This window comes from Lissotriton helveticus, chromosome 6, assembly GCF_964261635.1.
Source record: "Lissotriton helveticus chromosome 6, aLisHel1.1, whole genome shotgun sequence".
Lineage (NCBI taxonomy): Eukaryota > Metazoa > Chordata > Amphibia > Caudata > Salamandridae > Lissotriton > Lissotriton helveticus.
Genome location: NC_136067.1, coordinates 1,742,057,112 through 1,742,201,290, shown reverse-complemented (window position 1 = coordinate 1,742,201,290; position 144,179 = coordinate 1,742,057,112).

Below are 144,179 nucleotides of genomic sequence, written 5' to 3'. Positions count from 1 at the left end.
AGTGGCCGGGTCTGAAGCCGGCCTGGTTAGTCTCAAGAAAGGTGGAGTTCTCAATAAACTGTGAGAGGCAGGTGGTGACATGGGCTTCCAAAATTTTGGAGAAAAAAAGCAAGAGAGAGATGGGGCGGTAATTCGCCGGGACGGCGGGATCAGCCCCAGGCTTCTTCAGTGGAGGCACCAACACGGCCTCCTTGAAGGAGCGGGGTACCGTACCGGACGACAGAGAAGAATTCAGCAGGGGAAGGATACAATCAGGTAAAGAGTGGCAGATATTTCGTAATATGGTGGGGGGACAACAGTCGTCTGGGGATCCAGATTTAACACGGGTGGCCAGTGTGGCCAAAGCGGTAGGGTCTAAGGGAGGGAAAAGTGTAAAAGAAAGAACATTGTGGGGGGGGAAGCGGAGCCAGCGCCAGGGGGGATAGTTGGAATGCTATCTTTGATCAAGGTAATTTTTTGGACAAAGAAAGTGCTCAGCGCGTTACATGATTCTTGTGTGGGGGCCTGAGTCGGAAGTGTCCTAGGATCAGAGGTAAATTCGCTGAGGATTTTAAAAATCTCCTTAGACTTGCAGGGGGCAGATAACATTTTATCTGAGGCATAAGCTTTTTTGGCGGCGGAAATGGCTGTTTTATACTCGTTCCGCGCAGCCACATATGCACTTCTGCTAGGTAAGCAGTAGTCTCTCCTCCACCTGCGCTCGAGTCGGCGGAGTTCTAACTGCAAAGTCTTAAGGTGAGGGGTAAACCATTTATGGGAATGACAGTGTCGGGATCGGGGAAACTTGGTTAAAGGTGCGAAAGTATCGCTGGCTATAGTAAGCCAGTCAGAAACTTGTCCCTGAAGCTCGTCAGTGCTTGAGTCTGTGGGGAACAAGGGACGGGTGAGAGAGAGATGAGATAAGAGTTTGGAGGAGTCGGCGGCTCTCCACTTGCGTGCGGTGCCGCCCTCCTGCAGTGGGGTCCTGATCTGGCCAACGGCCGAAAAGGTGGTGTCAATTAAGAAATGATCGGACCACACACAAGGTGTTATGAATGGGCAGGAGGACTTGACCCCGTGAACCCAAATGTGGTCAAGGATATGGCCACCGCTATGAGTGGCAGACCTGACTAGTTGTGTAAAATCCAAGCTCGAGAGGGCCTCGAACAGTTCGGTGGCATGGGGGCCGGCATCCTCATTCTGGAACCAGTAATTGAAATCCCCGACAATGATAGTACGGGGGGAAGAGGTGGCAAGGTTGGTTAACTGTTCAGTAAAGGAGGAGGGGAAAGAAGGCATGGGGTGGGGGGACGGTAAAGTACCATAAGGGTAACTGCGCCTACCTCAGTCCCAAGACGGAGGACCAGGTTGTCCACATCGGGGAGGGTCATATTGGCAGAGGCAATGATCTTAAGATTCTTCCGTATTACCGCTGCCACCCCTCCACCGGGGCGGCCTCCAGGGCGGTTGGTATTCAGCAGAAAGTAGTCAGGAGGTAGTGCAGCAAGGATGTCGGGGAGGGAGTCGTCAGTGAGCCAGGTCTCAGATAGTAAAAGGACATCTGGCTTCTCTGTCATAGGAAGATGGAAAATATCGGCTTGATGCCTGACCATGGAGCGAGTGTTGAGGTATAATACCCGGAGCTGCGACTCGGCAGGGACAGGAAGGGTGGAAAATGACGACGGCCCCAGCAAAGGGGAAGAGTGACCTGGAATCCCCAATAAGGAGATCCTGGTCCAGGTCTCGGGAGGTAGAGGGCAAGCAAAGGTTTGTAGACTCAGAGTGGAGCGGGAATAAGAGATGGCAGAGGCAGCGTCCCTGGCCCCTGGGCCCGTCCGGCCGCGGATGGGCGCAGACGGGCTTAACTCTGGCGCAACTCCGGCGCGCCTCCGTCGCGCCCGCTGCGCTGACGCATGGAGAACGTTTAAATAGGCTGATGACGAGGGTGGGCGGAGTCAGCAGGGCGGGTTGGGAAGGGTTTTTTAAAAAAAGATAGGCGTCCACCGCTCGTAGTCAGCGGGACTGAGAAGGAGCAGGGCTGCTTGCAGTCAGCAGAGGAAGCAGGTAAGTTTTAAAATAGATGTCAAGTGCCCCCCACGAGCAAGCCCTCTGCCACAGGGCTGCTCGAGTACACTCGGCAAAAAAGGGGCAGAGCCTAAATAGGCTGATGACGAGGGTGGGCGGAGTCAGCAGGGCGGGTTGGGAAGGGTTTTTTAAAAAAAGATAGGCGTCCACCGCTCGTAGTCAGCGGGACTGAGAAGGAGCAGGGCTGCTTGCAGTCAGCAGAGGAAGCAGATAAGTTTTAAAATAGATGTCAAGTGCCCCCCACGAGCAAGCCCTCTGCCACAGGGCTGCTCGAGTACACTCAGCAAAAAAGGGGCGGAGCCTAAATAGGCTGATGACGAGGGTGGGCGGAGTCAGCAGGGCGGGTTGGGAAGGGTTTTTTAAAAAAAGATAGGCGTCCACCGCTCGTAGTCAGCGGGACTGAGAAGGAGCAGGGCTGCTTGCAGTCAGCAGAGGAAGCAGGTAAGTTTTAAAATAGATGTCAAGTGCCCCCCACGAGCAAGCCCTCTGCCACAGGGCTGCTCGAGTACACTCGGCAAAAAGGGGCGGAGCCTAAATAGGCTGATGACGAGGGTGGGCGGAGTCAGCAGGGCGGGTTGGGAAGGGTTTTTAAAAAAAAGATAGGCGTCCACCGCTCGTAGTCAGCGGGACTGAGAAGGAGCAGGGCTGCTTGCAGTCAGCAGAGGAAGCAGGTAAGTTTTAAAATAGATGTCAAGTGCCCCCCACGAGCAAGCCCTCTACCACAGGGCTGCTCCAGTACACTCGGCAAAAAAGGGGCGGAGCCTAAATAGGCTGATGACGATGGTGGGCGGAGTCAGCAGGGCGGGTTGGGAAGGGTTTTTTAAAAAAATATAGGCGTCCACCGCTCGTAGTCAGCGGGACTGAGAAGGAGCAGGGCTGCTTGCAGTCAGCAGAGGAAGCAGGTAAGTTTTAAAATAGATGTCAAGTGCCCCCCACGAGCAAGCCCTCTGCCACAGGGCTGCTTGAGTCCATTTGCTGTTGGAATTCTGTTGGTCAGGCCCTTTTCACATCCCATTTGCACTTGGCACCACGTGTGCGAATGTAGTGTAATTATGATTTGTAATAATTGTTCAGGAATTCTTAGGTTCCTCAGTTTTTTCCAGAGAGATGGTCTGTCTACTCGATCAAATGCGGTAGAAAAATCGATGAAAGCTGCGCATACCGGTTGGGATTTTCCTACAGCGTATTTGTCGAGGATTGTTTGCAATATCGCGATGTTATCAATAACCGAGTGCTTTGGCCTGAAACCGGCCTGATACAAGGGAATTAAATCCTGAGAAAATGCCCAGTTTTTGAGTTGGTCCAACACTTCAGCGGCGAAGATTTTCCCCGTGGCATCTTGTAATGCTATTTGGCGATAATTACCGGCCTGATGTCTTGATCCTTTTTTTAAAATCGGTATTATAATACTCCCCTTCCAGGATTTTGGCACTGTTCCTGTTTTGAAGATGAAGTTAAAAAGGGGAGAGAGCATCTTACTCCAACCCCTAGGGTCAGCCTGTAGGACCTTGATTGGTATTTGGTCTGGGCCGGAGGCGCCTGTGGATCTCGCCTTTCGGATATGCATTTCTATTGAGAACAGAGAGGCGTGTCCGATCGGAGCGTTGTTTCCTTCACTGTTGTTTCCTGTGTTTTCGGCCGCTTCATTACTCGTATTTTCTCTGTACAAAGCTGTCAGGTAGATTTCCCATTCTTGAGGTGGGACTGGGATGGAGTGCAGGGCCTTCTTTGTTCCGGTTTCCTTTGCAATTATTGACCAGTATGATCGTTGGTTGCGCTTTTTTGACGCAATTTGTAAGTCGACCCAGTTTTTGTCCTGCGTTATTCTTTTTAAACGACACTTTTCTCGCTTGAGTTGATTTTTCAGTTTATTAATTTCTACCTGCCTTGTAATTGAGCGGTCCACATATTGAGCTCTAATCAGTTTGTTTAGACTTTTTGCAATTGCAGAATTCGAGGTTTTATTTTTGTTTTTATTCTTTACTGGTACAGCTTGTTGCAATTTGTTTTGAAAAACTTGCTTTAGATTCTCGATAATGGATTCAAAGTTTGTTATTAGGTCGGCGGAGTATTCTATGGATAAAAGATGGTTTGTGTCAATTAAGGTAGTTATTTTGTCTAACATGGTTGAGTTCCAGTAGATCCGCCTTTGATTTGTTTTTGTCTCTACTGTGCTATGTTTGTACATGATTTGACTAGGTGAGCAGGTGCTTATTTTCCATTGCGTGTGTAATTGCAGGATTGCGTGGTCACTCTCTTCGGTGAAGTAGGTGCGAAGATGTGAAGCGGACTCAAACAACTCCATGCTGCAGATCATATAATCTAGGATTGAAAGGGTACCATTTCCCCGTCTTGTGTGGGATGCGGGGATGTCTCCTTCCACGTTCCCGTTCAGTATAATTCCATTTAATAATGGAAGTGACGCTAATAGCATTTTCCCCCTTTTATCAGCCCTGCTTCTGGTCGGGAATGTTGGCACCGGTATTTCTAGAGCTTCATCTATATATCAGTTCGCCCAGTTGGAGATTTCGATGTTTGATATTTTGCCGTTGAAATCACCCATGATCAGGTATGGCAGATAAGATTGAGCTTCGATTATTTGCTGAATGGCGTCAAGGGTTTCCTCAAGTTGGACATCGTTCTTTGATCCGGGGGGGGACGTATACATTGAAAAGTAATAGACCTTTTTGAGTGCTTAAGGGATGACTCTCCATCCTGATCTTTATACACTGGAATTGCTTAGAATTGGTGTCAATAATCTCTGGGGCCCAGAGATACTCATCCCTTAATAGGATAGCTATCCCTCCCTTGGCGTGTCCTCGTTTGGCTTCCTGCGCAGGGGTGTCATAAACAAAATAACCGTCCTGGTTAAAAGATTTTATTGACCAGGTTTCCTGTAGTGCCAATATATCTGGTCGATTTTTTGTTGCTTCCGTCATTTTATCTGTAGTTTTCCCTGCCATGTTCCAAGATATGATCGAGAGGCCGTTGCTAAACGGATTGAGTCGTATACTTCACGTTTTTCCCACCGTTCAGTGACTCAGAAATCCATGACCAAGACTGGAGTATTTTTGCTGCTTCCTTTGCTTCCGCGTCTTGGCTCCAAACTTCTCTTTCTCCGTTCTTTACTAAAATCCTTAGATTTTGGTTTGGATTTGAATTTGTTACTGAGTCATCTGTGTATAGGTAGTTTTGTTGTGGGTATGGGGGTTTTCCCATAAGGGTCCTTTGAACCATTTTTTCGGATTGTTAACTGTGGTTTCCTGTGTTGGGATCAAATCGTAGCCATATTTATGTAAGGTCTCCTGTTCTCTTAGGATGATCCCTGGTAACACCGGTGACCAAAATACTACCACCGCTGTTTTGGTATTTTCTTTATCTGGGAATATTACTAAGTCAATCTCTTTACTTGTTAAGGTTTGTAACGGAGTAATACGTTGGAAAAGATTGACTATTCTACCACGATTTAGTGGGACACTATCTGTGGGAAAAAGCTCTGTTATTTGTAAATATTTTGACAATGTTTCTTCCCCAGGTGGGGCTTTTTTGTCATAATCTTCTGGCCCTTTGAAGGGCTCCCTTGACCCAGAGGTAGTTCGATTGAGGTGAAATTTTTCGGCTCTTGGATTTAAAGTGGTATTTTGTTGAGGAATTGTTATGTCTTCGTTTGCTGCCGCGTTTCGATTTGTTCCCTTTGTGGGAGTCAGTGTTTTTGTGCTTTCTTCATACTCGTGCTGGGAAGCAGGGGGGATTATTGCTTCCTGGAATTTGAGCCTACGCGCTTTCTTCTTTTTGATTCTTCGTTGCGGTTTTCCTCTTTTTTTCCCAGCTCCTTCTTGGTTCTTCTTGATTTTTTGTGTATCCCTCGCTTGTTCGCCGTCGAGAATGATGCTAGCCTTCTTTTCTTGATCAATCACCGAATTGGACGTTGTTGGTTTATTTTTGGTGTTTGCAAAAATAGGATATTGGTTGTGGACGTTAATTGTGTCTTCGCTGAAGAGTTTCTTTAGGGAATATATAATTGGCTCCTGATTTTTGTTCTGTGATCCCTTGTTTGATGTTCCTTTCGTTTGAATACCGATATCGCTTTTTCCCTGATCTTGTGGCGTATTGTTGATATTGTTATTACTTGTTGCCTCTTGAATGGATACTGGGATTTCTTGTTTGTTTATTGACTCGGTGTGTTCTGTTTTTCTTTTTTCTTCTACTAGGAATTTTAGAATTCCTATTTGGACATCGAGGGTTTGGTCAGAATTCTCCAGAATGTGGCCTAAAAGTGAAAGAACAGACTCTAAAATTTCTTGCAGGATAAGAAGTGACTTAGACACAGGTGTGTTGTGATTAGTTAAGCTGGAAGATTTAAACAAGTAAAGGTCTGGTGAATAATCGAGATCAGCCAGGGATTTTTGCAGTGTACTGGTAAATAACTCCTCTGGCCTTTTTTGCGATTCAGGCTTCTTTTCGTCTTCCTTGACAATTGTATCTGGGCGTGAGTTGTTACAGTCCGTACTGCCTTGGATATTTATTGGACTAGAGGTAATTAGGCCGGTTAAGACAGATTCCAGGGGGGATTCCTCTATAGTTAATGGACTGGTTTTTTGTTCTGGATCAAATTCTGGGTTTGTTAGGTTTTGATCACCTGATTGGTCCTGTGAAATTCCCGATATGTTTTCTCCACCCTCCTTCAACACAGGTTTTATTCCTTCGTTTTGCGGTTGGCTTTCTATTTGGTCATTGGTGGTTAGTGTGGAAAAATAATTAGTTATTGCAGGGGTCCTTGTTATCCGTCCACTTTTCACCGCTTTGTTGGAGGACTTCCTAATTGCCTCTCCAGCTCCCATTCGTTTCATAAAAATGGTTCGCGACCTCAGTTTCTTGAAAGCCATTTCCTTAACTTGGGGCGGGAATTGTTCCGACTTCCCGGGGGGTATTTATTTTTGTTTTTATTTTGGGCTGCCCCACGTGTTACCTGGTGAGTTAGTGGGCAGTGAAGAGGCGCCAAGATCCCTCTAGGCGTAAGACAAAGGCTGAGTGGGCTTGCTTTGAGGGGGCAGGGCGCTGGGCGCTTTGGTGGGGGGTCACTCGGGTGGGGAATGGCAGCGCTGACCGCTCAAATCACCACCACCCCCTTCCCCGAACCCAGGTGCCCCTCTCACCGTCTCTCTGTCGGAGGCCACCACTCAAGCTGGCCGTCTCCTTCCTCTGAGTCCACCGGATCCCGGGACTCCTCACTGACTCCTCAAGCCACTTCAGTGCTGGTGCGCCGCTGGCACTGCGAAGTGCCGTCGCTGGTCCTCTCCTTCCACTCCGGTCCACCTCAGTCCATTCCCCAATCTCCTCTGCTCCGCAGGTCGACGGTGGGCCTTTTAACTGTACAGGTCGCGTTCTCCACTAGGGCCGCCTCCGCCCGGCGTTTCACGCTGTAGAGACCTGGGTGCTCGGTCTCGCCTTAGTTATTGTCGGCTGATTGCGTCTGCCGGCTGTGCTTCAGATCGCGCTGCCGGCTGTGCTTCAGATCGCGCTGCGAGTACCCAGCGGGTTGGCGGGCGGGCAAGGTTACTTTCGGACGTGGAGTTGCACCTCTCTGCTCCGTGCACTTGAGACCCGACTACTTGGTCTCAGTTTTGTAATCGCTGCAGGAGCGGGTAGGCACTGCTACTTGGACTGCCTACTGGTCGCGATGCAGGGAGCGTTCGCGGGGCGCCCCGTGGGCCGGCTGGCAGGCGGGAGTTCTTTCGGTCGTGGTGTTGAGGCAAGCCTCCCGCTCCGCTTCACTACTACTCCTGCTTCGCTCCGCTCTGCTCCACTCTGGTCGGCGATCCGTCTCTCTGGTTCTGTTCTCTGGCGCCCTCTGCTGCTTCTGACAAATCTCGTCGGCGATCCGTCTCTCTGGTCCTTTTATATTGTATACTATGTATTTATTGATTTTAGACACTGCATTTATGAAATGTAAAAATTGAATGCATGTTTTTATTGTCTTTTCTTAAATACTTTTAAAGTGTGGAGGCTTATGTTCCTTGTATTGTCTTTTATGATTTTAATTAATCGAAATAAAGATTCTTTGACTGACTGACTGACACGCAACTTCTGTTCACCTGCGTGTTTAGAGGTAGTGAGATAAAAATCTGCCTAGCTGAGGTTTTTTCCTGACTCAGAGGGAGCCATTTAAAGTGCAATCCCGAAAAGTCGGAGATTATTCTTTTTGATTCCAATTTCAGTGTAGAGTAGCGCCTTTGGTGTCCACTGGACATGTCCCTCACAAAGTGCTCCATTACCACAGTAAAAAACCTTGGGGTGAAGTTGTACTCAGACTTGTCTATGAAGACCCAAATTCAAACTGTGGCCGGCACCTGCTCTGGGCTTTTAAAAAATGCTGAGGAACTTCCTCCCCCTGCTTCCGGTTTCTCTCAGAAAGACAGTAGTTCAGGCCCTCATTGCATCAAGGCTGGACTATGCAAATGTCCTATATTTAGGCTTACCGGAATATCTTCTGAGCCGCCTACAGATGATTCAGAATGCGGCGGCCGAAGCTATTCTGATGATAGGACCTAGAGATCATATGACCCCCATTTAAAATCTCTCCATTGGCTTCCAGTGCGTACGAGGGTCCAGTTTAGGGCTCCCACCTTGGCCTTTAAGGTCTTACACAACTCAGGGGCCCATTACATTAGGAAAAGGATGCATCACTACGCCCCTCAATGGACATTGAGGTCCTCGATGCAGTACCTGATAACCACTCCTAGGTTCTCCCATTCTTTCATGGGCGGCCGCTCTTTTCAAGTGGTGGCATCCGGCTTGTGGAACGGTCTCCCAATTTCTCTTAGACAGACATCTAACTTAAGTGTGTGGAGGAGGAAATTAAAGATGTTCCTATTTCAACAGTAGCATTAGCCTGTAGCCTCGTGTTCTTTCTGACTGTTTCTGTGGTTGTTATCCCCGAGATACTCCGTGGAGTAGCCATGCGCTTTACAAATACCCAATTACAATTACATTGCTATTACTTTCACTGATGATACCATAGCAAGAGTTACTGAATGTATTTGTGTGTGTCTCAAGCATGGAAAGAGCAGAAGCTTTGTTGGCAAGTGTTATTGTGTATGTTGAAATCTATATTGTGCACTGCTCTCACATCACTAAAGTTTGGGGTACAATTATTACTTCCTGTTTAACTAGGTAAAGTCTAAGTGCACTTCATGTGAGGCCAGGCTGACCACTTTAAATTACAGCATAGAAATGTATGTAATTTTTGGAATTTTGTGTTATGCTTCTTATGTGACATTCCAGACATTACAAATTATGCCACTTTAGTTAAATGTGGACAATTTGCTGTAAAAATATACCACAAATGTATAATGTTCAGTAAACATTTAATACAAATGAACAGTAACAAGAGAATGGGACCCATTGTTCGCAGTGCTTTTGTTTAACAACATGCTCCAGCCAAAAATTGACATGAGGATGAATTTCACACTATAATATAGCTTGGATATAATGGATCTGCATTTTGAGTAATAACACATAATTTGGTGCAAATTTGGCATGATTTCAAAAATTATGTGAAAGAATATTATGCAAATTATGCATACTCTTTTACGCAAAATCTGTGAGAAGGGACAAAGCTGCTGTTCACAACTGATTATCCACCAGTGGATTTCTGGGAACATGCCTATGTTAAACAGTGGTAATGCTGAGCTGTGACGAATTCTGTGTAGTGAGGATGACTATTAAGCATGGGCGGATCTAGCGGATCTCGCGTACGCGAATTTGCCTATTTATGGATTCGCAATCCGCGAGAATACGCGAACTCTCGCGGATTTGCGGATTTTCCCGTTTTTTGTGTTGGCGAGCGTTCGCGCGGATTTTGGGACAATTTCGCAATTGCGAACTTACTTTTCGGCTCGCAACGGCCGCGACTATGTTGTTTCTACGTCTGGTTTATCATCACAGGTTCACAGCACCCTCTGTTTCACCACTGCCACCCTCTGGGACACCCATGCCACCCTCTGGTACATCCTCACTGCCACCCATTAGGTTTGTTTATCACTGTAGTTTATGGGGGTTGAAAAAAGCAAGCACACCTCTCCTACTTCAACTGCCATGAATTAATTTGGGGTTGATTAATGTGTCAGTTATTTTGAAAGTTCCAGTCTGGCTGGCACCTGCTTCCTTCCTTATCTGTAATTTGCTTTCTGTTTGCAGTGCAATTTTTTTTCACAGGACCTTTATGGTCTACTTGTAGCTATTCTATGAGCCTGCTGTTTGGGTCATAGCAGGGTCATAGAATAGTTGCAAACTCTGGAGGGGCCCCTCAGGAAGCACTAGAGTGAATGTTACTAATGTTAAGTTTGAACTTTTGCACCTGCTCATTGCTTTCAGTTTAGCAAAAATCGTTTTTTCTGCAATTTCGCGCGTTTTTTGGGGCGCGAATCCGTGCGAGATCGATTTCGGAAGCCGCGAATGCTTGCGAATACACTAAGTTTTTCTTTGCGACGTGTATGTTCGCGTGATTTTGTGCGTGTTCGCGAGGCGCTTGTAGCTATACGTTTGCCAAGTTACCCTAGCGGTCGTACACGGGCGCGGCCATCTTGTTTGCGTGACGTAATTCCGTTTCCGGCCGCTATGTGTAATCTCGCAAACTGTGCTGCTCGCTAGTACAATTTCGCGCGTGCTCGCGAGGAAAATCTTGCGCGAACTTACCCACGCGGTCGTGAACGGGCGCGGCCATCTTGTTTCTCATTCATTGCTATGGTTCTGGGCATGCTTTCTGTATCCTCTCTGAATCTCTGCCATCCTTTGCTTGTTTGAAGTTTATTTGATCTATTTTACTTATTAATCTATCCCTCTATTTTTCTAGCTCTATATTTTTGTGTTTTCTGCTGCTTTTAGTTACTTTTAAACTACTTTTTTAAACTCTTTTCTTTTCTTCTTCACTATTCTATTTCTTCTTTATCATTTAACTTTATTTCTGCCCAGACCATGGTAAAGGGAGCCGGGAAGCACCCTGAGAAGGGGAAGGGTCCCGCACCCCGTGCCCGGCTCCCGTGCGGGCGTTTGAGGGGGGAGCAAGTGGTGCCACGGGAGATCTTTAGCGCGGAGGAGGTGGCCGCACTCATCTTCCACGTCCAGCGCCGCCTCCCCAAGACGATCCTGGGAGGCGGCAAGATCGCAACCGGCTATGGCATCCGGGAGCGCCGGAAGCGGTGGGAGAAGGTGTGCCGGGCCATGTTTAAGCTCTCTGGGGTCCGGCGCATATATAACCAGGCCACCCACCACTGGACAGATGTCATGGACCGGGAGCGGGACTTGCTGGACGCGCTCGGCGTAGAGGTCCCCGGGCTTGGTGAGTAGTAGTAGCTATTCATCACTATTCTGTTTTATACGGCTCTGTCATTTGCAAATCGTTGTTCTTTACCAAGAGCAATAATGCTGCCGATTACATTGTAGGTAAATTATATTTCAAAATCTTCTATGCATTTCAGGTGCACTGCTCTCCTTCTCAGTAGCCTTGCTTGCTACTATGCTTATTTGTTTTGTATTTTGTGTTCATTTCATTGGCCTGAGAAATTATGTATGAGTGTAGTGTAAATATAAGAACTGCGTAATGCTAGACACTAAGGGTCATATTTTCAATTACCGGCGCATCCCTGCAAAGTAGCAGGGGTGCGGCAGTAATTGTGTGCCATGCCACCACCACCCATTGGCCCAAAATGTCACAGAAGCCTTACGCATCTGTGCCGTAAAGGCGGCGCATTGCTGGAGTTGCGTGCCAACGATGGCGCAGCTCCAGCAATGCTCTGGGGTACCCTATCTCCCCAATGCTGCATCAAGCCGTACGTCGGCTTCAAGCGCGCAGGGTTTGAGTCATGCATCATTGTCCTAAAAGTGACCGATTGACATCTTGTAGATTTCCCTCAGCCACTTTTAGGATTCGTTCCTGCGCAGGTACGCCCTCCCTTGCGCCGGAACGCCCCCTGATGGCGCAGGGCTTTACAACGTGATGCATATATACGCCGCACCAACACCATGGCGAGTCTTTTGTTCTGCCGCTGCGTCACAAAAGTCATGCAACAATGGAGGAAAATGAGCCGCAAGGGACTTCTAAATCAGCCCCAACAGACTGAAGTCCAGTCCTTCCTTTAGACACATGGCTATAAGAAGAAATAGTGGCGGTGGTCGGTGGATTGATAGTTTGAGTATTCACTGATCTGCAAGCAGGATGGACTTTGTCTGTCACTTCGCGTGCTGCGGACTGCTGCCTGCCAGGCCTAGGCAAACCTCTTTAGTAGTCTGTTTATTGAGTTACATAGGAACTTTCTAAGTCAACGGTCCGCAAATCAGGCAATACGAATAACGTAGTATACCACATGAGATAGATCCCGTGGAATAGTTGTCTATCTATTTGCTATTTCTCCAAAATATTTTGTTATTGTTCTTTTGAAATGTTTGATTTGGTTGACAAATCTCATCCATGTTTTCTGGTCTTTCTTTCTTTCATGTTGTACATCAGCTCCCCCCAAGGGCAAGAGGACACAGGAGGAGGGTGCTGTTCAGGAGGATGCAGGCCAGGATCGGGCAGGCGAGGGCTCCTTTGCTGGCCCCAGTAAGTTTAAATTTTAATAAAGAGTACCTATTTTTTCCTAGCGTTCCTCATTCGATTTTTTCTAAATCGTCTTTGATCTTCTTGTAGACTGGATATAAATTCTTATCCTGCCTCGAATATGACTCCATGTGGTATTACTAGATTATTCTTATTAGTCTGTCTGTGTAGCTAACTAAGATTGGACATTTGGCAACTCCATTGTACTCCCATTCTATTCAGCAATAGCTCTATGCACTGTCTCCTTACTGACTAGATAGTGTGGCAGAGTCATTTAGCTCCCGAAGTCACCGATGATTGATCCCCAATGATCTTTAGATTATCCTACGCAGGACAAGAGTACGGAGTCACAGTCAAGAAGTGTCAGAGGCACTCATGCTTGCAAAAATTCCAAAACCTTTAGCTCATCCACTCTAGTCTGGAGGACCAAAAACCACAGAGTCTATTTAAGTTTAATAGCTTTATTAAAGGTAAACACATTTATTAAAATCAACTTTGTCATAAAACTATTTAACTGAAAACGGAAAAGTGCTTAGTGCTGACGATTAATTAGACACATTTCTTGTGGTCGAGCCGAGCTCTCACCTGGTTTGAACTTGATCCTGGACTCGTGTTCTTAGAAGTCAAGCTTCTGTCTGTTAGGAGAAAAAGTGGTGCGTGTTAAAAATAAAAAGCAAGCATTCATCAGTTGTGCATAAAAGTGCAGCAAGACAACAGCCTTCCCTGGAAAAAGGGACATTTTTACTTTAGAGTAGACAGTCACAAATTATTACATTGTATTCTGTTTTTTTAACATTTCTTTATTACTCCTAGACCAAATATTATATAGTAGTGAGTGGTGTATTCTAACATTCTTAAATGTACTTTGTAGGTGGAACATCTGGTGGCGGGGCCAGCGCGGAGGTGGCGGTGTTGGGCGAGGACTCGGAGGACTCTGGGGAGGAAGCGGTGCAAGAGCCGGCGGACGGTCCTGTGGGGGTTCCCACGGTGGTGGCGGGAACAGGTAAGCTATATATTCCTTACTTATTGAGATTGAAGACTGCATAGTGTGCTTTCTGCACAGGTGTATTACAAATCAACCAGGTAGTAGCCTCCTCGAAATGTACTCCGACTTAGCTGTGAAGTTTTTGGTGAGAAGAATCCCAATAAGATCTTAGATGAACGTGATGGATGGGATGAACGAAAAGCGAAAGAAGGGTGTAAGTAAGTGGGACGCAAAATTTTATGATGGCTGGCAAAGAAGAACGATATGTGTTTGCTTGGCCCCCGAGGTGGCTGGGAAGGAAAGAATATGGTATGGTGCATGGCTGGGTCAATGATGAAGCAAGGATGGGTGGAAGGACAGCAGCCTGGGTGGGTGAAATAGAAACTGTATGTGTGCGTATACTTTGAATGAATGGATGCCTGGAGCATGGTATTCTCTGACTCTTAGATAGCACATGTGTATCTAGAGAGAGTAGATGGTCGCTGGATGAACTAAGTGTTACCTTGAAGAGCATGTACCACCGCACCCGCACGTCCGTTCCAGTGTAGGGAAGGCAAGGAAAAGAAATTGTAAATGTGTCCAATACTACCATGAATAGTAGCAGTACTTTGTATTGCAACTGCAAGCACAGCATATATCCTGTTATTACGGTGGACACTCCGTACCTCTCTTAATAACTTTAGTTTAGTTGTAGTACGTCATTCATGTGTGGGTGTATCACTGTTCACTCAATATTAAGCAAAGCACCTAAAGTCATCCCAAATGTCATCAAATACGTCCCATGTGAAGTGATAGATAATCAAATTATTTAGCTTCTTCATTTTCCTTTTCTAGTACTCATTTGCACTGTAGGGTGAAAGGTAAATTAATTAAGCAGTAGCCCTTGTAACAGAGTATTCTCAGTGCCACCCGTAATAGAAAAGTAATAGCTTCACCACCTGCATGTACTGGACCGGTACAGTAACGCCAGTGTGTCTCACTCATCATGGTGTGCAACTGTTTTTCTCGGGTGCAAGTTCACTGTGCTGCCATTCTGCCGGCTTGCATAAGATAACGTACCAATTTTCCTAAACAAGAGAGAAGAAGAAGAATAAGACTGGGGTACTGTCATAGTCGACTGTAATGGAAGTCCATAGTGGTCGTAGAATTTGTTCATTAAACTACCACTAATGTTAGAGCAAGGATGCAGAAGTGGGAGGTTACATAGATACTGTCCTCAATAGTTATGTACTGTGCTTTCAATTTGCTACTTGTACTGTGACCCAACTTTCGGCTCATTCACTTTGTGTTATTAATGCTAAGGAGCATTGGTTACAGACTATGTCTTTCTTTCTTCATATAGTTGCTCCTTCCAAATCAACATCACGGAGGGAGCAGGCTCGAATGGCCCGGCAACGGAGGCTGGATGCCACTGTCGCCGAATATCGGCGGCTGGTGGCCCTGGAGGAGGAGGAGGACACGCAGTCGACCGGTGCAACCACCACAACATCCTCGACTGGGACAGCTGCATCCTCCTCCGTGACCCCACGGGCCGCCAGCATGCGCAGTGCTCCAGCGGTACGGAGCCGGGCTAAGAAAGCCAACCGCCACCGCCAAGCAGCAGAAAGACCAGCTGCCCCACACAGGAGCTGCAAGGCACGCCAGTGCCGCCTAGGAGTCCGAATGTCTTACCTGGAGCAGGAGGTCCTTACGTACAAGAACTTGGTGGAGGGCCTCCGCTTCGACCTTGCCACCCTCCGCAAGGAGTATGATGCCCTGGCCTTTTTTTAGAGACTTTTGGGGGGTGGGATTTGAGAGTTGGGTTCTTTTTGGGACTTTTCAAAGACAATCGTTGGGGTTAGGGAGGGTCTTGAGGGAGATTATTTTGTTAGGGCTACATAAATATACTTTTTTGAACTTTATCTGACCATACCTGTTTTTTACAGCTTTTCAGTCTGGTGGGTGGGGGACGGGGGTGTAACAGTAAGTTTGTTTTCCTGAACAGTCGTAGGACTTTAGTAGTACTACCGTCAATCTCTCGTCTAGTCCTAATACTCCATTATACTACCTCCCACCAAACGCTTATCTTACCTGTAATTTGTGTTAGAAATTAGGGCTAGGCCCAGGGCTGGCTCCACGTGAAATGGGGATTAACGTTGGCAATCCTGGGCGGGTGAAATTTCCTCATTGCGGTGGTACTAGTGGTGTGACACAGTGGCAGTTGCATGCCTATGGAAAAAAAGAAAACGTTTCCTGGTTTGTCCCTACTGTAGCATTACAACAGTTACGGTACGATCGAGAATATAGCAGGTGACAGTACACTAGAACAGTGCCATAATGTAGCCTAACAAATGGTAAAGTATTTGCTTGCAAGTATAACTAGTACTTGCGTTGAATTTATTTGACATTGGCTTCTACTACTAGAAGAAATAGTACTGAAGCTGAGTAAGTCTAGAAGATATCCTCGTATTCCTTCGCCAGCCTGTTGCTATGACCTTATCCTCCCCAGCAAGTGTGTGGAATTATTGATGTCATTTTAGTCAGACATCAAGCAAAACAACACAGCCCGGGGGAAGAGGGTTAGGGTTTGGAAAATGGATGGGAATGGGGGTTTCTTTTTGGGTAGGTTTTGTGGAGAGAAGAAAAAAAGTGCACAGCCTGGACAAACAATAATTGAAGATAAAGAAATCTTTTGGTACAAACTAAAGCTAAGCACATGCAGTCACACTCATAGAAGAAAACAATGGATACTGTATCTGTATTCTGTATGTTGTTGGAGTTGTCCTGTTGAATTTGGTAAGTAAGTTGCATGCAGCAAACAATTCCTCTTATTAGCGGCACTCCTCCATTCCAGCTGACGCTTCGTCCATCAATGTTGGTGACCACTGACAGAAGACACCCTGTCCACTGCCTGCCTGGCGGTTGTTGACTGAAACCCGGCCTGTAATTATTGAACGGAAAACAGGAAGTGCTATTACAATACCACTGATAAATAAAGAAAAGGTATGTACGCTGTGTGGTGCAAAAAGTCACACTTTGATTTCCCTAATAGACAGTACAATATTTTTGAAATTGCGTGCTCTGTCTGAGTCACCTTTTTAAGGATAAATAAGTATGGCAAAAATATTATAGCGGATCTTTCCCCTCAAGGTAGGTGTACTGTAAACTGTGTTTTAGAACACAATTTGACCTTCCCAGCAATGCTCCCACCAAGACCCTTACTAAAGCCAGTCGCAAAAACTGTAGAAGACCCCCAATAGGATCTCCAAAAACGATGCCTAGCAGAAAAATGGTGACAAAACGTACTTTGAAAGTAACAGTAGGCCCAAATACACCCTTACCGACCGTGGATTGTATTCAAACCACTTGCAAGCAAGCAAAAGTATCCATAGCCAGCATCGCTCCAACAGTGCTCTAAAACCCCAGAACTGCGTTGCAATAGAACACCCCGAAACACATGCAATCCTGCTGCTAGGGCTAACCCTAACGAACCCTAACTTACAAAAAGTGCCAAAAGGTGTTTCCTTATGGATTTTGTCCAAAACACTTCTATCCGTTATTAGACCTTCCCAGGAATGCCCCAGCCAAGACCCGCCAACCCACCCGCAAAAAAGCACGCGACAACACCCCCAAACAGCGAAAAAGATAAATCTCATACTTACTATATCTCTCGGCCTTCGGTCCAAACGCGCTGTGCAGCTAGGTCATCATCATAACTCCTGTTTTCCACCACGGATTTCCTGAAAAGCAAATGCAATCAAGATTAGACTGTCGCAGCAGTGCTTCGACAGAGACCCCGGCCGCAAACCCACCCACGAACAGCAGGAAGCCCCCCAAAACGCTACATTGAGCAAGATGTCAGAAGAAATAGCAAAAAAACCGCTTTTCCTTAAGGTTTTTGTCCAAAACACTTCTATCCGGTATTAGACCTTCCCAGGAATGCCCCAGCCAAGACCCGCCAACCCACCCGCAAAAAAGCATGCGACAACACCCCCAAACAGCAAAAAAGCTAAATCTCATACTTACAATATCTCTCGGCCTTCCGTTCAAACGCGCTGTGCAGCTAGGTCACCAATCATCATAACTCCTGTTTCCCACCACGGATTTCCTGAAAAGCAAATGCAATCAAGATGAGACTGTCGCAGCAGTGCTCCCAGACCCCAAAACTCACCCACAAACACCCGGAACCCCGCCAAAGAGCACCTCAAAGGCAAGCAAGTCAGCAAAAACAGCAAGAAATTTCCACCTCATATTTGGTCCAAAACACTTTTATCCATTATTAGAGCTTGACAGCAATGAGCCCAAAGCCGTCAACTCACCCGCAAAGAAGTAGAACACCCCCACAAGTGCTGAGTCTTTCTTCATTGGGCGTAATCCAGCACTCTGCTTTGAGGGAAATCGCAGTCTGGAGGAGGAGGATAGAGGAGCATGTTCTTCTGAACTTGTGAACCTGAGGAATGTAGACTGCGGCACCTTCAAATCAATAAGCAAACAAGTGAAGACAGTTCTGCTGATGGGCTTGTTTTTGTGGTTAGGTGATTAAAGTTTGAATTAAATTAACTGTGCAAAACAAAGAAAGACAGACACACAGGAATAAAAGTGAATAAGGACGAAAAAGAAAGTTATTGATTCATTGTCTCATTTTCAGGGCTCGCTGTCAGGGAATAAGAATAAGAGTTCGTCATCATACTCTGCTAATTCAGGCAGGATGAGGTCAGCGTCACCGAACAGAGAACAAATTCCCTCATCTACGTTGCTGTCCTCCTCGTCTTCATGCGGCGTGCTTTCTCGTACTTTGTAATCTGGTGGTATGAGGTGCTGATTCATCTTGATCATTGTTAGCCTCTCCACATTTTTGGGCGAGAGGCGGCTCCGTTTGGGAGTTACAATGCCACCAGCAGCACTGAAAACACGTTCAGAAGACACACTTGTGAGTGGGCAAGACAAGTAGTTTATAGCCAGGTTGGAGAGCTGTGGCCACAATTGTTTTTTGCCATGCCAATACTGCAATGGCTCATCATTAAGAAAGACCTCTGTTGAGTCATTCAGATAGTCCTGCACCATCGACTCAAGGTCATCAGCAGTTCCTCCACTTTGCTTACTTTTTGCTGTGCCTGTGACTTTTTTTCGAGAACCATACCCAAGCAAACTTAGCCAATCCTCTACAGCAGCCACTGTTACTGTTGTGTGTGGTGCAGATGATCCAGTTGCCGGTGTCTTTAACGGCTGAGAGGTCTCTTGTGCCCCAGCCACAGGTGCAGAAGTGGATTCTTGTGACTGGGGATGGCCTGCTGATGCTGATGCTGATGTACTGCCTTCTCCTTCAATAACCTGCCGTTCTTTTTCAAACCTCTTGGCTGACCAGGCTAGCCAATGTTTGTACTTTTGAACATCTTCATCAGTAAAAGGAAAGAATGCTTCGCCTGCCAGCGCCTTTTTGTAGCGTGGATCCAGAATAGTAGCACAAATGTAATGCTGTTCTGACTTGATCTTTTGAAGACGTTCATCACCACGTAGGCGCTCTAATAATTTCTCAGACAAAATAAAAGGGTCTTTTTTTTTTACATCTTTTTCAAACTCAGAAGACACCGCCATCAGTTGGTGCTCCAGCATGCACAACAATGGGATAGCTTTTCCCAAATTACAGTCCTCCTGGCTGACTGCACGCGTGAAGAACTCAAAAGGACGAAGCATGTCTGTCAGGCTTTTAACTATGTCCCATTGCGCCGCAGCCATCCGCAGGTCCTCCTTCTGAGATGTACCCTCTGTTAAGAAATAGTGATCGAGTACCGTATACTGCTCATACAGACGCTCAAGCATGTAGAAGGTTGAGTTCCAACGTGTTGCCACCTCCTGGATGAGTGCTTTCACTGGCATTCGACGTTCAAGTAGCAGCCTCCTCAGATGCTTCCGAGCCTTAAAAGAATGGCTGAAATGGTTGCACATTTTGCGGCAGGTGGCCATTACCGCGAACGCCGCACTGTCTCTATCACTCAAGAATTTTTGAACTACCAGGTTGATACAGTGCGCCAAACACGGCACTCTGAAATAGCCACCCAGCGACATGGCCTTAACTACATTGGCGCCATTATCCGTGGAAACATAACCAATCTGGCGTTTTTTTGGGGATAGCATTTTCGAGACCTTTTTGTTAAACTCGTCCAAAATGTTTTCGGATGTGTGACTTTTCTCCAAGCCAAACATGGCTAGTGTTGCATGTTTCCGAGCAGCTTTGAAAACTTGGTCCGGGTCAACACCTGCGTTTAGCTTTGCTTTAACACCTGAAAAAGAGACCCAGTGTGCAGTGATGCACATGTAATCAGCGCCTGCGCCACTGGTCCACATGTCTGTTGTCAGATGTATTGTGTGAACAGCACTCTTCTGCAAAGCTGCCCCAATCGCCTCCAGCACATCTTCATGTAGTGCTGGAACCGCAACTCTGGCAAAATAGAACCGGCTAGGAACCTTCCATTTAGGGCAGAGCGTTGCCACTAATTCTAGAAAACCTACCGCTTCTACAAAAGAAAAAGGGAGAAGGTCCACAGCTAGCATTTTAGCCAGCTTAGTGTTATACAGACGCGTCAGTGGGTGGTTGCGTTCATATGGCACGTCTGAAGAAAACATGGTTCTAATGTTGCCCTGGACCAAGCATTTACGGGCTGATAATGACTTCGTTGACCCAATTTTGCTCGCTGGTGAACTTTTGTGCGTTGGTGTCTCACTCGCTCCAACACTCTTAGTGTGCCTCACATTGGGTGTGCTGCTGACAGGGGTACTGGGTGTAAGGGAAGTGTTTGACACGTCTTCTTCCTCCTCGTCATCATCAGATGCAACATCAACGTTTTCTTGAATTCGGGCTTCCTTGATCGCATCTAGGTGCGCAAACCATTGGACAGTGTGCTGTCTCCTAAGATGACCTCTCTGGGCTCCGGTACCATAGTTGGTACCTGACTTACCACGACTAACTGCAAGCTTACAAAGGGTACAAATGGCAAACTTTGGATTTTTTTGACAAACAGTAAAGAAGTCCCAAACTGGGGACTTGAAGTGTCTGTGGGGCCTGGAGGAGGCGGCGATACTGGTGGTGGTGGTCATGAAGCTAATGCCAGTTGAAGTGGAGGATCTGGATTGCCCAACTTTTGTACGTTGTGCACTTTCACCGCCACTAATTAAGGTCGAGGTGGATGGAGGTCCCTTCTTGCCAGAAAGAAATATGGAAGCGGGACGAGTTGGTGTACTACTTAACTCCAATGATTGTGGTGTTTCCACTGCCTCCTCATCGACAACATCATCATCATCACGCTCAGCAGCTCTTCGGGCTAGGGTCAAAATGTCTGTTTGCTGCATGCCCACTGGGGCTGCAGTGACCTTTATGATGACTGGGTCGTCGTTGTCAGAGTCTTCATCAGCAGCAGTATCCGCCACTTCTTGTTGAGCCTCATCACACTCCATAACTCTGAGACTTTGGACGAGCTTCCTTTTACGCTTAACTACCTTTGTCAGATCATGGTGTGCCTCACTGTCAGACGGCAGTTGTGCTTGTGACCCTCCATGCACCTCTGCTTGCGCATCTCCTTGCGCTGCCTCTCCTTCCACATGTACTTGGGCTTGTACTTGCACATGTGATTGTTGTTGCGGCTGTGGTTGTTCAACACTCGTCAGATGAGCTACAACAACCTGTGTTGATTGAGGGACATTGCTGCTGCTTTCTTGCGATGAGCCAACATCACTGGTCGATGGTGATTGAACAAGTAGATTGGCTGCCTCTGCAGCACTCAAGGGCTTGGACTTAAGTTGGCGTGGTGGTGGTGGTGGCACTGAGCCCAATGGAGCGGGGGTGCTGCTGCCAGCTTGGTCCCCAGCAGATCCCGGGCGGGCGGCACACCAGTCTCCTTGGTAACTTGCTTCTTCTGCTCCTTACTGGCACCTTTCTTGCTAGAGGAGCTACAGTTCAGTTATACACCCCAAAAAATCGACAAAACACAGAAAAATCAGCACAATCCCATGCCATCCATGATGTTTACATTGAAGACACCCCACAGAAAGACTAGGGCCATGCAAGTATGCAACACTCACTACCCCTGGGCATAATGGATGAAAAGTAGGCAAAATAAGTGCAGGCCTCAGACACTGCCTCTCTTCAAAATGGCCCCTTACACCCCAAGCCAGTCCACATCAACAGTACACCCCAAAAAAACAGAAAAACAGCCAAAAATCACCACAATCCAATGCCATCCAGGATGTTTACATTAAAGAGAGTGAGACCACACTACATGCACACTCAGTCCATGCACCACTACCCCTGGGCAAAAGGCCCCACCAGCAGCCCCAAAAAACCGACAAAAAACAATAAAATCAGCACAATCCCAGCCCATCCATGGCCTCAATGGTGTTTAAATTCAAGAAGACACCCCTCAGAAACACTAGGCCCATGCAACACTCACTACCCCTGGGCATAATGGATGAAAAGTAGGCAAAATAAGTGCAGGCCTCAGACACTGCCTCTCTTCAAAATGGCCCCTTACACCCCAAGCACATGTTGCCTGTACCAGCCAGCACTCAAGATGGCCACCACTACCACCCACATGGCCAGTCCACATCAACAGTACACCCCCAAAAAACAGAAAACCAGCCAGAAATCACCACAATCCAATGCCATCCATGATGTTTACATTAAAGAGAGTGAGACCACACCACAGGCACACTCAGTCCATGCACCACTACCCCTTGGCAAAAGGCCCCACCAGCAGCCCCAAAAAAATGACAAAAACACAATATTCAGCACAATCCCAGCCCATCCATGGCCTCAATGGTGTTTAAATTCAAGAAGACACCCCTCAGAAAGACTAGGCCCATGCAACACTCACTACCCCTGGGCATAATGGATGAAAAGTAGGCAAAATAGGTGCAGGCCTCAGACACTGCCTCTCTTCAAAATGGCCCCTTACACCCCAAGCCAGTCCACATCAACAGTACACCCCAAAAAAACAGAAAAACAGCCAAAAATCACCACAATCCAATGCCATCCAGGATGTTTACATTAAAGAGAGTGAGACCACACTACATGCACACTCAGTCCATGCACCACTACCCCTGGGCAAAAGGCCCCACCAGCAGCCCCAAAAAAATGACAAAAAACAATAAAATCAGCACAATCCCAGCCCATCCATGGCCTCAATGGTGTTTAAATTCAAGAAGACACCCCTCAGAAACACTAGGCCCATGCAACACTCACTACCCCTGGGCATAATGGATGAAAAGTAGGCAAAATAAGTGCAGGCCTCAGACACTGCCTCTCTTCAAAATGGCCCCTTACACCCCAAGCCAGTCCACATCAACAGTACACCCCAAAAAAACAGAAAAACAGCCAAAAATCACCACAATCCAATGCCATCCAGGATGTTTACATTAAAGAGAGTGAGACCACACTACAGGCACACTCAGTCCATGCACCACTACCCCTGGGCAAAAGGCCACACCAGCAGCCCCAAAAAAACGACAAAAAACAATAAAATCAGCACAATCCCAGCCCATCCATGGCCTCAATGATGTTTAAATTCAAGAAGACACCCCACAGAAAGACTAGGCCCATGCAACACTCACCACCCCTGGGCAAAGGGCCACACCAGCAGGCCCAAAAAAACGACAAAAATCAGCACAATCCCAGCCCATCCATGGCCTCAATGGTGTTTAAATTCAACAAAACAGTTGTATCATGCACCCCTAACCAACCCTGGTCCTACTGGATACTGTGGCTACCCACAATATAATTTATTTAATGCTCTGAAAAAGTTCCAAAATTGTACTTGCAGCAACTGTAATGCCCCAAACAAACTTACTTGTGAAAGTTGATTTCTAATCCAAAAGTGATCCAAAGACAGTCAAAAAGGCCTCAAATCCAAATATCCAGCAGCACCCACAAAAAGTAATCCTTCCAGCTCCAGATCCAAATGAAAGTGACCAGGAGATGGACAAAGCACTGGGAGGTGCCTGCTGGACAGGAACAGGAAGTTGGAGACTGTGGGGCACTTCCTTCCCCCCCCCCCCAAAAATGGACTCCTTGCAAAAAAAAAGGCCATGCAAATGTCAACCTGAGGAGTGATTCTGATAAAAACCATAATTTTCTGAAGGTTTATCCTGTTTGCTGGTGATTTTCTTGTGCAGAATTGCAAAATCTCTATTTCGCGAGTGCGAGATTGTTCCTTTCCGCCGCAACTACGTGTTCGCAATTGCGAACTCTCGCGAGGTGTGCTGTACAAGGTGGCAAGCCGCGATTACGTATTCGCGGGCGCCAAACTCCCGCGGGATCACGCAGCAAGATCTAAAATGGCGCGGCACTAGAAAAATATGATCGAGAAAAACAACTCGGCAAACGCTTAATGACGGAAAGTGAACGCCGTGCACCACGCCGCGCGCCGCAACCAAGCAAAAAATCCGCCGCGAGCGGATTCACGGATTTTCGACAAATTTGCGAGAGTTCGCGGATTGCGAATTTGCCGAAAATCCGAAAAATCCGCGAGCGGAGCGGATTTTACGCCCATGCTTAATGACTATAATATGTAGATGTTTATTTCCAGAACTTCTCCGAACATATTAAGACATTGTAGAATATTTATAAATATAGAATGCAGGGATGTCCCACGTGTAAGTATGGCTCCAAGATCGTATGTTATTGTGCTCATCTCTGGATTCTGTGAAGTGTTATTTACTAAACTATGATGGGTTGACTAAAGGTTCTGGCAGATGGTCTCTTTTCTAATGCAAATGAAAACCTGGCAACCTCTTCAATTACATTTCTGGTTGATATGCCATACCTAAGAGGAAATTCCATTAAGGTGAATAGAAAATTGGCAACAGGTTTTGTGTATTAAATTACTTCAGTTCACAAAGGCTCTAGGATGATGTCACAATGATTGTTTGATACCATTGGTGATGTCATCAGTGATGCAATTTGAGATTGTGAGGAATAAGTTTGTTGATCGACTGGTCTGCGAACCCCGGTCTTCAACTGGCACAAGCCCCAGGGTGAACCATAAAAAGTAACCCTGGGTAGCTAGGCACAAAAAGCAGTCAAACTTAACTTAGAAGCAATGTGCAAAGTATTTATCCAGCACGCAGGCTGTAACAAAGTGAATACACAACACATGATAAATTCCATACCGATTTAAAAACATAGACTACATTTTAACCCCTCCCCTGCTGGTGACGGAACCACTCCGTCATCAGCTGTGGTCGCGCTGTGCTGATGACGGAGCGGTTTCGTCACGGCCCGCTTGGCGCGCCGTGACGGAACCGCTCCGGCTGCTGACGGAGCGGTCCCGTCACCAGCATGCGGCCGCCGCGCGGCCGCCCCGCCCCTTAAGCACCAAAAAACAAAACAAAGGCCAGTACTGGATACCCTTTACCAAGTTATATTATGGTCACCTTATGAACAAAACATAACGGTCCATATTACGTCACAAGTCCAAATTTTTATTATTTTCTTTAGTTGAACTTTCTATTTGAAAATTATTTCACAAATTAATTGTGCATGTATAAGCAGTTCAAACGTTAGACATAACAAAACAGAATCTTATTACATATTTACAATTTACAATTTACACACATCCTCTCTACAGCATTCATTCTTCATTCATACAACTGTACAAACATACACTAAAAACCTTTTGTCAAAAGAGCAATTGAAATAAACAATGAATGGTGATCCCTTTTCGTATTTAACAAATGTTTTCAATTAAATATGTAGAACATTAATTCATTTTTAAGGAAATCCAAAACCTATTGCAAACAGTTTAGTAGTATGACAAAAGAGTTCAGTCACTACTAATGAAGGTCAAAAGGTCGACGCGTTTCAAACCCCCAATTTTGGGGTTCTCATCAGGACCAATCTTTTCTTAGAAAGTCAGTCAATGACCATGCTTGTTTGTGCAGGACACTCGACAGGTACAAAATGACGCTTTTAAAGTAGCGCAGGGTCTCCCGGGTGGCGGTGACTCGTATTGCAGATCCGCTCAATGTTTAAAGTTTGCTCCGTGTGATTCAGGGTGCGGTTTAACCTCGGGGCCAAAAGCCGGTCGCTTCTCACAGTACTGCACTCGGGCACTGCGGCGGAATAGCCGCCGCAGTGAAGGGGTTAATGAATTATTTGTAATTTATATTTATATAGCGCTTTATGACCAACGGTCTCTAAGCGCTTGACATTGGATTTTTGAAAGTTTCTAGTAAAAACTAGCATCTATTGTGTGACTACATTGGAGTAAGTCTAACTGTAATCTACACACTTTCACTTTCATGTGACCCAAGACAGGCTGCAGGCATAAAGGACTAAGGACAGGAAAAGGACAGCTTTCTAAAAAGTGGCATTTTCAAAATTGGATGAAAATCTAACTTTACTATTAAAGAGGGGTTCTCATTACAATTTTATAGCTACTAAACATGATATAGCTATTTGCTTCCAATTAGGAATTACAGCTTATTAAATGGAAAAAGGAATCCCCAATGTTATCCTATGGAAGGGGTAGGCCTCTTAGTAGCGAAAAACTAATTAAGGAGTTGCTAACTACCAGGACATGTACAACTTTAAGCTATATATCCAACCTTTTAATTGCAAAGCACCCTGGCCTATGGGCTACTAGGGCCTACCTTAGGGATAGCTTATATGTAATAAAATGGTTGTTTAAGGCTAGGCAAGGGGGTTTAAAAGTCAGGTCAACATGGCAGTTTAACACTGCAATCAGTCTGCAGTGGCAGGCCTGACACATGTTTTAAGGTACCAGTTAAACGGGTGGCAAAATTAGTGCTGCAGGTCAATTGATAGCCCTAAATTTACAGGGCATTGGTTAGGTATATAGTATATGGTAAAACATTTTGGGAAGACCACTCAAAGGCTGACACGTTTAACAGAGCTGTTATACAAGTTGTCATCAATTATGCCTTTAAACATGAGATATGTAAAATGAACGACCATAAGCAATGCATGGTGGGAGCTCAAGTTATAATTCGTTCAGTAATTTGGTGATTCCAGATGTTTTTTGTTTTTAAACATTCGTTTTTAGCTTATTTCAACAGCTAACTATAATGTCACTTCATTCTCTGCTTTTTTTTGTGACTAAATGAAGGGAACATATAACATACTGCAAGTCTGCATATGGGGTTCATGGCATTTTTACAGTGGATTTCTTTTAGAAAAAGGTATTTTACCAAAACAAGTATGCAACGTGTTGAATGTGTGAGCAAGTTAAAACCACATTCAAGAGGCTTCTTGATTATTGTTGCCCTGAGTAAACCCATTGTAACAATCTGAGGCAGATTGCCCTATTCAGAGAAGGAAATCTATGTGGGGAGATATTACATGAGGAGGTAAGAACACATACAACTGAAACAATAACCCTAAAGTTATTGTTTGTAACTTTATGGACATATTTCTGGCATACTAATGCCAGCGGTAGAAACTCTGTAGTTATTGTTAGGCCAAGTTCTCTTTTGAAAAGTAATTTTTGTTTTGCTAGTGACCTTTGTGCTGTTTACTGAATCTGCAAGACATTTTCCCAAAATGTTTATTTAGTTTAAGTTTGACATACTAAGATTTATGCTGATATGGTATGGTTTGTGGTTAATGGAGCTTCAAAAAAGTAGTGTTTACCTTTCTAATACTCATAGGAATCTCTGCTATCTATTGCACTAAAGATAAGCTGAAAGGAATTATACCAAACTTGGTATGAAACAAGAATTTGTTTCAGAGAAGTGCCTTTGATTGATATGGTATAAACCCTTTCAGTAGTTTTTGAGAAGATAGGGAGGCAAAAGTTGTCAGGCAGACTTTAAAGTGTTAACAGTTTGTGAAAAGTCAGATCGGACAAGGCAGATTTTTCTCCTGTTGTCCGTTCATGGATTTGGAATTGGATCCGCAAACCAAAAGGCTGTAATTAGCTGCCCACCACAGAGAAACTTTTTATTGTGGCCACAAACAATGGACATGCTTCTCAGTCCCTGTAGCCCACAACAAATACAAAAAAATGGCACATTAAAGGGAAACATGAGTGAAGCATAACCCCCTAGGCCCATGCATTTAAACTAATTAAAACACACGCATTTTGCCATGACATTCTCAGACAACAGAGATGGGTACACAGTCTCAAAGAGAGTGTATGTGGCTCGCTAATCTGTCTCCTGGGTCCGTGAATCTAAAGCATTTGTGTCTTTTTCCCAGGTCTGCAGAATCAGAAGCCTCATTGGGGAAGCACATTACTTCTACAATCTGACTGATCGCCATTTCAGGTTTGGGGACACAAATGTGGGCCTGCAAACTCTAACATGACTCAGGGTCCGTTGTTAGGTCCCCAACCCAAAGTTAAATAAGAGAATGAATACCCATCGCCCAAAATGTAAAAGAAAGTACTGAGTCTAATTGTGTAAAAATGGAGGGACAGGAGGCTGAGTTAAATGCAATACTTGGCAGAAGGCCAGATCTTGTTGCCCACTGTCAAAGGCTAAGCACAGCGGGAGTTGGCTGTCAATGGTAGCCTAGGTGCAGGGCTGTCCAGAAGCAAGTCCTGCAACCTACTCCCATTAGGCACAGCAAGACTGATATGTGTTCCAGGGAAAAGCAAAACCTTGGAAGTGTGCTGTTCCAAAATGGAAATAAGGAGTTGAGGTTAATGAGGGGCAGTGCAGACTTGTTGAACAGAAACAAAGACGAGGGCAGCGCACGTCGCATTGCATGAATGCTCCTTGAATGTGCTGGCTTAAATGTGCTAAATGCGAAATACCTATGGCATTCTCAAAGTATCAATATTTATTTCACTTCCTTTTTGTACGTGTTGCAATAGGCAACTCACAAGCTGTTCTATTGGTCAATTTATAGGTCTAACCATACCTATAAACGCCACGCATTTTACTTGTGGCATCTGAGAGGAAGTTTATTTAATTTGCATACGTCCAAACTGCATTTTCTGTTTTTTTAAACAATATCAATAGTTACTGTTATGATTGGCTCGAAAATGGCATTTTTCTTTCTTCCCCGAGGAATTAAATTGGAATTTGCCTGTCAGTTGATTGGTAAATAGGTTATATCTTACTGTCTTGCATAGTTTTTACATAACTGCTACTGTTCATATGCATTTTATGGAACATTAATTGAGGGGAATTACAGTAAGTGTTTAAAGCTACACCTAATGTGTGAAATTAAAGTGATTGCTCTGCCTATTTTCATCTTATTAAACAGATTGTAATTCTACCTGTTTTCGGAACAAGGAATAATATTACATCATGGGATTCTGAACAGCAAGGAAATGGTTCTCACATGAGCAGCTTCTAATGGGTTCAGACTTATACTCACTCCGTTTATTACAAAAACGATTAAAAAAAATAAAGAACCTTTATAAATAGTACAGATAAAACATCACAACGTTCTTCCACACGGAAACTGTGACATTCAGTACTATTTTGAGTAACACATTTGTGTCTAGTTATTAGACACTTATCTTTATTTATTTAATAACGGCAGTACGATAAAATGGTTACCAATACGCATGCAGGACACTAGTTCAGATTAGTATTAAAGTTATTTTTTGTAAACAATGATCTCTAGATTTCTGTATATGTCAGTGCACAGAGAGTGTTAGAGAACGAGTGGAAATGTAAATCCTACGTGCAACGTCAATTTGCCTGTAATTTTTATTAATCAAAGGTCATTTGCAGGAGTCATGAAGATTCTAGTTGAGCATGGGATGCCTCATTTCATACTGTCAAATATGTAATCACTAACTAGAACATTGAAATGCTGAGAGCTCAGTTGAAGATAATGGGGTGACTCAGGATAATAATGACTGTTGTGGACCTTATGCTCCAACATTGTAATGTTTGTCTTCATGTTTCTCCCTTTCCAATTTGGAACATAACTATTCTCCTGTAATTGTAATTGTACTTTTTTGGCTATGTAGGGTACTTTGCACTTTGACGGCCATAACTTTTTTCCACTGAAGGTATCCCCACCAATTATGTGTCCTTTTTTCCAACATCCTGGGGACTCTGAAGGTACCCAGGGTTTGGGGATTTCCCTGGAGGAGACTAAGAAAATTGCCAAATTATAGCAACATTTTAATTTGAGGGGTGGGGGATAGGAAAAAAGCACTCTGTAAAAAAATGCCTGTGTATATTTGCTAAAATTGCCGTCAACAAAAGGTTTTCTGTGCCAAAGTCACTGTCTTCTCAGCTTTTATGAGCATGCAAAGCTGAATGAAAAAAAATGTCTTACCACAGTTGTATTTTTTAAAAAAAGGTCACCCAATAGTTCTAATTTTTGTGCGTTTGACCTGATTTGGTGGAAACCAGTGTAAAAGCAATGGATGATCCCGGAAAGCTATTGATTTAAAAAAAAAAAAAGATAATATTCTGAATCCAAGAATGAGTCGTTTGCATAGATCGCTCAAGGATTTCCTGAAGAAACTAACTATTGAAATCAAAGGAATTATTGAAAAAGAGTGGGAAAAATGTCAATTAGAATTTTTAATTATAACTTCTTCTCACGATGGCCCATTTACCAAACAAATACACCATTACAACTCCTAGATCCTTCTAGTCATGAGTATATAAAGGACGTGTAAGTTGTCCATGAACCTGGGGAACCCAGAGCCAACAACTGAGCTGCACCTTACTGTGGGTTTTCATTGTGAACGGAGTATAGAGCAATTCATATGGTAAAATCTATAGAGTGAAAAATGGGCATAAAAAACCCAGTGTATTTCTGAAATAAGCCCCAGGCATGGATTTTAGGAACCATGGGAATTTATGCCTCTTTTAATGTGTGAGTACCCACTATAGCATGTGATTTAAAGGCCATTTTCCAAAATATCTTCTTTCTTACACACTGGTTCACTTTGGAAGGCACAAATGCAGAGATATATGATCAGTGATAACAAATGTTGTACTATTCTGTGTTTTCACATGTCTCTTGGTAAAATTGGTACCTCACTTGTGTAGGTACTCCTAGTGCCCACAACCGGAAATGACCCAAAACACAACATGAACACATCATATTTTTACACTGAAAGATGACCCTTTTATTACAAGTGGGTGACTTTGGATTTTATGCCTTAGCTCAGCTTGTATCTTGGGAAACCTTGCAAACTTGCACATTTTAGAAAACTTCACACCTAGGGAAATGTGCGTTTTGTGTCTCTTACCCAGTTTTCTTACACAAAAGCCTTTGCAAACCTCAAACATTGATTATATACACACATTTTCTCACATTTCTGTGAGCAAAACTTCTTGAAGCTGTGAGGAGCCAAATATTACCTACAACCCAGCATGTTCACAAGTCTCTGAATGAAAATGGTACCTCACTTGGGTGAGTAGGTCTAGTGCTGCCATTAGGAAAGGGCCAAATATGCAACATAAACACATCACATTTTAACACTAAAAACTGACTCATTTTTTTTGCAAAGTTGGTAATTGTGGATTTTGAGCTCTAACTTAGCCGGCAATTAGAGCAATCTAGTAAACATGCATATGTTTGTATATAAGGCTACCAGGAGCGTCCATGGGTGCATGAGCTGCATGGCTCTGACCATGTTTTCTTACCCTCAGGCCTTTTCAAACCTCAAATTTTGACTAAAATAGACATTTCCCTCAAATTACTGTGAGAAAAACTTCTGAAATCTGTGGTGATCCACGAATTTCCTACTACCCAGTGTTCCCCAATTCCTACACTAAAAATGTTACCTAACTTGTTTGAGTAGGTCTAGTGCCCGTGAAAGAAAGAGGCCCACAAAGGAACATGGCCACAACACCTTTTTCCTCTAAAAATTGACACTTTTTTTTGCAATCTGGCTCGTGGTGTATTTTGGGTTCTACTTAAGTGGGCAACGAAGGAAACTTAGCACACTTGCACATTTTTTAAATATGAAAAATAGGGGGAGTCCAGAGGGTGTAAATGTTGTGTGGTTCTCAATAGTCTTTTTATGCAAAGGTCTTTGCAACACACATTTACTAAAAACACACATTTGCGTCACATTTCTGTTAGGAAAATGTCTGGGATCTGTGGGGATCCTCAAATTTCAAAACCTCACCATTGCTGTTAGGCCTAGCGCCTACAAGAAGAAAGGTCCCAAAACAAAACACAGGCACATCACATTTCCACACAAAACTGGCCCTTGCTTTGCAATGTGGATAGCTGTGCAACTAGGGTAACCTAGCAAACGTGAACACATTTGGAAACTAGACATGGCAGTTTAACACTGCAATCAGTCTGCAGTGGCAGGCCTGACACATGTTTTAAGGTACCAGTTAAACGGGTGGCAAAATTAGTGCTGCAGGTCAATTGATAGCCCTAAATTTACAGGGCATTGGTTAGGTATATAGTATATGGTAAAACATTTTGGGAAGACCACTCAAAGGCTGACACGTTTAACAGAGCTGTTATACAAGTTGTCATCAATTATGCCTTTAAACATGAGATATGTAAAATGAACGACCATAAGCAATGCATGGTGGGAGCTCAAGTTATAATTCGTTCAGTAATTTGGTGATTCCAGATGTTTTTTGTTTTTAAACATTCGTTTTTAGCTTATTTCAACAGCTAACTATAATGTCACTTCATTCTCTGCTTTTTTTTGTGACTAAATGAAGGGAACATATAACATACTGCAAGTCTGCATATGGGGTTCATGGCATTTTTACAGTGGATTTCTTTTAGAAAAAGGTATTTTACCAAAACAAGTATGCAACGTGTTGAATGTGTGAGCAAGTTAAAACCACATTCAAGAGGCTTCTTGATTATTGTTGCCCTGAGTAAACCCATTGTAACAATCTGAGGCAGATTGCCCTATTCAGAGAAGGAAATCTATGTGGGGAGATATTACATGAGGAGGTAAGAACACATACAACTGAAACAATAACCCTAAAGTTATTGTTTGTAACTTTATGGACATATTTCTGGCATACTAATGCCAGCGGTAGAAACTCTGTAGTTATTGTTAGGCCAAGTTCTCTTTTGAAAAGTAATTTTTGTTTTGCTAGTGACCTTTGTGCTGTTTACTGAATCTGCAAGACATTTTCCCAAAATGTTTATTTAGTTTAAGTTTGACATACTAAGATTTATGCTGATATGGTATGGTTTGTGGTTAATGGAGCTTCAAAAAAGTAGTGTTTACCTTTCTAATACTCATAGGAATCTCTGCTATCTATTGCACTAAAGATAAGCTGAAAGGAATTATACCAAACTTGGTATGAAACAAGAATTTGTTTCAGAGAAGTGCCTTTGATTGATATGGTATAAACCCTTTCAGTAGTTTTTGAGAAGATAGGGAGGCAAAAGTTGTCAGGCAGACTTTAAAGTGTTAACAGTTTGTGAAAAGTCAGATCGGACAAGGCAGATTTTTCTCCTGTTGTCCGTTCATGGATTTGGAATTGGATCCGCAAACCAAAAGGCTGTAATTAGCTGCCCACCACAGAGAAACTTTTTATTGTGGCCACAAACAATGGACATGCTTCTCAGTCCCTGTAGCCCACAACAAATACAAAAAAATGGCACATTAAAGGGAAACATGAGTGAAGCATAACCCCCTAGGCCCATGCATTTAAACTAATTAAAACACACGCATTTTGCCATGACATTCTCAGACAACAGAGATGGGTACACAGTCTCAAAGAGAGTGTATGTGGCTCGCTAATCTGTCTCCTGGGTCCGTGAATCTAAAGCATTTGTGTCTTTTTCCCAGGTCTGCAGAATCAGAAGCCTCATTGGGGAAGCACATTACTTCTACAATCTGACTGATCGCCATTTCAGGTTTGGGGACACAAATGTGGGCCTGCAAACTCTAACATGACTCAGGGTCCGTTGTTAGGTCCCCAACCCAAAGTTAAATAAGAGAATGAATACCCATCGCCCAAAATGTAAAAGAAAGTACTGAGTCTAATTGTGTAAAAATGGAGGGACAGGAGGCTGAGTTAAATGCAATACTTGGCAGAAGGCCAGATCTTGTTGCCCACTGTCAAAGGCTAAGCACAGCGGGAGTTGGCTGTCAATGGTAGCCTAGGTGCAGGGCTGTCCAGAAGCAAGTCCTGCAACCTACTCCCATTAGGCACAGCAAGACTGATATGTGTTCCAGGGAAAAGCAAAACCTTGGAAGTGTGCTGTTCCAAAATGGAAATAAGGAGTTGAGGTTAATGAGGGGCAGTGCAGACTTGTTGAACAGAAACAAAGACGAGGGCAGCGCACGTCGCATTGCATGAATGCTCCTTGAATGTGCTGGCTTAAATGTGCTAAATGCGAAATACCTATGGCATTCTCAAAGTATCAATATTTATTTCACTTCCTTTTTGTACGTGTTGCAATAGGCAACTCACAAGCTGTTCTATTGGTCAATTTATAGGTCTAACCATACCTATAAACGCCACGCATTTTACTTGTGGCATCTGAGAGGAAGTTTATTTAATTTGCATACGTCCAAACTGCATTTTCTGTTTTTTTAAACAATATCAATAGTTACTGTTATGATTGGCTCGAAAATGGCATTTTTCTTTCTTCCCCGAGGAATTAAATTGGAATTTGCCTGTCAGTTGATTGGTAAATAGGTTATATCTTACTGTCTTGCATAGTTTTTACATAACTGCTACTGTTCATATGCATTTTATGGAACATTAATTGAGGGGAATTACAGTAAGTGTTTAAAGCTACACCTAATGTGTGAAATTAAAGTGATTGCTCTGCCTATTTTCATCTTATTAAACAGATTGTAATTCTACCTGTTTTCGGAACAAGGAATAATATTACATCATGGGATTCTGAACAGCAAGGAAATGGTTCTCACATGAGCAGCTTCTAATGGGTTCAGACTTATACTCACTCCGTTTATTACAAAAACGATTAAAAAAAATAAAGAACCTTTATAAATAGTACAGATAAAACATCACAACGTTCTTCCACACGGAAACTGTGACATTCAGTACTATTTTGAGTAACACATTTGTGTCTAGTTATTAGACACTTATCTTTATTTATTTAATAACGGCAGTACGATAAAATGGTTACCAATACGCATGCAGGACACTAGTTCAGATTAGTATTAAAGTTATTTTTTGTAAACAATGATCTCTAGATTTCTGTATATGTCAGTGCACAGAGAGTGTTAGAGAACGAGTGGAAATGTAAATCCTACGTGCAACGTCAATTTGCCTGTAATTTTTATTAATCAAAGGTCATTTGCAGGAGTCATGAAGATTCTAGTTGAGCATGGGATGCCTCATTTCATACTGTCAAATATGTAATCACTAACTAGAACATTGAAATGCTGAGAGCTCAGTTGAAGATAATGGGGTGACTCAGGATAATAATGACTGTTGTGGACCTTATGCTCCAACATTGTAATGTTTGTCTTCATGTTTCTCCCTTTCCAATTTGGAACATAACTATTCTCCTGTAATTGTAATTGTACTTTTTTGGCTATGTAGGGTACTTTGCACTTTGACGGCCATAACTTTTTTCCACTGAAGGTATCCCCACCAATTATGTGTCCTTTTTTCCAACATCCTGGGGACTCTGAAGGTACCCAGGGTTTGGGGATTTCCCTGGAGGAGACTAAGAAAATTGCCAAATTATAGCAACATTTTAATTTGAGGGGTGGGGGATAGGAAAAAAGCACTCTGTAAAAAAATGCCTGTGTATATTTGCTAAAATTGCCGTCAACAAAAGGTTTTCTGTGCCAAAGTCACTGTCTTCTCAGCTTTTATGAGCATGCAAAGCTGAATGAAAAAAAATGTCTTACCACAGTTGTATTTTTTAAAAAAAGGTCACCCAATAGTTCTAATTTTTGTGCGTTTGACCTGATTTGGTGGAAACCAGTGTAAAAGCAATGGATGATCCCGGAAAGCTATTGATTTAAAAAAAAAAAAAGATAATATTCTGAATCCAAGAATGAGTCGTTTGCATAGATCGCTCAAGGATTTCCTGAAGAAACTAACTATTGAAATCAAAGGAATTATTGAAAAAGAGTGGGAAAAATGTCAATTAGAATTTTTAATTATAACTTCTTCTCACGATGGCCCATTTACCAAACAAATACACCATTACAACTCCTAGATCCTTCTAGTCATGAGTATATAAAGGACGTGTAAGTTGTCCATGAACCTGGGGAACCCAGAGCCAACAACTGAGCTGCACCTTACTGTGGGTTTTCATTGTGAACGGAGTATAGAGCAATTCATATGGTAAAATCTATAGAGTGAAAAATGGGCATAAAAAACCCAGTGTATTTCTGAAATAAGCCCCAGGCATGGATTTTAGGAACCATGGGAATTTATGCCTCTTTTAATGTGTGAGTACCCACTATAGCATGTGATTTAAAGGCCATTTTCCAAAATATCTTCTTTCTTACACACTGGTTCACTTTGGAAGGCACAAATGCAGAGATATATGATCAGTGATAACAAATGTTGTACTATTCTGTGTTTTCACATGTCTCTTGGTAAAATTGGTACCTCACTTGTGTAGGTACTCCTAGTGCCCACAACCGGAAATGACCCAAAACACAACATGAACACATCATATTTTTACACTGAAAGATGACCCTTTTATTACAAGTGGGTGACTTTGGATTTTATGCCTTAGCTCAGCTTGTATCTTGGGAAACCTTGCAAACTTGCACATTTTAGAAAACTTCACACCTAGGGAAATGTGCGTTTTGTGTCTCTTACCCAGTTTTCTTACACAAAAGCCTTTGCAAACCTCAAACATTGATTATATACACACATTTTCTCACATTTCTGTGAGCAAAACTTCTTGAAGCTGTGAGGAGCCAAATATTACCTACAACCCAGCATGTTCACAAGTCTCTGAATGAAAATGGTACCTCACTTGGGTGAGTAGGTCTAGTGCTGCCATTAGGAAAGGGCCAAATATGCAACATAAACACATCACATTTTAACACTAAAAACTGACTCATTTTTTTTGCAAAGTTGGTAATTGTGGATTTTGAGCTCTAACTTAGCCGGCAATTAGAGCAATCTAGTAAACATGCATATGTTTGTATATAAGGCTACCAGGAGCGTCCATGGGTGCATGAGCTGCATGGCTCTGACCATGTTTTCTTACCCTCAGGCCTTTTCAAACCTCAAATTTTGACTAAAATAGACATTTCCCTCAAATTACTGTGAGAAAAACTTCTGAAATCTGTGGTGATCCACGAATTTCCTACTACCCAGTGTTCCCCAATTCCTACACTAAAAATGTTACCTAACTTGTTTGAGTAGGTCTAGTGCCCGTGAAAGAAAGAGGCCCACAAAGGAACATGGCCACAACACCTTTTTCCTCTAAAAATTGACACTTTTTTTTGCAATCTGGCTCGTGGTGTATTTTGGGTTCTACTTAAGTGGGCAACGAAGGAAACTTAGCACACTTGCACATTTTTTAAATATGAAAAATAGGGGGAGTCCAGAGGGTGTAAATGTTGTGTGGTTCTCAATAGTCTTTTTATGCAAAGGTCTTTGCAACACACATTTACTAAAAACACACATTTGCGTCACATTTCTGTTAGGAAAATGTCTGGGATCTGTGGGGATCCTCAAATTTCAAAACCTCACCATTGCTGTTAGGCCTAGCGCCTACAAGAAGAAAGGTCCCAAAACAAAACACAGGCACATCACATTTCCACACAAAACTGGCCCTTGCTTTGCAATGTGGATAGCTGTGCAACTAGGGTAACCTAGCAAACGTGAACACATTTGGAAACTAGACAACCAGGGAAGTGGGATACCATTCTAATATGGAGATATGTGGGAACTCAGGGTGGCAGGACATCTGTCTCTCTACACATATTCCTGATCCTTCTGCCACAGAAATTCACAGCAGTGGAGGAAAGGATAGAGAAGATTAACAGATAGACAGTGACATTATTTGACCATGCATACTAGGAGGTTTAGCTAGACAAAGGTTTAGCAGAGAGGTAATTCTTCATTTAATGAATTAATTGGACTCTCTTCTGTGCAGGCTGTGAAGCACGCTACGGAGCAATTCATATGTACATTCAGGTTTTGTGTAGATTACACCTATTAGCATCTGGAAGTTACCAATGGACAGTCACAAAAAGAAATATCCCAGAGTGCCTTATGCAGGGTTTTAAAGAATGTTCTTGATGGCATGTTGGCAAGAAATAATTATCATATTGCATTTCTAAAAATCCCTGAAGAGTTTAAAGATACAAAAATCCAAATCTATGATAATCCTACATTTTCACAAGTGACTGAATGTGTAGATGGCACCCATGTTCTAATATGTCCTCCATCTGAAATAAAGGACTTGCATCAATATAGGAAGAGCCACCATTTAATAAATATACAACCAGAGCAAAATTCTGTACTCCTGACCACAGACCTAGTGGGGCTATACACAGGGATGACAGTACACATGGTCCCCATGTCCAGCTGATTTGCTGCCTGGATATATGGTGTTGACATGTTCAGGTGATGCAGCAGACCTCTTGATGAGATTGGTTTGTCTCCTCTTCAGGAGCTATTGGTCCTTGGTGCTCAGCAGCTTTATTATGTTGCTGGTGGAACAGCAGAACCTGGAGTTAACAAACCCAGGGGTTTATTTTTTAGCAACTTGCGACACTTCTGCACCTCCGTTGGCGTCACTTTTCGTGACCCAGCGCAACATAAACAACGAGCCACGTTGTGCCATATTTACAAAGTAACACACCTAGGCAGATTTGCCACTTTGTAAACCCCCATGCCACATTATACCTGCGCCAGGTATAATGTATGCAGGGTGGGCGTTCCCACGTGTAAAAGCCTCGGAGAAGTAGCGTAGTAAAATCTATCAGATTTCACTGCACCATTTCTAGGATGCTACTGGGTCACAACTTTCCCCTCCTTCGCATAAGGCGTAAGGATGACACAGTGCAATGGGAATAAGCCTCCCCATGCATTGCTGGAGTTGCATCATGTTTACGACACAACTTCAGCAATGAGTGGGTTTTGTGCTGTGAGATACATCAGGATTCCTGACAAATCTGTCATTCTTTGTGACATGGTTCAACTTACAATAAATAGGGCGCATCCATCATTTTGCAAGGAGGGCCAACTGAAAAGTGTTGCATTGCTGCTTTCGTACAGCAGTACAACCGTTTTCATAAATGTGGCCCCCAGTATTTGAGGATTTAAATCCAGGTCCAGAGAAACTAGTAATCACCCAAGCTGACAGCATGATTTAATTCGTATATGCACCAATCACAGTGGGGTCCATTATCTTCATCCATCTTTCTCTCTCTCTCTCTTCTCTCACTCTTTTTTCTAGCGAGAAATGCACATGCGCGGGGGCCGCGCATGCGCATTACTATCCAAGACAGCGGTGCGAATCGCGCGATGACGAGAGGGAGCCCCGGGGACGCGGCGGACAAGGTAAGTGGTTTTTAATCATTTCTAAAATTTAATTTGAGTATTTAGGGAGGGCGGGAGGGAGGCGGTTGGCGGATAGTGGGGCTACGCGAAGTGCGTAGGTGGGCGTAGTTTCTCGCCCACTTTGCGTAGCTTCGCGAAGCCCCACTACGCCCACTACGCCCAGGGTTAAAAATATCATCACGGCCGCCGTCGACCTTTTGAATAAAAGAGCCCTACTCTTAACTCTTTCACAGACGCTTTAATCATCGGCTTTGGCATACTGCTCTTTCCCATTGGTCCGTGGACATACAAGGATTTACAGACGGCCTACAGTCCCCTCCTTGCCTTGACGCCTGAAATTAATTGCCCGGCGCTCTTAAGCCTCGCGGACATTGATAACTGAGCCCCTGTTGCCAATTCTTACATCTTGGATGTGACACAGAATTTGAGTCTCTACATCTTCGTCAACTTCAGATGCTGTACTTGTCACAATGATTCACTTCCCTTCGAAACCTCGGCTATTGAATTCCAGACGTGGACCCTGCCTGCCTACTCAACAGAGCACAGATTATATCCATGTAACCATCGTCCTGATGATGACCTCCAATCATAGAGGTTGAAACGCCGTCGACCCAGCAACGCCAATTGCAGCTTGATATTGGTCACTTTGCAAATAATGCAACTTTTGTACCTAATTGTAAATATTGTAAATTGACCTTCACCGATTATCCCTTCACTTTGCGCCGCCTCACATTGTCTCATAATCACTTGTGTCACTGCGCCGTTTATACACTCACCTTGCCAGTACACTTTTGGTTGTTATGGTTACTGCAATCTATTTGTGTCAGTGTGCTTCTATATGCAAATAATTAACTTTTTTAACTATACCTTGGTCTCCCTTACTCCTTTTTTCCTTGTGCTATGTGATTTATTCACGTTTTTATTTGTCTGTTCATGTGATATTCCTGTTGAGACACTGTATTTTGGCTACTACTCTTAACTGCAGCGCTCCAAGAACCAGTATCCTCCAGCAAAATGCCCAGGTAAGAGAACGTTTTAGTGGGTTAAATTTTATCGGCCCCAGCTACAAGTGTGCAACGTTTATTCCTGCCCTTACCACAAGACATAACAAAGGTTTTCATCACATTGAGCCTTAGTCCCCTATTGCCCATGAAGTCAATGTAAGTAGTGAGGGCCCTCTGTAGGCCAAGCTGGGATCTGGCCATTAAAACCGCGTCGTCCATGTAAAGAAGGGAGACAATCTGTTTGTTGTTAACTTACGGAGAATCACTCACGCTGGCCACCAGCTCCTCCTCCAAAGCATTGGTATATAATGAGAAGAGGAATGGGGAAAACACACAGCCTTGTCTCAGTCTTTTCTCCACGCAGAAAGACCTGGTACACTCCCCCTTTAAACCGTACCTCACCTTTGCTGATGCCCGAGCATATATCCGTCTCAAAAATAACACCAGAGACTGGTCAACCTTAAGCCCCTCTAAAATCTGCCATAGCCGACCATGGTTGACGCAGTCAAAGGCGGCGGTAAGATCAACAAGTACCGCAAATAATTTTCCTGACTTTGCCTGGGTGTATTTCCCATGTAAAATTGAAAAGTTTAAAACCTGCTCGACAGTCCCCCTTCGTTCCCTGAATCCATATTGTACAGGGATCAAGATATTATTATCTTCGGTCCACTCTTGCAGTCAATTCAAGATGACCCTTCCTGCAATTTTCATAAAAGAATCTAGGGGGAAATGGGTCTGCAGCAAGCAGGATTTTCCCGGTGCCCTTTTTTAAAAATAGGTATTATTATGGACTCCGGCCAGGATTCAATAAAACACTTTGCGCAGCTGGCTTCGAGGACTCGAGTTAGTAGTGGGGACCATAGCTCAACCGTGTATTTATACAAGTAAATCGGAGACCCATCGGGTCCCGGTGCCTTTCCATCCTTACTCTCTTTTATTGCCACCGTTACTTCGTCATGTGTAAAATGGATATTTATCTGTGAAATATACTCGCCCAGTAGTGTTGGCTCTTTGGGTTCTAAAGTATTATTGTCCCCATTACCATAAGCCAAAGAAAAATAACCCAGGAATTTTCACTGTTTGCCACTTCAGTCCTAGCTCCCTCGTTATTCATAAAATAAATTGGGCCTTTACTGCCTGCCAAAAATATGAGCAATCCCTACTAAGAGATGCTTCATCGAGGTTATTCCAGGCCTGATCTTTTATTTCTTTTTGTAGCAAGATTATAGACCTTCCTATACCCACTAATCTCCTCATAATCCCTCACTGTCTTGTGTAACGCAACCTTCAACAGGGAGTGTGCCTTGGTACACATAGAATCAAACCAGCCGTGTTTTTTACTTCTTGGCTCCCTACAGTGTTGAGTCTTAGTTTTTTTAATTGCAGCTGTAATTTGAGAGAATGCGGCCAATATATCAGAGTGAGAGATCACTCGCAGGCACTCATTATTGGGGGTTATGGCTTGTGAGATTAATTTTGAATTCGATGCCTTGGATCATTCTTGGCCTAGCGCAATGAATAACCGTTCTCGCGGTCCAACACGCTGACTTGTGTCCAAGCCAAGCTCTCTACTACAGAGGTACTCCTATAGGGGATTAAGATGTAAATGCTTAGCGGAAGATGATCACTAAGCCCATTCGGGTGGATACTAAATGTATCAACCCACGTTGCAAGTCGATTTGGGAGAATAATAAAGTCTATCATAAAGCCAAAGCCTCGACCAATAAACGTGGTATCAAACTCTACAGGAGGGGAGCACAGCATGTTGGCAAAGCCAAGATCATGTGAGGCCATAACATCATTAAAGCATTCACCCCTGATCGAGTGTACGAAGTGGGTTACATGGCCATGATCTTCTTCCTCAATCTTCCCCAAACCCACAAGAATACTGGGAACAAACACTGGTATTAAAATCCCCTCCCCAAATTATAATGATATCCTTCCCTTTTAATGCATGTCGTTTTAACAAATCAATAAAGTTGCCCCTATCAATATTGTTATAGAAATTGATGACAGCTAACTCGACTTGCGGGGAAAAATATATGGTGACAATTTGATAATAAGTGGTTAACTTTATGATTTTCTGAGACCCCAGCATTTTCGAGATGTACATACGGAACCTCCCTTTATGTCTCCCGTGCATTGAACGCAAGGCAGGGACATGGAACATTTTAAAGCCATCAATATGTAATTCGTCCAGCAACCATGTCTCCTGCAAGCACAATACATCAAAATTCGCAATAAAATCCATTCAGGCAGGGTTATTGACCTTGGATTGAAGCCCAAAAATGTTCCAAAATGCTATTCTCACCTGCCCATGGGCATACATTGAGTGAGACCTTGATATGAAGTCCTTCTCCCCCCCGCTACGACACGTCTCTAACACTGTTAAGGCACCCCTACTACTTTCCGCTACTGCAGCTGTTACTACTTCGCTAGATGCTTTCTTGCTCACATGACATGATAAACTCCTAGGGTTGTTCGTACTTACTTCCCATCCATTCTCAACAAATACCTCCAATTCATGGCTATCTCTGGCTTCGGTAGTCTCATAGTTAATTTCGGCAGCAGCTAGCTTTTGGGGGATCGAGTCCAACCTCGCAAAATGAAAAATTGTTTTTTTTTTTTTTTTTTTGGAAAACCTTTATTCATACCAAAGTGTACACAGCTATTCAGCCGAACATCCCGGGGGTACGGCAGCACATCATAAGTATAAACTTTGCGGCACACACAGACCAAAATAATAGGATATGTGAGGTTCAATTTTAAGTTTAGAATCAGGATGAACTCGAATAACACGAATGGTTTTCCCCTATACAATAGAAGTATAGATAAAAAAAGGGGGGGGGGAGGAGAAATCAGGTGCCAAAATTAGAACACAATCATCGGATGAGCGGGCCAAAGGAACGAATCCGAAACATTTAACAATGTCAATTAGAATAACGTAGGATAGGCAGGCATACAATCACTATGTGCAACAATCAGGCGCCCGCTCATTGCTGCAATGAAACAGAGAGTGTTGAGGCACAGGCTACAGCATATTCTTGAGATCTCAAAGGGTAACCCAATTTACTGATTTCAAACCCAGAGGAAAGAAGTGAAAGGAAAGCAAGAAAAGCAAAAGAAAAAAAAGGCCATAGAAATAAAAAATGGAAACAATAAAACCCTTCCCTCCAACCCCCCACCCTGCACCCCTGCGGATGGCTACGGCCTACCCCCCCTAGCAGCGTGCCTATCGCCCCGTAACAAAACCCGAAATATAGTAAGAGTGTAGAGTTAGAAAGGGAAGGAAAGAAAAGAAAAAGGAAAAGAAATAGGGAGGAGGAGAAGCTACCAGAATAACCGCCCCTGAATCTCCCCCACCGCCCGTCCGACACGTACCGCCCTAAGCGGAAGCAACAATCAAAAAAATCGAGTATTACATGACTACGAAGGGAAAACGTTAAACAGCATCTAAAAGCCCACAAAGCAGAGCATCAGTGTCCCTCTCCACTCCCAGCGTCCCAGCTGCCGTCTCCGACCAACCGTATCATCCTTGTCCCCTCCGAAGCATCGAGCAAACACCGTCCAGTAGTGCCTCTGAAGACCTTAAAGAGTCAAAACGGTAGGACAGGTCAAGAATCGGCGGCGTGCGTCCACTTAACACACAGTTTGCCTCGCAGCCCTCCTCAGCCACCGTGGTCACCATCACCAATGCAATGTCACGGGGCACGACAGTCCACAGACCCGCACAATCGACCGGGACAGCAGAGGGGTCATACATCCATCGGTAGCCACAGAACCCCGGGGTAGGGCTGAACCACACTGTGATTCCAACAATTAGGGCCCCTGGCAGTGGAAGCAAATTGCCTTCCCCTAGGGTGGGGTCGGTAGTGCTTCGGGACAGAGACAGTGGAGGCAAATCGGTGTCACAGCCGCGATCTCGGTCCTCCCTCTGGCAGTCCGGATTATGCCGGTGTTCGAAAGGAGCAGGCGCCAGGCACGATCGCTCGGTGCCAGTGATACCGGCGACCAGTTCATGAAGCCTCGCCTTCACAATGGAGTGTAGGTCAACAATGGCGGCCATCACGGTCCTCAAAGACGGCTCATTCTGTCCCTGGGCTACCGCCCATCGCTCCGCACTCCACATCAGTGAGCACCCGATGGCACTGAGCAGGTTAACTGAAGTGGGGTCGTCCGGTGACGAAAAGTGCACCTTCGGGTAGCAGATCACGAATGCCGAACTGTGGCCTCACTCTGGCGGCAGCACAGGCTCCGGGCCATAAACCCCCTGGAGGGGCAGTCCGGCGATGGCAACAATGCTATTTGCGTGTATCAGGTCAATCGCCCTCCACACACTCCAGGACGAGAAGTTCTTTTTTGTGGCAAGAGGCCGGCATCCGGTCAGGTCTCACGGCCGATGTTGTGCATCTGCGCCCCGGCAGGGCCAGTACTCCAGACCCCGGCTCGTAAGCAGTCGGAGGCCAGAGATTTACACACGACGTAACTCAGCAAATCTGGAAGACTCGGGACCACACCGATTGACCCAGCAATCCATCATCTGTGCGGGAGTCGGACTAGAAATCAGGATGCGAAACAGGATATACGGTCGGCGGACGGTGGTCAGAGGAGCCGAGGGCTCAGGCGACCATCTTGCTTCGTTACGTAGCTCCTCCCCGCAAGATTGGTTTTAATAGCATCTGTAAGTTTATCCATCTCCTTACCCACCCTATCTATAAGAACTTTACCAGTTTCAGTAATCCCCAATGCATCACCTGACACAAAATATTGGTGTGTTACCCCGGCCCCCATATCCAAGGTCTTATCACACCGCTATTTAGCCAATGTCAGTGGGCAGTGGTCGCTTGGCATCAGTCAATCCACCAGATCTAACACACTGAATCTATGACTAAGGGGATCACAGGGTGCAAAAGAAATACTGTCCATCCCTTCTCTATTAGTAACTATACCAGTCTCGGCACTCCTGGCCCAGTGCTTTCCTTAATGACCGAATTTAGTCGTATAGTTTGGAGGGGAGTAAAAATAGATTAAATCAAAAGTCTGAATGCTAGATCTCATGTTTTTATAATGCCTCTCACAGACGACTAATGACTCATTAGCTATCTCTTTAAAGCTTTCCCATCATTGTCCTTTTTAATATCTGTTCATGTACCCCAATATCACACCACACGATTTTGGCACAACATACAAAGCCATGCTATTAAGGCTCCTTGCATTACAATGCAAAACTGAATGTTGTGAAGCTCCACCCCCCTAAATTGAAAGGCACACCTTAAAAGATGTCCTTAGCTCCAAGGGGTACTTGCTTATCACACCCGTTTCAGAGAAAGGGAAAATGATCTGATGTCTCTTACTGTTCTCTACTTCAAGTTAAGTTTAAAAAGATTCAGAGTGTTAGGAATCAGACAACTCTGCCATTGAAGCTGTTATCTGCAGGAGTTATTTGAAAATGCATGGAGACTCACTGTGACTCCTGAAAGCAGTAGACACTATTAATTATATACAATCAACAAACAAACCTTGTGAAAATTATTATTATAATATCAGCAGCCATAACAGAGATTAAGATGCAAATTTGAAAAACCTGAAGCATTGTATAATACATGGGAGCGTGCAAGCTGTGTATGAAAGCCTTTCGCAAAAGTCCTTATTACAGTTGACTAGTGTGGTTGCAGAGAACCTCCAAATTTTGATACCTCCAAAATTTCCCTTAACCAGAATGCCCACGTTCTCTGGATTGGAGATGGTGTTGAACCTCAGTTTCATGAGACTATATGTCCCCGGTTTAAGACACCTCTCAAGACATCGAAATCAGAAAAAGTACACCTGAATTAATAACGGAATGTGTCCACTGAATAACTGAGTTTGAGATCAAAGGAAAGTTAAAAGCTTTTATTACAGAATTAATGCACAGTTAAAAAAATAATTTAAAAAATCTGAAATTCTGAGGCTCAAATGAGCAGCAAAATCAGGAAAGAAACAGACAGCATCTCTAGTACAACAAGAAGATCGTCTGGCTCACCCAGAACCAAGGGTGTGTATTCATTATTTTCATATATGAAATTACGAAATCTGCAGACTCACTGTGGGACAGAGAATGTAAAGTTTTATCATCAAATTAGAGCATATAAAAAATCAAATATCACATTACCTTAACATTCAAGCACTATCCTACTATAGGAATATTTATTCTGCACCATCTATACTAATGCCATCCGGAGAACCTAGAACAAAACTAGATAGATGAGCATTAATGTGTTTGATTAATTAATGGGCAAAGGGGAACAGCTGAAGGACAATGATAATGTAGTTGGTTGCAACTGAAAACTCACTTAGAGTAGAACAACAATGACAATGGAAATAAACTAATACATCTCAGCTTGACCGCGTGCTGCAGAGTTCGCGATGAGCGAAGAGGATAGGACGAGATGAAAAATGAGTGACAGGAGTGGCTTCTGTCTTGGACAGATTGGGGTTTGTGTCTAATCCGAGGCCTAGTTAACACAGGTCAGAAAAACACACATCTACACATCATTGAGAATTTGTTTTGAAAGCAACATTACAATATAAGCGTATACATGTATTGTTGAGTGTAAACACCCATTCTTTTTCTTGTTAATGATCCACACAAATATAAACGCATACAAATCTTCCACACTAGTGATGCACTTGATTGCCTGTAATAACGAAATTGCATAGCTGCTCAACTGTAAAGTGTTATTACAGTTTAGTTCTGATGTCACAATGCCTCCTGTCAGAGCCAGCAGCCAGGGTGAAAGGCAGGTCATGGAATACAATCAAAGCTTCAGTTTGAAAAACTGAAACAAAATGTGACTTTTCCTTCTTCTTCACTGTTTTTGATGAACACAGATAAGAACAAAGTATATATTTATGGAAATATGTTTATGGTTTACCTACTTAGACAATTATGTAAATATATTTTTCTCTCTGCATGTTTCTACACATTCTGAGCTGCAGTGTTTTGTTTTTTAAATGTTACTTGCAAGCTGATTCTAATCTAATTTTTTTTTGCAACAAATACCTAACGGCGTTTTGCTATGTCACATTTTCCACTGGATAGTATAATTACATTTTTCTTGCTTACACACATTGTATCTCTTTCAAATGAATGAGCACCACACCAAGAATTTAAGGGGTGTGTGGGAAGGTATATTGTGTGTCCAAGTAAAATGAGGAGTTAAGTGTTTGCTGAAGTACATTATGATATTGCAAGTCATCACAGAGTTCCATGTATTATACAGGAACTCAGCCTTTGGCCTTATTCCACTATATGGTGACAGAACTCCTTGGTAACTGGTAATATCTTTATAATGTATGGCAGGGAGTACTTTATCCTATATGTATCACACACCATTATTATCTGTAATAATAAACTCTACTTAACACCTATATCTCAATTATATTTAGCTCGTGGCATTGCTATCCACTGAACGATTAGTATTTTCAATTACAATCTTTTGCCAAGACACATACTATTTCCTGCATTCATTTAGAAGCTCCGTAGCCTGCAGCCTGACAAAGATGCTCCAGCATCTTCGACCAGCAAACAGTCTTTATGTTTGCCCATCTCAAATTCTTAGGTCTCGTTATACATTTCACCCAAATGAATCTATATGGGTAGTGGCAGGGGCGTTTCTGTGCAGTCTCTTGTATCAGCATCACTGCACAAAAAATGCATCAGAGAAACATCCAAAAATCAAACATTTTATCAAAACATGCTTCCATCATCATGACTTTGTGCACGGATGGCCGTCATTGTACAGTTTCTCACCCCGCCTAGCTCTCTGGGTGGCAGAATAGAAAATTCTTCTTCACTGCATTTCTGTTACTTTTGTTAACATGACTAATGATCTCACACACTCTGTTAGCTTTCATCACCATTCAAATCATTTATTTAGTGGGCCCTAATCTGTGCACATACAGAGTCTGAGTTAGTACATTCATATTTGCCATACAGGTTGGTCTGGTTTGTATGCAACGTTAATGTGTCAAATTAAAAGCTCTGCCTGCTCAGTGTGAAGTGACATAGTATAACTAGGCATTTCTTAACAGTAGCTCCAACTTATGAATTTTTGCTCTGGTCTAAAGTACAGACGACCATATGTAGGAAGCTATTTAGCATTTATTAACAGACCGAATCACTATTTTGCGCTGTTAAGAAATGCTAAATAGTCATATTATGTGTACAAAAGGAGAAACGCGCTCAGAAAATGTGATTTCTACAAAATAGGAAATTGCAAATAGGGATTTCCTATTTCCAATTTCTTAACCCCATGTACATAGCATTTCCTAAATGCAAAATTAGCTTTTTAGGAAACGCTATTACCATAGAATGCAATCCAATGGTAAGTAGGTGCAATTTTAAAAAATGCACCTAAAATAAAAAAAATTCCAGTGGCTTAAATGTCCCACTTGCTTTGAGGGCATTTGAGTGCTCTGCACGAGCACCATTATTTCCCCCTTTGATTTAAGGGGGGACATTACGCCCATAGGTAAGAATATTTTTCTAGTTACAAAATTGTGATTTCTTATTAGAGAATGACAAATTAGGAAATGCCAAACCATTCAGACCTATGGGCCGAAGGACCATAGGTCCGACTAGATTGGCATTTCCCAATTTGCAATTTCCTATAAGCGATTGCAACTCAATAGGAATCGCTATTAGGAAATCACAAATCTTGAACATTCCAATTTGTATTTCCTAAATAGTCATTTCTTAGGATTCACTATTTAGGAAATGCAGAAACAGAATTTTGTACATACGGCTCAAAATCTATAAGGAATTACACTAAGCTTGGCATTAATTTAAAACTTAAAGATGATTTATTTTTCTGGGATGTCCTGTAATTCCATGGCGGCGATTTGTGCTTTACAAGACGTGTCAAACTTACTTTAAAGGGATCCCCTCTCTTTTTTCATGTTTGGAGAACTGATATGTAATTTATCCATGGAAGCCAATCCAATGAGATGCCGATGATTCACATTACAAAAGATATTGAAGTCTAATTGGATGTGGGAGCCTATTTCTGCCTTAAAATAATATGGCATGTCAAGATCCCAGCGATTCACATTCCAAAAGATATTCAAGTCTGATTGGATGTGGGAGCATATTTATGCCTTCTGTGAGTATGGTATCTTGGGATCCAAAAGTTATTTTCTCCTAGCCATTATGGCAAGGTTGTTTCAACTCCTTCTTTAGGATCATACAAAAAAGAATAAGGATACTATAACAGACCTGACCAGAATCTCTCAAACCTATGTACGTGTGTAATCAAAATATGTTTGACTTACACCCATATCCTTGTGTGCCTCTCACATGCCGACTGATTTCAAGTACAATGATTTCCTGTTGCTGAACACTCTTACATTCTGTTTGTGATGAGTAATGGGAAGCTACTATTGGCGGACAATTATACGCATGGTCCAGGGTTGGTGGTACATTTTAATATGGTTTTCAGAGAGACTACCGGTGTTGATGTGTAATGCTCAATGTCCCAGAATTGTCATGCTGAAATATCTGTGCTGAGGTCTGTTTCAAGATCAATGCTGAGTGCATTACCAACAGCTTAGCATATACTTTACACATTTACAGAAGGAATGAGAGCTTCATCCACTCCACAACAGTGGTTTGTTAGATGCCTTGCACACCTCATATCTGAGCGTCCTCACTGCATGGATTGTTCTGGCATATTTGTGCACTCTGTCACCCAGCACAGTGATCACAAAATGACTTGGAGCACAGATAATAAAGGGCAGTGGTGAACATGCTGAATTCGGTGCCATAATCTTTGCTTTTTCTTTTATGTGAAAAACACCATGAAATCCAAAAACAGACATGGACAAATCAGATTCACAGTCCAATATTTAATAGATTCTTAACCTATGATTTTTGTTGGAACATATATTAAGGTGGCCATGTTGGGAGAACGATGATTGCACCACATTTATTTCTGGATTTTTCATTCTTTATTTTCCTTTGCTACTATTTCCCCCGATATTTGTATTATATAAGATGTACCTTCTTCTGTAGTTTACATCTTGGATTTGAGCCTGACTTTTATCTCCTAAGTGATGTCAGTGGGAGTTGGTACCTTGCTGATCACTTCAATGTTTATCTTCATCTTCAATCAAGAGTTAAAAAAGTGTCAAGTAGGTAAATTGCACTTGGGTTTTTCCTTCTAACTAGGACCCTTATGGAGAGACACCTAAGACCTTTGCATTGTACTTTCCTTTATGATGCGGCACTGTGGCTATTAGGAGGAGTATCTCTTTCCACAGGCATTCAAAAAGGAGACTCAGAACAACTTCTCAGTGTCAAATATTTGACATGTTGCATCACTAACAGTCCCTTAGGTTTGGTAATGCTAAGAAGGTTTTAATTGAACTATCACAAGAATTCAACAATTGCATCTAAGTAATATGGTACTTAAGCATTTATTGGTGTCATGGTCTCAGATACTGATATAGACTCCCTATACTTAAACAGGCAAGTACAAAAATATTGAAAATAAATATCGATGTAAAAAATAGTTGTACAAAATATCAATATATCTATGTATATTACTTCGAATCTTCTAGCCCTTTAGTTCCCTTTTGGCAGAAGTCACGGAACAGCAGCAGGTAAGTTTTCAAAAGTTCCTTTTTATTTTTTACACACCATGTGCAAAATAACATGCAAATAAGACGGCCTATGCGTTTCGGCTACTGCTAGCCTTCCACTGGACCATAGAGTCCCTGATGTCTAGACCTTCTTTAAATACTTACTGAGCTTGCCCTTTTCCCTTTCTACTGCTCTTCTAGACAGACAACCTTATTTACAAATTATGGCCAAAAGGTAGGCGTCATTTTCTTGGGTGAACAAATTATAACTCAAAATTTTTCAAATAGTATATACAGTAAAGTACCCGTACATAGTCATGATTGAGTCTAAATTAGATCGTACTAATTTCATTATGTGCAGCAATTCATTATAACTATATATATATATATATATTCACTGAAAAAACGTTATAGTTAGTTGGACATTTCTCTCATACAAAACCATGGAAATTCCCCCGTTATAGTTAGTTCAGCTAACTATAACTTGCGTCCCCACAATGCACTGCCGATGATGTTACATATTACATCATTCATGACATGGTCAGTGATATCACTGATGACATCACAGATGACATCTTAAATGACAACACTAATGATATCACTGATGACATCATCCAATGACTTTGTTTTTCTCTGATGTTTAAATATGTATTATATATTTGCCAAGGTGTATTGTAGAATGAGTGGGTGTATAAGTGTCTGGATGGAGGATTTAGAAGGTGTGTGACTGACTGTTTAAGTGAGTGCTTATATGTATCTTACTGAATGCATGGGTTAGTGGCTTCACTCTGTGAATGTCTGTATCAGTCTGTCTTTTGTTGTATAAGCTGCTGCATGGGTTGGTCAGTAGCTACATGAGTGTCTATATGGGTTATCATTTGGTTGCCTGAGAATTTGTATGGATGCCTGGGTGTGTGTGTGGGTGGGTGGAAGCTGTGTGAGTCTGTGCATAGATGTTTGAGTGGTTGATTCACTGTGTGCATGGATTCAAGAGTGCATATGGAAACAGCTGTAGGGGTGGGTGTATGGGTGTGTTGGTGAGTGAATGAATGTCTCAATGGTACATGTCCAAGTAACTACATATATAAATGGCAGAGTACGTCAAAGTTGAAGTATATAAATGACTATACGTAAGAGTCAGTGATTGTGAGAGTGGCTGTATGGATGAGTGTGTACTTGTATCAGTGATTGTAGAAGAGAGTAAGTATGCATTTGTTTCTGTTTGAATAAGTGATGTGTTGTGTGTATAACTATATAGGTCAGTAAATGGAAGTGTGATTAATTCGTTGCATGACTGACTAGGTGTGTGAGTAACTCTGGATGAGTGGTGGTGTGTGAGGGTCTGTAGAGGTATATGAGTGCTTATGATAGTGTTGTATTGATGAGTGACTACATGTATGAGTGATTGTATTGGTGAATGAGTGGATGTGTGTGTAGACCTAGGAATCAGTGAGTACTTATGTAGTACCTGGTATTGGTGTGTCGATGGTTTCAAAATAGCAGTCTGTATTTTACAGTGGGTGCATCAAAGGTTACATTAGAGTGTGAGGAGGTGGATCCGATTTTCAAGTGGATGATGTCATCAGTGATGTCATCAGTGATGTCATTTGAGATGTCATCAGTGTTGTCACTGACCACGTCATAAATGATGTAATATGTGACGTGATCAGCAGTGCATTGCGGGGGCGTGAGTTATAGGTATCTGAACTAACTATAACAGGGGAATTTCTATGGTATTGTACAAGAGACATGTCCAACTAACTATAACGTCACTGAAACCTATGGTTTTTCAGTGAATTTCTAAGGTTCATTAAATGCTAATTTCTAACTATAACGTGCCTGAAACCTATGTTTTTTCAGTTAATTTCAAAGGTTTTTCAAATGCTAATTTGAAATTATAATGTTCCTTAAACCTATGTTCTTTTCAGTAATTTTGAAAAAAAAAATATTTTGTAACTTTATATTCTAAAAATAGGTTTTGTATTTTTTTTGTTTTTTATTAAAATAATATCTTCTGTTTTCTTAAATATTAATATATATATTTTTTTTTTGTTGAGAAAAAGGCGAAGTCGCGCACCCATCATTTAACCATCTTGGTTGGTGTGCGGATTCAAACCGCCATATTGGTAAAGTCATGAAGGATGTGCGTTTCAGCCAGCCCACTCCGCTTACGCTTACAGGGAGGGAACTACAATGCTACATGTCCCAGGTCTTTCTTGTAGTGATCTGCTGATCACAGGTCTAGTTGTCAGCATGCCACAGCCACTCCCTCATGGCTGGTTCACACCACAGCCATGCAGCACAGGCGTCACAGGACATATGACCCTGCCAATAAAAAGGGCCGGGCGCACAGCTCAACGCTATTTCCACTCTCTATCTGGGTGTATCCATTTGCTTATTATGTTGGTTGCAACCAATGCACTTTGGCCGACACGGGCCTCCTGCAACGTGGCAATGACTTGAGGTGCACAGAGCTGGTGAAAGCTGAGGCATTTTGGACGACATGGGCCTTCCGCCACATGGCGAGAACTTGAGCTGCCCTGAGTTAGTGCCACCGGAGCTGAGTGGGTGTGCAACCTGGGATGATGCATAGGCCTCCATACATCATCCTACCAATCAAGACTAGGTTTGAATTGTGAGCTAGGCTGGACCGCTTGTATGCCAAAGGCAGCAGGCTGTACAGACATGACTCCTCAGAGCTGTGCAGCAGGATGCACTGGGGGCCTGTGCTTTGGAATCCAGCGATGGCTGAGGAGATTGTTCTGGCATGTGGTGGGCCCTCTTGGGAACACCCCAGTGGTGGCAGGTGAGCATTGAGGTCTGGGTGCGCAGAGTCAGGCAGTCATCACTGGGCGGGGGGACTGGTCTGGGGACCAGTGCTGGGATGCTTGTGAAAGATGTAGGAATCATGCACATTGCCTGTTTGTGACATCATTAGTGTACAGTCCTGGTGGTCCAGATTTGCCTGCACATTGTTGGAATGCATGTCATTGCTGTTGCGGTGATTGTGTGCAGTGTCAGCAGGGGGCACAAGTAGAACATGTGTGCAGTCAATTGCCCCCAACACCTGCAGGAACCCTGCTTTGGTGTAGTTCCCTTGCTTGATCTCCAGCTGTTCCTGCGCAGTGTGGGTGAGGTTAACATGCAGGTGTATCAAGCTGAAATGAACCGTGATGCTAACAGGTATGATAAATACTGCATATTGAGACCGTAACAGAAGTTTGTGTGGTTGTAACATTCCTTTTTTTTCCTACGAAGTTTACGACCACACAAACCTCTGTTACGGTCATTTTGTGCAGGATTGGTCATACCTGTAAGCATTCCGGTTTGTCCAAGTGCAATACATTGTACCACATTACGTTTGTGACCATACTAACGCTTAACCATTGTCTTCATTTATCCAACAGATTTATGAATACAGAGTTTTGGGATTTCCAGGACAATCTAAAGTTAGTTCGATCCACAAGTTGAAGTTCCCCATTGGAAATGTCACTTGTTGTCTAATAAAGTACTATTTTTCCACTACTGTTGACTACTAGACTTCATGACCTTGTGCATCCCAATTTCAGTGACTACAATCTGGGATCTGAAGCACAGAGGCATCAAGCAATGCTGGGGTTGGAGTTGGTTGTGCAGAAATACTACGAATTGGGACAAGCGGGTCTGTGGGGATACAGGGGCGCTACGTTGCTTTTGTCGACATGCATCCAAGACATGTGAGGATGTTTAATAGGTCTGGCTGTGAGACTCTTCCGACTCTTGCAGTTGTTAGTTGGAAGGTACCAGGGGCTAATGGGTACAGCACAGCCAGCAGCTTTGTCTACTGAAGGATGTTGATTGTCTTCTGTGTTGGTACCGTCAGCCTGTTGGCCATGTGGCAATGTGCACTAACTTGAGAATGGGGCGATAATTCTTTTGCCACTTTTGCTGCGCTAAAGTGCTGATAACTTGGCAATAAGACCCCACTGTTGGGTTATATAGTGACTCTTAAATGAGCCCTTGTGTTTATTAAGACTTTGTTGTAGCTATATGCAATTCACAATAAAAAAAAAGAAAAGTGGGCAGGGGAAAAACACCCTGACCCCCTAGGCCTGCTCAGAGGATCCCACAAAAATCCCCAGGGCCCAAAAATTACTATTTCCTTTTTTAAAAAGTGGCTGGGTGCACGTATCCGGATGAAAAAAAAACAATGGGGCGTTTTCTCAAGGACTTATCGACGAGTTATTGGCACTTTAGCACAGCAAAAAAGGCAAAATAATTATCATACCATTCTCAACCTGGTGAAAACTGCAGATATCACCAGTTTTCAAGCAATATCATCCCCCAAAAACATTGCCACGAATGAGAGCGACAACTAACGCTAGTGATATGCAAAATAGGTGTTACCGTGCAAAACAAACATGAAAACACCACTTACTGATATTTTCAACGACCAGCCAAATCTGCGTTGCGATCCAAAAACAGGCAATAAGCCGCGTTGGCAGTAAGAATTTCACATCTGCCTTTTACTGGTGTAAAGCAGGAAACTACCCACAGTATGAAAGGGAGCCCAGCCTAGAACAACATCTGAAGACTAACACATGTCCTAGAGCTACTGATCATGCAGCTCTGACACCCAAAACGGCCACAACACCCACCGCCACCACCCCCAGGACCTCTCCACCGGACCACCCCCCTACCACAGCCACGGCAGCGCAGAACAGGACAGCAGACCTTCCCAAAATGGCATGGCCCCTCACCCACACAATAGCTGAATGTTGGGAGAGATGAACCAAGTATGTGTGAAGGAGGCAAGTCATCCATCAATAACAATGCACACAATGCCAATTGTAGCAGTGATGTGCTAGACAGACCTCACTATGCAGAGCACAGACCTTTCCATGTTTGCATATACTGCTGGGGCTTGTAGTGTTGTGGACAGTGGACGCAACCATGTTACCTCAGACTGTAGGGAACATCTCGGTCATGTAGCTGTGTCGTCCCCCCTGTAAGCGGAAGCAGAAGCGGAGTGGGCTGGTCCAACATACGCCACTCAGCATAGGAGTGTAAATAAATAGGCCGGGGATCTGGGCCTGGTTCACTTCTGGGAAAACCAACACAGACCCCCTGTGAACCCAGCGGCACAGCACTGCAGAGTTATGTCTGTACAGACTACTGCCTTCGATGTACACTGCGGAGAGAAGCAGCGCTTACAATTCAGATTGCAAATGACGCAGTCCAGTAGGCAACAGACATTGCTACCAGTAAGGCCCGCCCGGAGCACACATCATCGCAGGCAGTGCACACGCAGAATGCTTCCGCTGTCACTAACTGTGCCGCTCAATTCAATGCCACAAAGCTGTGGGCTCTTGCTGACCGCTGCTTCCGGCCTACAGAGCGGACTGCAGGGCTCACAATTCAGATCGAGTCGCAATTGCAGAGGATGCAGTCCAGTAGGCATCAGACATTGCTCCCAGTGTGGCCCACCAAGACCATGCATCATCGCACGCTCTGCACATGCTGAATGCTTCTGGTGCCACTAACTGTGCAGCGCAAGTGAATACCATGTGACTGTTGGCCCTTGCTGACCGCTGCCTCCAGCCTACACTGCCGTCAGCAGGGCTGGCAATTCAGATAGAGTCACGATTGCCGATGAGGCAGTCCAGTAGGCAACAGACATTGCTACCAGTGCGGATCGCCCAGGCCATGCATCATCACTGGCTGCGCACACGCTGAGTGCTTCAGGTACCACTAACTCTGTGTAGCTCAAATCAACGTGTAACAAAAGGAGGGAACCAAGACGGACAATGTTTAATGGGGTCCAGTGTACGTGTCCGATAGATTAGCTACAAAATAATGTACAAAGTTCCCCAAACAGGGTAGAGGGAAGGTAGAGTATGTCGATATGCAGTGTGTACAGAGAGAAAGAAAGAAAAGCCAAAGAGGGGGGGATTCCCCTAGTTGGGACTAAAACCCTCACACACCTAGCAAGCTAGATGTCATGCTTCATCATATGGGTTTGCTCCTCGCTGAACTGGCGCTGCAATGTTCAGCGGGCACCCTCAAGGGGGCTCTTTAACGGAGATCTTTAATCCCTGCCATATGGTGCATGCGGGTGTGCGGGGAAGAAAGGGGTGTAGTCGTAAAGGTGTGGTGAGATTCCGTTAAAGAGCCCCCTTGAGGGTGCCCGCTGAACATTGCAGCGCCAGTTCAGCGAGGAGCAAACCCATATGATGAAGCATGACATCTAGCTTGCTAGGTATGTGAGGGTTTTAGTCCCAACTAGGGGAATCCCCCCCTCTTTGGCTTTTCTTTCTTTCTCTCTGTACACACTGCATATCGACATACTCTACCTTCCCTCTACCCTGTTTGGGGAACTTTGTACATTATTTTGTAGCTAATCTATCGGACACGTACACTGGACCCCATTAAACATTGTCCGTCTTGGTTCCCTCCTTTTGTTACATATTCTGCACGGGATCCTTCCCGCGGAACCCTCCTTTTAGGCTACCTCCAGTATACTCATCACTGTGAGGACCAATTGATACCCTTTGGCATTTCGATACATCGGGTAGATCCTCAAGGCTCATACTTATTTGTCCAGACAATCCTACCAGACATGGAGGACGTCCCTGGGTTGAGCTTTGACGAAGACACCATTGCTGAAGCATTGAGACAGGCCCCCCCGCTCTTCGCGGTGGGTGGAGCCTCTTCCTCAAACACAACCAATAACGATGATTGGACTAACTTAACAGCCCTAAAGAAAGAGTGGCTAAGGATCACTGTCCACGGACTAATGATGACCGAGTACCTTAGAGCAAACATCGCTCCCCAAGGACTTATAGTCAACATTCTACCCAGACTCTTTTTAGAGGATGGACAATTTAAGATCGATTGGTGCCATGTATCATGGAAGTGCACCAAGGATTTACTATTCCTGATAGTCAAGACTGCCAAAAGATTGGCAGATGCTCTACAGGTTAAAATAACAGCCATGGAGTTAGCTATCAGGGGTACGTTAACCAAAACACCTTTTACCACAAAACTAGCAGAAATAAACCAAGAAATTGAAGACAGTCAGGATTTTCTGCTTAAGCAGAAAATGACTAAGCTCCAGAAAGAGGTGGATAGATTCGATAAAGAGAAAGTCTATCCCTACCTTAAAACTGGATACTCCAACAAAAAATCTACATATTCATCTGATGAGAACTCAGATACCGGCAGCCGGAGGGGCTCATCCAGCAGCGACTCCAGCGGAGGTTTCCCCGCCAAGAGCAAACGCAACCAAGGACGTGGTAATTGGAACCAGGGTTATCAAAATGCACCGCAGTTTCATGACCCTCCACCACAAATGATGCCCCCTTGGCAATATCCCTTCTATCCCCAGGCAGCACCTCAATTCTATCCTATGAACCCTCCTTTTTTAGGCAGAGGCTGGGGCAGAGGAAGAGGGCGGAACAGAGGAGGAACGCAGAAAGGAGTGCAGTGGCAGGACCAACAAACCACAACCCCCTCAGTGGAGACACGGAGTACAACCAGGGGAAGGAAAGCCTAATTGTGAATCTTTCTGCAAGGTCGCTAACTTCCATTGAAAGCGGGGTGCTAGAGAAGGGTCTAGGCTTCGTACCGACACCCGTTCCTGATAGCTTCACAGAAATGTGTGAATTAAAACAACTGTTTAGAAAAGTGCGCTTGCGAGCATTTTTCTATGACAGACCGAGCATTGAAAGTACTGACACTGGTTTACGAAAGCCATCAACCTTCACCCCTAATGAAAGCATGGTTCCACCTGAGGTTTTGGCATTTGAGAAGGCTGTCTTAAAAGGTTTTGAATCGATGCCGATAACTAATAAATTCGACAATCTTAGCAAAATTGAGAGACAGGCAATCCAAGATTTGGCAAATGACACCTCCATTGTTATAAAACAGGCGGACAAGGGTGGAGCAACTGTGATTCAAAACAGTGGCGATTATGACACAGAGTGCAGACGCCAGCTGGCCAACAATACCCACTACAAGCCTCTCAGAACAGATCCAACTAAAAGATTGAGTACATCTATCTCAAGCTTAGTTTTGGAAGGAGAAACTAACGGGTGGATAACTAAGAACGAGGCAGAGTTCTTGATAACCACCGACCCCGTCACCCCGTACTTCTATACCCTTCCGAAAATCCACAAGGGTCAGAGTCCAGTCCCGGGTAGACCCATTGTCTCAGGGATTGGCTCCCTCCTTGAACCACTGTCCAAGTTTTGTGATTCCTTTTTGCAACCAGTGGTGAGAAAGATACCCTCATTTCTCCAGGACACTAGGGATGTGCTCCGTCTGATAAACGACATCAATGGGAGGGAGGGAGTGGACCTCCTATTGACATTAGACGTAGAAGCGCTGTATACCAGCATCCCACAACAAGCTACACTAGACGCAGTCGAGTCTACTTTACTACAGGAAGAGTGGCACTCGCCTACGCCTGTCCACTTTATAATGGCTTGTGCTACTATAGCATTAACCGAGAACTTCTTCCAGTACGGTACCCAGCTTTACCATCAAATCAGCGGGACCTCGATGGGTTCGACATTTGCTCCCAGCTTAGCATGTATCTATATGGCTACCTTCGAAGAGGATATCATCAACTCTCCTAACAACCCCTTCAGTGACAATCTGACTATGTGGCGAAGGTATATAGACGATATCTTCATACTATGGAGAGGTACCCGCTTGCAATGTGAAGCTTTTTGTACTTGGATCAATCTACAGAATCCTTTTCTCAAGTTCACCAGTACCATTTCAGACACGGCAATTCCCTTCCTAGACCTGCACATCAGTCTTGGGCCGGATGGGTTGAAGACTACTTTGTACCGTAAAGAGACGGATAGGAACAGCCTCCTTCTTTATGGGAGTCATCACCCACGAGCCCTAAGGGATAATTTACCTTTCGGGCAATTCCTGCGTGTCCGCAGGAATTGCACGGAGAAGACCGACTTCAATCGTGAAGCAAACATTCTACAACACAAACTACAAGATAGGGGGTACCCGACACGGCTGTTACGGGACTCCCGCAAACGAGCTGGTAACAACCACAGAGAGGCACTATTGGAGTCTAATCCAAGAGAAACTGATGATGTGATCACCTGCGTGACTTGTTTCACTAAACATTCCAGCAACATCAAGAAAATCATTAGCAGTAATTGGCACATTCTGAATTCAAGTGATCTTGACATCCCACCACCTCGTTTTGCCTTTAAACGTACGGCTAATCTGAAAGACGCTCTCATACACACACGTCCAAAAAAACAAAACAGCACCAGTCAGACAACACTATGGGGTCAACTGCCAGTGACAGGACACTTTCCGTGTGGTGGTTGCGTTGTTTGCTCCCAAACACGCACCATCAAGGAGATCACACTCACAGAGACTTTCAAATGGCAATTGCGTAAGCATACGAATTGTAACAGCACTAAGTGCATTTATCTTATCACTTGCCCCTGTAATAAACATTATTTGGGGATGACCATGAGACCGGTCAAACTCCGGATCATGGAACACAAGAGTAACATCAGATGTCTGAAAACCCACACCAGGCTATATGAGCACTATACCCAGCATGGTCATCAGGCAGACAACATAAGATGGGTAGTTTTGGAGTCCCATCCCCATATCTCTCAACAAGCCCTGTTCAGAATTGAACAAAGATGGGTACACCGTCTTCGCCTCGATATTGTTGGTCTGAACGATTGTGTGCCATGGTCGTTATTATCACGGTAATACCTTGCCATGTGCCTAGCTTATGATACCCCTACCATGCAAAGTAACTCCCTCTGACATCCCAACTTTAATAAATGACACCCAGGAAGCTTCTTATAACTGTAAACACTGAAGTCAAGCATCCTGGTTCATTTTTCACCACACATGTACAAATTGTACATTAATAACCAGCCTTACTTAGCGGACCACACATTCCAGTTTTTGACCCCTAATATGGCCGCCGAGTAGTACCGTCATGTTCCGACTGCGCAGTTGGTGTCAGTTTAGGTTCACATTGTGGCATGAACGCAATTATCTCATCCCACGCGTGATTCCCATAATGCGCATTTGCACTCACTACCCCTCCCCTTTTCTTGACATCCTGGGTAGTGTACTCACGGTACTTCTTACTATTCAACATCCATCACACGGATTCTCTGTCTCCGGTTTCGACGTTGATTTTTAGTCGAATACGATTGGATTCTTCCCTCTTGGCTTTACCGGACCATTGACACACTTTTCACCCCCAAGATGGCCGCCGAATAGCACCATCAACTTCCCCCACTCACTGTTTTAGTGGTCGAAAAGCTCCACTCTGCGACGCATGCGCAAACCCCCGCTGAGGCCCCACCCCCAACGCGGACTCGGCGAGAGTTGGGCTACTAATACCGCTCAGTGATACCATGTTGTTGACCAGCTGCTCTGTCCTGACCAGACGGTGGGGGTAGGTGTTAGCGGCTCCGACCGCACGCTATCCGGGTAAGTGGCTCGACTGTCTAATTCAGAGTGTTCTGCTTCTTTTGACCGTAGGTGGTACTGCGCATGCCTCGGGATTGTTACCTACACGCCCAGGTTTACCTTATGCGTCCTACCTACACATGAGCATGGCGTGGTCCCCGGTGGCCTCGACGGTGGTGTGGCCCATTGTCTCAGTGATCGCTGACCTTTGCGCCCGTTGGGTCTGCGGGGTCGCTATTCGCTGGTTCATGGTCCGCGCGCCATTCTGGGCCGCTAGGGTGCCTCACCAGCTCCTCTGACCGGTTTAGGCTCCAGGAGATAAATCTTTGGCCGTTCGGGTGGATTTCCTCCGCATGAGCCTGTTCCTCCCCACGAGTCTTTACACCCATGATCCATTATGGGTTAATGTAGGTGACGGTGTATTTTCAACACTGTCTTGCTCCCTTACCAGGTTCCTGACCTTCACGTGCAGGTCCCACTGGAGCAGTCTGCGGGGCATCTCACGATCTCCCTTAGGGTAAGATCTTTTACATTGTGCCCCCCCCTCACTATTGATTTTAGTGTTCCTTAGCCTCTCACCAGTAAACCTCTCTGGGCATGACATATGGCTGTGTGCCCCACTATTTAGACACGGCTTGAATGTCAATGCAGTTCTTTTAACCATTTGGTTTCCCCTTTCTGTAAATACGAGTATGTCCTTTCTATGTGTGTTGTGTGAGTCTGACAGACAAATAGATAAACTTTCACATTGTTTTGTTATGTTTTATCTCTCTAGGTCACTCATACCAAGCAGGATACTCTTGCCTGCCCCTTTATGACCTCATGGCATAAGGTTGTATGACTTAAGAATTTTTAACCTTTACACCATTTATATTATTATTTTTCACTGTGTAGTACGTCCCACTAGGGTCCTGATGAAATGCCGCGTAGGCATGAAACATGTTGACCACACCAGGGGGTTGCAGATATCTTGCCTAACATTACTAGTAGCAACTATCTCCCCTCCCACTCTTTTTTACTAAGGGCGCCAGCCACTCCAATAAATTTCATTGTGGACTGACCCACCTTTTTTAATCTCACCACACCTTTACGACTACACCCCTTTCTTCCCCGCACACCCGCATGCACCATATGGCAGGGATTAAAGATCTCCGTTAAAGAGCCCCCTTGAGGGTGCCCGCTGAACATTGCAGCGCCAGTTCAGCGAGGAGCAAACCCATATGATGAAGCATGACATCTAGCTTGCTAGGTGTGTGAGGGTTTTAGTCCCAACTAGGGGAATCCCCCCTCTTTGGCTTTTCTTTCTTTCTCTCTGTACACACTGCATATCGACATACTCTACCTTCCCTCTACCCTGTTTGGGGAACTTTGTACATTATTTTGTAGCTAGCTCAAATCAACACCACATGGCTGTGGGACCTTGCTGACCGCTGCCTGAGGCCTACACTGTGGTCAGCAGGGCTCACAATTCAAGATTAGTGCTGATGCAAATTGTCTAAGAGACTATAATCGGTTAAGAACACCAAATGCTTCCAATCTGTGCAGCTCAAGTCAAGGCCACGTGGCTGTGGGACTTTGCTGACCGCTGACTCCAGCCTACACTGAGGTCAGCAGGGCTCACAATTCAAATTTAGTCTTGATTCATTACTTACAGAGTCCAGTATTCAAGTAACTATAACGTCCCTGAAACCTACATATTTCAACAATGTATTCCATACATATTTTAAGCTTGCCTCATCTCTACAACGGCCCCTCACAAGTCGCCGGGGATGCCTGGTTTCACCTTGGAGATACCCAGTAAGGGACCATCTCACAGGGAAAACCAGGACGGGTTCCCCAGCGGTCTCCAGCGCCACGATACTCCGGCAAGGAGTCGCAGTGCGCTTTACAAGTACACCCACATTTACATTTACATTTACATATTTCATCTTTTGTTTCATACGCCTACACTGCGGTCAGCAGGGCTCACAATTTGAATTCGGTCTTGATTTAATAATTGCAGTGTGAATTGTACTCTATGTCCCTGGATTTTGTCAAGAGGAAGTGACAAAAAGCATGCCTCGATATCTGTGCTGACTACTGCCTCCCATCTACACTGTGAACAGCAGGGCTCACAATTCAGATCGAGTCTCAATTGTAGATGACACAGTCAAGTAGGCAATAGACATTGCTATCAGTTTGGCCTACCCGCACTACACATCATCGCTGGCTGCACATACGCTGAATGCTTCTGATGCTACTAACTTAGTGCACCCCAAGTCATCAGTACGTGGCCTGATTAAGGCAGAATTCATTAGGCAAAAAACATTGCTCCCAGTGTGGCCCGCCCCAACCACGTATCATCGCTGACTGCGCACACACTGAGCTCCACTGTTGCCACTAACTCAGTGTACCACAAGTCAACACCATGTCTTTGTGGGCCCTTGCTGACCGCTTCCTCTGGCCTACACTGGGGTCATCCGGGCTCACAATTAAAATTGAGTCTTGATTCATTAATTGCAGAGTCCAGTAGGCAACAGACATTGCTCCCAGGGCGGCACACCCGGACGACGCATCATCACTGGCTGTACACACGCTGAGTGCTTCAGGTGCCACTAACTGTGCAGCTCATTTCAATGCCACATATCTGTGGGACCTTGCTGACCACTGCGTCAGGCCTACACTGTGGTCAGCAGGGCTCACAATTCAAATTTAGTCTTGATTCATTACTTACAGAGTCCAGTATTCAACTAACTATAACGGCCCTGAAACCGACATATTTCAGCAATGTATTCCATACATATTTCATCTTTTGTTCCATATGCCTCCACTGTAGTCATTAGGGCTCACAATTCAAATTCAGTCTTTATTTAATAATTGCAAAATGAATTGTACTCTATGTCCTCGGATTTTATCAAGAGGTAGTGACAAAAAGCATTCCTTGATGTCTGTGCTGACTACTGCCTTCCATCTAAACTGCGGACAGCAGGGCTCACAATGCAGATCGAGTTGCGATTGCAGATGACACAGTCCAGTTAGCAACAGACATTGCTCCCAGTGGGGCCCACCCGTACCACAAATAATCGCTGCCTGTGCACACGCTGAATGCTTCTGATGCCACTACTCAGTGCACCACAAGTCATCACCACGTGGCCTTATGGAGGCAGAATTGATTAGGCAAAAGACATTGCTCCCATTGTGGCCTGCCCGAACTATGTATCATCGCTGGCTGTGCACACGCTGGGCACCACTCTTGCCACTAACTCAGTGCACCAGAAGTCAACATCATGTCGTTGTGGGCTCTTGCTGACCGCTGCCTCCGGCCTCCACTGTGGTCAGCAGGTCTCACAGCTATCCAATCCAATCCTGACCTGCAAGGACACGCCATCATCACTGGCAGCGCACACGCTGAGCTCATCTGGTGCCACTAACTCTGTGCATCACAACTCATGCACCCTTTATGATTGACTTTCGAGCTGTAGACACCGGACGCAACAATATCACCAAAGGCAGCAGGAATATCCCAAAGGGACATTAACAATTTCTTCACATGAGCACGCTCATCGCTAGTGCCCCTACTTCAGTGCACCACAAGTCATGGACCCTTTATGATACAATATTTTGTGTGTGAGTTAAGATCTGGTGCCCCTACCTTAGTGCGCCACAAGTCATGGGCCCTTTATGATTGAATCTCTGTGTGTGATCCACTGCTAACTCCAACCATTCCCTGAGGGCTGGCTTACACTCACCCCACAGGTGTCACTAGACATGTGAGCCTGGTAATAAAAAGGGGCTGGGCGCATGTGTCTGCAGCCAGTTCCACTATCTATCTAACTGTGTCCGTGTGTTCATTATGTATTCATGATTGCCCTGGGCCCTACCAAATTACATTGTGCTATTGATGGCACATGCAACCATGTTACCTCTGGCACTGGGGAAGACCTTGGTTATGTAACTTTGTCTGAGTCATTCCATGAGTACATAGGTAGAGACTGGGTGATTAGAGTACTGCAAGGAGAGTGTATGGTGAATTTATAAGTGCTTGGGGATTGGCAGAGTGATTAGATAAGTACATATGTTGGGGGGTATAACTCCCGAGCACAAGCTTGTCTCTAATTGGCTACCAGCCAGTGGCAACCCCGGCTGAGCATCAGGATTGCAAACCAAGCCTCTGGAGAGCCAACGCTATGCACGGAGTGTGAGTAGGCACCGCACCGGTTCCTGAGGCACCTGCCTTCTTTGCAACGGTATACCCACAGCCTTGGCTCTAGTACCCTGGGTTCTCACCCACTAAAATCCGGGCCACTGGCTAGCGGGAATACCGCATGGGTGCCTGGAAAGCCGAGTCCAGGAGCTTGGAATTCTCAATTTGGTATACTGTATTCTCATTCAGTGGATACCCTCCCAGGTCGCTGATCTCTGGATCAAGGAATTCTGACTGTTGGATCTCCGGGGTTCCTTCCACTGGATCCCCTAAATTGAGCTGCTGGGTCCGTGGAGCACCGGTGATAAAAGGCCAAGAATCCTGTCTGCCAGATATTCCCAGCCCCACAGCTGGATCATTGACATACGGCAAATAGAATTTACGGAATTCTGTAAGCGTAAGCGGAGTCGGCAGACCAGGGGTACATCAGTCAGGGGCACAACTAGAGCCACATTTCGGGGGAGGCTGATAAAAATTTAGGGAGGGGTTAATTCTTCTAGTCATAGGCAGAGTGGAGATGCAGGGGCTCTAAGAAGGGGTGAAAATAAAACAAAGCCTCATTAACAGGTAAATGAACTTTAAAGACCAGAGAAGTACCCAGCGTGTTCACACTAGGGGGCTGTGCTGAGCGCCACGTTAGGATCGTCTCTCCAAACTTTTCTAAAGAAAACTTTTCACTTCCATTTATTTATATTTACCCCGAGGACCCCATCCCCGGGGCATGCCTAATTCTTGAATGTTTTTATTAATCATTAGGAAGGGTGGGCCACCCTTTTCTTGTCCACATCTGGCCCTAGGGACCCCATACCCGGGGCCTGGCCTCTTCATTGGGGTCCATGGGGGAGCCCAAATGCCCCCACGGTCCCTCCGACTCCCCGCCTCCTGCGGGAACCAGCATTGTTTTTGGGCAAGGGGTGCTGCTAACATTCAGCTCCCCTTACCCAAAAGCAATCCTGCTTTGCTTCATTGAAGCGAGAGCAGGTTTTCCTCCTCTTTCTTCAATGTAGCAAAGCAGAGTTTGCTGTGGCAGGGCAGGAGCCATGCTCCCACCCTGTCATTGCAAACAGCAATGTCGGGGGGTGGGCTCCCCGGGACATTGCAGGAGCTGGCCCTGGGTGGTACCAGTCCCCAGGACCATCAAGGGCTCCCGAAGTGGGGCTGCATGGCCCCCTCCCTCTATTTTCAAAGGTGGTAGTCCCCGGGGCTTTGGGGGCCCACGAGGCCCCCCTGCATATTTAAATAAAGCCCAGGGGGTGGTGGTTCCCGGGGCTTGGGTGGCCTCGGAGGCCCCCAGTAATTACAAAACAAGCCCGGGTAGGTGGTGGTCCCTGAGGCTCAGTAGGCCCTCCGGCACCTACTTTACATAGCCTTGGGTACCTGGCGGTCCCCGGAGCTGCAGAGGCCCCGCAGGACCCCTCAACATAATTATATAATTGCCTCCCAAACCTGGCCCACCCGGGGGCACATTTAAATGGGGGAGCCCCTGCTTCAGTTGTTTTATTATTTTTTCGTCCAGATTCACGCACCCAGCGTGGATTCAGACTTTTTTTTAATTACAAAAAAAAATAATTGGGCCTGAGGGTCCTTGTGGAACCGCCTGAGCAGGACTATGGGGTCAGTGTGCTTCTACCGTGCCCCCTTTTCTTCTTTTTTAATCTTCTTTGACTGTTTTCTTGTGACTCGGTTCTCGGGATGTTTCCTTGACACGTGGCGTATCATCGTCCAGTTCCCGAAGCTGTATTTTTTTCTGGGATTTCCTCTCGATAAGATGGTGTGGCATATTTTACAGTCCACCTTTGGAGCATTTACCTTCTTCTCCCCCTCTGGAATTTTGAAAAATTTCCAAATGAAATGTTCCTTCACAGTTCGTTCAGGAACCTCCTCATCAATGAAATCCTCAGTCTCATCACTGCTGCTGGAGGCTCTTGCAGCCATGATAATAGAAGTAAATATGACACAGGTGCCAAAAGCAGGTCTTGCACTCGTCTTGCAAAAGTGAAACAAGAAGTGAAGGAAATGGGTGGGGATTTCAGTCTTTGTAAAAAAAAAAAGTTAGGAACCAATGAAAAGAGTTATTTTAAGGTCATATGACTTGTTACGCTTACGCTACGCCCTCTGGAGCGCGCCCGGGGGCGCATAGCGTAAGCGCGTCAGGACGTTGCGCGATCGTATGCGCTCGCGTGCTTCCGGGTGCGCTTATGCAGGGCGTCATATGACGCATCACGCGGTTACGCGAAACGTCACGATGTTGTTTTCGTTCGAGAGAATAGCGCTAACGGGACGCTCACCGGTACGCGCCCCGGGACGCGCCGCAACATTGCGCTTACCCGTGCGTTCACCGGTACGTGCCCCGGGAGCGCTCCGGGGCAAAAAATAAAAAAATTTTAAAAAAACTATTCAATAATTATACAATAAAAAATTTGTTATAACATTTTTTACTTTTTATACCTATAGAGATTTGCTATTAAAAAACCTATGAAATTCACTGAAAAAACCATAGGTTTCACACCAGTTATAGTTAGGAATTAGCATTTAAAAAACCTATTAAATTCACTGAAAAAACCATAGGTTTCACACCTGTTATAGTTAGCTGGAAGTTTTACTCGCATAAAACCATTGAAATTCCCACGTTATAGTTAGTTGGACTCACTATAACTTGCGCGTGCAATGCACTGCAGTCCCACCTTCGGGTTTGACATGCATCAGCTCTGTGGCCCCCTGCAGCCCAGGTGTGGTGCCTCCTTCGTGGCAGGACGGCTGCGTAATATTCCAGCTCCAGGGTTGCCCCTTTGTTTAAGGAAGTACTCGGACCACAGTGTTCGCATACAGCATTTATTGAGTGCAGGTGAAGTCCAAAGGCTGTCAATTTTCAGCCGCTCGCGTATGCCTTACGCATTTCGAAATAACTTCTTCTGTCCTGCCGCTGAGCCGCACCGACGCAGGGCAGCATACCATGGAGTCCGTCATCCAGAGGGCTCCGTATGTGGGACAACGAACGTGGACTGAGGACAGACACTCTTCCCGGGGCTCATGCTGAGCCTTAATTTGCATTAATTTAAAGCGCTTCCATCTATGGCTGAAATAATGAACTACATCTCCCATAAAGCAACGCTTTACTCATTCAGAGACATCCAATCATGGAGGGCGTTATGGCTTAATAAGGAGGGTGTGGTGAACCAAGCGCTTTTGGACTTCTTCTCCCTTTGAGAAAGAGGTGACTCGAAATGCGTCAGATCGGAGTCCGATGCTTCATTTGCGGGCAAGCGTGTCTGTCTATACCAAAATAAAGCTGTGTTTGGGGAAAAAGCAGTTCGTTGTCGGAGTGCGGATTAATTGTTGGACAAACCCCTTTGGAGCTTGATATATATATATATATATATTTAAAACAAAGGCTCTGCAATGAAGAGGCACTCCACAGCAGTAAAGTTCCAACACTTTTAATTTTCGCTTAGAAGGTGAGTTTACATCCGTAATTAATTTCCTTTTCCTTCCGACGCGTTTCAGAGCTCAGCGCTCTTTCTTCAGGGAAATGAAAGCTGCTGCAAACAAGTCTCACGTGTTTTAAGGCATCTCAGTTGCCTGCTTAGTAGCGTGCATTGTGGGCTCGTATTCCATCCATGACCCTCAGTGGGTTCAGCAGTTAAGCTTCCTCTATTTTAGGAGATGACAGTGATTTATCTTGACCTCACTGTACTAATAAAAGCCCCCAGTGGGCCCCGGCTTGTCCACATCACCTTCTTTAGTTTTCGCGCTGCTGTGCCATCTCACTTTTGAAAAGTTCACATGCAGACGGCCCCACACTCCAGCGGCTCCTTCCTAATTAACATGGGTGGTGCTCCTTCCACGACGTAGCTGTCGTGTGAATATGTTTAAAACAAAGGCTCTGCAATGAAGAGGCACTCCACAGCAGTAAAGTTCAGATAATGGTTTGAAACACTTTTGAACAGGAACAGTGCATTGGGTAGAGCTCGTGGCAGGAAGATAGGGACACAGAAGGGCTAAAAACAACGTGCGACTTCCCTGAGCACCGGACCACCGACATGTTGCACTGTGGGACTAGTAGTCTCCTGAATTGGCACCAGTCGGCTAAAGGGAAGCAGGTGAGGCTCCTACACAACTGTGAGGAGGAGCCTATTTTAACAACGTGAGATGGGGAGCACGCATTGTGGACAGTCGCATCTGATGAAAGCACACGCTGAAACCGGTCATGCAAAATCCATAAAATTACCTTTCTGAATCCCGCAGCGTCCTTTGTTTTTCTTTCACCGTCAGGGAAGGAGAAGTGAATGCATTCAAAGCGCATTGCCTGTGAGCGCACAGAGGACCCTTCCGCTAAAAGATGGCCACGGATACATAGGCATCATTTCAGAGTAACCAAGGTATTGGACTATTTCCGTGACCCGCCACGCTCGTTTACCTAATGCCTTCAAGCTGCACTTGCACTGCGGACCCAGATAACGGTTTGAAACACTTTTGAACAGGAACAGTGCATTGGGTAGAGCTCGTGGCAGGAAGATAGGGACACAGAAGGGCTAAAAACAACGTGCGACTTCCCTGAGCACCGGACCACCGACATGTTGCACTGTGGGACTAGTAGTCTCCTGAATTGGCACCAGTCGGCTAAAGGGAAGCAGGTGAGGCTCCTACACAACTGTGAGGAGGAGCCTATTTTAACAACGTGAGATGGGGAGCACGCATTGTGGACAGTCGCATCTGATGAAAGCACACGCTGAAACCGGTCATGCAAAATCCATAAAATTACCTTTCTGAATCCCGCAGCGTCCTTTGTTTTTCTTTCACCGTCAGGGAAGGAGAAGTGAATGCATTCAAAGCGCATTGCCTGTGAGCGCACAGAGGACCCTTCCGCTAAAAGATGGCCACGGATACATAGGCATCATTTCAGAGTAACCAAGGTATTGGACTATTTCCGTGACCCGCCACGCTCGTTTACCTAATGCCTTCAAGCTGCACTTGCACTGCGGACCCAGATAACGGTTTGAAACACTTTTGAACAGGAACAGTGCATTGGGTAGAGCTCGTGGCAGGAAGATAGGGACACAGAAGGGCTAAAAACAACGTGCGACTTCCCTGAGCACCGGACCACCGACATGTTGCACTGTGGGACTAGTAGTCTCCTGAATTGGCACCAGTCGGCTAAAGGGAAGCAGGTGAGGCTCCTACACAACTGTGAGGAGGAGCCTATTTTAACAACGTGAGATGGGGAGCACGCATTGTGGACAGTCGCATCTGATGAAAGCACACGCTGAAACCAGTCATGCAAAATCCATAAAATTACCTTTCTGAATCCCGCAGCGTCCTTTGTTTTTCTTTCACCGTCAGGGAGGGAGAAGTGAATGCATTCAAAGCGCATTGCCTGTGAGCGCACAGAGGACCCTTCCGCTAAAAGATGGCCACGGATACATAGGCATAATTTCAGAGTAACCAAGGTATTGGACTATTTCCGTGACCCGCCACGCTCGTTTACCTAATGCCTTCAAGCTGCACTTGCACTGCGGACCCAGATAACGGTTTGAAACACTTTTGAACAGGAACAGTGCATTGGGTAGAGCTCGTGGCAGGAAGATAGGGACACAGAAGGGCTAAAAACAACGTGCGACTTCCCTGAGCACCGGACCACCGACATGTTGCACTGTGCGACTAGTAGTCTCCTGAATTGGCACCAGTCGGCTAAAGGGAAGCAGGTGAGGCTCCTACACAACTGTGAGGAGGAGCCTATTTTAACAACGTGAGATGGGGAGCACGCATTGTGGACAGTCGCATCTGATGAAAGCACACGCTGAAACCGGTCATGCAAAATCCATAAAATTACCTTTCTGAATCCCGCAGCGTCCTTTGTTTTTCTTTCACCGTCAGGGAAGGAGAAGTGAATGCATTCAAAGCGCATTGCCTGTGAGCGCACAGAGGACCCTTCCGCTAAAAGATGGCCACGGATACATAGGCATCATTTCAGAGTAACCAAGGTATTGGACTATTTCCGTGACCCACCACGCTCGTTTACCTAATGCCTTCAAGCTGCACTTGCACTGCGGACCCAGATAACGGTTTGAAACACTTTTGAACAGGAACAGTGCATTGGGTAGAGCTCGTGGCAGGAAGATAGGGACACAGAAGGGCTAAAAACAACGTGCGACTTCCCTGAGCACCGGACCACCGACATGTTTCACTGTGGGACTAGTAGTCTCCTGAATTGGCACCAGTCGGCTAAAGGGAAGCAGGTGAGGCTCCTACACAACTGTGAGGAGGAGCCTATTTTAACAACGTGAGATGGGGAGCACGCATTGTGGACAGTCGCATCTGATGAAAGCACACGCTGAAACCGGTCATGCAAAATCCATAAAATTACCTTTCTGAATCCCGCAGCGTCCTTTGTTTTTCTTTCACCGTCAGGGAAGGAGAAGTGAATGCATATATATATATATATATATATATATATATTCACTGAAAAAAACATAGGTTTCAGGCAGGTTATAGTTAGGAATCATCATTTAAAAAACCTTAGAAATTCATTGAAAAACCCATAGGTTTCAAGGGTGTTATAGTTAGCTGGACATTTCACGCACACAAAACCATTGAAATTCCTCCGTTATAGTTAGTTGTACTAACTGTAACTCTCATGCCCGCAATCCACTGGTGACGATGTCACTTATTACATCATTCCTGACATGGTCAGTGACCAGTGATATTATAGCACTGCGACCCACTGAACCACGAATCATCCCAGAGTACGCACACGCGCAGTTCTTTCGGTACCACTAACTCACTGCACCACAAGTCATCTCTCTGTAGCCTTATTAAAGCAGAATTCACTAGGCAAAAAACATTGCTCCCAGTACGGCCCCCCTGCATTACGCATTATCGCAGGATAAGTGCAAACTCAACGCCAAAGATAATAATAACTCAGTGCACCATAAATCATCGCAAAGAAGAGTGAACAGCTTTATGTCATGGTGAGACATACTGTCCCTTTTAAATGTCCCTGAAACATACATATTTTAATAATGTATTATATATATGTTCTATCTTCCACTTTAATCATGATTACTGATGGTGCACTCCACCCTAAGATTCACACTGCGGACAGCAGGATTTACAACTTGAATACAGCTTTACAGGTAAACTATACACAGTAGGGAATTCAGCATTGATTTACTTAATGCAGAGACAATTATACTGTATGTATTTACATTTTGTTTAAATAAGTGAAAAAAAGCATTCTTCTATAACTGTGCTGACTAGTGGCTTCGATGTACACTGCGGACAGTAGTATTCACAACTTGAATTCAGCTTTCTATCTACACTATAGACAGTAGGGAATTTAGCCTTCATTTACTTAAGGCACAGAGAAAAAATACTCCTGTGGCCCTGCTAGTATGCGTAAACACCTTTAATCCCATCATCTTGTGAACTATGTTCACAGAGAATGTAGAACACAGCGCCAAAATGTGCCTCCACCACCGGCAATACCAAGTATCTCTGGGGCATCTCCTTCAACATCACCACCAGACATACGTCCCCATTTTGAGAAAGTTAGAATGCACTGCGTGAAATGCCATTGTTTAATTTGTTATGGGGAGCAATCAGAAGACCTAGTTTGCAGAGCAATTGATAACCATTGATTCATGCAGTACAGTATGCAACAGTCAATGCTTTGAGTACAGACTGCTAAAATCAAGCATCATCGCAGGGCGAGCACATGCTGAGCACCAAACGTACCACTAACTCAGTGCACCATAAATATTTGCCACTTGCCCTAATTAAGGCAAAATTCAGTAGTAAAATAACATTACCCCCAGTGCGGCCTGTCCGGACCATGCACATTCGCAGGTTACGTACACGCTCAGTCCCAAAGATACTACTAACTCAGTGCACCATAATTCATCGCCACGTGGCCGTATACAGGCAGAATTGAACTGACTCTTTATTCATTATTTGCAGGGTGCAGTATCAAACTAAATAAAACATCTATCAAACCCTATCCAATATCCCTTTAGTAGCCTTCTTTCAAAAACGTCCTTTATATCAGTTCTAGGTTTAGTTTAAAAACAAAATTCACGGTGCAATTTGAAAGGCACAGTCAATGGCAGTCTACACTGCGGACAGCACAGGTCACAAATTGAACTATAATGTCCCTGCGCTATAAACATATTTCGACAATGTATTCCATACATGTTTCATCTTTTATTTCAATCGTGATTACAGATTATGCAGTCCAGTAGGCAACACGCTGACTAACAGACGTACCAGTAACTCATTGCACCATAAATAATCGCCACGTGGCCTTATTAAGGCAAAATTAAGTAGCACAAGACATTGTTAGCAGTGGGGTCTGCCTGAATCACACATCATCGCAGGTTCCACCCAAACGGACCCAACCTCAGTGCACCACAACTCTTGAACACTTTACGATAGAATCTTCTGTGTATTTTTTTTACATGTAGTGCTCTTACCTTTGTACAGCAGAAATCATAAACCATTTACGATTGAATATCTATGTATGATATCATAATTACTATTCTACTTGTTACCAACAGCAATGTAATAAAATAGAATAGAGCACACGTACCCATACACACTTCAACTATCTATCTGTGTCTGTGTATTTATTATGTTTGTAAAATGCTGCTCCTGCGCCCTACCACATTATATTGTGATATAAATAGCGTATACAACCATCTTACCTCTGACAGTAAGTGTGGGCTATTCCTCCTATTTTATTTTTTAGCATATTTATATAGCGCAAATCAACCCAAAAGTATTTCAGCAATTTACATGAGCACCGTATTTACAGTACATTTTGAGGCACGCATAGATTATGTCATTTCTCTACAATAACAGGATGAGGACTCAACTCTGATGCTTGATCACTGATTTACAGCACCAAGTTCGACAGTATACCCGAATAACAACATATGTATATATATATTAGCTGCCCTTCATGTGCCAAAAACTGCTACTTAAACCTTTCACAGCCCTGTAGTACTACAGCTACAACACACCACTGAATGTACAACAAACATTCCTAATCACAGAAATGCTTCATGTCCACCATCTTTTATGTGTGCAACTATGAATGAATATAGAGTCAGTGATACCCTGTACCTTCCATGTTGGCCATGTTGTGGAACTTTACAGATATAATGACACATTTGCGTTTAAGACCCGGGTGACGTCAGCACTACAAAATGGACCCCCAAATCACTTGATTTCTCATATAGCTCATGAGGGAACCACGCCCATAGCTCCGGAATCATGCTTCACAGCCTCGTGCAGCACTTGCATACGTCAGGCCAGCCCACTCCACTTACGCTACCAGGAAAAAACAAAAATTAAACATTGCCCAGATTTCCATTGTACTGATTTCTTACTTCCAGGTCTAGCTGTCAGAACAACACGCACATACTCCCTCATGGCTGGTATACACCCACACCACACACAAGAGTCACTACACAAGTGACCCTACCAATAAAAAAAACTGAGCGCATGCGCTCTATGCCATTTTAGACTTGCTCCCATCCTAAGCACTCTGATGGTCCGTCCTGGTGGTTCGGACGCCTCATGTAGGCCCGAACTAACAAGTACAAGGGCCCACCACTACGTGCGTGGCCTCTTTGGTCACTGAGTTAAGGGTATCGGAAGGACTGAGCGGGTGAGGAACCTGTGATGATGATGGGCACACTAGTATGTCGTAAGCCATTCCGACATCAAGACTCAGCACCATCTATCAGATTTCTTGGTGGCAGAGCGGGACTGCATGATGTAGAAGGTGTCCTGTCCACGTAAAGGTGAGCAGTGAGGCCTGGGTGCGCATCGGAGGGAGTTCATGGGGTCCCGCAGACTGGATACAAAAAAGCGATGCCGCAATTTAGGCGTACTCAGTCCTATATACTGTATCTTATTGCATTTATATATTTTTTACCAATAGCAGGAATGTTTTTATAATCGGTCAAATATCTGGTATATAAACTGTACAAATAGTTGTTTTTAAATGCGGAGGGAAAGTGTGTGAAAGGGCGATGTCATTCTACACCAACCTGAGATAGTAACAAATACCAATCATAACATCTTTCTTTTACTATCTTTTAGATGTAGAGCTTCAGGGTGCATTACGTCCCAGCACGTGGTGAAAAACACACCGGTGACAGAAAGGTGAGCTACAAATATTCTTTTCAGTCACTCTCTCACTTCCACTCTCCTTTCATAAACAAATGACGCACAATCTTATCTTCCTTTTTATCTTACAGGTTGTGTTTCACAAATTGGCGTCATCCCCCCCAACCACCTCCAAAGCTCTACGTTTGTTGATTCTACGATGATCGGTGGCCATCGTAACAACGTCTAAGAAAGCTGCTGCGACACATGGTGCACCCTCTTTGAATCAGCTCAATTGCACAAGGTGAGCAAAGAAGCTTGTTTCCGAAACAACGGCAAGTCATCTGTGAAAAAAGAGAGTGGGTAGTGTGCAGCAGCTTCACTGCGTAGGAATGTACAATTACCTCCGAGTAGTGAGAATAGATAGGTTACAACAGTCTGAGCGGCAGATTTATAAGCCCCTTGCGCCACTTTTGTGTCACTTTTAACATCGGAAAAGTGGTGCCAGGAGCTTGTAAAACGCCTCTGAGTTCGCAAGAAAAAGCACTCACCTCCGGACTCTGCGAGTCAATGGGGTGCAACAGTCTAGGTACGCAATATTCAGAAGTCACTGCTATGCAGTGGGAGTGCATGGGATGTAGTACTTGGGAAGAAAAATAGCACACAGACACCTTGTTACAGTGGAAGTTGATAAAATACATTATCCTTAGTGTACAAATAAATAAACCAAAAATATACTTGTGCAGTTGTATGTACTATGCTATTACTAACTCTATATACTATCTTTCATCTCACTAAACTGGAGGGTGCACTATGAACCAGCACGTGCTTGGACACACAACGAAGGCAAAAGGTGAGCTCCGAAGATTTGCCCCAGTATTAACTGCTCCATCTATAACTTTCTCTCTCTCATGTATTTATGTTGTTTTTTCTCTCTTTCTCTCTCTCACTCTCTCTCATATCGATTCTCTTTCTCTTTTAAAGTTATGGACACTACTGTCCATTCTGTCGTGTACAATCAAAGCTGAGTTCAAGTTGTGAACTCTGTTGGTCACAGTGTTTACACAAGGTAAGCAGAGCGGCCTAAATATACAATGCCTTCAATTAAATAGGTTAGAAATAAAAGGGCTTATTTACAAGCCCATTGTGCCACTTTTGCGTCACTTTTAACATGGGAAAAATGGTGCATGGAGCTTGTAAAACTGCCTCGGAGTTCGCAAGACTCTGCGAGTCAAAGGGGTGCTACAGTCTAGGTACACAATATTGAGAACTCACCGCTGTGCAGTAGGAGTGCATGGGATACAATATTTTGGAAGAAAAACAGCACACAGACTCCTCCTTACGGTGGAAGTTGATGAAATACATTATCCAGAGTGTACAAATAAATAAACCAAAAACATACTTGTGCAGTTGTATGTACTATGCTATTACTAACTCTATATACTATCTTTCAGATCAATAAACTGGAGGGTGCCCTATGAACCAGCACATGCTTGGACACACAATGAAGGCAAAAGGTGAGCTACGAAGATTTTATTCAGTATTAACTGCTCCATCTATAACTTTTTCTCTCACGTTTTAATGTCATTTTTTTCCTCTTTCTATCTCTCACTCTCTCTCAAATCGTTTCTCTTACTCTTTTAAAGTTATGGACGCTGCTGTCCACTCTGCTGTGTACAATCAAAGCTGAGTTCAAGTTGTGAACTCTGTTGATCACAGTGTTTACACAAGGTAAGCAGAGCGGCCTAAATGTACAATGCCTCCGATTAAATGCGTCACTTTTAACATGGGAAAAGTAACGCAAAAGTGGCGCAAGGGACTTGTAAATAAGCCCCAAAGAATATTGTCCAGCATAATGACTTGATCTCTCACCTTATCTGTCTCATCTCTGAATCATTTTAAAGACCTGTTGATCCGTACTGTAAATCTGACGCAGTAGGCACTTCCGTACAGACACCTCTTGAAGGCGAGCGTATAAGAGAGGTGGAATGTATCAGGCACACTGCAGATGTGCAAATTAAAAAATATCGTCAAGTATTACCTTAACTTGTAATGTTTGACCTTATTTAGTCACATTGATCTAATTTTGAATACTTATTGGTCTTGTAAATGACAATTTTTTTTATTTATGTGTTGGTTTTGAAAATAGCTAAATTAATAGCTTTGTCATTTACAATGCCAATAGTTATAACTTTCGCAAATGTGACACCTATAGCATTTGTAATGCAACATGTTTTGTATTTACGTGACTTAGCTGTATTGATATTACACATTACAATATCTTTTAATTTTTTTAAATATTTAATACTTAAATAAAAGTGATTTTAATTTATAATGGCAATAGCTTAAACTTGTGTAAATAACTTTTGTGAAGATTATGTTCAGTGTATTTTATTGTGACGAAAATCCAAGAACAGAAGTGAAATATTAACATCTTTTTGTGACATTTGTAATAAAGTTTAAAACATTGAGAGAACATATTTGGACCAGTTGTTGTTGAATGGATGCGCAGATTGATGCTGGGTGGTGCTGAGTGGTGCTGTGGTGGTGCTGAGTGGTGCTGGGGTGATACTGAGTGGTGCTGTGGTGGTCCTGAGTGATACTGGGATGGTGCTGAGTGATGCTGGGGTAGTGCTGAGTGGTGCTGTTGTGTCTTGAGTGATGCTGTGGTGGTGCTGAGTGATGCTGTGGTGGTGCTGAGTGGTGCTGGGGTGGTGCTGAGTGATAATGTGGTGGTGCTGAGTGATGCTGTGGTGGTGCTGAGCGATGCTGTGGTGGCGCTGAGTGGTGCTGTGGTGGTGTTGATTGGTGCTGTGGTGGTGCTGAGTGATGCTGTGGTAGTGCTGAGTGATGCTGTGGTGGTGCTGAGTGGTGCTGTGGTGGTGCTGAGTGATAATGTGGTGGCGCTGAGTGATGCTGTGGTGGCGCTGAGTGGTGCTGTGGTGCTGCTGAGTGGTGCTGTGGTGGTGCTGAGTGATGCTGTGGTGGTGCTGAGTGATGCTGTGGTGGTGCTGAGTGGTGCTGTGGTGGTGCTGAGTGATAATGTGGTGGTGCTGAGAGATAATGTGGTGGTGCTGAGTGATGCTGGGGTAGCGCTGAGTGATGATGTGGTGATGCAGAGGGCAGAAAGGCACAAAAAGCAGTCTAACAAAGGGCAGAAGGGCAGAAAAACAAGGGAAAAACGAGTCTAACAGAGGGCAGAAAGGCACAAAAAACTAGTCTAACAGAGGACAGAAGGGCAGAAAAACAAGGGAGAAACGAGTCTAACAGAGGGCAGAAGGGCACAAAAAACGAGTCCAACAGGGGGCAGAATGAATCCCGCCCTGCGTGTTTGTCCACGAAGATGCCACCTTTTTGTGCAATACCTCTACTCAACTAGAGTACTTTCTACTGTCTAATCAGTAAATGCTCCCTCGTTGGCTAAAAGTGTAGGGGCAGATTTACAATAACTGGCGCATCCCCAGTGATGCACCAGTTATTGTGCGCCGCAGCTCCGCCACCCATGGTGCGCCGCATTTACAATGCGGCGCACCATGTGGCAAAAACAACATCTGTGCCGTAAAAGCAGCGCATTGCTGGAGCGACGCAGCTCCAGCAATGCTCTGGGGGGCTCTATCTCCCCAATGCTGTATCAAGCCTTGCGCCTGCTTCAAGCAGGCGCAGGGTTTTGACGCAGCATTGGCCTAAAAGTGACTGAGTGAAATCTTGTAGATTTCAATCAACCACTTTTAGGAGGCGTTCCTGCGCCGGAACGCCCTCCCCTGCGCCGGAACGCCTCCTGATGGCGCAGGGCTTTATAACGTAACGCATCTCTCAGATGCGTCACGTTGTTAATACCCAGCACCATGGCGCATCTTTTGTGCTGCCACTGCGTCACAAAAGGTCTCGGTAGTGGGTGGCAGTGGTGAACCAGAGGGTGGCAGTGATGAACCAGAGGGTGAGAGTGATGAACCAGAGGGTGGCAGGGATGAACCAGAGGGTGACAGTGCTGAACCAGAGGGTGGCAGTGCTGAACCAGAGGGTGGCAGGGGTGAACCAGAGGGTGGTTGGGGTGAACCAGAGGGTGGCAGTGATGAACCAGGTGGCGGTAGGGGTGAACCAGAGGATGGCAGTGGTGAACCAGAGGGTGGCATGGGTGAACCAGAGTGTGGCAGTGGTGAACCAGAGAGTGGCAGTAGTGAACCACAGGGTGGCAGTGCTGAACCAGAGGGTGACAGTGGTTAACCAGAGGGTGACAGTGGTTAACCAGAGGGTGACAGTGATGAACCAGAGGTGCTGTGATTAACCAGAGGGTGGCAGTCATGAACCAGAGGGTGGCAGTGGTGAACCAGAGGGTGACAGTGCTGAACCAGAGGGTGGCAGTGGTGAAAAAGAGGGTGGCAGGGGTGAACCAGAGGGTGGCAGTGGTGAACCAGAGGGTGGCAGCGCTGAAGCAGAGGGTGACAGTGGTTAACCAGAGGGTGGCAGTGGTGAACCAGAGGTGCTGTGATGAACCAGAGGGTGGCAGTCGTGAACCAGAGAATGGCAGTGGTGAACCAGAGGGTGACAGTGCTGAACCAGAGGGTGGCAGGGGTAAACCAGAGAGTGGCAGTGCTGAACCAGAGGGTGGCAGTGGTGAACCAGAGGGTGGCAGGGGTGAACCAGAGGGTGGCAGTGGTGAACCAGAGGGTGGCAGTGATGAACCAGAGGGTGGCAGTGGTGAACCAGAGGGTGTTGTGCCCATACACGACCGCATGGGTAACTTCGCCATGCAAGCGGCCCACGAACACGCAAAAAGCCCCACGAACACGCAAAACAAAGCACAAACACACAAAAAAAACGCAAACACGCAAAAAACCCCGCGAACACGCAAAAAACCAAAAATCCACAAATTTGCACGAATTCGCGGATTTTGAGTATTGCGAATTCGATTTTGCAAGAAATCGCGGACCGCAAATTCGCTAATTTCGCCCATACTTAGTACAGACACCTCTTGAACGCGAGCCTATAAGAGAGGTGGAATGTATCAGGCACACTGCAGATGTGCAAATTAAAAAATATCGCAAAGTATTACCGTAACTTGTAATGTTTGACCTCATTTAGTCACATTGATCTAATTTTGAATACTTATTTTCATTTTTGTTTTGCTGGTTACCTACCCTACTTCTATTGGAGTTCATATCATATTTTGTTTAATTATTTTTTATAGTTATGTTTCTAGTTATTTATTACATTGTTATCTTCAAGTTACGTTTCCAGTTATTTATTGTTGTTTTAATAAAAGTTATTTAAAAAAAGTATATAGTCTTCATTTTCTGACAACATTTCACTTTTATTTAGTGTGATAATCATATAGTTAAAAAACATTTAAAAATAGAAATGATATTTATAACTGAAGTATAATACTGAGGCTAACTCTTTACCAGCTCTTTACCACAGTGTATAGCTACGACTAACGGTTCCTATGAAAAACGTTTAAAACTCCAGCACAGTAACTAGTTGAACGGTACTGGCTGTACAAAAACCATTATATTTGCCCTGGATACTCTACATGACAAAAAGAAAAGCAAAGTAAAACAGACCACTGTGTACCAGATTTACAACCCCCTTGCGCCACTTTCACGTCCAAGGCCCCTCCTGCAAAATTAGAAGTGTGTCGGCCTTAGCGACCCCCCGCAAGCCCTGGGAACCACCACCCCTTGGGGATTTATGTATTGTGGGAGACAGACTTTGTGGCCCTCCGCCTGGAACCCTCGAGGGCCCTGGGGACCGCCACACCCCAGGGCCGGCTCCTGCAGTGTCCCGGGGTGCCTACCCCTGGGACACTGCTGTTTACAATGAGAGGGCGGGAGTCTTGCGGCTCCCACCCCTCCCACAGCAAACTTGTTTTGGATTTTGAAAGACAGAGCAGTGAAATCTGTTCTCACTTTCAAAATCCAAACCAGATTACTTTTCCACATGCAAGTTAGCATCTCCCCATGTGGAAAAGCAATGCCGGCTCCTGAAGGACGCGGGGAGCTGGCGGGACAGTGGGGGAATTGTGTCTCCCGCCACGGTCCCCAAATTATTTTATAACACCCGGGGGATAGGGTTCCCGGAGATATTAGAAATTACTGATAGGGGCTATTTTTTTATGGTAAAATTAGAAGTCGCGCACCCAGCGCAGCGCTCAGTGCGGCCCCCCGGTGTGCACACACTGGATGCACGACTCATAATCTGTAGGGTGCATGACTCCAGCCCCTTTTGGCGCATGTGAAAAAGCTATCTGATTTAGATTTTGAAAGAGAGAACAGATTTCATTGCTATGGGAGGGCGGGATGGACACCCCGGTACACTGCAGGAGCCGGCCGTCCAACAATACATAAAGCCCCGGGGAGTGGTGGTCCCCGGGGCTTTGGAGACCTTGCAGCCCCCCAACCATTTTTTTTGCAGCCCTGGGGTGTGACGGGGCCCTCGAGTGCTCCAGGAGGATGGCCACGCAGTCCCCCTCCCACAATACATAAAGCCCCAGGGGGTGGTGGGTCTTGCAGCTTTGGGGAACTTGGACCCCTACTCCCACCATTTTATTTTAGCCCCAGGGGGTGACGATCCCCGGGGCTGTGGAGGCCCTCTGGGTCTCCCATAAAATTTAATAATTTTTCCCCCGGTATTTAGCCCCCTCGGGAGCTAATTATAAAAAAAGCTCAGTTTTATTTTATTTTTATTTTTTACGGCAGAGTTTGTGCACCCTACACGCACCTGCTGGGTCTTTTTAAGCAAGTCTACAGGGTAAACGTATTTCTACCCTGCCCCTTTTCTATGTTTTGCAGACATAATCCACTGACTTCTTCAGCCTCGCTTCTACCGAGGCACAAAATGGCTGCTAACCGTTCCTAGTTTTCGAATGTTAACAACCACTTGACAGCCAATTAGCATTCTGCCCGTGATCAGAAGGGTGCACTTATGGTGCGCTCATGGTGCGCTCATAGTCTGTGGATCTATCACGCCCATAGATACATACATGCTTTTTACTGTAATTTTCTCAGGAACTACTGAAAATATTCTCACCATTTAAGCAAAAGGCACAAGTCTGAACTGAGGACTACATCTTTGTCAAATTTGGTGTAATTCCTTTCAGCAGTTCAGCCTGTAGCTGTGGCTAAAGGTCCTATGGGAAATTGCATGGGGAAAACACGTCTTAGGACCCCCTTTTTTCTTGGCCCCTGCTTGACGAATCACCGCGAAACTTTCAGGATAGGAGCAGACCGGAGTTGACCGTAAGTTTAGAAAATGTCATGAAGATTTGTTGATATCAGCTCCTATGTTGAAAGTTTGGGGGTGATTCGCCAGGAGGGCGCGAGAAAAAAGGGGTGTCCCAAAACATGTTTTCTCAATGTTCATTTCTATAGGAACATTTAGACAAGGCTACAGGTCGAACGGGTAAACAGAATTACACCAAATTTGGCAGGGAGAAGGGTCTTGGTCTGGAGAGCATGCTTTTGTTTATTTGGTATAAATCCATTCAGTAGTTTTTGAGAAATATCAAAATGTACAGATATCGATATTTGGGGATTCTGCCATCTGATTGGATGAGGCGTTACGAGCGCAAGCTTGCTGCTGATTGGCTGCGAGCGGTGCGAGCGGTTGCAACTATGAAGTGTTGGCTGCCATTTTGTGATTCCGTTGAAGTGAGTAAGGGGAAAAAGGGCAGAAAAAAGTGGGAAAGAGGATGGTAGGAACGCTGAGAGGTCTGTAGGGTGGTTAGGGGGTGCTGTAGAGGGAGTGCGAAGTGAAGTATTTTCCCCAACCGGTGTGAAAGTGCTGTTTTGCCCACTGTGAGATGGTGCGGAGGTGAGGGCCTGGTGAACTCGGCGATGAAAGCGTGTGCCTAAACTGTGTGCTGAGTGCTCTGTAGCATCCTGGCAGCAGCGAAGTATTTACCCTTACCGGTGTGAAAGTGCTGTTTTGCCTAGAGTGAGATGGTATTGAGTTGAGGTATCAGTAAAGTCGGGAATGAAAGCGTGTGCTTAAAGTGTGAGCTGAGTGCTGTAAACTGATGTGCTGTGGGCACTGTAGCATACTGGCAGAAGTGAAGTATTCACTCCTACCGGTGTGAAAGTGCTGTTTTGCCTACTGTGAGATGGTGGTGAGGTGAGGGGCCGGTACACCTGAGGATGAAAGCGTAAGCCTAAACTGTGAGCTGAGTGCTGTAAACTGATGTGCTCTGGGCGGTTTAGCATTCTGGCTGTTGTAGCATATGTGTGCAGGTGGTGTTAGTATGCGTTTAGAGTATAGCGGGAGTGGGAAGCAAAGTACTCTCTGATACCCGTCTGAAGAGTCGGGGAGGAAACTGTGAGTATAAGTTGTGAGTTTATTGTTGTACCGTGATGTGCTGTGGGTGCTGTAGGATACTGGCCGCGGTAGCATACCTGTGTAAGTAGTGTTAGTGTGCGTTTATACTATACAGGGAGAGGGAAGCGAACTAGTCACCCCTACCGGTCTGTAGACTCAAATGAAGTGTTTTAGGAAGCAGGAATAAAGAAATAATCTTGAAGAATATAATGTAGAATGTTGCAATGCCACAGAAGAAAAATGCTGAAATGAGGTTTGTCTAAGAAAGTGGGTGTGTGTAATAAAGGCAATAAAACTGCCTCTGAGTTCGCAAGACTCTGCGAGTCAATGGGGTGCAACAGTCTAGGTATGCAATATTGAGAACTCACCGCTATGCAGTAGGAGTGCATGGGATATAGTATTTTGGAAGAAAAACAGCACACAGACTCCTCCTTACGGTGGAAGTTGATGAAATACATTATCCAGAGTGTACAAATAAATAAACCAAAAATATATGTGTGCAGTTGTATGTACTATGCTATTACTAACTCTATATACTATCTTTCAGATCACTAAACTGGAGGGTGCCCTATGAACCAGCACGTGCTTGGACACACAATGAAGGCAAAAGGTGAGCTACGAAGATTTTCTTCAGTATTAACTGCCCGATCTATAACTTTCTCTCTCATGTTTTAATGTCGTTTTTTCTCTCTTTCTATCTCTCACTCTCTCTCAAATCGTTTCTCTTTCTCTTTTAAAGTTATGGACGCTGCTGTCCACTCTGATGTGTACAACCAAAGCTGAGTTCAAGTTGTGAACTCTGTTGGTCACAGTGTTTACACAAGGTAAGCAGAGCGGCCTAAATATACAATGCCTCCGATTAAATGCGTCACTTTTAACATGGGAAAAGTAACGCAAAAGTAGCGCAAGGGACTTGTAAATAAGCCCCAAAGAATATTGTCCTGCATAATGACTTGATCTCTCACCTGATCTGTCTCATCTCTGAATCATTTTAAAGACCTGTTGATCCATACTGTAAATCTGACGCAGTAGGCACTTCCGTACAGACTAAGCATGGACTGAAAATTCGTTCCGCTCGCAGCATTTGCAGATTGTCCGCGATTTCGCGATCCGTGAATCTCGCGAAATAGCGGTAAAATCCGCAAATTAGCGGGGACAAATTTTCAGCAAAGCGCTTACAGGGTTACAGCAGCAGGTGCAAAAGTTGAAGCTATTTTTTTGTAACCTTTTACAAAAGGGTTACAAAGAAATTAACTTCAACTTGGGCACCTGCTGCTGTAAGCCTGTAAGTGCTTCCTGGCGCCTCGTTGCCTACTTGCAACTATTCTCTGACCCTTGAAGCAGGGTCAGAGAATAGTTACAAGTAGGCAATGAGGCGCCTGTCAAGAAAATTAAACCTCAACAGGAAGCACTGACAGATATAAAAACAAGCATTTGCAATGCAATAGGTCCCGCATTAGGAAAGTTTGAGCTATTGGTCCTGTAAATGACAATTTGTTTTATTTATGTGTTGGTTTGAAAATAGCTAAATTAATAGCTTTGTCATTTACAATGCCAATAGTTATAACTTTCGCAAATGTGACACCTATAGCATTTGTAATGCAACATGTTTTGTATTTACGTGACTTAGCTGTATTGATATTACAAATTACAATATCTTTTAATTTTTTAAAATAATTAATACTTAAATAAAAGTGATTTTAATTTATAATGGCAATAGCTTAAACTTTTGTAAATAACTTTTGTGAAGATTATTTTCAGTGTATTTTATTGGGACGAAAATCCAAAAACAGAAGTGAAATATTAACATCTTTTTGTGACATTTGTAATAAAGTTTAAAACATTGAGAGAACATATTTGAACCAGTTGTTGTTGAATGGATGCGCAGATTGATGCTGGGGTGGCGCTGAGTGGTGCTGTGGTGGTGCTGAGTGGTGCTGTGGTGATGCTGAGTGGTGCTGTGGTGGTCCTGAGTGATACTGGGATGGTGCTGAGTGATGCTGGGGTGGTGCTGAGTGGTGCTGTGGTGATGCTGAGTGATGCTGTGGTGGTGCTGAGTGATGCTGTGGTGGTGCTGAGTGGTGCTGTGGTGGTGCTGAGAGATAATGTGGTGGTGCTGAGTGATGCTGTGGTGCTGCTGAGCGATGCTGTGGTGGCGCTGAGTGGTGTTGTGGTGGTGCTGATTGGTGCTGTGGTGGTGCTGAGTGATGCTGTGGTGGTGCTGAGTGGTGCTGTGGTGGTGCTGAGTGATAATGTGGTGGCGCTGAGTGATGCTGTGGTGGCGCTGAGTGATGCTGTGGTGGTGCTGAGTGATGCTGTGGTGGTGCTGAGTGATGCTGTGGTGGTGCTGAATGGTGCTGTGGTGGTGCTGAGTGATAATGTGGTGGTGCTGAGAGATAATGTGGTGGTGCTGAGTGATGCTGGGGTAGCGCTGAGTGATGATGTGGTGATGCAGAGGGCAGAAAGGCACAAAAAGCAGTCTAACAAAGGGCAGAAGGGCAGAAAAACCAGGGAAAAACTAGTCTAACAGAGGGCAGAAGGGCACAAAAAACCAGTCTAACAGAGGACAGAAGGGCAGAAAAACAAGGGAGAAACGAGTCTAACAGAGGGCAGAAGGGCACAAAAAACGAGTGTAACAGGGGTCAGAATGAATACCGCCCTGCGTGTTTGTCCACGAAGATGCCACCTTTTTGTGCAATACCTCTACTCAACTGGAGTACTTTCTACTGTCTAATCAGTAAGTGCTCCCTCGTTGGCTAAATGTATAGGGGCAGATTTACAATAACTGGCGCATCCCCAGGGATGCGCCAGTTATTGTGCGCCGCAGCTCCGCCACCCATGGTGCGCCGTATTTACAATGCGGCGCACCATGTGGCAAAAACGGCATCTGTGCCGTAAAAGCAGCGCATTGCTGGAGCTGCGTCGCGCTTGCGACGCAGCTCCAGCAATGCTCTGGGGGGTTCTATCTCCCCAATGCTGCATCAAGCCTTGCGCCTGCTTCAAGCAGGCGCAGGGTTTTGACGCAGCATTGGCCTAAAAGTGACTGAGTGAAATCTTGTAGATTTCACTCAGCCACTTTTAGGAGGCGTTCCTGCGCCGGAACGCCCTCCCCTGCGCGGGAACGCCTCCTGATGGCGCAGGGCTTTATAACGTAACGCATCTCTCAGATGCGTCACGTTGTTAATACCCAGCACCATGGCGCATCTTTTGTGCTGCCACTGCGTCACAAAAGGTCTCGGTAGAGGTGGGCAGTGGTGAACCAGAGAGTGGCAGTGATGAACCAGAGGGTGAGAGTGATGAACCAGAGGGTGGCAGTGATGAACCAGAGGGTGACAGTGCTGAACCAGAGGGTGGCAGTGCTGAACCAGAGGGTGGCAGGGGTGAACCAGAGGGTGGTTGGGGTGAACCAGAGGGTGGCAGTGATGAACCAGGTGGCGGTAGGGGTGAACCAGAGGATGGCAGTGGTGAACCAGAGGGTGGCATGGGTGAACCAGAGTGTGGCAGTGGTGAACCAGAGAGTGGCAGTAGTGAACCACAGGGTGGCAGTGCTGAACCAGAGGGTGACAGTGGTTAACCAGAGGGTGACAGTGGTTAACCAGAGGGTGACAGTGATGAACCAGAGGTGCTGTGATTAACCAGAGGGTGGCAGTCATGAACCAGAGGGTGGCAGTGGTGAACCAGAGGGTGACAGTGCTGAACCAGAGGGTGGCAGTGGTGAAAAAGAGGGTGGCAGGGGTGAACCAGAGGGTGGCAGTGGTGAACCAGAGGGTGGCAGCGCTGAAGCAGAGGGTGACAGTGGTTAACCAGAGGGTGGCAGTGGTGAACCAGAGGTGCTGTGATGAACCAGAGGGTGGCAGTCGTGAACCAGAGAATGGCAGTGGTGAACCAGAGGGTGACAGTGCTGAACCAGAGGGTGGCAGGGGTGAACCAGAGAGTGGCAGTGCTGAACCAGAGGGTGGCAGTGGTGAACCAGAGGGTGGCAGGGGTGAACCAGAGGGTGGCAGTGGTGAACCAGAGGGTGGCAGTGATGAACCAGAGGGTGGCAGTGGTGAACCAGAGGGTGTTGTGCCCATACACGACCGCATGGGTAACTTCGCCATGCAAGCGGCCCACGAACACGCAAAAAGCCCCACGAACACGCAAAAAAAGCACAAACACACAAAAAAAACGCAAACACGCAAAAAACCCCGCGAACACGCAAAAAACCAAAAATCCACAAATTTGCACGAATTCGCGGATTTTGAGTATTGCGAATTCGATTTTGCAAGAAATCGCGGACCGCAAAATCGCTAATTTCGCCCATACTTAGTACAGACACCTCTTGAACGCGAGCCTATAAGAGAGGTGGAATGTATCAGGCACACTGCAGATGTGCAAATTAAAAAATATCGCAAAGTATTACCGTAACTTGTAATGTTTGACCTCATTTAGTCACATTGATCTAATTTTGAATACTTATTTTCATTTTTGTTTTGCTGGTTACCTACCCTACTTCTATTGGAGTCCATATCATATTTTGTTTAATTATTTTTTATAGTTATGTTTCTAGTTATTTATTACATTGTTATCTTCAAGTTACGTTTCCAGTTATTTATTGTTGTTTTAATAAAAGTTATTTAAAAAAAGTATATAGTCTTCATTTTCTGACAACATTTCACTTTTATTTAGTGTGATAATCATATAGTTAAAAAACATTTAAAAATAGAAATGATATTTATAACTGAAGTATAATACTGAGGCTAACTCTTTACCAGCTCTTTACCACAGTGTATAGCTACGACTAACGGTTCCTATGAAAAACGTTTAAAACTCCAGCACAGTAACTAGTTGAACGGTACTGGCTGTACAAAAACCATTATATTTGCCCTGGATACTCTACATGACAGAAAGAAAAGCAAAGTAAAACAGACCACTGTGTACCAGATTTACAACCCCCTTGCGCCACTTTCACGTCCAAGGCCCCTCCTGCAAAATTAGAAGTGTGTCGGCCTTAGCGACCCCCCGCAAGCCCTGGGAACCACCACCCCTTGGGGATTTATGTATTGTGGGAGACAGACTTTGTGGCCCTCCGCCTGGAACCCTCGAGGGCCCTGGGGACCGCCACACCCCAGGGCCGGCTCCTGCAGTGTCCCGGGGTGCCTACCCCTGGGACACTGCTGTTTACAATGAGAGGGCGTGAGTCTCGCGGCTCCCACCCCTCCCACAGCAAACTTGTTTTGGATTTTGAAAGACAGAGCAGTGAAATCTGTTCTCACTTTCAAAATCCAAACCAGATTACTTTTCCACATGCAAGTTAGCATCTCCCCATGTGGAAAAGCAATGCCGGCTCCTGAAGGACGCGGGGAGCTGGCGGGACAGTGGGGGAATTGTGTCTCCCGCCACGGTCCCCAAATTATTTTATAACACCCGGGGGATAGGGTTCCCGGAGATATTAGAAATTACTGATAGGGGCTATTTTTTTATGGTAAAATTAGAAGTCGCGCACCCAGTGCAGCGCTCAGTGCGGCCCCCCGGTGTGCACACACTGGATGCACGACTCATAATCTGTAGGGTGCATGACTCCAGCCCCTTTTGGCGCATGTGAAAAAGCTATCTGATTTAGATTTTGAAAGAGAGAACAGATTTCATTGCTATGGGAGGGCGGGATGGAAACCCCGGTACACTGCAGAAGCCGGCCCTCCCACAATTCATAAAGCCCTGGGGAGTGGTGACGGGGACCTTGCAGCCCCCCAACCATTTTTTTGTAGCCCTGGGGGGTGACGGGGCCCTCGAGTGCTCCAGGAGGATGGCTACGCAGTCCCCCTCCCACAATACATAAAGCCCCAGAAGGTGGTGGGTCTTGTGGCTTTGGGGACCTTGGACCCCTCCTCCCACCATTTTATTTTAGCCCTGGGGGTGACGATCCCCGGGGCTGTGGAGGCCCTCTGGGCCTCCCATAAAATGTAATAATTTTTCCCCCGGTATTTAGCCCCCCCCGGGAGCTAATTATAAAAAAAGCTCAGTTTTATTTAATTTTTATTTTTTACGGCAGAGTTTGTGCACCCTACACGCACCTGCCGGGTCTTTTTAAAAAAAAGAAATGTGTGGGCCCTGGGGGTCCTTCTGGGACCCCCTAAGCAGGTCTACAGGGTAAACGTATTTCTACCCTGCCCCTTTCTATGTTTTGCACACATAATCCACTGACTTTTTCAGCCTCGCTTCTACCGAGGCACAAAATGGCTGCCAACCGTTCCTGGTTTCGAATGTTAACAACCACTTGACAGCCAATTAGCATTCTGCCCTTGATCAGAAGGGTGCACTTATGGTGCGCTCATGGTGCGCTCATAGTCCGTGGATCAACCACGCCCATAGATACATACATGCTTTTTACTGTAATTTTCTCAGGAACTACTGAAAATATTGACACCATTTAAGCAAAAGGCACAAGTCTGAACCGAGGACTACATCTTTGCCAAATTTGGTGTAATTCCTTTCAGCAGTTCGGGCTGTAGCTGTGGCTAAAGGTCCTATGGGAAATTGCATGGGGAAAACACATTTTAGGACCCCCTTTTTTCTTGGCCCCTGCTTGACGAATCACCGCGAAACTTTCAGGATAGGAGCGGACCGGAGCTGACCGTAAGTTTTGCAAATTTCATGAAGATTTGTTGATATCAGCTCCTATGTTGAAAGTTTGGGGGTGATTCGTCAGGAGGGGGTGAGAAAAAAGGGGGGGTCCCAAAACATGTTTTCTCAATGTTCATATCTATAGGAAAATTTAGACAAGGCTACAGATCGAACGGGTGAACAGAATTACACCAAATTTGGCAGGGAGAAGGGTCTTGGTCTAGAAAGCATGCTTTTGTTCATTTGGTATAAATCCATTCAGTAGTTTTTGAGAAACATCAAAATGTACAGATATCGATATTTGGGAATTCTGCCATCTGATTGGCTGAGGCGTTACGAGCGCAAGTTTGCTGCTGATTGGCTGCGAGCGGTGCGAGCGGTTGCAACTATGAAGTGTTGGCTGCCATTTTGTGATTCCTTTGAGGTGAGTAAGGGGACAAAGGGCAGAAAAAAGTGGGAAAGAGGAGGGTTGGAGCGCTGTGAGGTCTGTAGGGTGGTTAGGGTGTGCTGTAGAGGGAGTGTGAAGTGAAGTATTTACCCCTACCGGTGTGAAAGTGCTGTTTTGCCACTGTGAGATGGTGCGGAGGTGAGGGCCTGGTGAACTCGGTGATGAAAGCGTGTGCCTAAACTGTGAGCTGAGTACTCTGTAGTATCCTGGCAGCAGCGAAGTATTTACCCTTACCGGTGTGAAAGTGCTGTTTTGCCTAGAGCGAGATGGTATTGAGTTGAGGTATCGTTAAAGTCGGGAATGAAAGCGTGTGCTTAATCTGTGATCTGAGTGCTGTAAACTGATGTGCTGTGGGCACTGTAGCCTACTGGGAGAAGTGAAGTATTCACTCCTACCAGTGTGAAAGTGCTGTTTTGCCTACTGTGAGATGGTGGTGAGGTGATGGGCCGGTACACCTGGGGATGACAGCGTATGCCTAAACTGTGAGCTGAGTGCTGTAAACTGATGTGCTCTGGGCGGTTTAGCATTCTGGCTGTTGTAGCATATGTGTGCAGGTGGTGTTAGTATGCGTTTAGAGTATAGCGGGAGTGGGAAGCAAAGTACTCACTGATACCGGTCTGAAGAGTCGGGGAGGAAACTGTGAGTGTAAGTTGTGAGTTTATTGTTGTACCGTGATGTGCTGTGGGTGCTGTAGGATACTGGCCGCGGTAGCATACCTGTGTAAGTAGTGTTAGTGTGCGTTTATACTATACAGGGAGAGGGAAGCAAACTAGTCACCCCTACCGGTCTGTAGACTCAAATGAAGTGTTTTAGGAAGCAGGAATAAAGAAATAATCTTGAAGAATATAATGTAGAATGTTGCAATGCCACAGAAGAAAAATGGTGAAATGAGGTGTGTCTAAGAAAGTGGGTGTGTGTAATAAAGGCAAGGAGTTTGGAAATTATATAGAAAGTGTCTTTATTTAAGTGCCATAATTGTACCCACTGGTGCAAGAGCTAGGGCATCCAGCTGATGCAAAGTTGAAGCACTTCTATTTTATTCAAACATAAGTTCCTGCATCAATGAATTGATTATTTCAATTCATTTTACAGTTGCATGTGACATAAACAATAGCTATTACACTTAAAAGACTCTACATTCTATACGGAAAATAAAGATAGGATACGATTACCAAATGTATCCTTTAAGAAAAAAAAAAAAGAAAAAATAAATTGCAAAATGTAAACAAACTTTTTAGGTACCTTGGCAGTGCTTTTTTGCAACTCAAAATTATTAACAGTAGAATAGTCAGCAATCTGTTGTACAGTAGATTCAATGCGGTGCATGTCAGAATTGGTACTAGTTCTACTCACATTGAACTTTGACGATGAATACAAACATTCCGCTTCTGGGAAGCACATTCGGTACCTTTGTAGTCAAACTATACATTATTGTCTTCAGCTGTTTCAAAAAAATTATCTTTGGTAGAGAGCTAAGGCATTGAGCTGGGACAAACTCCAACCGCTTCTGCTGTAGTCAAATCGAAGTTCCTGCATCAGTGAAATGCTCATTATAAGTTAGAGTTCTATGTGACCTACACCATAGCTATTAGACATGGATGAATAAACTCTATAATGAAAATAAAGGTAGTTTACGATTACTACACTGTGCCAACCAGTTACCAAACAAAGTCATCTTTTTACATTTTTATTGTGAGGTTCTGAGCAGAAGTTGACTTTGAGTAAATTTGTGTGAAAGGGCTTTATGAATAACGCAGGCAGAGAGGTGTGTGCACAAATATTAGACGTGGTTTCAAAATGAGTGTTGGGTTTAGGCTAATTTAGGAAGGAAATAGCATTTTGGCATAGGCCATACATCACCGATCCCTGGTTAAAGTGGAGAAGTAAGGGGAAATAATGAAGACTGAGTTCAAATGTCTGAGTATACTTAGAAAGTTGTTATATGAACGTAGTAGGATTGAAGTGTATTATAAAAATTTAAAGGAAAAACTAAAAAAAGATGGAAAAAAATCCATTCAAGAATAACGTGAGTTTCTTACAAGACTTGGAGATTCCAGTCCATAAGTTCTTCAGCGGCTTGAGATGCGTAATGTTCCAAGAGGCTATTGTTGCCATCATCTGAGAAAAGCGAAACGATCCAATTCATATCTTCAAAAGGACAGTAATGTTCCTCGAATGTTGGAGAGGCAATTTGAATTGGCAGACAATCTGCGATGTTGTGAAAGTTCGCACGTTGCAGGAGATCTTTCGCGGCTGTGCAGCAATCCCATTCCGCTGCGATTCTTTTTTGCATTGCATTCGACATTGCTCCACTGCCAGAACAATCCCGTTCATGGTTTTCAAGATAATGCATTAACTGCTGGATATCGGGAGCGATTGTTGGGATGTTGGCAAGGCATAGATCCATTCGCCAGTCAAATGGGCAAGTTTTGTAATTAAACGATGGTTGTATGCATATTGCATAAGCGTAGATAAATGTTATGTTGTAGATAGCGCCGATAATGGATAGAGGCAGGTAGCCGAAATATTTTTCAGTTTTTTTACAGTATTGATGTAACTTAGCTTAAAGGCGTATTCTGTCAGACATAGTTGTTACCAAGAGAGCGTAGACATTTCTAGAAGTAGAATTAGTAGTACGATGGCTGCAAAGAGAGCGAGAATTGTGGGCACTGTTCCTGGTGATGATTAATGTAGTCTGGTATTAAAAGAAGAACAATTTGAAAGTGTGTTAGAAAGCTGTAGGAGAGTGTGTTAAAAAAGTGTGCCAGACCTTGAGTGTGAGTGTGACATGTGTTGTAAATTGTGTAACAATTCACAAAGTGTAATGGGCGGTACGTATTTAAAAGGCAGTGTATTTTACTTGAAGTTTGTGGTATCTGCAGTCCATAAATTTCTTTTGCAGAAGTGAGGGAGACTACTGTTCTGAACAAAAGCGCTTTTAGTTTGGTTTGTTTCTTGAAATCTGTTTTCAAACTAAGAATTGAAGGCCAAGTTAAAGTTTGGGAGTGGGGGTGGGGATAGATATTGCCACAGGAAGTTACTCTGTGTGCCAGCTCACATTCCGTAGGAGTGCATGTTTTTGAGAAGCAGATAACTGCCATTAGAAAGCTGTGTGAATATTAGTCGGACTGTGGGGGTTGGCGTGCGTTTAAGAATGGACGCAACGTTGAGGGCTGTAAGCTTAGAAGCGCCTTGTAGTTGGACATTCTTGGATAGTAATGAATGACATTCATTGTTGTCGCACTTTTCACCTGTGAGAAAAACCTTTGTATGCTCTTTAAGACAGTGATATGTAAATGAGAGAAACCACTGCTCGTGAATAAACACTCTACCTTATATAATCACATACAACATGAAAAACAATATGTGCACCTAGCAGACACAACAATACTACATACTGTTGAAAACCTGGCTAGCCATGTACACAAACTAAACATGGCATGGCACCTCTGCCTCACAATGCAGAATGCGGGGAGAGATGGAAGCAAAGTATTGTGTGCAGGTGGTAAGTAATTATGATTATAAAAGTACATAATGTAAAATCTTGAGGGGATGTGCCGGACACAGTTGAGTATGCAGAGCACAGGCATGTACATGTCAACATACACTGATGGTCTATTGAGTGAAGTGGATAGTGGACGCAACCATGATAGTACAGTCAGTAGGGAAGATTACGGAATGGTGGTGTGTACGTGCCTTTCCCCCCATAAATGTTTAGGGTATTGGGCTGGCTTCGCGTATGCAAGGCTAGCATAGGGGTTTGAAGAAGAGGCCCGTTTCTCTGGGTGTGGTTCTCTTCCGGATTGGTGAACGTGTCTGCCAGGTCTGCGCAGCTTACACCGCCATGAGGCCGACGCTGTTAGCGAAGGTGGCTCACCTTTTGACATGGCCGTATGTTAAAGAGGGCCCACCACGTGCCGGCGAAAGGTCCTGGGCCGAGTTCTGCGACCTCGGAAGGCTCCTGAGATTAACGATGGCTACTGGGACACAGGCACACAGCGTCCAGCCTGAGGCCCAGCACTGTGGAGTGCTCTGTGTACTACTAACACAGTAGTCCGACAGGTCCCAACAGTGGAACGGTGTTTTTGATACCATAGTGGGCGATGGTAGAACTGTATCTGAGAGTGGAGATAAAGGTACTCCCTATGACAAGTGCAACCACCTCTTCGTCCCAACAGTGGAACTGTGTCTTGATCCCGCAATGGACAATGTCCGATATTACCTGGTGCTTGCTTTTCACAGAGCTCTCTCCGTTGAGGTGCATCAGACTCTGTGATTCCATAGTTAACTGTTGCATATGATTATTGGGTTTGGGTGAATGCAGTCGCTGGACTAAACCGTGGTACAGCAGGTCCGAACAGTGAAACTGGGTCTTAATTATATGAATGAGGATGTCAGAAGTTAAAGTTTGTGATGATTTCTGGGTACGCTGTCCGATGAGGTGCAAGCAACTGTAGGTCCCAACAGTGGAATGGTGACTTGATCCCACAATGGACGATTTTAGAACTGTATCTGAGAGTGGAGATGGAGGTACTCCCTTCGACCAGCTGCAACCAACTCTAGGTTTCAACAGTGGAACGGTGTCTTGATCCCACAATGAACGATGTTACAGCTGTACCTGAGAGTGGAGGTGGAGGTACTCCCTTCGACCAGCTGCCACCAACTCTAGGTCCCAACAGTCGAACGGTGTCTTGATCCCACAAAGGACGATGTTAGAACTGTATCTGAGAGTGGAGATGGAGGTACTCCTTTGACCAGGTGCAACCAGCTGTAGGTCCTAACAGTGGAACGGTGTCTTGATCTCACAAAGGATGATGTTAGAACTGTATCTGAGAGTGGAGATGGAAGTAGTCCCTTCGACCAGGTGCAACCAGCTGTAGGTCCCAACAGTGGAACGGATGATGTTAGAACTGTATCTGAGACTGGAGATGAAGGTATTCCCTTTGACTAGGTGTAAGAAACTCTAGGTCCCAACAGTGGAACGGTGTGTTGATCACACAATGGACGATGTCTGATATTACCAGTTGATGGTTTTTCACAGAACTCCCTCTGTTGAGGTGCATCAGACTCTAAGCTTCAGTAGTTAACTGCTGCACATGGTTATTGGGCTTAGTTGACTGCTATTGCTGGAATACACCACGGTACAGCAGGTCCAAACAGTGAAACGGGGTCTTAATTCTATGATTGAGGATGTCAGAAGTTAAAGTCTGTGATAATTTCTGTGTACCATCTCCAATGAGGTGCAAGCGACTCTAGGTCCCAACAGTGGAACGGTGTCTTGAACCCACAATGGACAACGTTAGAACTGTATCTGAGAGTAGAGATGAAGGTACTCCCTTCGACCAGCTGCAACCAACTCTATGTCTCAACAGTGGAACGGTGTCTTGATCCCACAGTGGAAGATGTTAGAACTGAATCTGAAAGTGGAGATGGAGGTACTCCCTTCGACCTGTTGCAACCAACTCTAGATCCCAACAGTGGAACGGCGTCTTGATCCCACAATGGACGATGTTAGAATTGTATCTGAGAGTGGAGATGGAGGTACTCCCTTCGACCAGGTGCAACCAGCTGTAGGTCCCAAAAGTGGAACGGTGTCTTGATCCCACAATGGATGATGTTATAACTGTATCTGAGAGTGGAGATGAAGGTAGTCCGTTCGACCAACTGCAACCAACTCTAGGTCCCAACAGTGGAACGGTGTCTTGATCCCACAATGGACGATGTCCAATATTACCTGCTGCTTGCTTTTCTCAGAAGTTCATGTGTTGGGGTGCATCACACTGTGCTTCCATAGCTAACTGCTACACATGATTATTGGGCTTGGTTGACAATATTCGGCGGAGTATTCTGTGGTACAGCAGGTGCAAACAGTGAAATGGGGTCTTGATTGTATGATTGAGGATGTCATAAGTTACAGTTTATGATGATTTTTGTGTACCCTCTGTGATCAGGTGCAACCAACTCTGTGCTTTTGAACCGAACGGTATGTGACTATGAGGTGTTAATAACCACTGCATCTGTTCTAGACTGCGGTTGGCAGGGTTCACAATTTAGATTGAGTGGGGATTGTTTAATTACAGAATCCAGTAGTTAAGTAATTAGAACATCTATTGAAACATACACAATATTGTTTTATTAGAACATTGGAATTTTGGGAGCTCCATTGAAAACAATGGAGTAGTTCTGTTCTTATAATGTCTTGTATAAGCCTGGAGCTTCAACATTGCAAAGTTTTTTTGTTCACAGTTCTGGCTGTGAACAAATGCTTCAGGGACCCTGAGGGATTCCAATCCCCGTGTGCTCTCTTAAGGCTTTGCTTTATTTGGTGGAAAACATTCTATCATCTGGTGGCAGAATGTTCAAATAGCCTTATAACCCTTTGTAGCTGGACTATAGTGGCTAATAAAGTCCCTCTCCCTTGTTAAAGGCCCTCGCATTCGGCTTGGACCTTTAATGCTGGAGAGGGCCTTTAATAGCCGGGATAGCCTGCTACAGCAGCCTATAAGGCTATAGTATACTTGGTTAAAGAAGTTTATTTAGATGAGTTATAGGTTTAGTACAAATTCATCTTGCAAGTCGAAAGGAACAGTGAATAGTGTAGACTGTGGACAGAAGAAATCCCAATTCGAATTGTTTTGATTTATTTATTGTAGAGTTTTATGTAATTTATGTTGTTGTATTTTGTGAAGAGGGAGTGAGATAAAGTATTGATGTTTGTTTATGTGAGTAATGCCTTCAATTAGCAATGCAGACAGTAGTGTTCACAATTCAGATTGAGTCGCTATTGTAGAGGATGCAGTCCTGTAAGAGAAGAGATTGCTGTAGTTTGCTCTGTCTGCACTACTTATACCCATCATTGCAGGCTCCGGACACGTTTTGTTTACTTCGTGTATTGCAAACTTTAGAGCTCAAGTCAATGCCACGTGGCTGTGGGCCCTTACTAAACACTCTCTCTGGCCTGTACTAAAGAATTCAGTATTCACGTTTGCAATTTAGTCGGTATTGTAGATGATGCAGTCCTGTAGGAAAAAACCATTACTCCAGTGTGCTCTGTCTGCACCACTCATACGCATCACTGCAGGTTTTGCGCACATTTTTTTGCTTCGTGTATTGGCAACTGTAGAGTTCAAGTCAATGACATGTGGCTGTGGGGCCATGCTGACCTCTCTCTCAGACCTACACTGCAGATAGCATTGTTCATAATTGAGATTGAGTTGCTATTGTAGATGACGTAGTCCTGTAGGAAAAGACATTGCTGCAGTGTGTTCTGTCTGCACCACTCATATGCATCATTGCAGGCTCTGCACAAGTGTTTTTTGCTTTGCCTATTGCAAACTGTAGAGCTCAAGTCAATGCCACGTGGCTGTGAGCCCTTGCTGAACGCTCTTTCTGGCCTATACTGCAGACTTCAGTGTTCACATTTGACATTAAGTCAGTATTGTAGATGATGCTGTCCTGTAGGAAAAGACATTGATCCAGTGCACTCTGTCTGCACCACTCATATGCATCATTGCAGGCTCTGCATACGTTATTTTCCTTCGCGTATTGCAAACTGTAGAGCTCAAGTCAATGCCATGTGGCTGTTGGCTCTTGCTGACTGCTCTCTCTCAAGCCTACACTGCAGATAGCAGTGTTCACAATTGAAATTGAGTTGATATTGTAGATGAGGTAGTCTTGTAGGAAAAGACATTGCTCCAGTGCGTACTGTCTGCACCACTTATATGTATCATTGCAGGCTCTGCAGACGTTTCTTTTGCTTTGCGTATTGCAAACTGTAGAGCTCAAGTCAATGCCACGTGGCTGTGAGCCCTTGCTGAACGCTCTTTCTGGCCTATACTGCAGACTTCAGTGTTCACATTTGACATTGAGTCGGTATTGTAGATGATGCTGTCCTGTAGGAAAGGACATTGATCCAGTGCACTCTGTCTGCACCACTCATATGCATCATTGCAGGCTCTGCATATGTTTATTTTCCTTCGCGTATTCCAAACTGTAGAGCTCGAGTCAATGCCACATGGCTGTGGGCCCTTGCTGATGGCTCACTCTGGCCTACACTGCAGACAGCAATGTTCACAGTTGAGATCAAGTCTCTATTACAGATGAGGTAGACCTGTAGGAAAAGACATTGCTCTAGTGCATACTGTCTGCACCATGCATATATATCATTGCAGGCTCCGCACACACTTTTTTGTTGCTTCACTTACGACACACTGGGCAGCTCAAGTCCCCTTATGTAGGTGTGGGATCGTTGCTGACTGCTCTCTGAGGCCAACACTGCAGATAGCAGTATTCACAATTCAGATTGACTTGCTATTGCAGATGATGCAGTGTTGATGGCAACAGATATTGCTCCTAGTACGGCCTGTCTACAGCACGCATTATTGCTGGCTGTGCACATGCTGAATGCTTTGGTGTGGCTATGTGAGTGCACTAGAACTGATGGAGTGTTTATGATATAATCTTTTTGTGTATTATTTCAGATATATGGATTGTGTGTCAGTATTACGCAAGTTGTGGTTCTTTTATGATAGAATTATTTCTGTATTATTTCACATCTACTGTCCCTACCTTACTGCAGCACAAATTATTGATTCTTTCAATATTGAATCTCTGTGAGTGATGCAATGATTACTGTTGTAGTTGATGCTAGCAGCAACTATTCCCTAAGGGCTGGTTTACACTCACCCCACATGCATCCAGCACAGACGTCACTGGATATGTGAACCTGGTAATTAAAAGGAGTCGAGCGCACGTGCCCGTACCCACTTCGACTATCTATCTGTGTCCGTATGTTCATTATCTATGCATGATGCTGTGTCTGGGCTGTACTATATTACGTTGTGCTGTGGACACTGTATGCAACCATGTAACCTCTGGTATTGGAGACAATTTCGGTAATGTAACTTTTAGGTGTATGGCTATCACAGGTGGAAGGCTACTTTACAGAGCATGAATATTGATGAAAATGATGGTTGCATGTTGTGTGTGGTGTAAGATATGGATATATTGCACAAAAAATTAGAACAAAGCTCTCTAAGCAGAAAGAGGTGTGTTTCATTAAAAGCAGTACAGATATTGACTACAATGGGTGGCGTTTTCGACCTGTTACAATAGGAAATGTTATGAACTAATGACATTCTTTTTAAGGTCACATAGCAATCGCGCAGCTAGTGCGCAATGAGATCGCACCTGATGTGATTTTGAGAAAATATATTTACTATAATATCAGATTATTACAGTTAGAAATATATAAATGTTTTAAATATTTTTCATTATCGCTTGCTCTCATATACACTTTAAAGTTGTTTAGATATAGTTTTGAGACAAAAAAAGAGGTAATGGCGTATGCGGCGGGATATTGCGCGTCTATAATGTAACTCAGGGCGTGGCAGCATGCATTTGATGCATTTGGAAAGTGCAGAGGATGCCACCCTATACTTACATTACGTAACGCGCTGCTTGGTAGTACGCACCGGTCGCATCCCACAGTAACAGCTGGCACGACCTCATACATACATGTTGTTATGCGGGACGTGGTGTCACAGACCCGTGGGATACGAAATGCGCATCATTTGAATGTGGTGGATAGGATTCGCGTGCTGATCAAGCTTGGTAGACTACCGGTACGGGACTGTAGTTTACTAAAAAAAACATATATAATAATATAAATTTTTTCGGGGAAGATATAAAACATTACATATTTTTTAAAGTTAATAAAAGGATAATAGAGTTTCAAAATATTAAATAACAATTAGAAAAAATATAGGTTTTATAAATAATAAAATATGATATTAACATTTAAAAAAACCTTTGAAATTCACTGAAAAAAACATAGGTTTTACAGGCGTTATAGTTATGTTATGTTATGTTATGTTATGTTATTTATGTTTTTAATATAGCGCAACGGATACTCAAAAAGAGTGTCCCGGCGCTTTGGGTAAGGGGAACAGATTCAGAATAACATAACGCAATTAAAAAGAACACAAAAAGACAACACACACACAAAAAAACAAGAAAGAGCAGCTAATGAGGCCTACTGGGTGAACAACCAGGTTTTAAGACCTCTCCTGAAGTCCAAAAGACTAGTCGCTCCCCGAAGTGAGAGTGGAAGCGCGTTCCACATCTGTGGGGCTAGCAGACTGAAAGAACGGCCGCCCCGGCGAGCTCTCTTAATGCGAGGGACGGCCGCCATAAGCAGCGATTCAGACCGCAGAGAGCGGCCCGGATGGTAAAAGACCACTCTCTTCTGGAGATGTTTAGCTCCTACTGCGTGGAGTGCCTTATAGGCCAATATCATGGCCTTAAAAGCGATCCGTTTACGGATCGGAAGCCAATGCAAAGTCCTAATTAACCCAGAGGCACTGGCGCGTCTGTTTAGACCAAAAATGGCCCTGGCCGCCGCATTCTGCGCGACCTGAAGCCGCTGCAGCAGGTACTCAGGTAGGCCCAGGTAGAGAATGTTGGCATAATCCAACCTGGAGCCTATCAGGGCCTGCACTGTCAGCCTCCTATGCTCCTCCGACAAAAGAGGCAGGAACCTCCGCAGCATTTTTAATAGGCCGAAGCAGGTGCCGGTCACCCCAAAAATCTGGGCTTTCATTGACAGTCCCCCATCCATCTTAACCCCCAAGTTCTTAGCCACAGGGGAAGAGCCGGACGGAGGGAACATGTCAATGGGCCACCAGGCCTGCCAGCTAGGCTCCGCATCGCACCCGAAAAAGAGTACCTCGGACTTATCGGAGTTGCACTTGAGGCTGTGCAGTTGGAACCATGAAAACACAGCCCCAAGGCAACTCCGGATACTCTCCCCGTCAAAGTCAGCCCCTCTCTCGCAAGAGAAGAGGAGCTGGGTGTCGTCGGCATATGACACGATCCGGACACCGAAAGACTCCACGACCGCCGCCAAGGGGGACAGAAAGATATTAAAGAGGGTCGGGCTCAAAATAGAGCCCTGAGGGACCCCGACTCCCAATGGCGGCATCACAGCGGTGTCAGGCGGCGTCCAGATCGTTTGCCGGCGGTCGGCAAGAAAGGATGAAAACCATTTGAGCACCGTCCCCCGCAGGCCAATCTCATAGAGTCTTGCGAGAAGGCCATCATGGGGGACGGTGTCAAAAGCCGCCGACAAATCCAGCAACACCAGCATGACTTTGCCACCGGTATCCAACACTCCCTTGATGGTTTCAGAAACCTCAAGGAGCGCGGTTTCGGTACTACGATTAGTGCGGAAGCCAGACTGGGAGTCGTGCAAGATCTCATGAGACTCCAGGTAATTGGAGAGCACCGACTGGACGTGCTTCTCCAGGATTTTAACGAGGGCCGGCAACAGCGAAATCGGTCTATGATTGGCTGGGACCTTCGGGTCGAGCCCCGTTTTTTTTAGCAGCGGGATGACCATCGCCTGCTTCCATCCTGGCGGAACCACTCCCTGACTCAACGAAAGATTGAGTAGAGGGTTCGCCAGTGGGTTAACCACCTCCGCCAACTTACCCAAGAGCTTAGCTGGGCATGGGTCAAGTGGCGACCCCGATTTTTAATTGCCCATAAGTGCTAAGGAGGCAGAGGCCGGCAGAGATGGAAACTCGGCCAAAACGGCGCCCTGCCAAGCGGGAGAGGGAAGGCCAGCCGCGGAAATAGACGATGTTTCCTCAGGCGCTCCCGATGGAAAAAGAATCCTGAATAAGCTTTATCTTGGCCGTAAAAAAACAGGCAAGGTCCGCCGCCCAGGACTCTAGGGGCACCTCTTCCAACGTGACGGTCCGGGGAGAAGTAAATTCTCTCACAATAGTAAAGATTTCCTTACTAGAGTTCGATGCTGCGTCGATTCTGTCCGCAAGATAAATTTTCTTTGCAAGGCGGATATCCCGATGGTAGTCATTCACCACGCGTTTGTAGGCAGACCTGTCCACAATGTCATAGTGTGCCCGCCAGGCCCTTTCGGCAACCTTGCACTGCTGCCGCGTAGCCCGCAGTGCTGCAGTAAACCAAGGGGCCGAGACCCGCTTAGATGTTAAGCGGGGAGGCAACACCGGGGCCAGATCCTCAAGCCTATCCGCAAGCCACTCCTGCAGGGACTCCAGGTCTCTCTCGAGGTCTCCGACAAGCGGGCAGGGGTGATCCACAGCGGCCTGAGCCAACATCTCAGGGGTCACTCGATTGAACGCTCTGGCAACACCAGCCCGTTGCTGAGGGGCAGGGACGGACGATCTAACACTGCCAGTGATAGAAAATTTGGCAAGGCAGTGATCCGACCACACAACCGGGAGAATCTCTTCCACCACCAGAGGCGAAGTGGAGAAGACCTGATCAAGCGTGTGCCCCTTAGCATGAGTCGGCCCCCTCAAGTAGGGGATAAAGCTCAGCGGAGTCAAGGTGTCGGACAGCTTTATAGCAGCGGGGTCAGACAGATCGTCCATTCGGATGTTAAAGTCCCCCGCAACTATGCAATGCTCTGCTCTCAAGGCCAATCCCAGCAACACCGACTCAAGGTCAGCAAAGAACGTACCGGGCGGACCTGGTGGTCGATAGACCAGGAGTCCTTTCACTGATTGGTGCGGCGCTAGCATGATAGAAAAAGCAAGCGACTCCGAGCCACGGATATCCTCCGTCTGCAAGACGGTGCAAACCGTGCCCTTCTTCACCACCAGTGCGACACCTCCGCCCCTGCCCTTGACCCTGTCCTTCCTGAAGATGTTATACTCTGACGGAATTGCCATCGCCACGTCGGGGTTCGAGAACTCTCCCCACCATGTCTCGGTCAGCAATAAGCAAAGAGGCTTCTCTGTCTCAAGGAGCTCAAAGATATCTTGCGCATGACAGCACGCCGATCTGGTATTAAGCAGCATGCATGCATACTCTGTGCCCACGTTGTTACTAATCGGGGCAGATGACATAGCCCGATTGGGGCGCCAGCTACAGCCCGGGCAGCGAAGCTTACCCCTATGGCGTGCCGGAAAGACAGAGCAACACCGGCTCTCCCGAAGGTTCAGAGAGCACAGCTCCTCAGATGTATACCGCACACAAAGTGCGCCGGGTTTGCACATGCTGGGAGACCAGAGCTCGCCTGCCGCCCGAAACGCCTCCGGGACGCTGACGGGCGCAGACGGGCAGGACTCTGGCTTGACTCAGGCGCCTCCGCTGCGCGTCACCGCTGCGCGGAGGAAGCAAGCTTTAAATACAGCCTCCTCGTTCTCCCCGCGGAGACTAGAGCGCTGAGAGAGATGGCACGCTGCCAGACAGCAGCCCCAAGATGGCGGCCCTACTTCCTGCCCAACCAAATTATGCAAGGTGACAACGCTCCGCTTCTGCAAGCGGTGGGGGGCACAATTATGATGTAAGAATGTGGGCGCTACCTCGCTAAAAACAAACAGGTAAAAACCAGGTGCACAGTTTAAATTTTACACAACACACAAAAACGAGTAAAATTGTCTGTTTAAAAGCGCTGCGCGCCTACTGCAGCTGAAAAGGAAGGCGCCAGGCAGTAAAGGTGTCCCCTTAATGAATTAGCATTTAAAAATCCTTAGAAACTCACTGAAAAAACCATAGGTTTCAGGGACGTTATAGTTAGTTGGACATTTAACTCATATAAACCCAGAGAAATTCACCAGTTATATTTAGTTAATCTAACTACAACTCGCGCGCCCGCAATGCACTGCTGATGACGTCACATATTACATAACTCATGACATGGTCAGTGACATCACTGATGACATCACTGGTGACATCTCAAAAGACATCACTGATGACATAATCCATGTGATAATCTGATGCACATACTGATGCCCTAATATAAACTATGATACACACACGCTAAAATACAGACTACTATTTTGGAAGCCATACACACAAGAATGCCAGAATCTACATAGCACCTACTATTTCCTAGGTCTATAAACACATCCAGTGTCTTAAACATACAGTTACTCATCAATACAGTACTATATTATGTACTAATACACCTATACATATAGTCACACTCTACCACTCATCCATAGAGTTAGTCACACACCTAGTAAGTCAAGCAAAGCATGATTTACATACTCATGTATACTGTTATATACACCAACTGAGTTATTTATACAAACACCACATCACTTATTTATGCAGCTACTAAGACATACTTATTGTCTTATACAATCACTGATACAAGCAGACAGTGATTTATACACCCACTCTTCAAATAGCTTACTCTCATGTATACTCATTTATATACTCCAACACTGACATATACTGTCTTAAAACATATTTAGTTATTTACACATAAACCACAGAGACATTCTTTCACTCACCAACACACCCATACACACACTAAGTCATTCATACAGCCCTTTACAGATGCACTTTTGAATCCATACAAGTAGTGAATCAACCACTCAGACATCTATGCACAAAGTCACAAACCCCCACATCCACCCACACAGACAATCAGGCACTCATACAGATACTCATACAAGAAATCAATAACCTATTGAGACCTATGTAGCTACTCACCAACCCATGCAGCCGCTTACACACCAACTGAGAGACTAATACAGACTTTCACACAGATTAGTCACTAACCCATGCATTCAGTAGGTCACGTTCAATCACTCACTTATAAAGTCAGTCGGTCACACACCTATTAAATAAATAATCCCTTCAGGCACTTGTAAATGCACTCATTCTTCAATACACCTTGGCATAGATATATATACAAAATATTTAAACTTTACAGAAATACACATTTTCTAGATGATGTCATCAGTGATGTCATCAGTGATGTAATATGTGACGACATCAGCAGTGCATTGCTGGAACGCAAGTTAATGTTAGCTCAACTAACTATAACTGGCGAATTTCTCTGGTTTTATACGAGTCAAATGTCCAACTAACCATAACGTCCCTGAAACCTATGGTTTTTACAGTGAGTATACATATATATATATATATATATATATATATATATATATATATATATATATATATATATATATATATATATATGGTTGCTCCAATCGCGCCAAAGAACGGGGCTCAAGCGGTGGGTGCCGCTGCACGGTCGGCGCACCGTGTAATATCAATGCTCCAACAGCCTCTCTCCCAACCGAGAGAGAAGTAGAAAAGCAGCACTCGCGGGGTGAGTTTCAGCGTTTCTTTATTTAATTCTGGTGCAGACGCGTTTCGGGCCAAGCCCTTTGTCAATGTAATTACAAAAACGCTAACAGGAGGACATTTTATGCAGCGCGATGTTCCTGATGGAAACTGAAAATGGACTACCCGGCTCAGAACTACGGGCGCCATATTGGAATGTGCAAAAGTAACACAGTTACATTGATCATAGGGCGAAAATAGCTTTTTCCAACATAATTCATTTTGTTATAAAGCTGTGAATCAGCTTGCCTTTAAAATTCTATTGATGAATACTGTGACATAAACTTTAAACTAAAACAAGTACATTTTAAATATACTATACATTTCATAAATATTCATCAATAGAATTTTATTTTCGCCCTATGATCAATGTAACTGTGTTACTTTTGCACATTCCAATATGGCGCCCGTAGTTCTGAGCCGGGTAGTCCATTTTCAGTTTCCATCAGGAACATCGCGCTGCATAAAATGTCCTCCTGTTAGCGTTTTTGTAATTACATTGACAAAGGGCTTGGCCCGAAACGCGTCTGCACCAGAATTAAATAAAGAAACGCTGAAACTCACCCCGCGAGTGCTGCTTTTCTACTTCTCTCTCGGTTGGGAGAGAGGCTGTTGGAGCATTGATATTACACGGTGCGCCGACCGTGCAGCGGCACCCACCGCTTGAGCCCCGTTCTTTGGCGCGATTGGAGCAACCATTTAGTTTGACGGAGGCACCGCCCGGGCATAAGAACTACTTCTGAGGTCGTTTCCCGAGGATATAAGGCTGGCACCTGAAGTATTGAAGTAATTGCCGGCGCAATCGGACTGAAATAAGACACGACCGCGAGTACAGCAGTTTGGGGTAAGTCTACATCCACACCATAGAAAATTTGAATTGGACAGTGTGCTGTGGAATGCCCATGCGTTGGTGAGGGGTGGAGTTTCAGTGGACTTTTTAGCGAACGCTTGAGACGGAGACCAGGACCGGTTCTCCTTACAATCCAGGAACTGATGTTTAGCAATGCAGCGCGAGAGGAGGCAGCAGCTGGCATGTTTAATAAAAAAAACAGTGGGCAAATACGCACCATGGCAGCAAGTGGTGCTAAGAATACAGATCCTTTGGCTCAAAAATATATAAAGCTCGAGAGATTGTTCGAGAGAGAGACTCGGAAGCGGTGGGAAGCCACCTCATTTGAGAATTACATCAAGGTGGGGAGGGTCCCACGGGGTCTGCGTGTGTATACTATATCGGCATACGAAAATCCAGACCCCCAACTTTTGGAGGAATGGCATGTACATACCGCAGAATTTTGCAAAGGGAGCTTGACATTACTTGTCAAATTCGCATGGAGTGATAGGGAGAAGGCTATCAATGAGATAAAATCACTCGAGGATGAATTAGAAAAATCACCGGAGAACACAAAACATCAAGAAATGATGGTGGAAATGAAGAAACGGCTGACCAGATATGAAACCAAAATCAGATTGCGAAAGGAAGAAAAATTTGATAGGGATGAACGGGACTATTCAATGGGGAGAGTACTCACTTTCGCCAAGAAATTTGATGGCCCAAGGAAAGATCTATTTAAACAAAAGCAAAACTCTGGACAGCCCCCTGAGAGAATCGAAACCTCAGAATCTGAAGTCACTGGATCTGACGAGGAAGAAGTGGCAGGACCATCCAGACCAACAAAAACTCCTTTTCACGAGGAATTCGACGTAATCCGTCACGCTTGGCTCAGGGGGGGGAAAGTAAAGCCCCCGGAACCAGACGTAGAAAAACAAGGAGGGGCGGCCGGAAGAGGACGCGGAAGAGGCAGAGGCAACAATCTGGCACGCAGGAAAGCAAAGAAGGGGGGAACCCGCTAGACACATCTGAATCTCTGACCATTGTGAACCTTAGTCCCAAACAACTGACTAAGGATGAAGAAACCGTGTTACAATTGGGCCTCTCGTTTTGCCCTCAAAAAGATCTGGAATTTACTCAAACAAGGATCGATCTCTTCAGATTTACCAGGAAACTAAAGTTACATAAATACTATAAAACAAAGCCCACAACGCATGAAAAACGACAAAACAAAATTTTGGAGACTGACAACATCCAATTGGGTGATTTGGAAACCTTGGAAATCCTGGAAGAGATAAGATCCGAAACAATAGCAAGCAATTCTGATGAAACAAGTCTGACACAAAGGAGTAGGAAGGTGGGCATAGATCAGGAAGCCCCACAGAGTCCTTTCAAACCCATCTCGCATTTCCTACCACAAATGGCCCAAGATGCGATTGATATCTTCTCAGAGACTGTTATAAAAGATTTGATTAAACTACGCATGTCCAAAAAGAACACTAAAGGAAATGCTACAAATTCCTTAACTACAGGACAAAGAAAAGCCTTAAAAAGTCTTCAGGATGACACCTCTGTGATCTACAAGCCTTCCGACAAAGGGGGGAATGTAGTAATAATGACTAAGGACATGTATGTGGGGGAAGCGAAGCGACAACTTTCGAATCGACATCATTACGAACCCACCACTATGAGAAAATATCAGGAGAGCATTCAAGAATATGACAAGTTAATACAGAAATGGCACAATAAAGATATGTTAAGCACTGAGGAATATCTCTTTTTACGATCAAACCATCCGGTAATCCCTACTTTTTACCATCTGCCCAAAGTTCATAAGGATCTTAAAGCACCGCCTGGCCGCCCAATAGTTTCATCAATGGGCAGCCTAACAGAGAATCTTTCGGTGTTCATTGACCATTTCTTATTTCAATCAGTGCTTCAATTATCTTCATACATTAGGGATACAAAAGAGTTCATTGTACAACTACAGGACTTAGTATGGGATCCCATGTATGTCTTGATTGTGATGGATATCACGAGCTTATATACGTGTATTGAGCATTTGCAAGGCTTAAACGCAGTTGAATATTTCATGATGAAGAGACCACTGAAATATGCGGGACATAGTACCATGCTGCTGGAGCTAACGGAATTTTGCCTGCTGAATAATATTTTTCTCTTTCAGGGTGAGCTCTTTAAGCAAATCTCCGGGACCGCCATGGGAACCTGCTTCGCCCCCAGCTACGTGAATCTGTTCGTGGGCTGGTGGGAGGAGCAGGTGGCCTGGTCAGAGGGGAATACTACTTGGACCAATAATGTGGTCAAATGGCACAGGTACATCGATGACCTGTTCCTGGTGTGGAAAGGGTCAGAACAAAGTGCCAGGGATTACATTTCACATTTAAACCTCAATAATGTTAATCTGAAATTCACTGGCGAGGTCAGCTCAGTGGCAGTGAGCTACCTCGACCTCCGTGTAACCATCATCGATAACCAAGTAACAACATCCCTATATCGAAAGCCTACTGCTGGCAACAGCGTCTTGCACGCTGAGAGTGCACACCCGATGAACCTTAAACGAAGTATTCCCTACGGGGAGCTTTTGCGTCTTAAACGAAATTGCTCACGTGAGGAAGACTTCCAGGAAGCAGCAAAAGACAGTATGGCCAGGTTCCAACAAAGAGGCTACAGCCAGGCTCTTTTGACCGAAACCCTCGAAAGAGTGTCCGGGACAGACAGAGCTGAATTGCTAAAAGACAAAATAAACCCCAAAAAAACAGATGAGGGCAAATTCCGTTTGATAACAGCTTATAGCAATAATTCCAACAAACTAAAGGGAATCTTACGCCACAGCTGGCATATCCTAAAGACTGATCCCATAATTGGGGCAGATATCCCCAACAACCCACTTGTAACTTTCAGAAAAACAAAGTCTATTAAAGACTTACTGGTACATAGCCATCTTGAGACTCCCGCTGCTAAGACGAATACTCTGGCTGAAATGAAAGGATTCTATCCTTGTGGCAAATGCAAGGCCTGCGCTTATAGCAAAAGGGTCTTGGGTTATGAAATCCCTGGGGTCACGAGGAAGAAAAATATTGGGTCCTTCATTACATGTCAAACACCCTATGTGGTGTATTGCCTAGTATGCCCTTGCAACCTTAAATATATAGGGAGTACCATAAAAAGCGTGAAGTTAAGAATCCTTGAGCACATGAGGGCGATAGCGAATAAGGATTTGACATCTCCTGTTGCCAAACACTTTGCCATTAAACATCGGAGCAACAGAGATTTGTTACAATACTTCGGGGTGGACCAAGTACCGGAAAACGAAAGGGGTGGGAACAGACTTTTGAAGTTGAGACGTCTGGAGTCTCGTTATATCATTGACTTACAGACTAAAATCCCAACAGGTCTGAATAGTGGTGAAGAACTAGCCATCCACCTGGGCAAATAAACTGCATTAGTAAACAGCCTGCCATCTCATTTTGATCTGGTGGAATCTGTCTTGACTCGGGGGGTGCCCCCGGGTATTGATAAGCAGTTTCTAGTGATAGGAGCCGCCCAAGCCGATCCACGGCAAGATAGTAATGGAATGTTTGATTGACTGGGCGTGTTCATCTACATTTTTGTGACTAAATGAGTAAACATGTACACTCAATAAGAGAACAAGGATGGTTGGAATATTTATGAAATGTATAGTATATTTAAAATGTACTTGTTTTAGTTTAAAGTTTATGTCACAGTATTCATCAATAGAATTTTAAAGGCAAGCTGATTCACAGCTTTATAACAAAATGAATTATGTTGGAAAAAGCTATTTTCGCCCTATGATCAATGTAACTGTGTTACTTTTGCACATTCCAATATGGCGCCCGTAGTTCTGAGCCGGGTAGTCCATTTTCAGTTTCCATCAGGAACATCGCGCTGCATAAAATGTCCTCCTGTTAGCGTTTTTGTAATTACATTGACAAAGGGCTTGGCCCGAAACGCGTCTGCACCAGAATTAAATAAAGAAACGCTGAAACTCACCCCGCGAGTGCTGCTTTTCTACTTCTCTCTCGGTTGGGAGAGAGGCTGTTGGAGCATTGATATATATATATATATATATATCTCGCTCCTCCGTTCGCCATCAGCGGGGCACTTTATGGTCGGGTGCAGAAACGCGGTGGCGTACCGCGATAAATACCAGGCTCGAACTTCCCTTTTCTTTAATAAAGAAAAGAAAAGCACTCACGAGGATTCTTTGGCTCAGCAGCAGTTTATTTTCGACAAACGCGTTTCGGATTTACATCCTTCGTCAGTGTCGTAGTTTCTAAACTTTTTACCAGCGGGCATTTTTTTATATCATTAAAACAAACCATGTCACGTGAGAGTATGGTAAAAAACGGACTATGTGTGCCCTTAACATAAACGGGCGCCATCTTAGAACAGTAAATACTGAATACAATTTCATTTCTTTTGTCAAACGTCGGTTACATATACCGATATATTGACAAATGATAAACATGTTTTTACGATGTTTCTAAAGAACAGTTGATTAAATGCAATGCAGTTAACATTGTGACAATTCCGCCGTGGATCGGATCATCGGAGAAGAATCTGTTGGTGGTTCCCCGTGTTAGGAAGGTTCATTGGGGCAGCAGAGCATTTTCCATTGTTGCCCCCAGGTTGTGGAACTCACTGACATTGGAGATTAAAGCCCTACCGTCCCTGTCCCTTTTTAAAAAAGCACTCAAAACTTGGTTCTTTATCAAGGCCTACCAGTAATAGAGCTTATTTGCACCAGCTAGCTTCTTTTTGGTTAGGCGCCTTGACGCCCATTGGGCTTAGTTGCGCTTTATAAATCTGTTTTCATTTCATTTCATTTCAATGCAGCCTTATATTTCAAAAGGCTGTATGTCCTTAATTACCAATTGTGATTACGCCGTGTATCGGCTCCGAAAACATGGTATAATCTATACAGAAATAAAAAGATCACATTTCATCAATTACAGTCACTAGTTATACTTATTTGCTGAGATGAACTGCCAGTTCCTCCCCACCATTCAACCCATTAGGTATCATGGTCCCTAAATCAATTATGTAACGGGATTCAAGTCTTCTCAATTTCAACACTCGATCCCCACCCCTGATATGTGGAGGTAAATAATCCAAACAGTAATATTGCAGCAGATCCCTGTTGCTATTATGTTTCACTGCAAAATGTCGTGCTACCGGGTAACTAAAATCCTTGTTTTTGATAGCACGCATGTGTTCTAGTACCCTAAGTTTAACCATATTGATGGTGCTTCCCACGTATTTTAATCCACAGGGGCACACAAGGCAGTATACAGCAAAAGTGGTCTGACAAGTCATAAACTTGTTAATTTGTTTCTTGTATTTCAGACCATCCACTTTGTATGATAAAACTCTTTTGCTCGATACACATGCCTTGCATTTTCCACAAGGGAAAAATCCTTTCATCTCTTTTAGGGTACCTTGAGTTGGGGGTGTAAGTTTATTTAGGTGACTAGATACCAAACTGTCCTTTAAGGAATGGGCTTTTCTAAAAGTCACCAGTGGATTAGCAGGAATATCAGTTGCTATAACGGCATCAGTTTTTAAAATGTGCCAATTTTTTCTTAGGATATTCCTTATTGTATTTGACTACTTAGAATAGGTGGTAATCATTCTAAATTTTCCTGCATCTTTTTTAGATTTATCCTTTTTAGTCAACAGATCTTTCCGACTAAGGCTCTTGACTTTCTTTAGAGTATTTTCTAGGAGTGCAGTATTGTATCCCCTGGCCTGGAAACGCTCTACACTGCCTTTTATTGCCTCATCAAAATCATTTTCATCGGAACAATTCCTTTTTATCCTCAGAAAATCCCCATAGGGGATGCCGCCTTTAAGTTTCTGAGGATGTCTGCTTCCTGCATGTAGAATGCTGTTTCCAGCAGTAGGTTTTCTGTATAAGGAAATAACAATTTTCCCATCCTTAATGATCAGCCTCAAATCGAGGTAGTTGACTGTAGTCACACTTACCTCCCCTGAGAAGTGAAGGTTGATATCATTAGTGTTTAGAATTTGTATGTATTCCTCAGCCTCCTGTTTAGAGCCATCCCAAATAAAAAACAGATCATCAATATATCTGTGCCATGTGATCATTTTTTTGGTCCATTTTTCATTCTCCCTGGACCAGGCCACCTGCTCCTCCTACCAGCCCACGAACAAGTTCGCGTAGCTGGGGCGAAGCAGGTGCCCATCGCGGTCCCTGACGTCTGTCTGAATAGATCCCCATTGAAGGTAAATATGTTGTTATGCAAACAGAATTTGATAAGTTCCAATAGCATGGAATTATGGGTGGCAAACCTCATAGATCTCTTGTCTAGGAAATATTTTACAGCTGTTAAGCCAAACACATGATTGATGCATGTATATAGACTTATGATATCTAGTACCACCATACAGTATGTCGATTGCCATTCAATTTGCTCAATATGACATATTAAATCTGTAGTGTCTCGTATGTATGATTTTAAGTTCACAACGGCATCAAACAAAAAATGGTCAAGGAATTTTGAAAGATTTTCAGTTAAACTGCCTAATGAAAACACAATAGGTCTACCAGGAGGTTTCCTCTCATCCTTATGAATCTTGGGTAAATGGTAAAAAGTGGGCAAAGTTCGATCTGGGGTACTTAAAAACAAATATTCATCACTGTCTAACATTTGTTTGTCATGCCATTTTTTAATTAAAGAGTGAAAATTCCGAATACTGTCTTGGTAGGATGCTTGTGTGCATATTTCATAACAGTCCGAGTTCTTTAATTGTCTATAATCTTCATCCTCATAGTATTTCCGTGTCATGAGGACTATATTTCCTCCCTTATCCGATGGTTTATATATGATATCCTAATCTTCTCGTAATGTTTTCAATGCTTTTTTTGGTCTTTATTCAAATTATCTTTGTTTTCATAATTTTTTGTCAATTTACACACCATTCTTAATTTGAGTAAGTCTTTTGTAACCGTTTCAGTAAAGGTGTCAATCGCGTCATGTGGCATAATCGGAAAAAATTGGGAGGGAGATTTTAATCCGCTAGTGGGTGCGTCTTGGTCCATTCCCACTGCCCTAATCCTTTGGCTTAATGTATCCTCAATGTCTGTTATTTCAGAGTCCTCATCTTTTCGTAAATTCTCCAGGATTTCTAAAGTCATCAAGTCATTTATTGATAACAGATCCATGTCTTGTTTTTGTGATTTCAGAAGCTTTACCTCTTTTGTTGTTGGTCTCAGTTTAAAGAATTTATGGAGTTTCAGTCCATGGGTAAATTTAAACAAGTCTATTTTCGTTTGAGTAAATTCAAAACTTGTTTGAGGGCAGAAGGTTAATCCCAACATCAGTACCGATTCTTCCATTTTCGTCAGCACTTTGTCTGTTAGATTGACGATGGTGAGATTGTCGTTTATTCCTACCATCTGTTGCCTTTCTTGCTTCTTGTGACTCGAGTCGTTGGTAGTGCCTTTCCTCGACCTCTTCCTGCCCCCGTCTTGTTTTTCTGATATTTCTGGGGGCCTTGTTTTTCCCCCTCAAAGCCATGTCTGTTGCATTAAGAGAAACTCCTGCTGAAAAGGGGTTTTCTGTATGTTAGTCCTGGTACTTCATCTCCGGATTGATCCGCATCCGTTTCCTCAGATTCTAATGTCTCCACTCTTGTTGTTTTTTCTTTAGTGGCATTTTTGTTCTTCATCAAGTCTTTACGGGGTTGGTCATATTTTTCGGAAAATGTAAGGATACGCCCCAGAGCGTAATCCCTTTCGTCCCGGTCAAATTTTTCTTCTTTACGTTGGCGGATCTTTATTTCATATTTAGCCAATCTGTTTTTCATCGCTTCTCTTAGTTTCTCCACGGCTTCTTTATCAGTATTTTTCTTTAATTCTTCCTCCAAGAGTTCAATCTCTTTCAGAGCTGTGTCGCGGTTGCTCCAAGCAAACTGGACCAAAATCTCCAGCATACCCTTTCATGACATCGCCGTGTGTGCTGACCATGCTTCAAGAAGTTTCGGGTCTGGGTTTTCGTACGCCGGGATGGTGTAAATTCTCAATCCCCTCGGGACTCTGGATACTTCTATGTAGTTTTGTAGGGAGGTGGCCTCCCACCACTTGCGCACCTCTCGCTCACATAGTTTCTCCATTTTAAAAAATAGTGTCGACAAATCTTTGGAGACAGTATCTGTGGCATTCATTTTCGACATATTGTTGTGATCTGGTTTAATCTTCTTTTTGAACATATTGGCGGCCGCCTCATTTCGTTCATTTACACTGTACATTCTCAGAGCGTTTATGGTCCGGTGCGGTACCTCAGAGCCCAGAGTCCGCTTTTTAGTTCAGGAAAAATGCTGCGAGACTAGATCCCCTCGACCCGATTTAAACACGCGACCTTTACAGGGTTTCGAATAGACCGTCTGGCTTACCGTAACTTGTCGCGGTTCGCCTTCTCCGTTCCGGTGTTTGTTTTCTTCGTGAAAATTCGACCTTTCCCTGGGTCCAAGTTGAAGCGGTGCCTCCGCTATTAACATCTCGCTCCTCCGTTCGCCATCAGCGGGGCACTTTATGGTCGGGTGCAGAAACGCGGTGGCGTACCGCGATAAATACCAGGCTCGAACTTCCCTTTTCTTTATTAAGGAAAAGATTAGCACTCACAAGGATTCTTTGGCAAAGCAGCAGTTTATTTTCGACAAACGTGTTTTGGATTTACATCCTTCATCAGTGTCGTAGTTTCTAAACTTTTTACCAGCTGCCTTTTTTTTATATCATTAAAACAAACCATGTCACGTGAGAGTATGGTAAAAAACGGACTATGTGTGCCCTTAACATAAACGGGCGCCATCTTAGAACAGTAAATACTGAATACAATTTCATTTCTTTTGTCAAACGTCGGTTGTTGTAAACACTACTTCTCCAGTTGGTTACTAGCTATTTGAAAGTCTATATTAGTTATTGATTAGTTAACTGAGTATTTGTATGGGAGAGTGAATATGTGTGTGGTTCGGTGGGAGGTGTGTGACTGCCCAAAGATGTGTGAATAGTTGATTTAGTAGGTATATGACGTTAAGACTACATGTTATAAAAGTTGTTGGGTGAGTGAATATCTTTATGGGTGTGGTGATGAGCAAATATCTCTCTTAATGGTACATGTCCAACAAAGTAAAAAAATAAAAGGCAATGTATGTGTCAGTTGTTGTTTATAAATAAGTATACGTAAGACTCAGTGATTGTATGCGTGACTGTATAGATTACTGTATACTTGTAAGAGTGATTTTATAACACACTAAGTATAATTTACTATACTATATGAATACAGTGGTGTTTGTATAAGTGTATAGCTAAGTAAATGTAAGTATGATCCATTGTTTGCATAAGTGAATAGGATGACTTTATAAGTGAATAGGATGTGTGCTGGTGTGTAATGTCGATATTGGTGTATAAGTATATTTGATAGTGTTCTATTGATCATTGACTGCATGTATGAGTGAATCTGTAGGTAAGTGATTAGATGTGTGTATAGATCTAGGAATCACTGAGTGAATTTTTAGAAACTTGTATCGGTGTGTCAATGTATTTAAATATGGTACTCTGTACGAAAGGTTATATTAGTGTATGATGAGGTGTATCGTCACGTGGATGATGTCATCAGTGATGTCATTTGAGATGTCATCAGTGATGTCACTGACCATGTCATGAATGATGTAATATGTGACATCATCAGCAGTGGATTGCGGGCGCGCAAGATATATTTAGTACAACTAACTATATCGGAGGAATTTCAATGGTTTTGTTTGAGTGAAATGTCCAGCTAACTATAACACCGCTAAAATCTACTGTTTTTTCAGTGAATTTCTAAGGTTTTTTAAATGCTAATTCCTAACTATGGGGCCGATTATGATTGCGGTGAATCCGCATCCTCCGGGCCGGCGGAAGCCACCGCCGGCCTGGAGGATTCGGATTGAACGCTGCGGTGCCTACAAAGACCCCCCGCCAGATTAGGATGACTGGGGGGTCATCGGCGGACGGGAAGACCGTCCACAGCTTTTCCGCCGCGGTCTTCTTCCGACCATGGTGGAAAAGCTCTAATATGGTGGCGGTGTCTATCAGACACCGCCAGCCATATTAGGATGGGGCAAAAAACATACTTTTCCGCGGCGGCTTTTCCGGCGTGGAAAAGCATGTGGTCTTTGTTGTTTGGGGGCCCTTTGCGGGGGTGCACATGGGGGGTGCCTGCCGCTTTGTGCATGTAAATGTTAAACATGCATTTTTAACCTTGCGGCTTCAAGCAGCACCCGCCGCAAGGTTAAAGATACGGGATGTGACCGCCAGGGTGGCAGTCACATCCTAATTGCACTGGAGGGACCGCCGCTGCCCCTGCGGACGGTCCCTCCACCTCGGGGGTGTTCGTCCGCCATCCTAATATGCCCCACAATCAGGCCTGAAACCTATGGTTTTTTCAGTAAATTTCTAAGGTTTTTTAAATGCTGATTGCTAACTATATCAGGCCTGAAACCAATGTTTTTTTCAGTGAATTTCCAAGGTTTTTTAAACCCTAATTCCTAACTATATCAGGCCTGAAACCTATGGTTTTTTCAGTGAATTTGCAAGGTTTTTTAAATGCTCATTTCTGTATCAATTTTTATATTTTTGATATGCCTTTGTATATTATAATACATTGACTGTATCCTGTAATATGCAACGGCACAGCTAGTTTTTATGATTTGGATAAAGTTAAACAGTATAGTCTACATCTTCAATCAAAATATTAACAGTCAAATTTGTCAATTATTATTTTTTTCAACGTGAGCGCAACGTGCGCGCACCTTGTGATTCAAAAAATAAAATAAAACGTTTTTTGCCCTTCGGGGTCCTACAGAGACCCCCTGAGAAGGCCTAGGGGGTCAGGGAGTCTCTACCATGCCCCCTTTTCACGTTCTCCACTATTGTTTTTGACTCAGTTCTGCCTCGAAGGTGCGCACAACGTGCGCGCACCTCGCAATTTTCTTTTTGTTACAAAAAAATGTTTTTTTTGCCCTTCGGGGTCCTTCAGGGACCCCATGAGAAGGCCCAGGGGGTCTGGGAGTCTCTTCCCTGCCTCCTTTTCATGTTTTTAAAGCTTTTACGAAAATCAGGTAAAACGTCATTTATATGCGACGGTCGCACAACATGCACGCATGCATGCGCGCACGTTGCGCGCACGTAAAGTCATGTGACATGAAAACAACACTTTTGATTGGTTTATAGTAGTTTCTTTTCCAGAATCTTGAAAAACCCCACCCACTTCCCTCACTATCTCTTTTGGTTACCTGAGAGAAGGATCTCTGCTTTGTTCCAGCTTTTATCATATAAAAATGGCAGAACAGCACCTACAGGATTCTTCTGAGTTTGTGTGTGAGTAACTCTATAGATGAGTGTCCGTGTGTAATAAGATGTATAAGTGTATGAGTACATATGATGAGTGAGTATATGTATGAGTGCCCATATAGAACTGTTAGTGAATGACTGGATGTGTATGTAGATTTTGGAATTACTGAATAGGTTGTTCTAGCTGGAATTGGTATCTCCATTTTTTGGAAGATTTTAGTTTCTATTTTTGAATGTGTGTATCAAGGGTTATATTATGCTGAGAGGAGGTCTGCCACTCTTTCACAAGGATGATGTCATCAGTGATGTCATTTGAGATGTCATCAGTGATGTCATCAGTGATGTCACTGACCATGTCATGAATGATGTAATATGTGACATCATCATCAGTGGATTGCGGGCGCGTGAGTTATAGTGAGTACAACTAACTATAATGGGGGAATTTCAAAAGTTTTGTATGAGTAAAATGACCAGCTAACTATAACTGGTGTGAAACCTATGTTTTTTTCAGTGAATTTCAAAGGTTTTTAAAATGCTAATTCCTAACTATAACGTGTGTGAAACCTATGTTTTTTTCAGTGAATTGCAAAGGTTTTTAAAATGCTAATTCCTAACTATAACGTGTGTGAAACCTATGGTTCTTTCAGTAAATTTGCAAGGTTTTTTAAATGCTAATTCCTAACTATAATGTGGCAGAAACCTATGGTTTTTTCAGTGAATTTCAAAGGTTTTTTAAATGGTAATTCCTAATTATAACATGGCTGAAACCTATGGTTTTTCAGTGAATTTCAATGGTTTTGTAAATGATAATCTTTAAATGTAACAATTGTTATATTTTTTGTACTGATTTACTACATTATTTTAAATTATTTATTTTTAGATATTTTATTTTTTAAATTACATTACATTTTTTAATATAAATTGAAAAAAAATGTTTTATACACCTCTCTGCCACGCAGCCCCCTGGCACATTTGCAGAGGGGGAACTAATTCCCCTTGCATACTGGGGGTCCCTGGGGGCCAACTAGCCCACCAGGAACCTCCAGTATTCCCCAGGGGGCTGCATTGCAGAGAGGTGTAATGAGGCTACACTCTTTTTTACACCTCTCTGCAGCGCAGCCCACGGGCACGTTTGCAGAGGGGGAACTAATTCCCCTTGCATACTAGGGGTCCCTGGGGGCCAACTAGCCCACCTGGAACCTCCAGTATGCGCCAGGGGGCTGCATTGCAGAGAGGTGTAATGAGGCTATGCCCCTTTTTATACCTCTCAGCAACGCAGCCCCCTGGCGCGTTTGCAGAAGGGAAACTAATTCCTCTTGCATACTGGGGGTCCCTCTGGGCCAACTAGCCCACCTGGAACCTCCAGTATGCGCCAGGGCGCTGCATTGCAGAGAGGTGTAATGAGGCCACACTGTTTTTTACACCTCTCTGCAACGCAGCCCCGGGTGCGTTTGCATAGGGGTTGTGCGTTTGCATAGTGGGAACTAATTCCCCTTGCATACTGGGGGTCCCTGGGGGCGAACTAGCCCACCTGGAACCTCCAGTATGTGCCAGGGGGCTGCATTGCAGAGAGGTGTAATGAGGCTATGCCCCTTTTTATACCTCTCTGCAACGCAGCCCCCTGGTGCGTTTGCAGAGGGGAAACTAATTCCCCTTGCATACTGGGGGTCCCTGGGGGCCAGCTAGCCCACCAGGAGCCTCTAGTATGTGCCAGGGGGCTGCGTTGCTTTGCCCCGGGGGACAGCGGACCCCGGGGCAGTGTGCAGGGGATTCGGCCCCCCCACACTTCTCTATCACTATGCCCTCGCGATTTGGTCCCCCGGGGGGTAATTTGAAAAAAAACAGACCAGGTTTTAAAAAAACATTTTTTGGGCCTTGGGGGTCCTTGTGGGACCACCTGGGCAGGCCTAGGGGGTCAGGGTGTTTCTACCCTGCCCCCTTTTTGTGTTCTACGTGTTTGTTTTTCTGATTTCTTGTGCCTCGGTCTAGCGAGCACAAGATGGCTGCTGACACTTCCTGGTTTGAAGTGTTGAAAGCCAATGAGCATGCAGCTCATGATGATTGGCTGCCACTGTCTGTCAACACTCCAAAACAGAAATTGTTGGCAGCCATCTGGTGCCTCAGTAGACTGATGCACAAGAAAGCAGAAAAACTTTTTTCGCGGGGTACGCGTACCGGTACACGTACGGTGCGCGCACGGTCTGCGCTTATAGATATATACATTTTTTCAAATTCGATTTTCTCAACAACTACTGGAGGGATTTACACCATTTAAATAAAAGGGTGATCTGCGAATCAGACTCTACCATTTTGCCAAATTTCTTGTAATTCCGTTCAGCCGCTTGGGCTGTAGCCGTGTCCAATCGTCCTATGGAAAATAACATGTGGAAAACACGTTTTGGGACCCCCCTTTTTTCTCAGCCCCCACTTCACGAATGCCCCCAAAACTTTCAGGGAAGGAGCAGAGCGGAGTGGGCCATCTTCTTTAAGAAACTCACAAAGATTCATCAACCGGCGCCAAAGTTATTCTCAATAGAATGTTGCGGATTTCCTATGGAAACTAGGTCCTAACTATATCTACCTACTGGCAACTGCCAGTAGGGTATATATATATATATATATATATATATATATATATATATATATATATATATATATATATATATATATATATATTATTATTATTATTATTATGCGTTCTTATATAGCGCTCGATTACCCGTAGGCATCTCGGCGCTTGCCTTGGGAACCCGTCCTGGCTTTTCCCTGTGAGATACCCGTACTGTGCATCCCCAAGGTGAAAGCCAGGCATCCCGCCGCGGGGGGCCATAGTGGAGATTAAGCAGGCTAATGCCCAGAGCTGCAGAGTGTGAACCCGTGATTCGAGTAGGCACCGAAACGAGAATTATCGAGTCCGTGGATAATTGGGCTCAAGACCCTGCCGCGTCGGGAATTGAACCCTGGTCCCGGGTCTGACCTCTGCTTCAGGGTCTGCCTCCTCTAACCAGTGAGCCACACTTCTCCATATTCACTGAAAAAAACATAGGTTTCAGAGCCATTATAGTTAGAAATCAGCATTAAAAAACCTTGAAAATTCACAGAAAAAAACATAGGTTTCAGGGGTGTTATAGTTAGCTGGAAATTTCACTCGTACAAAACCATAGAAATTCCTCCATTATAGTTAGTTCTGCTAACTATAACTCGCGCACCCGCAATGCACTGCTGATGATGTCACATATTACATCATTCATGACATGGTCAGTAACATCACTGATGACATCTCAAATGACATCACTGATTACATCATCCAGTGAATGTGGTTTAGTTTGAAATTTAAATATGTATTATATATTTACCAATCTGTATTGAAGATTGAGTTGATATATAATAGTCTGGATGGAGGATTTATTAGCTGTCTGACTGTCTGTTTAAGTGAGTAATTAAAAATGTCTCACATAATACATGGATTAGTAACTAAATTATGTGAATGTGTGCATCACTGTCTCTGTTGTTGTATAACATGCTGCATAGGTTGGTCACTAACTACATGAGTGTCTATATTAGTTATTGATTAGTTGGGTGAGTATTTGTATGGGACACTGAGTTTGTGTGCGGTCGGATGGGTTGTGTGTAACTCTATGCATAGATGTGTGAATACCAGGCTCGAACTTCCCTTTTCTTTAATAAGGAAAAGATTAGCACTCACAAGGATTCTTTGGCAAAGCAGCAGTTTATTTTCGACAAACGTGTTTTGGATTTACATCCTTCATCAGTGTCGTAGTTTCTAAACTTTTTACCAGCTGCCTTTTTTTTATATCATTAAAACAAACCATGTCACGTGAGAGTATGGTAAAAAACGGACTATGTGTGCCCTTAACATAAACGGGCGCCATCTTAGAACAGTAAATACTGAATACAATTTCATTTCTTTTGTCAAACGTCGGTTGTTGTAAACACTACTTCTCCAGTTGGTTACTAGCTATTTGAAAGTCTATATTAGTTATTGATTAGTTAACTGAGTATTTGTATGGGAGAGTGAATATGTGTGTGGTTCGGTGGGAGGTGTGTGACTGCCCAAAGATGTGTGAATAGTTGATTTAGTAGGTATATGACGTTAAGACTACATGTTATAAAAGTTGTTGGGTGAGTGAATATCTTTATGGGTGTGGTGATGAGCAAATATCTCTCTTAATGGTACATGTCCAACAAAGTAAAAAAATAAAAGGCAATGTATGTGTCAGTTGTTGTTTATAAATAAGTATACGTAAGACTCAGTGATTGTATGCGTGACTGTATAGATTACTGTATACTTGTAAGAGTGATTTTATAACACACTAAGTATAATTTACTATACTATATGAATACAGTGGTGTTTGTATAAGTGTATAGCTAAGTAAATGTAAGTATGATCCATTGTTTGCATAAGTGAATAGGATGACTTTATAAGTGAATAGGATGTGTGCTGGTGTGTAATGTCGATATTGGTGTATAAGTATATTTGATAGTGTTCTATTGATCATTGACTGCATGTATGAGTGAATCTGTAGGTAAGTGATTAGATGTGTGTATAGATCTAGGAATCACTGAGTGAATTTTTAGAAACTTGTATCGGTGTGTCAATGTATTTAAATATGGTACTCTGTACGAAAGGTTATATTAGTGTATGATGAGGTGTATCGTCACGTGGATGATGTCATCAGTGATGTCATTTGAGATGTCATCAGTGATGTCACTGACCATGTCATGAATGATGTAATATGTGACATCATCAGCAGTGGATTGCGGGCGCGCAAGATATATTTAGTACAACTAACTATATCGGAGGAATTTCAATGGTTTTGTTTGAGTGAAATGTCCAGCTAACTATAACACCGCTAAAATCTACTGTTTTTTCAGTGAATTTCTAAGGTTTTTTAAATGCTAATTCCTAACTATGGGGCCGATTATGATTGCGGTGAATCCGCATCCTCCGGGCCGGCGGAAGCCACCGCCGGCCTGGAGGATTCGGATTGAACGCTGCGGTGCCTACAAAGACCCCCCGCCAGATTAGGATGACTGGGGGGTCATCGGCGGACGGGAAGACCGTCCACAGCTTTTCCGCCGCGGTCTTCTTCCGACCATGGTGGAAAAGCTCTAATATGGTGGCGGTGTCTATCAGACACCGCCAGCCATATTAGGATGGGGCAAAAAACATACTTTTCCGCGGCGGCTTTTCCGGCGTGGAAAAGCATGTGGTCTTTGTTGTTTGGGGGCCCTTTGCGGGGGTGCACATGGGGGGTGCCTGCCGCTTTGTGCATGTAAATGTTAAACATGCATTTTTAACCTTGCGGCTTCAAGCAGCACCCGCCGCAAGGTTAAAGATACGGGATGTGACCGCCAGGGTGGCAGTCACATCCTAATTGCACTGGAGGGACCGCCGCTGCCCCTGCGGACGGTCCCTCCACCTCGGGGGTGTTCGTCCGCCATCCTAATATGCCCCACAATCAGGCCTGAAACCTATGGTTTTTTCAGTAAATTTCTAAGGTTTTTTAAATGCTGATTGCTAACTATATCAGGCCTGAAACCAATGTTTTTTTCAGTGAATTTCAAAGGTTTTTTAAACCCTAATTCCTAACTATATCAGGCCTGAAACCTATGGTTTTTTCAGTGAATTTGCAAGGTTTTTTAAATGCTCATTTCTGTATCAATTTTTATATTTTTGATATGCCTTTGTATATTATAATACATTGACTGTATCCTGTAATATGCAACGGCACAGCTAGTTTTTATGATTTGGATAAAGTTAAACAGTATAGTCTACATCTTCAATCAAAATATTAACAGTCAAATTTGTCAATTATTATTTTTTTCAACGTGAGCGCAACGTGCGCGCACCTTGTGATTCAAAAAATAAAATAAAACGTTTTTTGCCCTTCGGGGTCCTTCAGAGACCCCCTGAGAAGGCCTAGGGGGTCAGGGAGTCTCTACCATGCCCCCTTTTCACGTTCTCCACTATTGTTTTTGACTCAGTTCTGCCTCGAAGGTGCGCACAACGTGCGCGCACCTCGCAATTTTCTTTTTGTTACAAAAAAATGTTTTTTTTGCCCTTCGGGGTCCTTCAGGGACCCCATGAGAAGGCCCAGGGGGTCTGGGAGTCTCTTCCCTGCCTCCTTTTCATGTTTTTAAAGCTTTTACGAAAATCAGGTAAAACTTCATTTATATGCGACGGTCGCACAACATGCACGCATGCATGCGCGCACGTTGCGCGCACGTAAAGTCATGTGACATGAAAACAACACTTTTGATTGGTTTATAGTAGTTTCTTTTCCAGAATCTTGAAAAACCCCACCCACTTCCCTCACTATCTCTTTTGGTTACCTGAGAGAAGGATCTCTGCTTTGTTCCAGCTTTTATCATATAAAAATGGCAGAACAGCACCTACAGGATTCTTCTGAGTTTGTGTGTGAGTAACTCTATAGATGAGTGTCCGTGTGTAATAAGATGTATAAGTGTATGAGTACATATGATGAGTGAGTATATGTATGAGTGCCCATATAGAACTGTTAGTGAATGACTGGATGTGTATGTAGATTTTGGAATTACTGAATAGGTTGTTCTAGCTGGAATTGGTATCTCCATTTTTTGGAAGATTTTAGTTTCTATTTTTGAATGTGTGTATCAAGGGTTATATTATGCTGAGAGGAGGTCTGCCACTCTTTCACAAGGATGATGTCATCAGTGATGTCATTTGAGATGTCATCAGTGATGTCATCAGTGATGTCACTGACCATGTCATGAATGATGTAATATGTGACATCATCATCAGTGGATTGCGGGCGCGTGAGTTATAGTGAGTACAACTAACTATAATGGGGGAATTTCAAAAGTTTTGTATGAGTAAAATGACCAGCTAACTATAACTGGTGTGAAACCTATGTTTTTTTCAGTGAATTTCAAAGGTTTTTAAAATGCTAATTCCTAACTATAACGTGTGTGAAACCTATGTTTTTTTCAGTGAATTGCAAAGGTTTTTAAAATGCTAATTCCTAACTATAACGTGTGTGAAACCTATGGTTCTTTCAGTAAATTTGCAAGGTTTTTTAAATGCTAATTCCTAACTATAATGTGGCAGAAACCTATGGTTTTTTCAGTGAATTTCAAAGGTTTTTTAAATGGTAATTCCTAATTATAACATGGCTGAAACCTATGGTTTTTCAGTGAATTTCAATGGTTTTGTAAATGATAATCTTTAAATGTAACAATTGTTATATTTTTTGTACTGATTTACTACATTATTTTAAATTATTTATTTTTAGATATTTTATTTTTTAAATTACATTACATTTTTTAATATAAATTGAAAAAAAAATGTTTTATACACCTCTCTGCCACGCAGCCCCCTGGCACATTTGCAGAGGGGGAACTAATTCCCCTTGCATACTGGGGGTCCCTGGGGGCCAACTAGCCCACCAGGAACCTCCAGTATTCCCCAGGGGGCTGCATTGCAGAGAGGTGTAATGAGGCTACACTCTTTTTTACACCTCTCTGCAGCGCAGCCCACGGGCACGTTTGCAGAGGGGGAACTAATTCCCCTTGCATACTAGGGGTCCCTGGGGGCCAACTAGCCCACCTGGAACCTCCAGTATGCGCCAGGGGGCTGCATTGCAGAGAGGTGTAATGAGGCTATGCCCCTTTTTATACCTCTCAGCAACGCAGCCCCCTGGCGCGTTTGCAGAAGGGAAACTAATTCCTCTTGCATACTGGGGGTCCCTCTGGGCCAACTAGCCCACCTGGAACCTCCAGTATGCGCCAGGGCGCTGCATTGCAGAGAGGTGTAATGAGGCCACACTGTTTTTTACACCTCTCTGCAACGCAGCCCCGGGTGCGTTTGCATAGGGGTTGTGCGTTTGCATAGTGGGAACTAATTCCCCTTGCATACTGGGGGTCCCTGGGGGCGAACTAGCCCACCTGGAACCTCCAGTATGTGCCAGGGGGCTGCATTGCAGAGAGGTGTAATGAGGCTATGCCCCTTTTTATACCTCTCTGCAACGCAGCCCCCTGGTGCGTTTGCAGAGGGGAAACTAATTCCCCTTGCATACTGGGGGTCCCTGGGGGCCAGCTAGCCCACCAGGAGCCTCTAGTATGTGCCAGGGGGCTGCGTTGCTTTGCCCCGGGGGACAGCGGACCCCGGGGCAGTGTGCAGGGGATTCGGCCCCCCCACACTTCTCTATCACTATGCCCTCGCGATTTGGTCCCCCGGGGGGTAATTTGAAAAAAAACAGACCAGGTTTTAAAAAAACATTTTTTGGGCCTTGGGGGTCCTTGTGGGACCACCTGGGCAGGCCTAGGGGGTCAGGGTGTTTCTACCCTGCCCCCTTTTTGTGTTCTACGTGTTTGTTTTTCTGATTTCTTGTGCCTCGGTCTAGCGAGCACAAGATGGCTGCTGACACTTCCTGGTTTGAAGTGTTGAAAGCCAATGAGCATGCAGCTCATGATGATTGGCTGCCACTGTCTGTCAACACTCCAAAACAGAAATTGTTGGCAGCCATCTGGTGCCTCAGTAGACTGATGCACAAGAAAGCAGAAAAACTTTTTTCGCGGGGTACGCGTACCGGTACACGTACGGTGCGCGCACGGTCTGCGCTTATAGATATATACATTTTTTCAAATTCGATTTTCTCAACAACTACTGGAGGGATTTACACCATTTAAATAAAAGGGTGATCTGCGAATCAGACTCTACCATTTTGCCAAATTTCTTGTAATTCCGTTCAGCCGCTTGGGCTGTAGCCGTGTCCAATCGGCCTATGGAAAATAACATGTGGAAAACACGTTTTGGGACCCCCCTTTTTTCTCAGCCCCCACTTCACGAATGCCCCCAAAACTTTCAGGGAAGGAGCAGAGCGGAGTGGGCCATCTTCTTTAAGAAACTCACAAAGATTCATCAACCGGCGCCAAAGTTATTCTCAATAGAATGTTGCGGATTTCCTATGGAAACTAGGTCCTAACTATATCTACCTACTGGCAACTGCCAGTAGGTTATATATATATATATATATATATATATATATATATATATATATATATATATATATATATATATATATATATATATATATATTATTATTATTATTATTATTATGCGTTCTTATATAGCGCTCGATTACCCGTAGGCATCTCGGCGCTTGCCTTGGGAACCCGTCCTGGCTTTTCCCTGTGAGATACCCGTACTGTGCATCCCCAAGGTGAAAGCCAGGCATCCCGCCGCGGGGGGCCATAGTGGAGATTAAGCAGGCTAATGCCCAGAGCTGCAGAGTGTGAACCCGTGATTCGAGTAGGCACCGAAACGAGAATTATCGAGTCCGTGGATAATTGGGCTCAAGACCCTGCCGCGTCGGGAATTGAACCCTGGTCCCGGGTCTGACCTCTGCTTCAGGGTCTGCCTCCTCTAACCAGTGAGCCACACTTCTCCATATTCACTGAAAAAAACATAGGTTTCAGAGCCATTATAGTTAGAAATCAGCATTAAAAAACCTTGAAAATTCACAGAAAAAAACATAGGTTTCAGGGGTGTTATAGTTAGCTGGAAATTTCACTCGTACAAAACCATAGAAATTCCTCCATTATAGTTAGTTCTGCTAACTATAACTCGCGCACCCGCAATGCACTGCTGATGATGTCACATATTACATCATTCATGACATGGTCAGTAACATCACTGATGACATCTCAAATGACATCACTGATTACATCATCCAGTGAATGTGGTTTAGTTTGAAATTTAAATATGTATTATATATTTACCAATCTGTATTGAAGATTGAGTTGATATATAATAGTCTGGATGGAGGATTTATTAGCTGTCTGACTGTCTGTTTAGGTGAGTAATTAAAAATGTCTCACATAATACATGGATTAGTAACTAAATTATGTGAATGTGTGCATCACTGTCTCTGTTGTTGTATAACATGCTGCATAGGTTGGTCACTAACTACATGAGTGTCTATATTAGTTATTGATTAGTTGGGTGAGTATTTGTATGGGACACTGAGTTTGTGTGCGGTCGGATGGGTTGTGTGTAACTCTATGCATAGATGTGTGAATGTTTGATTGACTAGGTGTATACGTTTAAGAGTGCATATGGAAACAGTTGTTTGGGTGACTGTATTTATTTGTGTGTTGGTGAACGAATATATGTTTTAGTTGTACATCTTTAACAAAGTAAAAAAATAAAAGGCATTGTATGTGAGAGTTGGTGTATATAAATACGTATATGTAGGAGTCAGTGATTGTGAGAGTAACTAAATGAATGAGTGTATAATTGTAATGGTGATTTGTTAACATATAAACTATGAGTTACTATGTGTTTGAATAAATGAGGTGTTGTGTGTATAATTGTTTAAGTGAGTAAATGTGAGTGTGATTAAGTTTTTTTCATGAGTGAGTAGGATGACTGCATAACTGACTAAGATGACTGCTGATGTGTCAATGTCTATATATGTGTAAACGTGCATTTGATAGTGTTGTATTAATTAGTGACTGCCTATATAAGTGATTCTGTTGTTGAATGGGTAGTTGTGTGTGTAGACTTTAGAATCAGTAAGTGGGTATGTAGTAACTGGTATTGGTGTGTCAATGGTTTCGATTATGGTACTCTGTATTTTACAGTGAGTGATGAAAGGTTATACTAGTGTATGATGAGGTGTATCAGATTGTCATGTGGATGATGTCTTCAGTGATGTCATTTGAGATGTCATCAGTGATGTCACTGACCATGTCATGAGTGATGTAATATATGACATCATCAGCAGTGCATTGCGGGCGCACAAGTTATAGTAAGCAGAACTAACTATAACGGAGGAATTTCTATGGTTTGTATGAGTGTAATGTCCAGCAACTTTCACACCCCTGAAACCTATGTTTTTTCTGTGAATTTCCAAGGTTTTTTAAATGCTGATTTCTAACTATAACATCTCTGAAACCTATGTTTTTTTCAGTGAATTTCAAAGCTTTTTTAAATGCTAATTTCTAACTATAGCGTCTCTGAAACCTATGTTTTTTTCAGTGAATTTTAAATGTTTGTTAAATGCAAATTTTTAAGTGTAATAGTAGTCATACCTTTTTTTGTACTGATTTTCTCAAGTTGTTTTTTACTGTTTATTTATAAATATTGTATTAATAAATAACTATATATTTTTTCTGAAAATTGCAAAAAAAGTTTTTAAAAAATCAAAGCGAAATATTGATTAATTTTTTTGTTTTATTTCTTTCTTTTAATATATTTATATTATTTTCTTTTTACAAAAAAAAATCCCAATTTTTTTCAGAGTCACGCACCCAAAGCGTACACATCACTGTGGGTGCGCGGTTTCAAGCCGCCATTTTAGAAAAGTCTTGAAGGATCCGGGTACGGTTTGCGACGGCTGAATGTTTTTCAGTTACATCATATACATTTAATATTACGTGACGTGCGTGATTGGTATGCGACCAGTCCACCACTCCTGCTCCGGCGCATTCGCAGCACATGCACATTACGGTAAACGACGCTTGACTCCAGTGGCATGGAGAGAATGGGACCCACGTCTGGGAGACTTATTATGAAGTTTCCTAATTTCCTCATTTACTGCAGTCTTCTCAGAAAGAAAAACTTTCAGGTTTTTTTCCTTTGGTTCCATCAAGAAGGCATTCAGATGTGACACACATTTGCCAAACATTCTGAATGTTAGCCATCTAGTTGCTCATTAAATCACTGTAATAAAGCTACTGCTCACCAGGGAAGTCTGCTGCTGGTATTCAACATGCATGTTTCAGTCTGCATGTCAGAATTATTTAATGAAATAGAAGAGGATTTGAGAAGTCAAAATGTGCCCTCCTTTTTCTTTCTGAAGCACTAATCATAATTTCTATGGCAAAATGAACCCCCTCATTTTGTTCATTTGAAAATTAAATGTTTTAAGTGTTACCACTTTATTCCAATCAAGATGGCTTCAGGTGTTTCATACTTTTGTCATAAGTAAGACTGTTAGCGCTCTAGTTGTTCTTTAGAACACTCTGGGACATTCTGTTATTGGGTTATACTTGGGCCACATCTGGGTGATATTTGTGCTACATTTGGGCTCTTTTTTCTCTGGTGGCCATCTTGGGAGACTTATTTGTTATGAAGTTTCCTAATTTCCTCATTTACTACAGTCTCCTCAGTAGGAAATACTTCAGATTTTTTACTTTGATTCCATCAAGAAGGCATTCGGATGTGTCAGACATTTGCCATAAATTCAGAATGTTAGCACTCTAGTTGCTCATTAGATCACTGTATTAAAGCTACTGCTCACCAGGGAAGTCGGCTGCTGGTATTGAAATACATGTTTCAGTCTGCATGTCAAAATTGTTTTAATGAAATAGAAGAGGATTTGAGAAGTCACTCAAAATGTGCCATCATTTTTCTTTCTGCGGCATTTTCTATGGCAAAATGAACCCCTTCATTTTGTTCCTTTTAAAATTAAATGTTTTAAGAGTTACCATTTTATTCCAATCAAGATGGCTTCAGGTGTGCTATACTTTTGTCATAAGTAAGGCTGTTAGCAATCTAGTTGTTCTTAAGAACACTCTGGGAAGCTGCAGTATAACACAAAGGAATCAACTGACAGTTTCTGCCCCTGTTGGATGTACATGTTTTACTGAGAATGTCAGACTACATTCTCACACGACTGAGAAAGATAATGTGAATTTACAGAAAATATGCTCTCAGTTTAGCTTATAGATCACCTTCCAAACCTCTGTAGGAAAAGCATGAGAAAATAGTTTTCTCTCAAACATGATTCATGATATCCCAGCAGAAGGCTTTTTCACATGGTAAAATCACCTTAGAACACACCAAAATTCCTAAAATGAGTATGGTACAGTCAATAAATAATTTATAATGTAACTAAAGTCTTAAAACCTTCTATTAACTACAATGCTTTTTAATGAGGTACTATCATGTATATTGGTCCCAAAATGGCTGCCAACACTTCTTGGATGCAGTGCTGATAGCCAATCAGATCTCACGATGAGATGTGTCGTTAGGCTCTACCCTAATATATATATATATTTTTTTTCTTTAATATCTAAAAAACTACTGAACAGATTTATACCATTCAACAAAAAGGCACAAGTCTGAACCAAGGACTGCCACTTTGCCAAATTTGGTGTAATTCCGTTCTGCAGTTCGGGCTGTAGCTGCGACTAAATGTTCCTATGGGAAATTTTACGGGGAAAACACGTTTTGGGACCCCCTTTTTTCTCAGCTTCTGCTTGACAAATTACCCCCAAACATTCAGGATAGGAGCGGACCGGTGCGCCCCACAAGTTTTTAATATTTCACGAAGATCCGTCAACCGGCGCCAAAGTTATTGCAAATATAATGTTGAGGATTTCCTATGGAAAATAGGTCCTAAGTATAACTACCTACTGGCAACCGCCAATAGGTAATATATAATTCACTGAAAAACCCATAGGTTTCAGGGATGTTATAGTTAGTTGGACATATCACTCGTACAAAACCATAGAAATTCCGTCGTTATAGTTATGCATTCAGTAAGACACATTTAATCACTCACTTACACAGTCAATCACGCACCTGCTAAATCCTCCATCCAGACACTGATACCCCCACTCATTCTTTAATACACCTTGGCCAATGGTCTGCATGTCAGAATTTTGTTCAGTGAAATAGAAGAGAATTTGAAAAGTCACTCAAAACGTGCCCTCATTTTTCTTTCTGCAGCACTAATCAAAATTTCCATGGCAAAATGAAGCCCCTCCTTTTGTTCCTTTGCAAACTACAATGTTTTAAGTGTTACCACTTTATTCCAATCAAGATGGCTTCAGGTGTTCTATACTTACTATAGTCTCCTCAGTTGGAAATACTTTCAGTTTTTTACTTTGGTTCTATGAAGAAGGCATTCAGATGTGTCACACATTTGCCATACATTCTGAATGTTAGCACTCTAGTTGCTCACTAGATCACTATAGTACAGCTACTGCTCACCAGGGAAGTCTGCTGCTGGCATTCAAAGTGCATGTTTCAGTCTGCATGTTAGAATTTTTTAATGAAATAGAAGAGGATTTGAGAAGTCAAAATGTGCCCTAATTTTTCTTTCTGCAGCACTAATCATAATTTCTATGGCAAAATGAAGCCCCTTATTTTTTTCCTTTGCAAATTAAATATTTTAAGTGTTACCACTTTATTCCAATCAAGATGGCTTCAGGTGTTCCATACTTTTGTCATAAGTAAGACTGTTAGCACTCTAGTTGTTCTTTAGCAGACTCTGGGACATTCTGTCATTGTGCTATACTTGGGCTACATCTGGGTGATATCTGGGCTACATTTGGGCTCTTTTGTCTCTGGTGGCCATCTTGGGAGACTTATTTGTTATGAAGTTTCCTAATTTCCTCATTTACTACAGTCTCCTCAGTAGGAAATACTTTCAGTTTTTTAGTTTGGTTCCTTCAAGAAAGCATTCAGATGTGTCACACATTTGCAATAAAATCTGAATGTTAGTTGCTCATTAGATCATTGTAGTAAAGTTACTGCTCTCCAGGGAAGTCTGCTGCTGGTATTCAAAGTGCATGTTTCAGTCTGAATGTTAGACTATTTTAATGAAATAGAAGAGGATTTGAGAAGTCAAAATGTGCAAAACATTTTATTTTTATTTTGTATTGTTCAGTTCATAGCGTATACAACATATACATATCATAAATAGGTCATTCAATATTCAATGTGATGTAAAAAAACTATAAGACAAAAAAAGAAGAAAACATTCAATGCAATACCAGATAGAGTGTCTCAACATAACTTGAGGTAATAACTAAACCAAAAACAAGGACATTAATCAGGACACACACTTTCCATATGCGGTATCATCGGCTGCCAAATCTGAATCCCTAATTGCTTTTTCTTCAATGACTTAATGCGATAGAGATTGAATTCTATATAAAATACGTTATAAAACTTTGCTCGCCACATTTCATACGAAGGTGCCTCAGGTTTCAGCCACATAGAGGCAATACATAATCGGGCTACTGACATAGCCATAAAAAGGAAACATCTATATGAATAGTACTGCTGGCAAGTAGTTACATCTTTACATAGCCCAAGTAACAGCATCTCTCTAGATATCATACCTTTAACATTCATTATATGAGACAAAAATTGTTCAATAGCACACTACAATCGTACATATATGTACTATGTCAGCAGCCACAGATTGGCACCTGTAGCGTTGCCCATCATGAGTATCACCCCACTTCATCATTTGTGCCGGTATGTAGTACATATTAAACAAAGTTTTATAATGTTGTGCCCGTAAGTTAGCAGTCAAGGTAACTTTATCAGCCATATCTATGGATTCTTGAACAAATAAGCCAGGAATGCCAAATATAATACTCCATTTCGCATCCTGAGCACCAATATCATCCCGTTGCGTAGCGAGCATAATACAGTGTCCCGATCTTAGCGTGCTTTATCATGGCCTCAAGTAAATCATGAATACCTATGGAAATTGTACTGTGGTGCTTAAAAATAAAATCCCGTAACTGCAAATATTTGAAGAAGTCATTCTTTGGAATTGCATATTTACTGCTTAGCTCTATGAATGAGGCCATAACCCCATCATTAAAAACATCCCCTACAGCAAATCCCTTTATCACGCCATGTCTTCATCTTAGCATCCCAGAATATTGAAGGGAGTAGTTCTATGGAATCACAGGGGGTATAATAATTAATTTTATTAAGGGAGATAATCTTACGTACCCATCTCCACCCTTTGAATGCAGCAGATATAATTTTAAATCTGTTTTTTTTATAATAGCTCTGCTCAATCAATCTAAGCAGCACTTGTCGAGATTGGTCCCCTAATAACATCAAATAAATATTAGGATCTTCAAACAGCCTTGTATCTCCCCAATGATCAAAATATCCATATTTTGGAGAAGACGAGCTAAATAATAAAAAGCAAAATTCGGCAGCCCCATCCTCCTCTAGAAAGGGGTAACGTCATGTATTTTGAGGCCCTCCGAACCTTCTACCAGCTCTAAATAAACCGATCAGTAATAGATTGAAGCTGCATTAATTGTATGCGTTATAACTCCAATGGTACCATCCAAAAATAATGAAGAACCCTAGGTAATATGCACATATTTAGGACATTCCGTCACCTAACCAGCGATAGGTGTAAACACTCAACCTTTTCTAACTGCCTTTTGACAAATCCGAGTATATCCGCCCAATTAATTGCTACTATCTCTTGGAGCGACATCCTCATCTTAATCTCCAGATATCGAGCCTCCTGTGTCACTCGCAGCTCATCAGGGCATACCCCAGCAGTACAAACAACCTGTGTTTTAGAGATATTTAATTTATACCCTGAAGACTTTCCAAACTCTTGAGTCACATGCTCAATTTCACACAGTTCTTGTTCCGGATCAGATGTAATTACCGCTATGTCATCAGCATAGGCTAAAACACGTACATAGTGGTTCCCCACGGCCATTGATTGTATACCCTGCGTACTTTCAAGAGTTCACAACAGTGGCTCGATATAAATAGCAAATAGTAGCGGTGAGCATGGGCATCCTTGCCTTGTACCACGAGTAATATACACAAAGGCCGATTCTTGCCCCATCGCACAGATCTTAGCCCTGGGTTGCATATACATAGTCTGTAAAGCAATCAGAAAATGGGTCCCAAAGCCCTTTTTACGCATTACAGACCAAAGGAATATCCATGCCACACGGTCAAACGCTTTTTCAGCGTCTAAAAATATTAGACCAATATTTTTATGAAGAGCAAAAGCGTAGTCTAACACTGCTATAACCCTGTGAAGATGGTTAACAGTACTTCTACCAGGAAGAAACCCATGTTGATGACGGGATACCAGAAAGGGAACAATTTGTAGTAATCAAATTGACAAAATGTTCGAATATAACTTAGCGTCTGCATTTATTAACTAAATGGGTCTATAAGACCCAGGGAGCTCAGGGGGCTTATCTTTTTTCCTGAACGCAAAATTCCTTCCTACAATCTCCTTTGGTGCAATAATCTTTAAAGATAAAATGAACAACTGGCTAGATAGAGCACAATCATCATGCTATCGCCGGGTCTTTCGATTGCCAAATTCGAGCTGCATTTGGCCCCTGCTTAACAACCCAACTACATCATGGAATAAATACCTGACATTCTGCCTCAAATCCCTCGAAGCGGGGGATATATGGTCCTCTTCCTTGTCCAACGAAACGAAATCGAAGCTTTTAACCAAGCAAGCTAAAATCCTATCAAATCAATCGGGCTTGCAACATGTTCTTCAGCTTTTTCATGGCACTTGGGCTGCCAAACTATATGCCCCGAAAACTCTTCCATCCTATCTCGCATCAGCAATGAAGCCGTATATCAAACACCAACTGATGAGATTTCGTTTTGGCTTAATTCCGTTGAAGGCATATAAGTTTAACCAAGGATACTAGAAAGAAGCCTCTTCTCAGTGTCGTTTTTGTAACCAGGGAGAGGAAAACTTAACCCACATTTTGTGCATCTGCCATTGCCTTTGGGCGCAAAGAATATTCTGGCTGAGACCAATTTGGCTTCTTTTAGGCATCAGGACATGTCAAGAAGCGCTTGAGGGGGGACTCGCCACAGTTGTTGCCTCGCTTTGTAAAATTCATCACAGAAATGCACAGCCCCTCTATTCGTTGAGACACTTGTCGGCCCCGAGGTCTTTGGGCTAAACATCTACTAGTTGCTTCGCCATACTCGTATCTCTCAGTTTTATTAATTTTATAATGTATTGGTATTTCCTGACTTCAGACCCCATTAATCTTTGCCTTACAGCAAGTCACCTTAGTCTGGGCAGTTTGACTGTCTCTCTCTGCACTTATTTGGCATTTCCATATGGCAAAATTATGCCCCTTAACTCACTTTTTAACAGCAGATTGTCCGTAGCATCATGCAATATAGCCGGAAAAAAGAAAGAGAAATGGCGTCAATTTTGGAAGATTCCCAGTTATTGGTAGCTCTTCAAGAGACATGGGCAACAAAGCCATTTGATCAAAAAGACTACCCGGTCTACGAAATAGCAGCAGAACCGGTGGTTCGGGGTCATTCCAAAGGAGACTTAGCAATCTTGGTCCATGAGGACTTCTTCTGGGATCAGGAAGTAATTCCCATGGAACAAAGAAATATCCAATCCTTAAAGGTCAAATGTTGGCTTGACGCCAAGGACTCTCCAACTGATCTAATCATTTTCAACGCTTACATTCCACCAGGTTCCTTGAATGACGCTCTTTTGGTCAAAATATTCGAAGATATAGAAAGGGTAGTGGAAGAGAGAAATTTCCCTTCTGCTTTCCTCATAGGGGACTTCAATGGTAAAATATCCAATGACCTTGTAGACAAATGGGATCACGAAGAACAAGCAGAAGCTCTATCACTCCCTACCCCACCATTTCCATCTGGAATCAAAGCAGATAAACGAGGAAAAATCTTACAATCTTCCCTCCCCATAATAAATGGCTTCATCCTAAACGGACGTATAGAAGGAGACATTCAGGCATCCTTCACAAGAAAAGGTACTCTTACCGCTTCTATATTAGACTATATAAACTGTAGTCTAGTTCTGCTTGACAGGATTGTAAAATTAATTATGACATTTTATCAAGGAAGTGATCACACCATATTAGGACTTGAAACCGAAATGATACTGCAACGCAGTACCTATTATGCATGCACAAAGTTCAGTACTTGTGAACCACACCCAAAGGAGAATATTATGGGCATCCACTGCTTTTAATAAAATCAACTATGCAATTGACAAGGTAAAAGTATTACAATTTACATATTCCTTTGACCCAATAGAAAATTTTGAAATAGTCCTCAATAACCTAATGCAAGATCTACAGGCAAATTTAAAAATCCAAAGGAACAGAGCCGCAATTCAAATAAGAAAGACCTCAGACATAAGAGCCACCGCATTAAATAAATTAATTTATATGCAATTTCAAAACCCTTTTAAGATGAGAGCATCGGAAATAAAACACCTAAAAAGACAGCAGAGTAAGGAAAAAGAAAAATTGCTATATTTGCAGCAGGACAAAAACTGGGTCATAATTCAAACTGAAGCCAATCAAAATAACACCCATCTGTACTGGAGCTTAACAGCCAAACAAACAGGATCAACGAAATCTCTGCAAACAACACCTGTTCCCCCAAAAGGAATGGGAAAATTCCTACATAATCTACACAAATCATACGGGAACCAAGAAAATCTGAATTTTGCACTATGTAGGGAGATGAAAAATGAATGCAATATTTCCTCTTCTGTGGCCAGTCAAATCGAGTACCATATTAAGAAAGCAAGATCATCTGCGGCAATGGGCCCGGACCAAATTCCGATGAAGGCACTACAAAGTAACTCTGTGGAATGGAGCAAATTCCTAGTCCCATTATTCTCACACTGCTACGATACTGGGAAAATTCCCAAATCATTGATGGGCAGATAGTCATCCCCATCTATAAGAAAGGATCCCGGCTCTATCCAGCCAACTACCGACAGATAGCCTTGTTGGACGCAATAGGGAAGATCTTTGCAGCAAGCGTCATGGACCACCAGAGCGATCCCTTTAAATCGGGCAGGATTCAGGCAGAAACATTCAGTAACAGACAACATAGCGGTTCTACAGACTATCATCGACAAATACGTAACAATGAAATCGCCGGTCGTGTACGCGGTATTTGTCGACTTTTCAACCGCATTTGATAGAGTGGACAGACCAACACTCTGGAAGAAACTTAGAAATCTGGGAATCTAGGATACTCTTCTCTACCTTATTATTTCATTGCACTCAGAAACGTAGTGCCAAGTACAACTGGGACGAGAAAAGGGTTTAACCAGCCGAATCGCAACATCAGCAGGTCTCAGGCAAGGCTGCCTTCTGACTTCCCTACTTTTTTCACTATACCTAAGTGATCTTCCAGACAGTTTTCTACAGGTTATATATTTCCCCCCAAAGATAGCATCTTATAGCATACACACCATAATGTACGCCGATGACGTTGTAATATTCGATCTTACCCCTTTTGGATTACAAAGGAATCTAGATGTACTAAATAGATATACAGATGAACATTTTAGGGTTCCAAACATATCCAAAACAAAAATGGTCCCCTTTAGAGGGAGAAAACATTACACAACTTATAACTGGACACTAGGAGGAGGAACGCTAGATGTGGTAAAAGAATATACTTATTTGGGTCGGATCTTTAATCAATCACTAGGAAACTCTAGCCACCTGAAGCTTCTAAGTCAAAAAGCAGATATTCACGTGGGTGCCCTCCAATGATTTATTCCTCTTCTGGACAACGACATTTTCATCCCTTACTTCAGGTTTACAGCTCTAAGATGCCCCCAATTCTATTGTATGCTCTGGAATATATTCCAATTGCACAGTGGCATCAAATTCAAACAGAAGAAGGGAAAATCCTCCATAAACTGGCTAAGGTCCAAAATGCTGTCCCTGCACAAGCTGACCGACTAAGAATTCTCCTTAGTCAGTTCTTTTGCCAGAGCAATTACAAATCTATTAACATGGGCATACAATCTTCTACATGCAGACCAAGGCAATTTAAGATTCTTACTAAAAAAAGAGACATTGCGAGACCGATTTTACGAAATATAATCTAAGCCAGAACTTGATGATTGCTTTCAAATTATCTAATTGCACAATCGAACTTTTGAATTCATGAACTTACGTCCAATGGAAGCTCTTTCTGAAACATCTGACGCCAAGGATTAGTTACGATCTGGATTTCTTGCACTGTTCCAATTTACATCATTACTCACATTATGCAGAAGAAATTTTTTACAAACAGGCTTAACAATATATCCGTTTCTCATTGTGGTATGGAATTTGGCGGTGCATTATATTACTGCGGCTTGGGTTACTCCCTCTTAAATCACTAACTTTTAAATGGTCCCATAAAGAACAGGTCCCCAGCAATTGTGATCTATGCAATGGTGGTGTGCACAATCTGAAGCATGTATTGCTGGTTTGCCCAAACATGATAATAGTTGAGGCAAGAAGGTGCTATTTAAAACCAATACGATCAAGATATAATACCGCATCTGTGAAAAATTTGATCACGCTTTTAAACTCTCCGCAGATGAATTTGTATGTCATGATTTGTTTAAATTTTTAAAATCTTTTTTACATTTGTATTGATTGTTTTATGTGTATGATAACAGAAACTGTTTTATATGGAATTTGTTGTTCTCAGTAAAGAATTAAATCAAGTAAATTGAACTTGAACTTGAACAAAATTGAACTTGAACTTGAAAATCAGGCCCTAAATGATGGATTTGCATTTTGTGCAATTGCGCATAATTTCGCTGACATTTTGCTCACTAATTAATATTTATAACATTGAGGACAGTACCATTCTAAGACAATGTAAGGAGAGATTTTATGATGAAAATATAATACACAATATAGCAATGAAAGTATCCATTGAAGCTAGGTACGCTTTGATACATAAAAAAAGAAAACTCTCTAAAAAATGAAATCAGAGATTGAGCACATGATGTTTATCAAACATTACATGTAAAGCCATCTATAACTTTCAGGAGAGGACATCTCATATCCTGGTAACACAATAAATTACAGCAATACCTCTTGAATGAAGAAAGCTATTATGGACATACATGTTTTTTACAAATGTGGGAACTGCACCTGTTGCCCGTATATTATTAGTAACGAACACTTTTTTCAGGCGATTTCAAGAAAAAATGATAGACTATAAACTACTGTATAAATTGTAACTCAGCTTTTTGTGTACATATGGAACGTTATATGTAGGCTCCACAATATAACCATTAAAAAAACAATAGAAGGAGCATCTTAGAACTTTCAAGAAACTTGATACAAAATTACAATGTCAATCCATATGCACAAGAGATGACATTAAGTTTTTAAGTATCGGTAATGGTAAGAATCACAGAAGAGAGGGCAACAAAGGAAATATTCTAAGATAAAAAAAGAGCATTTAAATATGCAAACTTGACAGGGTGTTTTAACTTGAATGATGAATGATATACATTCTTTAGGACCCAGGACAAATGATTTGTTTTAATGAGCCTTGACTTCTGTTATAATGCTGCATGTACAGTACTTGAAGTTTAACATAGCCAGAAAAAAACAGTTATCACCAATATTTACTTACGATTGTTTCAGAATTGTTTTTCTTTATGCCCACCAGGAAGTGTTATCGAGTATAACTTCATAGCATTACTATTTAATTAGTGTTAAATGGAGTATTTTGTGCCAAATACATTGAAGTCCTTTTTGTAACCCACCATAAAACTGACTGTTTAAGTTTAACCTTTGTCCTAAATTAATTTTTTATAAATTCATTTGTTTAAACCGCTCAGATAGAAACAATATTTAAGAAACTGATTACACTTGCATCCCATTAGAGAAGAGGATGTGCAGGTGAATACACAATCTCATTTCTCATGCCTTTATTCCTCTATCAAGTGTTTTACAGAAAAGCATATAATTGTATAGAATGGCACATTCTTCAAAATGTCTAATTATTTCACATTTTATCATTGTCATTTTCTACTTTGTCTTGAAAAAGTAGCAATATAACTATGGAATTCTAATTCACCTTTACAGCAGGGGGCTACTCCCAAACATTTAAAGATTTTATAAAAATAGAACCAGAAAGTCTGTTGCCTTCATTGTGGTTTACAGACAGAATATCGAAATTAAAATATCGATATACAATAATATCGATGTTTTAATTTCGATAGTATAGAATATCGATGTCCAAAATATCGACAGACAGAATATCGTTTTTTTAAGGTATGTATGTTACTAATATCGAATTTTACTAATATCGAAATTTTGTTTAGTGTTATGTATTTTAATGTGTTGTTTATATGTTTGTTAAACATGTTTTGTAATGTATGTTTGAAAATTTGTAAATTTGTTTACATTTTGCGTTTTAGTATCAGAGCGGGTTGTGGGTTTATAGGGGAATAGGGTGGGAAGTAATTTAATAATAATTATTTAATTAATATATGTTTGTAAATATTTTTAATTAATACTTAATTGGTAATTAATTAATATTAATTAGTTACTTAATTAATATAATTTAGTACATATTTTAAATTAATAATTAATTGGTAATTAATTAATATTAATTAGTTAATTACATTAATTAGAGTAATTTTTTATATATATACTTTTTTGTTATTGTTAATTAATTAATTGGGAAACAATAATATTAATTAGTAAATTAAATTATTTACAGCTAATGTGCTAATATATTTATTGTTATTGTTAATTAATAATTAATTGATAATTAAATAATATTAATTATGTAATTAAATTATTTAGAGTTAATGTGCTAATATATTTAATGTGTTGTTATTGTTAATTAATAATTAATTGGTAATTAAATAATATTAATTATGTAATTAAATTATTTAGAGTTAATGTGCTAATATATTTAATTTTTTGTTATTGTTAAATAATAATTAATTGGTAATTAATAATTATTAAGTGAATAAATGATATGATTTATTTCTGTGTAGTGGGTTGTGTGTTTATAGGGGGATAGGGTGTGATATAATGAAATGTAATTAATTAAAGAGATTGTAATTTTCTTTGGTATTTATTGTTAATTAATTAGTAATTAATATGTGTTATTTAGTTTATTTATAATTACATCAATTTAGTAATATTAATTGTTATTAATTGATTAATTGAAATTTATATTAATTGTCTTTTTTATATGTGTAGTGTGTTGTGTGTTAAAGCGGGAGTAGTGTGGGAATTAATTTTTACCCCCATGCTATCCAACGCTTTCCCTACTGTTGCACCCTCTGGAGTGTGAATAGTAATTTTTACCCCTACGCTATCCACCGGGGAAACAACCTTTACAACGCAACTTTTACAACGCACTACCATTACAACGAAATTTTTACAACGCAAAAACCATTACAACGCATGTGTTTACAACGCATGTTTTTGCAACGCAGGTACCTTTACAACGCATACCATTATAACGTAAGTATAGGTAAGTATATAATAATATTTTAAATTGTATATCTTTTAGTTTTTTAAGGGGTATTTTTAGGGTTCAGGGTCAGTTTTCAGTTTTTGGGTAAAAGGGTATTTTTAGTGTTCAGGGTCAGTTTTCAGTTTTTGGGTAAAGGGGTATTTTTAGGGTTCAGGGTCAGTTTTCAGTTTTTGGGTAAAGGAGTATTTTTAGGGTTCAGGGTCAGTTTTCAGTTCTTGGGTAAAGGGGTATTTTTTTGGGTTCAGGGTCAGTTTTCAGTTTTTGGGTAAAGGGGTATTTTTAGGGTTCAGGGTCAGTTTTCAGTTTTTGGGTAAAGGGGTATTTTTTGGGTTCAGGGTCAGTTTTCAGTTTTTGGGTAAAGGGGTATTTTTAGGGATCAGGGTCAGTTTTCAGTTTTTGGGTAAAGGGGTATTTTTAGGGTTCAGGGTCAGTTTTCAGTTTTTGGGTAAAGGGGTATTTTTAGGGTTCAGGGTCAGTTTTGGGTTTTTGGGTAAAGGGGTATTTTTAGGGTTCAGGGTCAGTTTTGGGTTTTTGGGTAAAAGGGTATTTTTAGGGTTCAGGGTCAGTTTTGGGTTTTTGGGTAAAGGGGTATTTTTAGGGTTCAGGGTCAGTTTTGGGTTTTTGGGTAAAAGGGTATTTTTAGGGTTCAGGGTCAGTTTTGGGTTTTTGGGGTACAGGCATACAGGGTAAAAATAAAATAAATTTATATTTAAATTAAATCAATTAAATGAAATTAAAAAAAAAATTATATTAAATTATTACGTTTTTAATTTATTTTAAATGTTTATGTATTAGTTTTAATTTTTTAATTATGTTTTAATGTTTTTACTTAATATTTGTAAAATTATATGTATTTTAAAATTATTTTTACATTATTATTTATACATTTAAAAAAACGATATTTTTAATTTTGATATTTTTGTACTACGATATTAATTTTTCGATATTTTTGTACTTACCTTTATGAAGATATGACTCCGATATTTTTGATTTCGATATTTTTGTGTAGATATTTTTGTATGTAGATATTCTGTCTGTCGATATTATGTCAGACATTCCTTCATTGTCACATAAATAGTGAATAGGCCTGGGCGTAATTTGAATTACACGGCTGTAATTCATATAATTTCGGGAAATTCACTATAGACTTGTTACGCAAAATTCCCAAAATATTGTCATTTCTCCACTCTGCATAAATACACACCATTTATGGTAAAACTTTACAGTGAAACACACCATTCATGGTAATTATCTACAATGAATGCAATTGGTTGCTGTTTGTGGGGCTTTGTTTAAAAGCATCATTGCATCACAAATTGACATTTTGCTGCAAAATATAGTGCAAAATTACAGGTTTGCATTGTGCATCGTTAATTATAATTTTGCTACATTTTACCAAATTATAAAAAGGCATATTATGCTAATTTTGCACACCCTTTGTACTGATAAGTTGGTATGTTACTGAAAATATTAGTGACCAGAAACTTTTGTTTGTCACCTGTTCGATAATGCAACCCTTTTATTGTAATTTTTTTGTTTAATTATTCTGAAATAACTAACATGAAGGTTATTGCCTAACATATTTCCTAATTCTACTTTTTATATTTTAGTAATATGTTTTTTTCTTCTATTTTTGGGTTTTCTACTTGGTTTGATATCATATGTTTAACAGTGCCATCACAGTGTCCAGACAATCTAGTACTTCCTCTGATCCCCCAGTTCTAACACCTCTTCAGAGATTTATTTGAATTACGTTTATAAATTCAAATGGCATTTCTTGGAAATGCATCCTCCTTTTACACCCTTAAATATGATTTACCTCTTTAGCACTGGACCACATTGGATACTCCATAGACTAATAAATGCTATACTGAAATAAACATGTATTGATTGTGTATGAAATGAGTTTTCCAATGTGACCATAGAGACTTACAACGAATCCTAGAGAGCCCAGTATGCTCCTTGCAACCTTGTGGTCT